Below are 144,179 nucleotides of genomic sequence, written 5' to 3' on the forward strand. Positions count from 1 at the left end.
AAGCGTTTGAGAAGGGATTAGTGAATATCCAGTTATTGGTAGGGGTATACCCTCCACTCTGTGAAGATCTTTCTAGAGAGTTTTAACAGAATGAGAATGGGTTTAATCATTTACTTATAAGTTGTTCACAACTAAAGCTAATCAATTCTTAAATAAACACAATATTTTGTACTCCAAAGCAGTTGGGACATATCTGTAAGATTCTCTTCCTCTTGAAATGTCTCTGTGTGTGTACATGTATGTATTGGTCTTTAAAATTTGGCAAAAAATAAGCAGTGTTTTAAAATATAACATATAAGCCCATATAAGATATATATCAGAGAGTGAGGGACCATTTCTCATCAGCGTTTTGGGATCAACACACATAAAGTTCCTTCCATAGTTAAATGGCTCATATGATGATGACTTTCACATGAGTATAAGGTTGGCATCTATGCCATTTAAATTTTTAAAAATTAAAAATAAAATCATTGTGGAGCTGGAAATGTTTTCATCCTTTCAATTCATTAGCTTGGATATATGAGTTAATTTCCAGAGTTGTAACACATTTTTCATGTATTAATCTTGGGACTGTTGATTGTCTATTTTCCTCCAAGAAAAGCTGCATGGACATTTGCCTCTCTCCCAGATCGTCATCATTGATTCCATTTAGCCTCTGACTGTGATTACTTGCAGCTGGGGTCCATTTGCAACAACATTTTTATATGGTGTACAAGATTAGAGCAAACAAACTACTTTGACTACAGTATTCTCCAATTACATTAATTTCATCCACTGATGTCTTTATTTCCTTCCTTTCCAATTTAGCTGTGTAATGTGAAAATTGGCCCTATTTTTGTGCTTATTATGATGTTCTTAATCCTCTTTCTTCCCACATGATGTTAGTTGCATAAGAGGACTTCACAAACAAACTCTTATAATGGGAACGAATGGATTTTCCTTCTTATGGAAGAATCCCAAAGTGAAGACTACAGTTAACTTTCTAAGCTGTGATTTGGAGGGGATATGTTCTTAACATCTATTAAGAAAACGTATAGCAGTAATACAATCTAAATCACCTAAACCTATAAGATTTCCATGTCACAGAGCAGAATCACAGATCTGATAAAATGGAGAAAGCTGTCCAAGGAATCATGGCTTGAGTATAGCAAACTCTGTCTGAAGAATTAAAATAGAAAATACAAACATTCAAAAGATAGAAAGACATAATGAGAAAGAATAGATAAAGGGAATATTTAAAGAGGAGTATAGGAAACAAACAAAAAATCACATTCCATGTTCTGTCAAGTTGTAGAGAATCGAGGTAGTGCAGTCTGTCCCCCATACAATGATATATGAAGGGGACAGGAAGTCCTCCTGAGATATAGTGTTCCCTTGGATGAAGAAATACAAGAAAATACCACATCAGACAAATAATGGGCAAAATATAATTAAAATGAGACTTGTATTTTAAGATTCAAGAAATAAATATTGAAGACATGTGTTAAGATACTTAATGTATGTTGACAGTAGTTAAATGGCTGTATGATATATAAGAACATTATATAAGAACGTTGTGTGAGGTCTCATCACAAGGCAAAAATATTTTTATTTCATTTTGTATCTATATGAGATGATGGGTATCAGCTAAACTTATTGTGTTAATCATTTCACAGTACAGATCTTCTTTGACTCACCATGGGGTTACGTCTTAACCAACCCACTGTAAGTTGAAAATATCATAAGTCAAAAATGTATTTCTTACATCTAATCTACTAAACATCATAGCTCAGCCTAGCCTACATCAAATGTGCTGTGAATTGTGTAAGACTGATGAATCACAGACCTATACCCTTGAAACAAATAATACATTATATGTTAATAAAAAAATTTTAAAAAGTATTATGCTGTATATCTTAAATTTATGCATTTTTATATATCAATTATACCTCGAAAAAACTGGAAAAAATAGCTGTATGATATAAGATTTATGTGCTCAAGAAAAGAAAATTAAAAATAAATATTTTTGGATCTAAAAAAAGATAGTATAGCACCATTATCATTTATACATATATACATATGTATACATATTTTGTATATATAATATATATACATATTTATATATAATAAAAAAGATACTTAGTATAGCACCCATTATCACTTATACATATATGCATATATATACATTTTATGTAACATATATACATATTTTATATATATATACATATATACACATATTTTTTAATTGGGTAAATATCGTTCAGTCAGAATTCAAATATTTTGCTGGTCTTGCATGAGGTACCTCTCACATGACTTCCTAGGTTTCTTGAGTCTAAAATAATATTTTAAAGGAAGATTGTCATAGGGTAATTAGAAGAACTATATAAATATGCCAGCCCCATGTTAATATGTTTAATTATATATTATATAATGGCGAAGTCTCTACTACTCGTAATAATCAGGATATACACAAATACGCCCGGCTTAAAATCACCCTCGGGTCGTTACAGTCATCTAAAAGCATCAATTATATTCTAGTTGCAACTAGCAAATCAACTTATTGTTGTTGTTATTGAAACTCACCATTAACATTTTAATACATGGAGAAAGCCCCGTGACAAGGAAGAAGCCCTTGAATTTGGGTTCTTGAGTCTGGGGATCTGTCTTTGCTCTACCCAATGACAAAACAAAGATTTGGGTCTCAATTGGTCCTCTATAAAGCAAAAGGTATCAACTGTATTCCAGCAGTTGGGGTTTCCTCCCATTTTGTCTCTATGTACCTAATAATATAATTGTTAACAGAATAAAATAGGATTATCTTAAAGGAAAGTAATTTCTTCTTTAACTTCTTCTCTTTATCCTTGTATTTCCCTTTGCTTCTGATTGGATTCTAAATTCCTTTGAGATTTTATATTTGAGGCTTTATAAATAAAAGCTATAAAGACATATGTATCTCTACAATCTGTATGCTTCAATTTCTTCCACAATTTATAAATTGTTTCTAACAAGTCTTACATTATGACTATGGAGAAACTTGTAACATTTTTAATGGTATTTAAAAAAGTAAATATTGCCCCGCATTGGGCTCCCTGCTCGGCAGGAAGCCTGCTTCTCCCTCTCCCACTCCCCCTGCTTGTGTTCTCTCTCTCGCTGTGTCTCTCTCTGTCAAATAAATAAATAAAATCTTTAAAAAAATAAAATAAAATAAAAAAATAAAAAAAAAATAAAAAAGTAAATATTTAAAAATGAGAATATGTAACTTGTAGGAAAAGAGTAACAGTTCATACATAAAAGTAATCCTCTTCTGACTTTCTTGTTAAGGTGATGTCTTTTTACTTTATCATTTTTTATCCACAGAAGAATAAAAAAAGACTATATCAGCTCTAAGGTCCTGTGAAAACTTGCCCAACTTCCTTGCTCCAAGTCTGAAACCAGATGTGATAGTTCTTATGACATCCTTTCCAAAGCTCTCAAATGATGATTGAAACTTCTATGTTTTTTAATGAGCTTTGGCATCCTGATATCATAAATTAAAAGAACAGTAATTACAGTTTCACATATAAGACTGCCTTTGATTTGGTTTAGGATTATATTATATACACTCATACACACAATCCATATTTAATACTCAAGATCAATAACATTACCATTGCCAAACGTTTTACATACTCCACCCAGTGTCAGGTTTTTTCTTGCCTGGATCTTAAACATGTCTGATCCATAAGTAAACATTTTTATTCCCAGTTAAACTCACCATTTATTATACTGCAAAGTTAGTTGTGAAAGTTCACATCGGATTTTTCTTATAAATAGAAACTTTTTTTTTAAGATTTTATTTATTTGACAGAGAGAGACACAGCGAGAGAGGGAACACAAGCAGGGGGAGTGGGAGAGGGAGAAGCAGGCTTCCCGCTGAGCAGGGAGCCCAATGTGGGACTCAATCCCAGGACCCAGGGATGATGACCTGAGCCGAAGGCAGATAAACAACTGACCCACCCAGGCGCCGCTATAAATAGAAACTTTTAAATGAATGGATAATGTGTTCCTTCCACATTCGTGGACAGATTACTGTTTTAAGAATTTCACACATTTATTTCAGGTATCATATAGATAGTACCTTGACTTGGAATTCACTAGTGAATACAACTGTAGTGTAAATCTTCAAAGTCTCCATTTTGCTCTCAGCTTCTATGCCCTCCAACGTATCCTAAACAAGCCAACATAAATCACACAAATGGAAAAAGCATTGAATTTAGACTGCTGGCTCTTGGAATCCAGTCCTAGCTATATGGGAAACCACTTGGAAAACCCTAGAGCTTTTCTTTAATTCTCTGTTAATTCATAATGTCTGGATATGGTAATCTCGACAGCACCTTCTATACTACAGTTTCTGATTCTTTAACTCCTGTTGACACATTGGATTTCAGTCACTTACAATATCTCAATCCATATTCCTTGCCTAGAAAATGTATCTTCTTCTACCCCATGATTTTTATCCACTGTATCAAAATGTTCTAGTTGTGTATTTGGCCAAGCTATATAGCCTAGTCTTCCTTTAACTATAATCATCACAATGATGATTTTAATGATCAATCAAATCTACCACTATAAGTATATTTCTTGTGCATACCTTCTGTTATTGCTTATTTTCTCTTTTTTTTATTATGTTATGTTAATCACCATACATTACATCATTAGTTTTTGATGTAGTGTTCCATAATTCATTGTTTGCATATAACACCCAGTGCTCCATGCAGAACGTGCCCTCTTTAATACCCATCACCAGGCTAACCCATCCTCCCACCCACCTCCCCTCTAGAACCCTCAGTTTGTTTTTCAGAGTCCATAGTCTCTCATGGTTCATCTCGCCCTCTGATTTCCACCCCCTTCATTCTTCCCCTCCTGCTATCTTCTTCTTCTTCTTCTTCTTTTTAACATATAATGTATTATTTACTTCAGAGGTACAGGTCTGTGATTCAACAGTCTTGTACACTTCACAGCAGTCACCATAGCACATACTCTCTCCAATTTCTATCACCCAGCCACCCCATCCCTCCCACCCCCCACCACTCCAGCAACCCTCAGTTTGTTTCCTGAGATTAAGAATTCCTCATATCAGTGAGGTCATATGATACATGTCTTTCTCTGATTGACTTATTTCGCTCAGCATAATACCCTCCAGTTCCATCCACATCATTGCAAATGGCAAGATTTTAATCTTTTTGATGGCTGCATAATATTCCATTGTATATATATACCACCTCTTCTTTATCCATTTATCTGTCAGTGGACATCTTGGCTCTTTCTGCAGTTTGGCTATTGTGGACATTGCTGCTATAAACATCAGGGTGCACATACCCCTTCGGATCCCTACATTTGTATCTTTGGGGTAAATACCCAGTAGTGCAATTGCTGGATCGTATGGTAGCTCTATTTTCTACTTTTTGAAGAACCTCCATACCGTTTTCCAGAGTGGCTGCACCAGCTTGCATTCCCACCAACAGTGTAGGAGGGTTCCCCTTTCTCCGCATCCCCGCCAACATCTGTCATTTCCTGACTTGTTAATTTTAGCCATTCTGACTGGTGTGAGGTGGTATCTCATTGACGTTTTGATTTGGATTTCCCTGATGCCAAGCGATGCTTACTTCCTCTTATCCAATTCTTCTTTTTAAAAATGGCTCTTGAATGTATGAGTCCCTCAAAATTTCTATTGCAACATTTTTCTGTTCCTAATAAAGTAGACATAATAAATGTTGAATGAAGGTTATGATTAAATTACTTTTAAATATCAATATGTTAATAAGTATAGCTAGCAGTAAAATATTTTGTTTTTTTATTTTTTAAATGTTCTAGTACTCAGACATTTTGTTTGAAAACTTCATTATAAGGATGAAGAATGATATTATTTGTCTAAGGACAACATCAAGTTCTGCTGATGAATCAGATAACTTGAGCATTAATACATACTTAATTCTGAAATTGGAATTCAGAGCTTATTTGTAACAAGGATGCTTTCTGCCAGAGAGATCTTACTGCTGTCATGAAAACAGAAAACAAGCATATTATAAAGATGTATTTTTTAAAGGAGCTGAGAGAGGTCACATTTTCAACTAGAAAATCATTGGATCACCCAAGATTTAAGAGAATTCAGAGACTGTTAAAAGAAGAACAAAAGAAAGCAATAGAGCCAGGAAGTCAGGATATAAATGCTTGAACCACAATATGAGAGAGAATAATCTCTTTCAAAAAAACACCTGAAAACTCTTTGAAAGGGGAACAGTGACTTATTCATCTTTTTATGTCAAGGACTGAGCCCAGTGTTTGGCACATAGTAGGTCCTCAATAAATAAAGTGAATTCAGAGGAGAAAGTATTCCAAAGCTTGATATCACATATATAATCTGCATTTGAGTTCATCTCTTTAGTTAAGTACTTATAGGTAGAGGTATCTGTTTAGTTAGGTACTTGTACTTGGACAGATGGCAGTTATTTTTTTTTTTTCTCTTCTAACTTTTTAAGAAAACACTTTTTAATACAAGCAACTTCATTCATGTACTGAGCTTATGTATGCACTACCAGAAATTTCCTACTGCAAAAGATAATGCAAACATGGAATCCAGTATATCAATGTACTAAACTGGGTCATCAAATTGTAGACATTGAATATTTTTACTGACAAGAATGATACTTTCAGGTAAGTCAACCTAATACATAATTAGATAATTCTGAGGCAGGAAAATACATAGGTGTGTAAAACTCAACTTATTTCATCATAACTACTTCTTGTTGAGAAAGGCCTTATGAGGAAATTTTAATTGGAATTCTGTTCAATGTAGAAGAACGAACCATGACTTTGGAATCAATGAGCCCTGAGTTTGAGCAAAGGAGCTACCAAATATGTGACCTCATAAAACTAATTGATTTTCTGAAATTGAGTTTCCCCACTCATAAATTGGGACAGTAGTATCTTCTTATGGCAAATGATATGGACTAAATGGGACTATTTTGCAAGACATATATCTAGGTCTATTACATATTTAAGCAAAAATATATTTAAATGAAGCTTTTCTAAGATAAAGTAGTGTTTTGAACTCAAGATAGTCTCTCTACCTCAGTTAAATTTCCAAGTTATCTTAAAATGAAGACAAGATAGCAGTCAGATACTAGGAAGCACTTGAGAAAGAGGTCTAAGTCATGGCACACACACGTAACTAAACTTAGCCTCATATTATAAATGCTAAATTATTGTGCCAGGAGAAACAACAGGATGAAGTATGATGGGAAATGATTTCTTCTCAGATAATGAGTTTCCTATCACTGAAAATGATCAAGAAGCAATGAAAATTGTGTCTTCCAAATACTGGTAAGACATATTCTACTTTAGGTTGGAGAGATTACATTTTATATTTCTTCTAAAATCTAAGGTTCTATGATTGTACAAAAACAAGCTCAGTTTAGAACATCAAGTCAAGTATTTTGTTTTGCAAAATTTACTTCAAAGAAAATGAGCAGATTTCTATAAAAAGGCTCAAATGATTTCTTAGAAATCAAATAGCTCTTGCACAAGAACTGTTTGATGACTTAAATATAAATGAATCAGAAACATATGGATTAAATTTCTCACAAAATACAATGAGAAGAAAGCAATGCTTGGCAAAATCTTCTTTTTGGGCTTCCTGAAACCAAAAATCTTTGGAAAAATTTTCAAGATGTTTAAATGACCCCAAAAAGCAATTGGATTTACTCTGGTCTTCTATAAGCAATTTGAAGCCTTTAATTTCCTTTTTCTATTGTCTCTGGACAAAGTTCAATTCAATTTTCTACCAGCTGTTGACTATCTCTGTTTAGTAAAATGACTTTACTGTTGTTGTTTTGTTAAGTATGTTTGCTTGTTTTACACATTTGGGGGGAAAAAAAAACATGTCTTAAAAGTTTTGACTGTTAAATATTTCAAAATATTTGTCATTACTATTTAAATCTTACCCCAAAATATCTTCCTTTGCCAAATCATTTGACTTAAGGGTGAAATTCATAAGATCAAATTGGATTAGAGAGTCAACAAAATAGAAGGGCCTGCAAGCAAATCTCTAGGGGACGTGCAATATTTGATGCAAATAACATTGGCTTAGGTATTTAATAGAGAGAATGGGAATTTAAAAATAAAAACGCCATTGGGAAATATCATCATGTCAAATCAGAAGCAATGTTTCAGTTAAAATTTACCATGAATAGCAATATAAGATACAGAATTTGAAGTACTTGTAAACTGTCCAAACTTTCATTCAGATAGTAAGATGATTTACTTGATTTTACTTATTTTTTTAAATTTCATTTTTAGAAATTTAGAATTTTTCCTATAAACTCAAACTGGCATAAACTATTAAAGACACTGTTTTCAACTTTCTTTTCGAAATGATACCCAGCTCACATGAAAATTCTCACCCATGAAAATGTCCCATAGGCCACAGCTCATGATATACATTATATTTAATAATGTTTGAATGTTAAATGGACATTTAAACATATTTTGGGTGGCTCAACTTAATGACAATTTAGATATGGTTACATGCAAGTTTTTTAAGATGTTAAGTATAACAGGATGTGACTTTTTTTTTTTAAAGATTTTATTTAGTTATGTGACAGAGAGAGAGATAGTGAGAGCAGGAACATAAGCAGGGGGAGTGGGAGAGGGAAAAGCAGGCTTCCTGCTGAGCAGGGAGCCCAATGTGCAGCTCAATCCCAGGACTCTGGGATCATGACCTGAGCCAAAGGCAGACGCTTAATGACTGAGCAACCCAGGCGCCCTGGATGTGACTATTTTAAACAGTAGACTTGCAAAATCATGTCTTCTGTAGTTGAGATCTTGAGGGCTTGGTATGGACAGTTCAAGTCAGTATAGATTATGCTGCTGGTGGAAGCAAGGCTGGGGAGAGACAGCTTGTGCTCATTTGGTTGGAGCAGACTGTGGAGACCAAAAGAATTCTCTAGATTGGTACAAAAACGGTCATTGAATTACTCACTGAATTTAAAGAGTGGGAGCAAACATGTATTGCCTAAAATAAAATTATTATTAGGTCTCTCTCCATGAGGATTTTCTTGCACATAGATAATAATGAGATATTTGCTTCACTCTTTTTCTTCCATCCTTCAAACAAACAAACATAAAACTGCCATCTTAAACTCAGTAATTCTTGTGGGATCTTCTTACCCATCCAAGTATACACTACTGTTGTCTTAAAAAAAAGAATAAAATCCCCGCTGCCCCACTCATTAGCAAATGCATTTGTAAAATCCATCATTATTGCATTGGAGACATAGTGAAAGGATATTTCAAAGTACTGTATTAACTATGTTGTCTTAGTATAATTTAGCAAGAAGTAGATTAATTGACTCAATCAGTAAAAAAAAAAAAAAAACAACACAGCTTGTAGGTTCAATTTTGTCAGAGAAAAGTGCACATATATAAACTTTTTACCAACTTGTAATCTGCTTACTGTATAATAGCTTTAAGAAAAAAAATTAATGCCTACTCAATTTTATAGCTAAATATATTAATCTGGATACAGATTGGTTTAATATATACTAATGTTGGCCCATGCAAAAAAATAAATAAATAAATAGGATTGAAATCAACAAATGATTCAGTTAGATTATATGTTCCTCAAGCCTTCATTAGCTCCTAAAACAGTCTTTTAGACTCAAGTAGGAGTTTAATAAAGAGTCTTTGATGGAAGAAAAGGATTTCTGTCATCTTTGCAATTATTCAATTATTTAGCTAAAATTTATCTGAATATCAGAAGATGAAGGGATGGAATGGTGACAGAAACGCTAGACTTCCAAGGCAAGTTACCAGTAAATATTTATGAAGATTTGTGCTGGGACCCCACACACCATCCATCTAATCACTTACTCACTCATTAACTACTAATGCACAGGATTATAGTCCAGGCACTATGACAGGTACTCTAGACATTGAAACAAAGAAAATAAAACTTGCTCTCTTGAGCTTACCATTTAGTAAAAGATAGTAGACATGTTAACTGTAGTGATGAAGTGCTATGGTAGGTATTTAGAAAAAGAACAATAGTGATAGAAAGGGGGAAGTGATCTAATTCTACCAAGAGTAGGGATGGGTAGTCAGGAAAAGGTCTCAGAGTGGCAAATCTTAAAAGATGAGCAGTTTTCTCCCAAGTGGATGGAGAGGAAAGAAGCATTTCAGGCAAAGACAGGTCTTGGGCAAAGGCACAGAAACAAGGCACAACCTAATTTGGGAAACCCCATGTACTTCAGCGTAGCTGGAATCCCAGTTCAGTCATAAATGTTATCTACATCACAATGATACTGAAGGAGTCCTGTGTGGGTCATTTTTTTTCTGTTTGATCTTTCTGTCTTTCTCTTGCTCTGGTCTTTGTCTTTGGGAAAAACGTTTCTGGGATCCCTTGATATTTAGCTTCTCGTATATTAGCCAGTAGGAGCTGGTAGAAGATTGGAGAAAAGGGAAAGGAGAGAAGTCAAGCTATCCCTCCCTTTCTTGCTTTCAGTGTGTGGTATCTTTCTGACCACACCAGTGTCTCCTCTGGAACCCCAGTTACCACCGGACCACCCCTCCCTTCATGGTCACAGATGATTCTGGAGGGGCTCTGACATCTGGCAAGACCACGACTCCATCATACCCGGGACTAAGAGTAGTTGCTTCTTGCTGCTGTTGTCAATCTCTGCATTGCCTCACTGTCTGCCCCTCAGCTCTCACATCATCATTGTAAGACCCAACATAAAATCCCCACTGCCTTTAAGAAAAGGAGTGATTTCTGATTTCTTGAACGAGCCTTGATTGATTCAGTTACTAGCGGCCATCCATATCAGAAACCAAAATGTTCCCATTTCATGCTTTGGTATGCATGTGATTTTCTTCTGTAGTTGAAGAATAAATTAAAATGTCAACTATATTAAATCTCTTATAATTGAATATATATATATATACACACTTATATATATATATATTTATATATATACTATAAAGACACTAGCTGAAGATTCTTAGATTTTTGTCAGTTGTGTCTATGAAGACTTGGTTCAGTGAAACATAAAAGTAAACATCTAGATTATTTATTTTTATTTTTATTTTTTTTTACACTGCCATAAGGAAAGTGAATGGAATGAGTTGTAGACCTGTCTGACAATACTCATGATTAAAAGTAATTGCCAATAACTCAGGCACATAGTTCAGTTTACTCTGTGCTAGCTCAGTGTCCATGCTTTGACACCTATTTCATTCTGTTCAGTCAGTGCTGTTCCAAGCTGGCATCTCATCTAATATCCCATTGTTACTCCCTCTCAGAGAACAAATGCCAAGGTTGGATGGATGTGATTTAAATGGTGTAAAGGACATAAATTAAATAATCATATTTTACTAGAGGATAGAGGGTTTTAAAAATCAATAATGCTACCATCCAGCTCTCTCTGAAGTCTTATGAATTGCTGCCCAGTACCTTATGGAGCTTTCTTTTTTTTTTTTCTTTTCTTTTTTTTTTAGTTTGAAGTTTGATTTGCTGATGATAAGCTCTGTAAGGTATTATTTATCCTTTCAGGAAGGAATTTGGAATTAAATTTATGTAAGTATATCTAATATTCCTCATCCGGTGTAGAGCCATAACAGTTGTCATTGGTTCTAGCAAATATTTAGCATCTACTGTCATTAAGGTATGGAGGTGGCAGAGTCTCTGAACGGAGGACTCCTAGCACCTCCTGACTTTGAAGGCATCAAGAAGTAAAACAGAGCATAGCACACGTACTCCAAAAATAAACGTTATTACTGATAAAGGTTAAGGTGCTGAACTTAATTAAGTTTGAAAGCCAAATGGACCAAAGGTGCGAAATTCAGTATCTGAAGGATAGTTCCACCCAGTTATGGTAACAATGACCAGGGCTGGCTTCCCAATCTCTCCCCATCCCTCTGCAGGGGCAGGAACTGCCTCAAGAAGGGCAAAGTAAAATGTTTATCCTCTGTGGCGATCTGAGTCCCAAGAGGAAATTTTGGGAGTCAGTCCACATGCCCCAGAACAAAGTAAAGGAAAACATGAAAATCAGGATTTACAGCCAATCGAGTTCCCTCTACTTAGAATAGTCCTCAGAAGTGGAGGAGAAACATTCATCCCAAAATGTGGCAGATAAAGATTTCCAATGTAGCTTTACATTTTAGAAAATATATCAATACTAGATAGTATATACATGTTAAACACTGTTCTAGGAGACTTTTACTTATATTAACCTGTTAACCCTCAAAAGCACTGTATGAGGTAAATACTTCTCTTAATCCCATTTTACAGATTTGGAAATTGGGGAACAGGTTAGGTGATGTTTTTAAGATAATACATCAATGGAAGAGCTGGGGTTCAAATTCAAGCAATAAGACTCTACGATTTAAGAACTTCAACCCTACACATTGTATTCATTCCATTAATGGACAAATTAGTCTTAAAAGAATTTAAAGTAAGCAGAAATTACTTCTACATGGGTTTTCTTCATGAAAAGGTGGGGGGGGGGGGAGGGGGAGATCCTTCCAAGCAGCAGAGGATGGATAGGATGCTTTAAGTGAAGTAAAGTATTTCCATGAGGGGGAAACAACTTTCAAAAATGTGTAAAAAACCAAAAGCCTACAGTAAGTTCAGATGGCAGTGAGTAAGCCAATTTGATTTAAGCTGAAATTATGAATATTAAGTTAGTGGAAAATTAGGTTTAAGAGATTTAGTTGGGTCAAATTCTATATAGGGTTTATAGGCCAGATTCTATATGGATCAGGAGCTGGGTTTTATTCCGTAGGATATGGCTATTCAAAGGACATGCCAATGACCTCAAAACATTATTCTGGTAGATGATGAAGAGACTAAGATGGACAAACAGAAAATGGCAGAACTGAACATGATTATCAGAATCCACAGTCTGTAATCTTCACATTATCAATTAGATGATCCGAAAGAAGAGATTATGGAAAACATCAAAATATCAATGTTTATGGAGATAATAGGTGGCATTTTTCCAGAATTGAAGAAAGACATCAATTCTTAGATGGTAAGAACATTTTGAGTATCTAATAGGTTAGACAAAAATAAATGCACCTCTTGCCATTTAGTGTTAAAATAACAAAATATTGAGGAAAAATATTAAAAGTTATTAGAGAGGAAAGAAAGATTATATTCAAACAAAATAATGAGACATTTGGAAGACATCTCATAAGAAAAATAGATGCTGGAAAACAATGGAATAATATCTTAAGCTGCTTAAGGAAAGATAAATATCAGTCTATAAATATCAGTCAAGCTCTTCTGCAAGGTTGAGTATAAAATAAAGACATGTTCAGATACTGTAAGACTAAGATTTTACCGGTGGAAGAATTTCTGTAGAATGTTTGTTTCTTAATAAGAATTACATAATAAGCATGGAGTTCTAGAAAAAAGACCAGTAAAACTGAAAAGTGGACATTTTAATAAATTAAAAGGTAAACAGTTTAGTATAACCATTGGTGTTAAAAAGACAATATTAAAAATTTGATTAACACTACTAATTAGGAATGTGCTAAATAGGAATTCAAACAGACTAAGTTCCATATCATATACTATAAGACAACAGAAGTGCAAATTAATTTTAGATTTTGTCTAAAAAATTTAACCTACTACCCTATGTCAAACATTTAATACTAACAATTAAAACAATAGAAAAATAATCTCTAGATTCTGAACCACAAGGGGGAAAGAAGAATAGATTTAAAGATTTACCAAGCAGGAAAAAAAAAGTCAATATAAACTCGAATACACCATAATCATGTAAGTTAAAAGGAGCTAAGCTCACTATTTAACGGGTGAATATTAGCTTGAATTTTATAAAATAGTTAAAACCATAAATCCAACTCTATGCCCTTCAAAGAAAGGCACCTAAAACAGAACTGAATAAAATATTTGAAATCAAAGAAATAGAAGTTATAAAGGCAGATGCTAGTAAAAGGTAAGCTACTATACCAACTGTTAATATCCAGCTAAAGGACTTTAAGGTGAAATGAATAAGAATAAAGAAATAAGATACTAAACAGGTAGAAACATTATGAACTTATATGTATCTAAGAGTGTAGCATCAAAATGAATAGAGTAACATCTGTATTAGAAGCAACAAATAAAAGAATTACAAAGTCCTTAGTAAGACTAAAAATGTAATTATATATATATATATTTTCAAGTACTTGTTGAACATTATAGCCCTTTGCTTAGCTGTTAAAGTGCTACCTACAGTCTGTAGTCAATCCTCACTTGGACTATATTATAGGAAGTTACTTTAAACTACAATTATTTTTTGTTTCATATATTTTTAAAAAAAAATTTAAATTCAATTAATTAACATATAATGTATTATTGTTTCAGGGGTACAGGTCTGTGATTCATCAGTCTTATATAACACCCAGTGCTCATTACAACACATACCCTCCTCAGTGTCCATTACCCATTTACCCCATCTCCCCACCCTCTTCCCCTCTAGCAACACTCAGTTTGTTTCCTAAGTTTAAGAGTCTCTTATGGTTTGTCTCCCTCTCTGGTTTCATCTTGTTTCATTTTTCTCTCTCTTCCCTTATGATCCTCTGTCTTGTTTCTTAAATTCCACAATCAAAAAAAAAAGAAAGAAAGAAAGAAAGAAAGAAAGAAAGAAAGAAAGAAAGAAAGAAAGAAAGAAAGAAAGGAATCTTGCCATTTGCAACGGCGCGGATGGAACTAGAGGGTATTATGCTAAGCGAAATAAGTCAATCAGAGAAAGACAATTATCATATGATCTCACTGATATGTGGAATTTAAACTACAATTCTGATCAGCTTGCAGAGATGGACATAGTGGTAGCTCATGGTATCCAAAATGAGGTTGCTACATGATCTCGCAATGCACGTGCTCTTCTCACAGTATGATGTTAAAATTCCTCCCTTAGAGAAGTGAAGTCTGTGTTTCTTTCCTATAAGGATAAGGATGTGCCTATAGTAGAAGAGGCATTTTTTTGGTGCTATGTGATTTCTGAGGTTACGTCATAAAAGACAATAAAACTTCTGCTTGGTTCTCTTGAGATGCTTGCTCTGGGGACCCCGTAACCATTTGGGAAGCCCAGGTCACATGTAGATGCCAGATGTAGGTGTTCTCAATGGCAGCCCCAACTGAGGTTCCAGACATGTGAGTGAGAAGTTTTCCTTAAATGGTCCTAGTCCCAGTCATTGTCAGACTGCAAATGCATGAGAAAACCAGACCACCTTGTTGAGCCTAATCGACTCCCCAAACAATAAAATATGTCATAAGATGATTGAAGGTGTTTTATGCACTAAGTTTAGGAGTTGTTTGTTACAGAACAATAGATAACTGGAATGTTATGGTGGCTAATTTTGTCTTGAAATTCACTCTTTCCCCTTTTGGCTACAATTCTGTTGGATAGCTCCTTGTTGCCTTGTACAAAAAGTGTCCAGGTGTCTCAGATACTTCCCATCAGATCCTGCTATAGGTTCCCATATGCCGGTTAAGATTACTTCATGATACTAATCCCCTTCATCTTACTATTCTTTTTCTTATCCTTTGTACCATTAATATTACTTTGAGATGAAGCCCCTGGCTAAGTGGTTCCCTGCTGATAAGAATTTCAAGGTGTGATCAAATAATTTGCTTTGTATTAAACTATAGGTGAACACATTAGAAACGATAAGTATTTGCAATTTTTGTTTTTTTTTTTCAGTTTTATTAAAATATAATTGATGTACAACACTGTATAAGTTTAAGGTGCACAGAACAATGACTTAACATACATATATTGCAAAATGTTTACCGCAAGTTTAGTTAACATTCATCACCTCTTAAGTATTTGTAATTGATGTTAAATGATTATAATAATAATCCTGAAGATCTGTGGCATGAGTTGGAATCATAAGGTTAAAATTCCTCTTCCCTACAAAAGTTTAACCAAGATCCAGGGGTAGGAATTTGGGAAGGTTTTCACAATACATAGAAATATGATGGAAAATTGACCTAAGTTTTCTAAGTGGAAACCAGAAAAAGGAGAGGTGCTGTCCATTTTTTCAGCTTTCTCTCCCAAGTGTTAATGGTGAATAATTCATCACTGTGAGCACCAGGAGAGAAAAAGGTAAATAAATCCTCAGAGGAGAGCTATGAGTCTTCTCCCCCAAAGTTACAAGTTAGTATCAAATAGCCAAAGTGAATATGAAATGTAATGAAGTTAAAGAAAATAATATGATCTGCTGGTAAACAGTAATTTGTAGGTGACAAGCTTACTCTCTTTTGTGCCCAAATGGAAAAACTGTACTCCTCCCCTTTTTCTTTCTTTAAGGCTTTCTGCCTGTGGGTGTTACATATTTTTCCCTACTTCAACTAACCATGTCTGAGCAGGACAGCTGACCTTCAAAAGTAAATACGATTAAAGCTGAACAAATCAGGTAATTACAATAAAAACATGGCTTGACAAGCAACCTCTGGACAGAATTACCGGGCTGTATACACACTCCACATTCAATTAAAGTGATTGGAAATGGGGAAACTAATGCCTTTACCTAAGATTTTTAAAGTGCCGACGCTCTACATTCTGCCATGGATTAGAGAAGAGATTAGGAGAAAAGAAAATTCTCCAGTGATTTTATGCAGGATCACTGCCCCATAAATGTGGAGTGGCATTCTTAAAGCCTGGATGTGTCTTTCAATTACAAAGGGATGTTTATTGTGCAATATTCTTAATTCTTTATTCATATTTAATATTATGTGCTAATGATCTGTAATTATGTAAGATTTCTTATTCTGCAGAGTTGACTTTGACTTATTATACAGATTTTCTGCCATGTTTGTATAGGTATAATCATACGTTCTACTATTTGACCAGTGGCAAGTGGTTGGGTAATTGGTTTATGGTTAGAATCAAATCTGCACGCATGCACCAGAAAAAATCTAACTCATCCTCATTTTTCTAAAAACACTGTACACAATAATGATATAATAATATCTTATTTAATAATTATTTTCTTCTTATTTTATAAGATTGAAATCAACCTCATAATTTTGCTCTACCATGCTTAACATTTTAGTTTTATTACTTTTTATTTTTTCTCCCCTTCTCCATAAGAGTATACAGTGGAAAATATATATTTTATTGAAATTTCATTTTGACGATTTGAGGTGGTATCAACAAGAAAATCAATTCACACCATATAGTTTAATTTCCTTAATTCCAAACCAACATTTTGCTGTTCTGTTTGAAAAAAAAAAGATGTTCTTCGTTTTGTTGATTCTGTCTATAGCTTTGCATTGTTTAAAGTCATTGTAAACTCTTAAATATTCATACTATGCTGTAGAGACATTCTTTTAAAGAATAGGTTGATCAGAGTGAGGTCATAGTGATGGACCATGAACCTTGTCATGGTGGACAAATATGAACTTTTATTATATCACCCTAAGTATAAATAAAGGCATTTGTCAAATTTATAAATGAGCCATCTCAAGATTCACTTTTTAGAAGACCAAAGTGCTCATTACCATACCATCACATTTGCTAGAAAATTGGAGAAATACTGAAAAACCTAATTTTTTTTTAATTTTCAGAATTGACACCAATGTCTGAAATCCTAGGCTCAGTCATTTGACAGTGACAGTAGTCTTTTCTCATAATTGACTTTTCAAGATAAATTTGCTAACAGTTCTTATTTACTTTCTACTTCATAAAACATCTCTTATCGCACCAATTTGATTGTTAGCAGCTCATAAGTCAAGTCTGTATGATCTCTTCTTTCAAAGTTGCCACATTTCCAGTAGGACGTGGATAATCTGGCTTCTGGGCCCATATCTCCTTTTATCTGTATTGATTCTGTTATCCTGAGCAAGTCATAACATTTCCCTGGTTCGAGAGGCCCCGTTGCTAACATGCAGGTAACATTTCCTGCCAACCTATCTTATAGTTTTATTAACTGAATGAGGCAACATATGTGAAACCACTTTGTCAAATGCTGTAAAACTGTACAGTGTCATCATTGTGCTGCTGGGCACATTTAATAAATGCCCCAATTAGGAATGAGTACTTCATGAAGGGGATATATATGTTAATGTGGAATCTGAACTTCAATTCCACAGATCAGGGGCCATTAACAAAAATTCTCCCACTAACCAGGTATGTGATCTTAGAGAAGTCCTTTCCCTTCTTGATTGTATCTACAAAATGGAGCTGCAAAAAATTCAATTATACTTCAAAAGTCCCTGTAAATACCAAATGATATGAATGCCTGTATCCATTTTTATATATCAGTACACAATCCCATAGAGTTTTAGTAATCGAAATTATATTTTCTAACATCTTATCATGAAAAATTTTATATGTACAGCAAATGCCATATACACACTACCTACTTAATATTTTATGATACTTTCTTTATCCTATATGTATCTATTCATCAATCTACCAAGACTTCATTTTAATAAAAATACAGAATTTCAGATCTGGAAGGACCTTAAATAGCTCTTAATCTAGCCCCTTCCTTTTATGGAAGCTGAAACTAAGAACATAGGATAAAAGTAACCTGCAAACTATAAGCTGCTCATGGTTGAAAACTACTTTTTAGAGATGATTTTGTTGTTTTTAACAGATGTTCAAGCTTTAGCTACATGACCAAAAATCATTTTAAGTAAAAACAAGTTGAAAAGGGTTTTGTCCATATCTACACTACGTATTGGATTTTGTATGTAGAGAGCTGTACCTGAAAGATCAAAACTCATTTCCACATCCCACCAAGCAATTTCTACAAGTACATCTACATTTCGGTGACAATCCACTTCTCCTAACCCTTCCCATCACTCAGTTAAGCATTAGCATGTGAAAAATCACGTCTGTCAGAAATGTAAAAATAATTATGCCCACCTTGGTCTTTTCTATTTAATAATTTGGGCCATGGATTGGTAACCTTTGTTTTGCCTACTGTGCTGTCATAAATTACTTTTATAGATCAAGAGAATTTGAACTTTCAAAAGTGCTGTTTTAGCTTAAAATGTTATGATTTAGGTATTCTATTTATATAAGAGGAAACTAGTGACAACTATAGTAAGCAATTGTTTTTTATTATTATTTCTTGTTCAAATTATTGCCTTAGCTGGGTTTCTTACCTCAAAATAGTAGTATATCTACAGGAGACAGTTTGACTACATATGTAACCACCAGGCATTTAAATAATCACAAAAGAAAGAATCCAGGACTTTGAAGGTAATGTAAATGACTTACAATCTCATTAAATTACCACTTTGATCACTTAATGTATGTGGATTTCAGGAGACCCATTGGAACCTTTAAATCACATTCAATTCATATTATGATATTTGAGAAGTTAAATAACTTGAATTGCTTTTCATTAAGCTAGAAAAGACTAATGCATTTTTAAGTATCAATTTTAAGGTGACATGGGATAAACATTCTAGATTACTATTGTTTTTTCCAGGTTATTGGCCTACAAAGAAATAGAAAGTCCATATAAATGTGAAAAAAAGTCTACCTTTTAAACAACTACTTATATCTATAGTTTGTTTATTATTTGATAATTTTAAATATGACAGTGTTTTAATTTAGTTTTTTAGCCATTGTGGGCTGTAGTATTTAATAACTCATTCAGTACTATGAAGTACAGTTTCTTTATATAAAAGCAACTTCATTTGAAAGTCATTCTTACCCATGCACTTTGCTGCTTCAATTAAAATGTCTAAAGTATAAAGTATTTATTTGAAAACATGTTGCTTTTATTTTCTTATATGATAAATATGATATAATAATTTGTCAGGACATTTTTTTTATTCCTCCAAATAGCAAAAATCATCATTCTCATAAGTCCCCAAATATTCCCACAAAGTAGGTAATTGCTGTGCATTATTGATTTCATTTTGCTATTGGGGAAATCAAGGCATTAGCATAGGTCAAGTATTACTCGGCCATAGGCCAAACATTACCCATGAAATGCATGGAAAATCATCTGAGCAAGCCAATCTTCCAACATTCAGAGTATTGTTCTCTCATGTTTCAACACATCCATCATTCATCTTTTAGAAGCACCATTCAGGAAAAACAGCATGATCTTTGATGACAAGAGCAAATCTGTTTTTCTTCTTAGCCTATAGCACCCTGCTCATATTAAAAAAAATAAATTAATAAAGGAAGTGATAAATGATTGTAGAATCACCAAATGTGAGACAGCAAATGAATAACAAAAAGAAAAAAACACACCTGAGTGAAAAGGCAATCTAAGTGTGTCAATATTTAAAGCATTCAGACATAGATTGAGAAGGGATGCATTGTTTAGAATTTATAACGGTTTATTTTTTTCACTCTTTCTTATTTTGTTTACATTAATGGTGACCATACTTGAAAGAGAAAGGATAATGCTGCCTATCCTTTATCTCATAACGTCTGGTCCTGTTTATAAGAAATTCTCCACTATGACCATAGCAGGGACTGAAAGGAAATGGGAGTTGGAAAAAAAATCATAAAATTCTGGCAGGGTGAAAATGGAACCCCATAAATGCAGTTTTCTAAGACTGGAGAAGCACTTAAAGAAAACTCACTAGCTTCCATTATGCATCAATTTCCCTGTTTGTTACTACAGAGTGGTTTTCTTCTAACTTTGACATGGCAGATGTCTGGGCATTGGCCAATAGCCACATCCTTGACTAAGATCTTGCAACACAATTTCCTTGGGAAATAATATTTGTTCATGTAGAACTCACTTGCTCTGCTTGGTTCAGTGCAATGGAAACAAAAACATTATTGTTAATTAATCTGTTTGCAATTCTATTCTGATCCACAGCTCCAAGACATATATCTCAGAAATCTTTGAATATAGTAGCTATTAAACAGTTTTAAGCTTTTATGTTTATCCTATTTCAAAGCACTGATTTCACAAAATATTTTTGTGAAATATTCTGCACACCACTGATGATCAAGTTAAGTTTTCAATTGTCATGCAAGTTTGTTTGCTTTTTCAATGTATCATGGTATATCACCTTTGGAAGTTTGACAAAATGCTGTTTATTTGTCTCCTGCTGGGTTGCCTTGGTCTCCTACAGGGTTCGGTGGTTTATGTGATGTCATCGGCAGAGAACACACAGGGGTGTCATATCAGATGGAAAAGAGGGATCTAAGACTTGACTGAGAGAATCTGAAAGCAAAACATATGAGCTAACCTTCCCTCATACAGCCTTTATCTGGGACAGTCAGCATGAAATTAAGTTATGACCTATATAGCTTGACTGTACTGTATCTCGGGATGCAAACTTTGATCAAATATTTTTCTTCTGTGTAATGAAGACTAGCTTTTTGCAATGAATTTTACCTACCTTTAAGAAGGTAGGGCACTTTTTCCTACCTTTGAAAAAATACTTACTTATACTAGCAATGTGACATTTAGGTACTATATACAATGAGGATGTTTGAGAGGGATAAAAGAATTCTCTTTTTTGTCTTCTCTTTTCCCTCTTCCCTCAATAAATTCAGCTGCTTACAAAACAGTTGCTTTTTATCTGATTATTTTAGTATTCATGTAGAGAAAAGAGAATATGCTGCTTTCATTAAGTGGCCATAATAAATTAGCACATTGAAAACTCTGTTTCCATAAGACTCGTGTTTCAGTAGTAGACAGACACAATGAAGCTAGAACTCTCCCATGAGAAAAAGCAGGGCTTCTCCTGGAGGGGTGGATTTGCTCAGAGCAGGGTTGTACTCCCACCCAGATCCCTGATTTCCACAAAATTGTAGTGCTTTGTTCTGTTTTCTTTGCTTGCTTGCTTGCTTGCTTGCTTGTTTTATAGTTTGGAAGGCATCCTGGACTCCAACTATTCCAATTCTCTCATGATACAGGTGGCAAAGTTGAATTCTAGAAAGCAGGATTGTTCAAGATCTCCTAGGTCCTACATGCCTCTTACTCTACCACCTGTTGATTCTTATCAAATCCTAAGTCATAGGTATTCTATGAGTGTAGGACAGATGATTTATCTAAATGTTTGACCAGTGTAACCTTTCTCCCAATGCATACAAGTCATCTAGTAACTAAACACAGCCAGAGAATGTACAACTTCCTACCGGTGGAACAAAGGCTCCTTACTTTGGAACTCCACAGTAATCACCTCCATTGTCCCTAACGTTCCTGTGCCTAATGTGCTGCTGGTGGGATCAGCTCTGGTCATAGCTCACTGAACCGAATAATTCTGGTGAGACTAGCTCTAAATGTCCAAGGGGCCCACGGGGACCTGAAACAGAAAAGCAATAGGAATATGCAAGATGCTGGTGGATGTTTATCTCATCAAGATCTGAGAAATTGGTGCACTTCCCAGAAGAGTTCTCTTATGATAGAAATGACTCTCAAAACTTTAGACCCTGCCTGCTCTCTTTTAAATACCTAGAATTTTCACCTCCTCTTCCTGCTTTTCTAAGCATGTATCCAACAGGACAGATACACTTAGATTCTCACTGCTCAGGGACACCCCAATACATACTCCAATGTCTATTTTCTACAGATCACCTCTGCTCAGCAAGATTTTTATAAGGGTTTATTTTTATGATTGATATTCAAAACTATACATTTTGTTTTGCTTTTGTCTTAAATATAGTACTTTATATCATTTTTCAAAGTACTCTTAAGTCAAGATTCCAATTCTTCAGGCTTGAGCTGAGGGTTAAGAATCCAGGAGTGTGAATTTGCACCACAAACTCTCAGTCCCACACAGTTCTTTTGCTAGAATAATCCAGCCCTTTCCAAAGTGTGCTGTGCTGAATACATGAATACTGTCCCTAAGAAAAAGGGTTCCAGGTCAACTAAGGAATAACACAGTCAACAACGAATAACAACAAAGAGATAGCCTGATAAACTACTGAATATCAACAAAAATAAACAGACTTACTTCTAGTTTCCTCTATGGTTTTGGGCAGTTTTCCTTTATTGTGACTCTCCTTAGGGTAAGTATGGGGATATGGATAATCCATAAAACATTTTTTAAATTTAATTGGACACAGGACTTTTTTTTTCAAGATACATTATGCAGTGTTTTACAGGATAATTCTGAGAAAACTTTAACTAACTCCTGCACAACCCAGCATCTTATTTCGTTTTCTCTGTTAATACCTTGTATCTGTGTGCTATTTAATTTTTTTTTCTCTTCTTGTTCAGTAACTTCCCTTAAGCGTAAGTGATTATTTGGCACTCATTTTTACATACTCTGGAATGATGTATAGTGGTTGCTATTTGGGAATTCTAAATGGTATTAGAGAACAAGGTATGTCCACAGTTGACAATCTCTTAAGCCTGATTTAGGCTAGTAGAGTACAGTGGATTACCAATATGGATCGAGACTATTCATCACTTCCCCTAAATCAAGATATGCAATTGATAATGTCTCATTCTATTAAGAAAACATTACAATGTATAACATTCATGCACATAATTCACTTTTGTAGATCAGTGGAATGCTATTCACAATATCCCCCTAGATGATTGTGTTAAAATCCATGATTGAAAAGCCTGGCTTATCTGCTAAGTGTTGATGAATGAAAAATACTATGCTCCTTTTAAACAAATTAGAGAAAAATTTTAGTAGATTTTCTTTTGTTTAATACTTAAGAAAATAGATCTCACTGTCCCCAAAACTGTATTTCTCCATTAGTTTAGATTGGATGAAGCGAAAGTGCCTTGTCAAAAGCCATTTGTTTTTATAAAATGCAAGGTATTTTGATCCAGTATTTCCCACTATCTGGAAAACTGCTGGACAGTTCTCACACAGGTGGTAGTATCTGCCTCTGGCATCTCTTTGTCAAAACAAGTAAGAATGTATATATAAGTACCTTATCTAAATTATTTAAAGGAAATAAACTAACATGTTGCGTTAAAGGTAGGAGTTAGAGTTCTAGTGCTGAGGAACGTCAATAGGACCCAAAATGATAATGCTTATAAACCTTCAATTTATGGAACAAGGATACTCTGGAGCTGCCTTGTTCCATAAGGACATGCATTACTGGGGCGCCTGAATGCCTCAGTCGGTTGGGCGTCTGCCTTTGGCTCAGGTCATGATCTCAGGGTCCTGGGATCGAGCTCCACGTCGGGCTCCCTGCTCAGGGGGGAGTCTGTTTCTCCCTCTTCCTCTGCCCCTCCCCCTGCTTGTGCTCTCTCTCTCTCTCTCTCTGTCAAATAAATAAAATCTTAAAAAAAAAAAGGACATGCTTTACAGCGAAAGACTGCCTCACAGCTAGGGTCAGGAGAAGTCAGCCAAAAGCTCCCACTGTGCGTTCTCTCTGGGATCTCCAACCACTGACCTGTGCATGGGCTGTCTTGGAACCAGTGAGCCCAGAAAGAAGTTTTGGCTAGAGATTCTAATATCCTGCTAGTCACACATACATTTTTTTACATAACCAGGCCTAACAGCTGAACTCTCTGGGGATCTCACTGAGCCCAGCTGCAAATCATCAATCTTATTGTTATCAATAAACACTGCTGACAAGCTCACACAAACCACCCCTTGGATCCACGCTTACAAAGCAACACTTTGAATTAGTACTTTTCTTGCTGAAGGGGAAGCACCATGCATGTACATGGACAAAACAACTCAAGCCAATTCTAGACCTGTTATTTAGCCCTCACAGAAAACATATTTTGAACATTTCTCACAGATGTATTCTGGTGTGATAACATATGATTTGATATTTCTGTTTTTTTTTTTATTTGCTTAAGGAGTTGGTTTTTTAAAACCAACTTATTTAGCACTTGCTGTATACCAAGCACTGTTTTCATGACTTTCCCAATATTATCTCATCTCATATTCACAGATTATAAGCCTAAACCATATGATAGTGGAATGAAAGAATGAAGATTTTTTTCAACATTATATTATGAAGATTTCAAACATACAACAAAGTTGAAAGTGAATACACTTATATTCACCAAGTAATTTCTAATCAGGAACGGTTTACCAGAGCCATTTATCATGTATGTGTCTATCTATCTCCCCACAGAACCATCACATTTTTGATGCATTTCAAACTAAATTGTGGAAAGCATCTTCTTAAATATTCAACATATATTAAGTAGAATTCAATATTTGTTTACCATTTTAATGTTTTTGATATAAAATTTACTACAGTAAAATCTGGAAATCTTAGGTATCCATTCACTGACTTCTCCCAAAGGCATGAGTACATCTCTGTAATCCAAATCCTATCAATAAATACTACACTGACTCAGCCCCTGTTCCTTCTTATTCAATCCTATCCTCATTCCCCTGGTGGCAACTGCTGTTCTGACTTTTGACAGCCATAGACTATTTTTGTCTACTTCATAGCTTTATATAAAAGGAATCCCATGCTATGTACTGTTTATGTAATTTATCTTTTGTTCAGCATGTTTTTGAGGCTAATACATGTTTTGCATATTAATAGATTGCTTTTTATTGATAAGTAATATTTCATCGTATGAATATACTGCAGTCTATTTAATTCATTCTTCTGCCGATGGACACCTAACTCTGTTCCTAGTCTTTGTCTCTAATAAGAAAATCTGCAGTGACCATTCTTTGACACGTTGGTTTGTGAAGACATAAAATTTCTCTTGAGTACGTGGAACGGCTATGTCAATGGTTGATTTGTGTTTAACTTTCTAACTTCTGAACTGTTTAACAACATAATTGTACCATTTTACATTCTTACCACCCAGATGTTAGAATACTTTTTCCTCCAAATCCTCACCAACTTTTGATATTACCAGTAATTTTAGTTTTAGCTCTGCTGGTGCTATGGAGAGGTATCTCACTGTAGTTTTCACTCTGATTTTGCTGATGAATAATGAGTTCGTTCATTTTTCATGTGCTTAATGTCCATTTGTATGTCTGTTCAGATATCTTGCCTGTTTTTTAATGGGTCATTTTCTTTTATTATTGAGCTGTTCAAGTTCTTTATATGTTAAGTACCAGGCAATTTGAAAATATTTCCTTCTGGTACCTGATTTACCTATTTATTTTCTCAGCAATATCTTTGATGAGCAGAAGTTGTTTTAATTTTAATGTAGTCTAATTTATTAAATATTTAATCTTATGTTTTGTTTTCCGTGATTTGTCAAAGAAACATTTGCTTATCCCTAAGACATGAAGATATTCTTCAGTGTTTTTCTCTAAAACTTTATGATTTCAGCTTTTACGTATAAGTTGATGATCCACCTCATTTGAATATTTATGTGTTGTGTGAAGTCAGAGTTGCCAGTTTTAAAATATGAATATTCAGTATTCCAGCACAGCTTTTGGAAAAGACTCTTTTTATCCATTAAATTGCTTTGACTCCTTTATTGAAAATCAAATGATTGTATATACTTCGATCTATTTCTGGGCTTTTAATTCTCATTTGTTAATTTATTTTTTGCTACTTAGGCTGTTTCCACACTGTCTTGTGTAGTAGTTTTATAATAAATCTTGAAATCAGATAACATAATTCTTCTAATTTTGTTCTTCATTTTCAAGATTCCCTGGCTACTCCAGGTTTTTTGCATTTCCATATCAACTTTAAAATTAATTTGTCAGTTTCTACAAAAATCATTCTGAAAATAAAAAATACATATGATAAGGATTTCATTCAATCTATAGATAAAGTAGGGTAAAATTGATATTTTAATAATATTGATCATTTTCTTCCATGAACATTGTATGTGTCTCCATTTATTTTGTCTTTTATATTTTTTCTCTGCAGTATTTTATAACTTCCATTGAGAACTTTGCATGTGCCTTGTTTTAGTTATTCCTAAATATTTTCTGAGTTTGACCTTATTGTGAATATACTTTTTAAATTTTCATTTTCCAAATATTTGCTGCTTGTCTGTATCAGTATAATTAATTTTATTTATAAACCTTATGCTCTGTGAATATTTAATTCCTGGATTAATTTTTAAAGTCATTTTATAGATTTTTTTAGGATTTTCTACACAAACAATCATGTCATCTTTCAACTTATTTCTTCTGCCATCATCATCTTTATGAATTTTGCCTATTTATTTAGGTATTACAATGGCTAAGACATTTAATTAAATGTTGAATAAAAATGGTGAAAGTGTCTATACTTTCCTCATTCCCAAGTTTACAGGAAATTTATTTAATAATTCACTATTAGGTAAAATGTTACCAGAAGGTTTTTTTTTTTTTTTTTTTGGTGGACACATTTTAATCAAAAGGAGAGAGGAAAAAGTACAGTAAATATAATAATACTGTTATTATATATATATACATATATATACAATATGATATAAATTATATATAATAGAGTTCCTTACATAACTATGGAAAATTTGGCTCAATTTTTAGTGTCTTTTCTGTACTTGAATTATGGAAGAGAGAAAATGCTGATGTCTTTAAAAAAAATTTTTTTTTATTAACATATAATGTATTATCCGTTTCAGGGGTAGAGGTCTGTGATTCATCAGTCTAACACAATTCACAGTGCTCACCACAGCACATACCCTCCCCAATGTCCATCACCAGCCACCCCATCCCTCCCACCCCCCTCCACTCCAGAAACTCTCAGTTTGTTTCTTGAGATTAAGTCTCTTATGGTTTGTCTCCCTCTCTGGTTTCGTCTTGTTTCATTTTTCCCTCCCTTCCCCTACAATCCTCTGTCTTATTTCTCAAATTCCTCATATCAGTGAGATATATGCAGTTTTTTTAATAGATGCTTTTTGTCTAATTAATTACCTTTTATTTCTATTTTATGGAGAGTTTCAAACATGTTTACAAGTTGACTTTTGTCAAATATTTTTACATATTTATTGAGACAATCACATGATTATTCTTTATTCTGATAATATGGTGACTTGTGTTGATTTCTTTTTATTTTTTTATTTTTTGGATTACTTTTATTTTTTTTCTCTTTTATGTGATTTTTTAAATTTTATTTTATTTTATTATGTTATGTTAATCACCATGCATTACATCCTTAGTTTTTGATGTAGTGTCACATGATTCATTGTTTGCAGATTACTTTTAAATGTTAAATCAACTCAGCACTTCTGAAATAAACTCCACTTGATCACTATGTATTATCATAGATGGATTGTATTTACTAATATTTCATTAAGGGCTAAGTTTCTGAGGGTCATTGGCTATAATTTTCTTTCCCTGTAATGACTTTTTCAAATTTCAGTATAAGAGTTATTCCTTTTTCACAAAAGCAGGTGAGAAATAATTGATGATTTTCAGTTGTTTGAGTTTGCTTCACGCTGATACTCTTTTATTGTTTGATGGAATTCACCAGTGAGAATATCAGGCTCTCTGTGGGGTGTGATGCATGTGTGAGTGTGCATGTGTGTCTGTGTGTGTGTAGATTTCCTGAAGTTTTTCAAAATGTTGCTTTATAATTATTTAATATTATGTTATAATTACTACTTTATAACTATTTACAATTATTCTTTTATAATGATTTATAAATTATAATGATAATGTCCTAGGATATGTAATGAGAAACCCCTCTTTTATATCTAATATTGGTCACCTGTTCCTTCTTTTTATTTTTTAAACAGTTTGCTAGGGATTTATAACTTTTGTTGACTTTTTTAAAGCACCACTTTTGTCTTTGTTAGTTTTCTCCTTGTTTTGTTTTCTATTTTATTGACTTATCTATATCACTTAGGATTTACTTTGCTCTTCTTTTTCTAGCTACTTAAGATGAAAGTTAGGTCATGAACTTCTAGGTTTTTTTTCTTTTCTATTATATAAATTTCAAGCTATAAATCTTCTAAACATTTAACACATCCTATAAATGTTGATATGACATATTTCAGTGCCATTTAACTAAAAATGGTTTTAATTTCTTCCTGACTTTGTCTTTAACCATGAATTATTGAGAATTTTATTGTTTAATTTCCAAATATTTAGAGTTTTCTAAGTATCTTGTTATTGGCATTTAGTTTAATTTCATTATTCGAAAATAAACTCTTTGAGATTTCAATTGTTTTGATTATATCCCAACTTGTTTTATGGTTCAGCATGTGATCTATCTCCATGAATATACTATGTGCATTTGAAAAGTCAAGGTTGTTGCTCTAGATCAGATCACCTATGTCTTTTTTATATTTTATTATGTAGAAAAACAATAAAACAAAGATATTGTCTTTGTTGATTTTTCTTTGTATATGTGCTGCCGAAGCAATTCCATCAACTGCTGAGAAAGTAGTGGTAAAATCTTCAGCTCTGACTGTAAAATTTTTGCATCTCCTATGTCTCTTTTTAACAGAGTCCATTTTTGCTTCATGTATTTCAAAGTCTGTATTAGGGATTTATGATTGCTATGTATTCCTGATGAATTGACACTTTTGTTATTATGAAATACCTCTTTTTATTTCTTATAACACTTTTACTTCAAGTTGCTATAATCTGATAATACTACTAATAATGGCAATAACAGCCTTTTTGTTTTTATCATTTGCCTGGTCTAACATTTCCATCCATACGCTTTCAACCTGTCTTTACGTATCAGTGCACCTTTTATAGATATCATATTGTTGGAACATGCTTTTTACCTATTATAATAATTTCTACCTTTTAATTGAAGAGTTTTTACATTAATACTTAATATAATTAATATTTTGAAATTAAGTGTAGCTTTTTCTGTATTTCCCCTCTGTTTTTGCTCTTCTGTTTCTCTTTCCTTACTTCTTTTAGATTATTTGAATACTATTTTGCTTTTTTTTGTTTTTTTGTTTGTTTTTTTTGTTTGTTTTGTTTTGTTTTGTTTTGTTTTTCTTTTTAAAATTTTTTTATTGTTATGTTAATCCCCATACATTACATCATTAGTTTTAGATATACTGTTCCATGATTCATTGTTTGTGCATAACACCAGTGCTCCATGCAGAACGTGCCCTCCTCAATACCCATCACCAGGCTAACCCATCCTCCCAACCCCCTCCCCTCTAGAACCCTCAGTTTGTTTTTCAGAGTCCATCGTCTCTCATGGTTCTTCTCCCCCTCCGATTTCCCCCCCTTCATTCTTCCCCTCCTGCTACATTCTTCTTCTTCTTTTTTTCTTTCTTAACATATATTGCATTATTTGTTTCAGAGGTACAGATCTGAGATTCAACAGTCTTGCACAATTCACAGCGCTTACCAGAACACATACCCTCCCCAGTGTCCAGTCACCCCATCCCTCCCACCCCCCCCACTCCAGCAACCCTCAGTTTGTTTCCTGAGATTAAGAATTCCTCATATCAGTGAGGTCATATGATACATGTCTTTCTCTGTTTGACTTATTTCGCTCAGCATAATACCCTCCAGTTCCATCCACGTAGTTGCAAATGGCAAGATCTTATTCCTTTTGATGGCTGCATAATATTCCATTGCATATATATACCACATCTTCTTTATCCATTCATCTGTTGATGGACATCTTGGCTCTTTCCACAGTTTGGCTATTGTGGACATTGCTGCTATAAACATCGGGGTGCACGTAGCCTTTCGGGTCCCTACTTTTGTATCTTTGGGGTAAATACCCAGGAGTGCAATTGCTGGATCATATGGTAGCTCTATTTTCAACTTTTTGAGGAACCTCCATACTGTTTTCCAGAGTGGCTGCACCAGCTTGCATTCCCACCAACAGTGTAGGAGGGTTCCCCTTTCTCCGCATCCCCGCCAACATCTGTCATTTCCTGACTTGTTAATTTTAGCCGTTCTGACTGGTGTGAGGTGGTATCTCATTGAGGTTTTGATTTGGATTTCCCTGATGCCGAGCGATATTGAACACTTTTTCATGTGTCTGTTGGCCATTTGGATGTCTTCTTTGGAAAAATGTTTGTTCATGTCTTCTGCCCATTTCTTGATTGGATTCTTTGTTCTTTTGGTGTTGAGTTTGATGAGTTCTTTATAGATTTTGGATACTAGCCCTTTATCTGATATGTCATTTGCAAATATCTTCTCCCATTCTGTCAGTTGTCTTTTGGTTTTGTTGACTGTTTCCTTTGCTTTGCAAAAGCTTTTTATCTTGATGAAGTCCCAAGAGTTCATTTTTGCCCTTGCTTCCCTTGCCTTTGGCGATGTTTCTAGGAAGAAGTTGCTGCGGCTGAGGTCGAAGAGGTTGCTGCCTGTGTTCTCCTTTAGGATTTTGATGGACTCCTGTCTCACATTGAGGTCTTTCAACCATTTGGAGTCTATTTTTGTGTGTGGTGTAAGGAAATGGTCCAGTTTCATTCTTCTGCATGTGGCTGTCCAATTTTCCCAACACCATTTGTTGAAGAGACTGTCTTTTTTCCATTGGACATTCTTTCCTGCTTTGTCAAAGATTAGTTGACCATATAGTTGAGGGTCCATTTCTGGGCTCTCTATTCTGTTCCATTGATCTATGTGTCTGTTTTTGTGCCAGTACCATACTGTCTTGATGATGACAGCTTTGTAGTAGAGCTGGAAGTCTGGAATTGTGATGCCACCAGCTTTGCTTTTCTTTTTCAACATTCCTCTGGCTATGCGGGGTCTTTTCTGGTTCCATACAAATTTTAGGATTATTTGTTCCATTTCTTTGAAGAAAGTGGATGGTATTTTGATGGGGATTGCATTGAATGTGTAGATTGCTCTAGGTAGCATTGACATCTTCACAATATTTGTTCTTCCAATCCATGAGCATGGAACGTTTTTCCATTTCTTTGTGTCTTCCTCAAATCTTTCATGAGTATTTTATAGTTTTCTGAGTACAGATCCTTTGCCTCTTTGGTTAGATTTATTCCTAGGTATCTTATGGTTTTGGGTGCAATTGTAAATGGGATCGACTCCTTAATTTCTCTTTCTTCTGACTTGTTGTTGGTGTATAGGAATGCCACTGACTTCTGTGCATTGATTTTATATCCTGCCACTTTACTGAATTCCTGTATGAGTTCTAGCAGTTTTGGGGTGGAGTCTTTGGGATTTTCCACATAAAGTATCATATCATCTGCAAAGAGTGAGAGTTTGACTTCTTCTTTGCCAATTTGGATGCCTTTGATTTCTTTTTGTTGTCTGATTGCTGTGGCTAGGACTTCCAATACTATGTTGAATAGCAGTGGTGATAGTGGACATCCCTGCCGCGTTCCTGACCTTAGGGGGAAAGCTCTCAGTTTTTCCCCATTGAGAATGATATTCGCTGTAGGTTTTTCATAGATGGCTTTTATGATATTGAGGTATGTACCCTCTATCCCTATACTCTGAAGAGTTTTGATCAAGAAAGGATGCTGTACTTTGTCAAATGCTTTTTCTGCATCTATTGAGAGGATCATATGATTCTTGTTCTTTCTTTTGTTAATGTATTGTATCACGTTGATTGATTTGCGGATGTTGAACCAACCTTGCAGCCCAGGGATAAATCCGACTTGGTCGTGGTGAATAATCCTTTTAATGTACTGTTGGATCCTATTGGCTAGTATTTTGGTGAGAATTTTTGCATCCATGTTCATCAGGGATATTGGTCTGTAATTCTCCTTTTTGATGGGGTCTTTGTCTGGTTTTGGGATCAAGGTAATGCTGGCCTCATAAAAGGAGTTTGGAAGTTTTCCTTCCATTTCTATTTTTTGGAACAGTTTCAGAAGGATAGGTATTAATTCTTCTTGAAATGTTTGGTAGAATTCCCCTGGGAAGCCATCTGGCCCTGGGCTTTTGTGTTTTGGGAGATTTTTGATGACTGCTTCTATTTCCTTAGTGGTTATAGGTCTGTTTAGGTGTTCTATTTCTTCCTGGTTCAGTTTTGGTAGTTGATACATCTCTAGGAATGCATCCATTACTTCCAGGTTATCTAATTTGCTGGCATAGAGTTGCTCATAATATGTTCTTATAATTGTTTGTATTTCTTTGGTGTTGGTTGTGATTTCTCCTCTTTCATTCATGATTTTGTTGATTTGGGTCATTTCTCTTTTCTTTTTGATAAGTCTGGCCAGGGGCTTATCAATCTTGTTAATTCTTTCAAAGAACCAGCTCCTAGTTTCGTTGATCTGTTCTACTGTTCTTTTGGTTTCTATTTCATTGATTTCCGCTCTGATCTTTATTATTTCTCTTCTCCTGCTGGGTTTAGGCTTTATTTGCTGTTCTTTCTCCAGCTCCTTTAGGTGTAGGCTTAGGTTGTGTACTTGAGACCTTTCTTGTTTCTTGAGAAAGGCTTGTATTGCTATATACTTTCCTCTTAGGACTGCCTTTGCTGTATCCCAAAGATTTTGAATGGTTGTGTTTTCATTTTCATTGGTTTCCATGAATTTTTTTAATTCTTCTTTAATTTCCTGGTTGACCCATTCATTCTTCAGTAGGATGCTCTTTAGCCTCCATGTATTTGAGTTCTTTCTGACTTTCCTCTTGTGATTGAGTTCTAGTTTCAAAGCATTGTGGTCTGAAAATAGGCAGGGGATGATCCCAATCTTCTGGTACCGGTTGAGACCTGATTTATGACCTAGGATGTGATCGATTCTGGAGAATGTTCCATGGGCACTAGAGAAGAATGTGTATTCCGTTGCTTTGGGATGGAATGTTCTGAATATGTCTGTGAAGTCCATTTGGTCCAGTGTGTCATTTAAAGTCTTTATTTCCTTGTTGATCTTTTGCTTAGACGATCTGTCCATTTCAGTGAGGGGGGTGTTAAAGTCCCCCACTATTATTGTATTGTTGTTGATGTGTTTCTTTGCTTTTGTTATTAATTGCCTTATATAATTGGCTGCTCCTATGTTAGGGGCATAGATATTTACAATTGTTAGATCTTCTTGTTGGATAGACCCTTTAAGTATGATATAGTGTCCTTCCTCATCTCTTATTACAGTCTTTGGTTTAAAATCTAATTTGTCTGATATAAGGATTGCCACCCCAGCTTTCTTTTGGTGTCCATTAGCATGGTAAATGGTTTTCCACCCCCTCACTTTCAATCTGGGGGTGTCTTTGGGTCTAAAATGAGTCTCTTGCAGACAGCATAGCGATGGGTCTTGTTTTTTAATCCAATCTGATAGCCTGTGTCTTTTGATTGGGGCATTTAGCTCATTTACATTCAGGGTAACTATTGAAAGATAGGAATTCAGTGCCATTGTATTGCCTGTAAAGTGACTGTTACTGTATATTGTTTGTGTTCCTTTCTGGTCTATGTTGCTTTTAGGCTCTCTCTTTGCTTAGAGGACCCCTTTCAATATTTCTTGTAGGGCTGGTTTCGTGTTTGCAAATTCCTTTAGTTTTTGTTTGTCCTGGAAGCTTTTTATCTCTCCTTCAATTTTCAATGACAGCCTAGCTGGATATAGTATTCTTGGCTGCATATTTTTCTCATTTAGTGCTCTGAATATGTCCTGCCAGTCCTTTCTGGCCTGCCAGGTCTCTGTGGATAAGTCTGTTGCCAATCTAATGTTTCTACCATTGTAGGTTACATATCTCTTCTCCCGAGCTGCTTTCAGGATTTTCTCCTTGTCTCTGAGACTCGTAAGTTTTACTATTAGATGTCGGGGTGTTGACCTATTTTTATTGATTTTGAGAGGGGTTCTCTGTGCTTCCTGGATTTTGATGCCTGTTTCCTTCCCCAAATTAGGGAAGTTCTCTGCTATAATTTGCTCCATTATACCTTCTGCCCCTCTCTCTCTTTCTTCTTCTTCTGGGATCCCAATTATTCTAATGTTGTTTCGTCTTATGGTATCGTTTATCTCCCGAATTCTGCCCTCGTGATCCAGTAGTTGTTTCTCTCTTTTTTTCTCAGCTTCTTTATTTTCCATCATTTGGTCTTCTATCTCACTGATTCTTTCCTCTGCCTCATTTATCCTAGCAGTTAGCGCCCCCATATTTGATTGCACCTCATTGATAGCCTTTTTGATTTCTACTTGGTTAGATTTTAGTTCTTTTACTTCTCCAGAAAGGGTTTCTCTAATAACTTCCATGTTTTTTTCAAGCCCAGCTAGTATCTTTAAAGTGATGATTCTGAACTCTAGATCTGACATCGTACTAATGTCCGTATTGAGTAGGTCCCTGGCAGTCGGTACTACCTCTTGTTCTTTTTGTTGAGGTGATTTTTTCCGTCTTGTCATTTTGTGCAGAGGAGAATAGATTAATGAGAGAACAAAATGCTAGCAGGGTAACAACGTCCCCAGAAAATATACTCTAAACAAATCAGAAAAGACCTGAAGCAGTGGGAAAAGAAAGGGAAAGAGAGAAAAAAGAAAAGGAAAGAAAAAAAGAAAAAAGAAAAAGATAAAGATAAAAACAAACAAAAGCAGGACAAAACAAAACAAAACAAAAACAGAATGTGATCAAATATGATCAGGCTGGATTATAGATTAGTGCCACACACTAGATTTTGGGTGTATTTTGGTCTGTTAAAAGAAAGTCCCTCCCAAAATTTTAAAGAAAGAAAAACTTATATATGTACAAAAATAAGGGTTGATATGATGAAGGGATGGAATATGACTGTAAAGATGGAAATTATAAAAAATTTTTAAAAAGGATTTGATAAGTTGTTTGAAAAAAGAAAGAATAGGATTAAAAAAAAAAAGAAAGAAAGAAAAAAGGGAGAGAATGTGATCAGGCAGGGGAGTAGAAAAAAACCATACACTAGAGATTTAGAGTATATTTTGATCTGTTAGAAGAAACTATCTCAAGATTTTAAAGAGAGAACAACTTATATATATATGCCAAAAATACGGGTAACTACTATGAAGGGATAGAATATGACTTTAAAAATGAAAAATAAAAATGTTTTTTTTAAAAAAGGGATTAATAAGATGTTGGTTGAAAAAAGGAAAAAGAAAAATTCAAAAAAAAAGAAAAAAGGAAAAAAGAAAAAAAGACAGTTAAAAAAAATAATTAACTTTGAAAGACTAAAGAATCATGGTAAAAAAGCCATGAATTCTATGTGCAGTATTCCCCTAGCGCTGGAGCTCTGCCGTTCTCATTGATCAGTAAACCTGGTCTTGGCTGGCTGTTCTCGCTGATCTTCTGGGGGAGGGGCCTGTTGCCGTGGTTCCCAAATGTCTTTGCCGGAGGCGGAACTGCCCCGCCCTTGCCGGGTCCGGGCTAAGTAATCTGCTCGGGTTTGCTCTCTGGAGCTTTTGTTCCCTGCAAGCTTCCCGTACAGCTTTGGAGGCGGAGAGTGAAAATGGCGGCCTCCCAGTCTCCGCCCTGGCGGAGCCAAGAACTCGGGGTCCCGCTCCTCAGCGAGCCCCCAGAGAAAAGCAGTCAGTCACTCCCGTCTCCCCGGTCTCCGGCCACACTCCGCGCTCACCCGGCCTGTGACCGCGCCTTTCTATCTGGCACCCGACCCCGGGTGGAGTCTCCAAACCCAGCAGATCCCCGCGGTGCGCTCCCGCACCTCTCCTCCTGGGGGAAGAAGGTGAGTCTCCCCGGATCTGCCGCTTGTTGGGTCCCTGCTGGAGGAGCAGTGGCCCGACTGTGCCGCGGATCACGGTTTATAGCAACCCCGAGCTGAGAGCCCGCGCCTGGGCTCCGTCTCTGCAGCCGGCTTCCCTGCTCCGATCCCTGGGAGCTCTGCCGCACTCAGGCACCCCCGGTCTTTCTGTGACCCCGAGGGTCCTGAGACCACACTGTCCCGCGAGTGTTCCACCCCCCACTGCGCCACCAGAGTGACGTCCCTCAGCGGAGCAGACTTCTAAAAGTTCCGATTTTGTGCTCCGTGGCTCTATCACTTGCCAGAAGCGGCCGATGGAGGCCCCTCCCCCGCCGTCTATCCTCCCGAATAACGCCTCGGATTCACTTCTCCGCACGTCCTACCTTCCAGAAAGTGGTCGCTTTTCTGTTCAGAGAGTTGTTGCTATTCTTTTCTTCGATCTCCTGTTGAGTTTGTAGGTGTTCAGAATGGTTTGATCCCTATCCAGCTGAATTCCTGAGAGGAGACGAAATCCAGGTCTCCTACTCCTCCGCCATCTTGCTCCGCCCCCTGTTTTGTTTTTTGAGAGAGAGCATGTGTTGGTGGGGGAGGGCCAGAGAGAGAGGGAGAGAGACAATCTTAAGCAGGTTCCACGCTCAGCGCCAAGCCCGCCGTGGGGCTCGATCTCACGACCCTGAGATCATGACCTGAGCTGAAATCAAGAGTCAGACGCTTAACTGACTGAGCCACCCAGGTGTCCCTATTTGAATACTTTTAGAAATCTATTTTATATTATCTAATAGCTTTTTGCATATGCCTCAGTATTGTTTTAACTGTGGCTAACCTAGGGAATGCAACCTACCCCTTCGCTTCCCGTGCTCTTTTTAGAGTTCACAGTGCACTACTTTGCACAGGTGTAGTACACTTGTAGATGTACACGTGCATCCGGTCGCTCCCTGCCCCTTTATTTATGCTACCCTTGTCGTAACTGTTACACCTACAATCATCACGGACTCTGAGAGACAATGCTATAATTTTTGCTTTAAGCAACTATATCTACTATTTACATAAATTGAGAGGAAAATGTGTTTTAATTTCACCCAGACACGTTGTTTGACATTTGCTTTTCCTTCATGTAGACTTGAGTTTCAGTCTGGAATGATTTCTTTTCAGCTTAAAGGACTTCCTTTAGCATTTCTTACAGTGCAAGTTTCTTAGCACCTAATTATTTTAGTTTTATTTATGTGCAAATATCTTTAGCTCACTTTCATTTTTGAAGGATAATTTCACTTGGTATGAAATTCTGATTTTAGTTCTCTTTTATTCCTCAGTGTTTTAAGGATGTTGTACTACTGTCTTTTGGCCTCTGTATTTTTAAATTAGTAGTTGATAATATTTTGAGCTACTGTTTCCTTGTATAGAATGTCTTGCTATTTTCTTTTTTCAAGATTTCAAGATTCATTTTAAATTTCTCAATATTTTATCTGTGACGTGCTTAGTGATGGTTTTCAACATTTATCTTGAAATTTGCAGAGATTGGTGAATCTGTAAATCTAGGTTTTCCTTCAAATTAGGGAAATGTGCCTTCTAATTGCCCCATCTGAGCATTCTTGGGTTTATATTTATTGATGAATTTTTCTCTTGAGAATAGCTTATGTTTTCCTCTTCTTAGTTGTCAAATAATTTTGGATTGTATCCTATTGTATCCTAGACACTGTGATATACTGTATACATTTTAAATTATTTTATATTTTCCAAAGGCTGTTTGTTTGTTTGTGTTTTGTTTTGTTTTAAGCAAGCACTTTACTTATTTGTCCCTTATTATATTACTTTGGGGACGCGAACATTAGAAGACATGGAGGAATACCTTTGAGGTGTGGAGGATAGACACAATAGAGGTTCTGGCTTCAGGACAATTTACTATCAGATCTTCAAAATGTACTCTTTTGCTGTAATGAGTAATAATGTTTATTTCTTCTGAAAAAGTTTCAGTCTTATGTATTTCATTTGTTCCCTATTTTTCCCAATAGGAAAATTATTATACTTAGACACATAGAGAGGCACACCTTTCATTCATTTTCTAGGAGCAAACAAATATCCATTTCTGTGCTTAAAAATATAAGTAGTTTGTCTTTCTGGATTTTATACCATAGCATTAAAGTTGAAAAGATGTTAAGAACAACGATAACTTATTCATTTATTCATTTAAAGAGAATATGTACCAAAATATATTTTGCAAAATTTTTTACCAAGGGGTACTTTGTGGTGTTTATTGAACACTTAGACTGGTTTTAGGCACAGGGGATACAACTATTTACAATGTAGTAATAAAAAAAAATGAAAGCTATAATAATCTTTCAATATGCATTTTGCATTGTGTTTGGCTTGTTATATCTACATATCTATTTATATCCATCCATCCATCCACAAATCTCTATATCTATATACCCTAACTTTCTCATACTCAAAACCCTCAAGGTAGATATTTTTTATCCAAATTTTAATAATGAGAAAACTGACATAAAAAAGATCATAAACTAGATGAAGCCCATACAACCAGAAGTGTCAGTACTAAGATTTAAACCTCAAAAATCTGTAATTTTGATAAATCTGATAAAATGAAGTTTATGATTTTATGTCATAAAACTGAAGTTGTATGTTTTAAATCTTCGATGTTAATTCTATTAGAAGCCTTTTCACAGGGGCTTTTCTATGTTACGCTGCTAGGAAATGAAAATTGCTTCCTAATGTGCAAAAAAAAAAAAAAAAAAAAGGAAGGGTTATATAAGGCATCATGAAATATTCTTAAACAAAATGGTAGAGGCTCTCACATTCTCCCTTTATGCTAACCATGCTATATGGTATTTATGTGATTATGCTTCAGGAAAATGAATTGTACCATAACACATATAATTGAGTTCATAATAATGAAATTTTTTATAATAGATTCTGTACTGTGTGTGTGAGAGAGAGAAAGGGAGAAAGAGAAGTGAGGCAAGAAAGAGAAAACAAGTCTTGAAAATTCCTCTAAACAAAAATAAAATTCCTAGCCTGGCTCTAGATTCCATTTTTATAAAACTAAGAATGTTTCTATTAAAAACAGATGCTGAGAATAAGATCTATAAATTTTAAATAATTGATTCTTAAACTTACCTAACTAGAACCAAGAAAATCTTAGTGATAGATATAGGGAAAGCCAGAAACTTACCAAATCTCTCTTATTTTCCTACATAATATATCTGATTTTGCTTTTAACTAGAGGAAAACATCTAAATCTTTAAAAAATTTTCCCCACTTGACATTTCCTTTGCAATCCGAAACGGGAACGTGATTGAAGCAATATTATCATTTGGAACGGATTTCTGTAACACTTTGTTCCTATGCTAAGGACATAAAACCGGCTCAGATGTTTTCAGGGTAAATACGTTCTTTAAATCTAGCAAAGCTCGTGGGAACATAAATTATAATTGAAAGTTTGTCTAGGTCTAGTTGATTTTTCCAACTATATTAAAGAAAGTGGTTTTAAAAAGCAGTTTTTCCTCTGCTCTTCAAAATAATAATTCAAAAACAAAATGAGAACTGATCTTACAAACTTTAAGGAAAAGTGAGTTTCCAATTTGCTGTGAATAATAAAAGCTAACCAAGAGCAACCATTTAGAGTTTCTAGAGTCTATTCATGATCTTATAAACCTAAAAATAGAGTAGGACTTGAGTAATATGAACACAAATCACCTTCAGTTCTAAAAGGCAATTATAAAAGAAAATCATAAACTTTTCTGACATTTTAAATTCCCTTCTTTGTGAATTTATGTATCTTCCGTGAAACACGTCCATGGTCTGAGGAGGTCATACCAAGGATTTCAAAGAGTTGTCACAGTATTGATTAAGAGATATTAGTAGATATTGAGAGATAGCTAAGTCCCTTCCCTTTGAAAGAATTCCTAAGATTGGTCTAGGAAAATGGTCTATTTAATAATTCCATGGAGAAACCTGTGCTTTGGAAGATAGTTGGGAGCACTCACTGGCTATGTGAGGTTTGGGGTACACATCCCTTGCAATTTAGGCAATAAAGTTTGCACGTTCTTGGAAAGACTATGCAAGTTAGGTGTCTCACTTATTCTTAAAAGGCAATTTTAATTACTGGTGGAAATCCTCTCCATTGATTTTTAAACAGCTATATAATAGCAACTCCATAATAGTAATTTTTTGTAGTTTGTACCAGTTATTACTTTACTGCATCTCATTGGTGAATTCGCCCTTCAGTACCAGCTCTATGTTAGTATACTGGACTCTAAGCATTTCTCCTAAACTGTGACCACTGCATAAAGCTTGGTCAGAAGAGGGCACAGTAGGGACATTGTAGGAGGAAGAGGCTTCTCCCCCACCCTGGGAAAAGTGAGCATTGTTCTATTGAGCTTTGTTTTGCTGCTACACGATTAGCCAATAGGACGTGTGGGTGGGACGTCAAGTGGTGCACTGCCCCATCTATACACCCAGAGGGGGTAATCACTTAGTGATATCATAACCTTAGCCTGGGCTTGGAAATGCCTTCAGCCCTCCCAACACAGACACCTGGTGCTCCAGGACTCCTAACTGAGCAGTATGCTGACTCCCACTGAGAAACCTCCCACAAACCTTGACTTGCCACACCCCTGAGAGTTGTAGCAGCTTTGTGCTCAGCTGCAATCCAGAAGTTGGTGTTTTGTGTCTCCCAGAATGGACATGACGTACTCTTGGTCTCACATTCTCAATAGCACCCCAACTATGTTGGCATGCCTGCCGAAAGGCTCAGCTTGCTTACATCCTGACCATTTTCTTCCTGCTTATAAATAACACGACCCAGCTCTGGCTTGGGAACACCAGTAAACTTCTCTACCATCCATTGGACAGAAATCACACTTTCTCCAGTAAGGTCTAAACCTCAGCCTTGGGAGGTGGCTCCATTTTCAACTTTGCCTTCCTCAGGTACTTTTTCTCATCCCTAGGGAGCCCTTTAGAGTTCTCTTCACATCTTTGTCATAACTCTTCTTAGTTCAATAGCTCTTCGTATTAACTTCCTCTCTTCAAATTACTGAGTGATCTCTCTCCTCCTGATTGGGCCCTGACTTAATAATGCTCTAAAAAAGCTCTAGCTCCTATTCCCTAGAGAGGAATAATACCATAGTAGAAATATCTCTACTTTGCCATCCACAACTCACACACTGGATCTGTCACTTATGAGTAGAATCACCACTCATGGCCTCTTATGAACCTCTCATAGCCTCATCCTTACAATCTACAAAGGAGAGAAGACTGAACAATTACATGCATATATAATGCCAATGCAGTGATTATTACATGGTATGTGCTAAATAAATGATAGATAACATATTAGCTAGAAATTCTTAAATGTGAGCCAAATTGAAAGAAATAAAATTCTAAAGAGGTCTTTATACCATAAAGTTTATTGTTGAATCATATCTATAAGGAGTATATTGTCCTTAACCATCATAGCTACTGTGGATATGGGATTTCTCTTAAATTGCAAACCCACTACTATTTATTAAGGTGTTTTACGATGCCAACAGGGACTGAATTGAAAAACAAATTATTCTGAAATTTTTCTTTAACCTTGGTAAGGGTACTAACAGTAAAAACAGAATAATATCAGCAGATAGTATCAATTAAAAGATAGATGATTCTGGGAATTTTATGCTTTCCTTTGAATGAAGCCTGAAAATAATGTTTGGACAATGTTGGGTGAGAATGACTATTAAAAACAAAAATATCCTACAAACATAATTGACCAAACTTTGAAGAAGTCTCACAATTATTTATTGGAAAATCTGAAATAAGAATGCTACTTTTCTGAATCCAATTCAATTTGTTTTTAGACAGACTCTGACATAAGAGTGATTATGAAATAATGCTCACTATTAAGGATGATTATAATGTAATTTTCCACTTGGATCCTCTTTTTTTTTTAAGATTTTATTTGTTTATTAGAGAGAGAGAGTGTGAGAGTGAGCGTGCGCACAAATGGGGGAAAGGGGCAGAGGGAGAAGTGGACTCCGGGCTGAGCATGGAGCTGAATGCTGGGCTCTATCCCAGGACCCTGAGAGCATGACCTGAGCCAAAGTCAGACACTTAACCAACTGAGCCACCCAAAAGCCCCTTGGATCCTCTTTTTAGATTAATTATATTATTGTTTTAAGCAATAGGTTATAGCTGAAGTCATATCTAGATAAAGGTACTAGAATATCAAGGTCCAAGAAAATGAAGAATCTGCTTTTTTTTAACCTTTTATTGGGTATAACTAAAAGTGAATTCATATAATCTAGAAATGTGGATTATACAACATATTACCAAATTAAATTTGGATAATTAGCTAGCTTGCTAATTGAAATATACTTGTTTATTCTACCACCAACATTTCTGGTTCTAGGATCTATTGATCCTGAATATAGTGGTGGTCTTATTCAATATTACTCTATATTTTCTGATTTTCTTTCTCCACCTCCCAACTATGCTGCTCTGAATGACAATATTGAATGTAGAAAGAGATATTATAGAACTTAAACTTTGAATGTCATAATTTTTCTATATGAAGAAGCAGAGATGAAATGGTTAAAATAAAAATTACTGACTAGTAAAAACCTTACAATTCATAAATATATGTTTAATGTGAGAAGAACATTTTATCCAATAAAAGATTTTGATTAAGACTGAGAAAAATACCAGGAAAAAGGATTACAGAAGTAAACCTGCATGGACAAGAAGACAGACTGGATGAGTCTCCTTTGACTGATTTCCCTGAAAGTAAAGTTATGTAAATAAAGGAAAAGAACTTTGAGATGAAAGCCAACTACTCTTCATAGTCATTAATTCAACATAGTGAGTATTATGTGAGTGACAGTTTGAAATAGTGGGAAGAACAGAGACTTTAAGAAAGATCTGGGTTCATCCTCTCACTTGCTGAATCTTGTTTTGTTTTTCTTTTTCCAACTGTACAATGGGGGTAATACAAGAAATGTAAGATTTTTCTGGAGATTAAATGAAATAACATCCGTTCAAATGCTCTACCACTTCTTCTACCAACATCTAGTATGCAAGATATTATAACTACTAAATAAAAAAGAATAGTTAATAAATGTAAAGTAGAACATCAAATCTGATACATTTTATGGGTTTCCAGGTCAGAAGAAAAAAATAAAATGCAGAATTACTATTATTAGAAACACTTGTCTCTACACTAAACATACATGAATTTACTTTTTAAGTTGTAAAGTGATAAAAAATGTTAGCTTCCATTATGAAGATATTTTTATTGTTTTGTAGAATGTCAACATCAGAAGTCACCTGAAAATTCAAAAGCAAAATAATTAGTGAAATGCCCATCACTTTAACCTATCTGTGGCTTTAAAAATAATGGAATGGCATAAGTATGACTGAGAACTAGACTTGCTTTAGAAATAAATAAATCAATATGTCGTGACTTTCATTTCTTTTCTTTTAGTTGTTTTGGAATCATTTGAATTTTGAACAGGTACATATAATAGAGACAGAGGAAATAAAATGACATTAGTAACTTTCCCAAATCCTAAAGCTCTTTCTAATGCCTATTTGACAAGACTTCAAATTTATGCCTCAAATAGGGCTTATGAAAAACCTAGATTCATTCATTCATCCATTCAACAAATATTTGTTAACTCTCCACCTTGTGCCATAGAGTAGAGATCCATCACTGCCAAAAACCGAGTCCCTATCTGCATAGAGCTTGCATTCCAGTGTGGGGGTAAGGGGAGAAGATGGGCAGTGGGTCAAAAAAAAATCCAAGATAAATCTCTCTCAAGCACATGAACACTAATAGGAGAAGATGTTGAGCAGCATTTTTCACTTAATCAAAAGCAACTGAATGAAGTAAAATCTCTTTAAACATCTAAGAACAGAGAAAACACTGGTGCATCTTGTTTCCATTGCTTTCCCTGATAAATCCAAGGCAGTTAGGGTTGAAAAAAAACTCTTTACTGTAGAGTCCTTCTATCCGTTTCAGCCTTGTTCAGTCAGACTTCTTTCTAATAAATATATTACAGGATTGCCAACACATGTGTTCTCTTATTGTCTTCCAATGATGTGATAAAATAAGAAAGAATTGCCTTGTAATAATCTGCATTGTTCAATCTGGGGTGATACAGGATTGGCATCAAGGAGTTCTTTTGTTCATCATTAAATGTCTCTTACTACACTGCAACATCTGGAAAAGGGTGGAAACTTTTAAGCAGCTTCAATGAATGTGCTCCAGGAATATTTGCATATTTCTCACTGCTAAGAAGATCACTGCTAGCAGAAAATTTCAATTGTAATAATACTCCAAATTTTATAAAGGTGTGTCTTGCATACAGTAAGAATTTGAAACATTTTAAGAGTGGTCAGTAAAAATATTATTGTTATATGAAATACTGGGAAGAGTAGTATTCTCAAAAGATTGGGTTGATCGCAAAACCAGGTTACTTATTACCTTTGTTTGTTTGTTTGTTTTTTATCCCAAAATAAAATCTATATTGAGGTATTTATCTGAAAACTGAAGTAATCTGATGTAAAATTTCCTTTTACGGTCAACATAGCACAAAAAATGATTATCCAGAGTACTATGGGTATAAGACGGAGAATCTGAAGGATACAACTACATGTAAGCTAAAGATATTCTATTCTAAGAATATTAATTAACAAAGCCCATCACTTTGAGAGTGATAGGAGTTTAGTTCAGAGAGACAAGAAAAATGTAAAGTTAAAAAATTCAGCATGTAATGTATATCACAATATAAATATCTACATAAAATCATATGCACATGAGTGTAAAAAGGATTTTTAAATAAAACAATAGACTTTCTTATTTTTTCCTAGATACTTTAAATAGAGCTTTGATTATTGAAAAACATATTTTTCATTTTTATGACAAAAGTATTGTAGCTTTGCCAACTAGATTGCCCTCTAGATAGTAAAGACTCAAATAAAACACAGACACAAAATTGATTTTGTAAATAAAACACTAAGATTTTAGCCTTTGATACCTTAAAATATTAACTATCAAGTGATGTGTTTATTTGAGAGTAATTTTGTCTATCTTTGGGTTAAAGGTAACACTATTCTTATATCATCAAAGTTTACATGAAGCCATTGTCACAGTGGATGGGATCATTTTTACCGTATTCACTATTCAAACGATGACATGTCATTCACAGGATTAGATAACCCTTAGCCACATTGTATTCAGTTTCATGACTAAGTAGAATACTGTAGAACATTATAATTTGGCATCACTTGCAAATTACATGTTTAGATTCATTCAAAATATCGAAACATATAATTAAAGCTGCATGTTCCTTTTTATAAGATTTTCCTCACTTGGACGATGCAAACTTCACCTGAGATGGGTTAGTATCAGATTTTGGGTTGTGCAATGACAGGCGGATATTTCCTCTACCTGAGGCATTTAAGTAGTCATGAGCTATATTCTTCTATATTCATCATCTCTGGGATATTTTGTGAAATAAAGTATTCTTCCTCTGCTTTACATTATGTGTATATTTCAAGATTCTATCAGTATGCCTAGTAACTAGATTGGTGTTTCAAATATCTTCGATTTGGAAAAAAACAGGCTGATGTGTGTCAAAATCATGACATAAATGTAATTCTAGGAAATCTTTTATGTTTTTCCTGACTCACAAAAAATTGAAAATATGTCCTTCTAGGAAAATAAAATTCTAAGACGGAGCATAGCAAAATCAAACTTAAGGCAATTCTTGCCTTAAGATTTATTTTGGACTTTTTGGTGAAAGTTAGTGATATATATATATATATGATTTTTCTGACATAGGAAAGACAAAGCTGCAGTCCCAAATGAACCCTGAAGTCTCAGTGGAATGAAACAGTGAGCACTGATTTCTAGCTCTCATTGTGGTCAGATGTGGGTCCGGCAGCTTACCAAGCAGCTACCCTTTAGTCAGTGACTTGGGTTCTGCACCCTTTCCACCCTGTGGCTCAGCCATCACTAGATTTTTTTCTTCCAGCTTTGAGAATTGCAGACAATACTATTAGGGAGATCATGTTCCATAGATGACAGCTAGCTCCCGAAGTGGTTTATATAATTTGTAACCACGTTCCATTGGCCTGAACTAGTGCCATAGTCCCAATCTCAATGCAAGGTCAGCTGGGGAACATGTTTCCTGGGGCCCCAGGTAGAGGAAATGGGACGGTGAACATCTAATTTGTCCCTGCCAAAGAGCGTATCGTATTCAGAAATTCAAAAAATTGTAATCTGTTGCACCCATTTAGTCTATTACAAGGCCAAATTCAGGTTATTGATGTTTCAAGAAAATTTCAATACAAATAGGAAAATGTACATATGAATGTGTGTGCATGTGTGTGTTTCTAATGGCATTAGACTACAGGTAGATCTACTGTATTCTTTTAAAATAATCATAAATTATTACCTGTATCAGTCTATCATTTCTTCTGTCTTTTCAAATTACAAACACCAATTAGAAACATCCTTGAACATATTTTTTCATGTCCATTTTCAAATGTATTTTTAGGTTTACCATCTTGGTCTAATGATATGCACATATTAAAATTTTGTAGATATTGCTCATTTTCTTTACAAGTAAGTTACACCAATTAACTTCCCCCCAATAATTCATGATGTGCATATTTCCTCAAACTAGTCTAGATGACACTTTGTTTCATCAAATGGCTTCCATAATAGAGACAATTATGTATTTATATTTTACATTTGAATTGGCATTATCAAATTATGACCAATTTTAGCATTTTTCATGGGTACATTAACCTTTGATAGTTTCTTAAAAATTAATCTATGTGGTTTGCTTATTTTTCTATCAGGTTTTTGAACATTTCCTTATTGTTTTGTCTACTGAGTACATGTGTATTCTCTCTCATCCTACACACACGTGCACACGTGCACATATATATAACTGAATACTTTTATTCAATTGTTAATTGATTAATGATTTCCAAATAACCTTTATTAAAGATTATTAGCCATTATTGTGTCCTATGTGTAACATTTTTTCCTATTTTGTTGTTTTAGATATAATTTTGCTAATGGTTTCTTGACCTACAAAAATGTTTAATCATTCTGAGAATTTATCAGTGTTTTCACTATATGCAATTGGAATATTGTGACCTGATTTAAAAAACAAAAAAAGCAACAACAAACTTTCTTGCACCAAGGTTTTTCTTTCAGTGATATGTTCCCTTGTAGTATCTTTATGATTTAATATATTATTTTTAAATGGACTATGAAGATATCAGAATTGTATTATAGAATAAGGGAATTCTGGAGGCATCTTCTCACAGCTAATTTTAAGGCAACTTTTATTTTATTAAAAATATACCCATCTGGGTCTTTCTTGATTTTCTATTATCCCTGCTGAGCTGTTCATTTACCAGCACTAAGCTGTTTTGGTTATTATAACTCTGCAATACATTTAATGTCTGGTAAATGAGTCTCTGCTCACTAATCTTACCATTTAAGTTTTCTTTTCACTGTTCTTTAACATTTTTGCTACAAAAGAAAACCACTAACGACAATTTTATTTATCATATCAATGTGCATATTAAATCAGGAATATCATATTTGGAATCAAAAACTGTGAAATTACACATTTTGTGTTGAAATGTTAGAAGTAATTTTTAAATAGACCATATTTTATGCAATATGAATGCAAACTTTACAAAAGCTTATATCTATGCAAATGTTATTGTATATTCTGCTCCAATATCCCACAAATATTTCCAGCCAAAAATATATTTATTTTTAAAATCCAACTCTAGGGGTACCTAGGTGGCTAAGTCAGTTAAGCGTCCGACTCTGCTCCTCCCCCTGCTCACGGACGCTCTCTCTCTCTCAAATAGATAAATAAATAAATACAATTTAAAAAAAATTAAAAATAAAAAATGAAGTACAACTTCCATTTCTTTAAAGTGATTATATCTTTTATGATCTAATAACTGTTTGTGTTTTGGTTTTTTTTTTTTTTTTTACCTAGCAAATATATTACAAATGATTTCTCCCATTTTCATTCTGTTGGGATAATATATAAAATCCCTTTTCCTTAAGACAGACCATTGTTTTCCTTTTCAGAATATGTTTGTATTCTTCTATATTGTATCTTCAGTTTAGTATTTCATGAACAACCTCATCTTTCATTGACCTTTATTAAAGATTTGTCAGCAAGCCATATCTCTTCTGGTTAGCTCTCTTTGATAAAGGTACTACTGAGTACAAAGACAACTTAATTGCTATTCATCAGGAAGCTTTCTTATTTCCCTTAGGTCTCCTGGTCCTCTTTGCAGAAAGTCTTCTTCCTATTTCCATCTTCCTCTCCCTTCTCTACCTCTTTTATTCATTTTCATCACCTACCAAGGGAATGATGGGCTCACTATTTAATGCTACAAAATGATTGCTTCACTTTCATTAGGATATTTTTCTCAAAAAATAAGTAAAAAAAGTAAGACTGTCATAGATTATTTTTCTTCTTCCTTCCTATGGTGGAGTAGTGGAAAGAAAAAAAAATAATTTTTATAATAAATATGAAAATACTCTGAAATATAAAAGTACGGAGAAAAAATAGGAAGTCTTTATGATAATAATATTTAGCTTTATGAGAATTCTTTACTGTGGTTAGGGTTATAGTCCTTGGTATCTCAGGTTCTGAACGTCAAGACATAGAATGGATGACAATTTTTCAATGAAAAGCATCGGTAGAATTGAAATTGCTGAGATAATAGTAATATTAATAAGTTTTGTAGGTGCACATGTATAGAGGATGCTGAATCTATTTCTTGCTCCAGCTATCATGAAGGTGGGCTGACATCTATAGAGGATGCTGAATCTATTTCTTGCTCCAGCTATCATGAAGGAGGGCTGACATCTATAGAGGATGCTGAATCTATTTCTTGCTCCAGCTATCATGAAGGTGGGCTGACATCTATAGAGGATGCTGAATCTATTTCTTGCTCCAGCTATCATGAAGGTGGGCTGACATCTATAGAGGATGCTGAATCTATTTCTTGCTCCAGCTATCATGAAAGTGGGCTGATAATAACACAGCTATTCCATTCTCTAGAAAATTGCCCTGAACTTAACACTGGGAGGCTATGTCACCTTGCCACTCTTCCAAAAGGGGAGGGCTGACCCTGGCTGGAAACTGACAAGCTTGGTTATTATAAGAATCCCATAGCCCCATTGCCTAAAAGTTGGACTAACACTGCGTGAAATTTAGCTTCAGAGCTTCCGATGGGCTCAATCTGAAACTGCTCTCCAGCTGGGGCTATAGTCTTGCTAGACTGCTTCCCCCTCCCAATCTTGTTACCCTGAATCTACTTTTCCTGAGGCCCATCCCTGATTAAACACAAGGGAAACTATGAAAGACAATTACTTTTGAGGTCTTCAGTGAACCCGTGCCTTCTTTAGTTATGCCCTCCTACATTTACTTTGAGCTTGGCCTGTTGTCTAGCTTTGGCTGATACAACCTTAATGCAAAGGGAGGTTTGATAAGCCTTCACACATTGGAATGTGTCTTCTTTGAATGCTTCTTCTTGGAACCCAGTTGTTTTCTGCAAGAAGCCCAAACTACATGAAGAAGTCAAGTGGAAGAGAAATGAGGCATCTTCAAAAGATTCCTCTGAGCATGCAGCAGCCATCCAGTACCAACTAGCAACCAGGTGCAGGAGCCATCTTGGATTTCAAGTTGTCAGGTGACATCACAGGAATAAAAAATCCACCCATCTAAGCCCAGAAGACCCAGAGGATGATGAAAAATATGAAAATAGTCACTGTTTTATGTATGGTGTAAGAAAGTGATCCCTGTTTCATTCTTCTGCATGTGATTGTCCAATTTTCCCAACACCATTTGTTGAAGAGACTGTCTTTTCCATTGAATATTCTTCCCTGCTTTACCAAAGATTAGTTGGTCACAGAGTTGAGGGTCCATTTCTGGGCTCTCTATTCTGTTCCATTGATCTATGTCTGTTTTTATGCCGGTACCATACTGTCTTGATGATTACAGCTTTGTAATAGAGCTTGAAATCCGGAATTGTGAGGCTTCCAGCTTTATTTTTCTTTTTCAATATTACTCTGACTATTTGGGGTCTTTTCTGGTTCCATACAAATTTTAGGATTGTTTGTTCCAGCTCTGTGAAAAAGATCGATGATATTTTGATAGGGATTGCACTGAATGTCTAGAATGCTCTAGGTAGCATAGACATTTTAACAATATTTGTTCTTCCAATCCATGAGCATGGAATGTTTTTCTATTTCTTTGTGTCTTCCTCAATTTCTTTCATAAGCATTCTATAGTTTTCAGAGTACAGATCAACAAAAAATCCAGTCAAGAAAAGGGCAGAAGACATGAACAGACATTTCTTCAAAGAAGGCATACAAATGGCCAACAGACACATGAAAAAATGCTCAACATCTCTCAGCACCAGGGAAACACAAATCAAAACCACAATGAGATGCCACTTCACACCAGTCAGAATGGCTACAATTAACAACTCAGGAAACAACAGATGTTGGCAAGGGTGCGGAGAAAGGGGAACCCTCCTACACTGTTGGTGGGAATGCAAACTGGTGCAGCCACTCTGGAAAACAGTATGGAGGTTCCTCAAAAGGTTAAAGATAGAACTACCCTACAACCCAGCATGTGCACTACTAAGTATTTACTCAAAGGATACAAACAGTGATCTGAAGGTTATATGCACCCCATTGTTTATAGCAGCAATGTCCACAATAGCCAAAATATGGAAAGAACCCAGATGTCCATTGATAGATGAATAGATAAAGAAGATGTGGTATATATATACAATGGAATATTACTCCACCATCAAAAAGAATGAAATCTTGTCATTTGCAGCAACGTGGATGCAACTAGAGGGTATTATGCTAAAAGAGGTAAGCCAATCAGAGAAAGACAAATACCACATGATTTCATTCATATGTGGAATTTGAGAAACAAAACAGATGAACATAGGGGAAGGGAAGGAAAAATAAAATAAGAGGAAAACAGAGAGGGAGACAAACCATAAGAGACTCTCAGCTTTAGGAAACCAACTGAGGTTTGCTGGAAGGGAGCTCAGGGGTTGGGGAGGATGGGGTAACTGGGTGATGGGCCTTAAGGAGGGCACTTGAAGTAATGAGTTCTGGGTGTTGTACGCAACTGATGAATTAGTAAATTCTACCCCTGAAGCTAATCATACAGTATATGTTAATTAAATGGAATTTAAATAAAAATTTAAAAAATAAGTAAAATAAAATAGTCACTGTTTTAAGCTACTAAGCTTAAGAGTGATTTGTCACATAGCAAGAGGCAACTGAAAAAGAACCCAACTTAAAAAAATCACAAAATTTGAACAAATAGGTTCATAGTGGAATATTTTCTTTATGCTGTGGTAGAACTTGTACAATTGCTCCCACTTTACCCTGTAATAAATCCTCCTAATCACCAAAATTCATATATATTCGTCTCTTTTACACAGGGCTGGCTAGATGTCCCAATTTCCCTTTTCCACTATTGCTTGCCAGTCAATTCAGTAAGTCATGGTAGATTATGACAGTACATTTTCACATTTAATTTCTAAAACTTGAAATTACTTTATTTATATTTCAAAGCATCTTGGTCTGAGTCTGAAAAATGAGCAATAAGTTATATATTAGTTGCAATGTAAAGTGGTTATCGAATGTAAATTTCTTACAGATGGTGAATACTAACTATTGTAGTTAGGCCGTGGTCAGCTTCACTTCTAAAATGGCATTTAGTGGTCACATCTTTATATTTGGTTAAACAACAAAAGCTTGGCACCTTGGAACAATCTATATTTTTATTAAACTCATCTTAAATTTCTTTTCTGTATTATGCAGTCAATGTTATTCCTAAACATTTTTAAGACAGTAATCAGTCATATGTATATTTTCTTTTTCTTAAGGAAATATTCAATACTAAAAAAAAAAAAAAATCATCCCAATTACATTAAGAATTCTAATAAATGTATGGATCTGCATGAAAACATATTTAATATACAAATACATGCATAGCTATTTACAGTTCATAAACACACGTGTGTATGTATGTGCATATATAAGTGTATATAATTAAATAAGTAAATATTAAGAGACGGATAAACATTCTTTTGCTACTTCATACAGCATTTCCTTGTTTTCTGAAAGCAACCCCACCATATCTAAATATATCTAATATGTTACCTGATATATGGGGAGCGGATAGAGCCTGGAAAGCTCCAAGAACATTTCTAATCTACACATCTAAACAATGAACAACAAATAATCACAGTAAAATCGTCCACAAGCATTAACTTGTAGTAAATCCACTCTACTGTTTAGGAACAAAGACTGCACTGTGAGAGCCTTTCTTAAACAGAAGTTGAAGGAGTAAACAAGTCTTTAGACATATTTTTTCCCCTCTGACAAAGCTTCTGTTACATTATCTTGTCAACTTGCATGAAGTTCAGATGGATCAATACTTCCATAGGTAACTTCTAAGGAACACCTGGCCCTCCAGGAGGTGACATGTTAATTACACAGATAGCATTCTTTTTCTTCATGTACAAATGCTTAAATTTTAGTGCTTCCTTCGGATTCTTTAGTCTCTGTTTTAATACTTCTGTGACCTTGAGGCTAAAGGCAGCCAAGAAACCTAGTAAAATGTACTAATTTTGGAAATGTTCATATGACATTTTGACTAGAGAAAAAGAGAAAATGCAAATTTTCCCTTTGCTCTCATTTGACTTTTTTGTATTCCTCACTTACCACATACATACGAGGTGTGTTTCTCAGTGTTAATACCGATATTTCATGACTTAGCTCAGTTTTAGAAAATATGGCACCACTAACGATGGACCTGCACTTTAGTGATTTCCTAAGCCAGAAGGTCAGATTTAGCTAGTTTACAGATCATCAGGGCAGAGGCATCCAGAATCAGTAACGACAATTCATCATGACAAAATCCCCTTCAGTGGAACCCGAAAGCAGTTGGCTGCCCCTGTCAGCAGCACCTGACAGAGAAGGGTCCTGACCTTCAATAAATTATTGATTAAAATGTTTTATGACAGGTGTGATCGATGGAGATTTTATAAATAATGCAAACATGTGGGGATCCTCATGCACTTACTTTCACAGTCATTTCTAATTTTTTTGTTTTTTTTAGTCAGAGCTAATTTTATTCCAAAAAAAATTGTGGACACTTATTTTTAAAAGGGAAACACTTAATGCTAAGCGCTTAAGTTAACACTTATTTACTTTTACGCATGTAATTTATCTTTGGTCTTGAAGGTGGTTTCCACATTCCCCTCCCATCATAGGCAACAAATGATAAAAATATAGAAATAGAAAAAAAAATGTTAGCCATCTATATTTTCTTCAGCATAAAGGATATTGATCCTTTTTGTTAATTTGTTCCTGTATTTATACTTTGTTACTTTGGGAAAGTTAGCTAGATGTTACGGTTACATGTTGGGTCCTTGTCCTATTTTTTAAAGATTCTTTTTAGAAGTCCAAAGCTAATCTTATTCCAAATAAAATGTGCAATTTATTGTTTTTAAAGCGGAAAGTAACTTTCATACACTTACAAAGAATACAGAGTTAGTTATAATATGTGCATTGCTTATATAGCATAGAGACAATCTGTAAATGAGTATACATATAATAGAGAATATAAGCCCTTTATCTATATATTCTTAAGTTTCTATTCAATTATTTTTCCATTTTTATGCATAAAGACATATACATGTAGAAATATATCTTAATCTATAATCCAAACACATATATATACACATATATACATATTTATGATATCAAAAGATGCAATGATAAATGGTAAACAAAATATAGTTTTTATTATTCTCTTCACAAATATGTGATCACAAAGAAATATTTTAAATATATTATATTTGAAAAAAAGGCTGTTTTTCTTCTTAAAATAAGAATGCTTGACTCAGTACTAGAGTTCAACATTATCAGTTTTGCTACTTTGAAACTTAAAAAAACTCTTCTCTACACTTAAAAATAGCAATTTCATCCACTTTTATTGTGGCTTATGAACATCAAAGTTTATGTGATATAAGTAGGGACTCTGTGATGTGGCATCTTATATTTTAAGAAGTGAACCTAGAAACAAAATATTTGGTTTCTTGGATTGAGATAAAACAATGCTTAAGTCCCTTGACTGTCTCAATTAATTTAGAGCCATTGTGGCTCAACAGAATTTAAAACACATTTGTTTTTGCCCTGTCACTTTTTTGTAAGATTTATATTTTTTGGCAAACATCTCTCTCTATATTTTTTTTACTCGTTAAATTAATTCATTATAATATTCAATACTTAATTTCAACACGTAATTTCTAAGAAGGTGGTCCTTCAAGAAAGAAGTGCCCTCACTTAATCCCACATTCTTTTTTTAACTTTGGAAATAAGAGTAAACCACTATTTAAAATCACATAATCCAAAGAAAATAGAATGTGAAGTTAAAACTGATGTTTAATCATGTCAATGCTACTTAGCAAATGAAAAATCCTGAAAACCTACCTTAAACTTCCTGAGATTCAGTTTCCCCAGTTACAGAATCCCCAAATAGTGATAAGAATATACAGTACATGTTTAAAAATGTTACATTTGTTTATCCTTGAAAATTTCCATCACTCTTCTGTTTCATCGGAAAATAAAAGACTTTCTTTTGCATTTTTTAAATTGGCAAATTTGTATTCTAATCCCTGAAATTCAAAAAAGTAATGGCATAGAAGATGCCACTTTTCTATCAACTCTGCTAAAGCAGGAAGTTATAAATGAGTTTTATTCATTATTAATATCACTAATAATTGATGATATGTGAATTAAAGGAATGCAGTTACATTAACGATGAGTTAAAGAAATAATGTTCTAGGTTAGAATGAGATATATACTTGTGAAATACTAGCAAAAGTTTGTATTTATACAACACTCCTAGAAAATATTTTATCAATAAGTGTCATTGGACCTTCAAAAAGTCTGTATCCTTTATCTTCCCTACTATATCCACCATGATTCCACCTCAAGGAAGCTATCCTAATAAAATAATTAAAGATACAAAGGATTCTGTAAAATGACATTTATTAGAATATTGTTTATGATGCCCCAAATTTGGAAACACAAGTTATGAACATAACTGGATTATTAAAATAAATGATGGTCCATCTATATGCCAGACATTTACTTCATCATTTAAAATGTTTTCCCCCCAGAAAAGTGGAGGGGATAAATGCTCACGGTATAGTGTTAAGAAGGAAGTTTGCAAGACTACATATACATATAGTATATATACATACATATATATATATGCCTTTATATATATGTATATAAAAACCTAATATACATTTGTTCCACCTTACAAAGAAGGAAAATGACCAAAACCACTCTAGGCATTGATATTTTTTCTCTATTAATATATGCTAATTCTAATGGCATTTGGCATAAAAAAACTCTTTCTGCTAAGCTCCATATGCTGCTGAGAATATATAATCTTCTATGTTTGTTCTGTTTTGTTTTTCATTGTGAATCATATCCAGCCAATTCTAGACATGGCAACTCTACAAAGGTCTTCCAACCTCACCATAAAGGCACAAATGATCTTAATACTTTTCCAAAAGTCAAGTAACAGCTACTCATCCTCCAAACCAGAACAGCCACTTCTTAGGGTCAGATACCAGTTTAGCTCTTCTAATTCCAGATAAATAGTCTTTCTGCAATCGCTTTCCTCATATAAGATATGTGAATTTGAGATTTCAATGATTGCACAGCTTTTGCTCTTTGGGTTTTTTTTTAAGATTTTATTTATTTGAGAGAGAGAAAGAAAGCCAGAGATGGAGCAGGAGCGGGGGGAGGGGGGGGCAAGTGGGTGCAGTGGGAGAGGAAGGAGAAGGTTACCTGCTGAACAGGGAGCCTGAAGCAGGGCTGGATCTCAGGACCCTGAAATCATGACCTGAACTGAATGCTTAACTGACTGAGCCACCCAGGTGCCCCTTGCACTGTTTTGAGGAGCCTGGATCTGGTCTAGGAAAAGCTGGGAGACTCCAATCTCACCTGTTAAAATCTTGATCAGCCCTTCTTTGTAAGCATGAGTGCTGAGACTTCCTTTGCAGATGCAGGGCTTCCTTTATTCACACTTTCCTTAGAACAGTGTTTGCCAGACTGTGTTGCATTTTGGATTCACTGAGGGTCTTGTAAAGCCTCCATCGCCTGGCTTCCACTCCCATATCTTCTGATCTCATTCTCCTGAGGTGCCACCTGGGCATCAGGAGTTTTTAAAATTCCCTAAGTGATGCTAGTGCACAGCAGAGTTTGAAGTTAGAAGGAGGTGTAATTAGATGTGTTGACCCCCAACTATCCCTATGTGATATGGAAGGCAAAAGAAAGACAGTACAAGATATCGACAAATAAGTAGTTATTTAAAGCAAAAGAATTCCCATAAAATGTTCTATTCAATTCTGGGAAGTAGGAGTGACTACTCCTTTTATGGATAATAGAAGTCTACCTGAGATGATGAATGGGAAACTGTATTTAAATTAAAATAGAAAGAGGTGATATTTTCCCATTTGCTGCTTTCAAATGTGCATAAGTGGGGCGCCTGGGTGACTCAGTTGGTTAAGCGTCTGCCTTTGGCTCAGGTCCTGATCCTAGGGTCCTGGGATTGAGCTCCACATCGGGCTCCCTGCTCATCAGGGAACCTGTTTCTCCCTCTCCCACTCCCCCTGCTTATGTTCCCTCTCTTGCTGTGTCTCTCTCTCTGTCAAATAAATAAATAAATAAATAAATAATAAATAAATAAATAAATAAATAAATAAAATCTTAAAAATAAACTAGAGAACATAACCAGGATATATGGACAGGAGCTCTTACTGACCTTGAAGATCTAAAAAAATTATGGGTACAGACAAAAAATGATTATGCAATAATCATTGCAAAACTAAAAAAAAATTATTTTCAAAAATTCAATTCCTTCTGGGCCAACATATAAAGATGATTAAGGCATGACTCTGTCTTTGTGAAGAAAAGAAGATGAAATAGATGAACACAAAGATAAAAATAGTAATAAAATTAACAATAGGAAGAAGAACAAACAGGCCTGTGCTAAGTACTCTACGTGCATTATCTCCTTTCATCTTGATGACAGTCCTGTGAGTTAGGAATGATGAAATTAAGGTTCAGAGAATTTGAATTGATCTGCTAAAGGTTACAGGGCTAAGTGTCAAAGAGGGGATTTAAATGCAGGTCTTTTTCAGAATAGAAACCGCAATGTAATCACCTAAGCTATAGGTTAGTCCAGAAAGTATTTACTGAGCACATATCATATGAAAAGCTCTCTGCTGTGCTTGGCAGACACAGCGAGAGACAAGTCTATAACAAATAATCTAAGATAAGATTGTTAGTAATGAAATGAAAGAATAAAGATTCTCCTAATTATCCTACCCGGATTATAAGGTCATTTTGAGTGGTAGAGAACAGGTGCTGTTTCTGAGAGAGAGAAAGAAAGAGAGATTGAGATTATTTATTCATATTCGGGACCCAGTTTACTTCCGGAAATATTTCAGGATGTGGCTGAGCAGAGTTCACCTTTGTTTTTTGTTTTTTGGGTTTTTTTTCAATTTTGTTTTGATGAGCCAGCAATCGTAGCAAAGGTCAAATCCTATTCCTAATTGGCACTTCCTGATGAAATGTTTCTCTTAAAAAAAAAAAAATATAGATTCAGAACACTGATTAGGAAGTTAGGGGTTGTGGTTTCCCTTCTCCCGGCAGGTCACAAAGTTGCTGTGTGGCTTGCAGTGAGTCAGCAACTAAGAGGTCTTTATTCCATTACCTTTAAAAATAGAAAAACAACAGTGGCTGATCTATTCCATTGCATGATGACTCAGCTCATTTATAAAGAAAGCTTTAACAGCAAATGATCCAAAATTATAATAAGGTTGTAGAATATGACATGGGTGCCGAAAAAGAAAATACGATTTACCTTATGATACAATGTTAATCTCATAACTGACCTTAACAATCGAACCCACCCCATCTCCTCATTTTCACGATGAGAAATCAAGTCCACAGAGATGAAGTGACCAGCCCAGACTCACAAGCTAGTTGATGTCACAACACACAGGCTTTCTGATATTCAAATCAGTGTTTTTTTCCCAGCATACTCCTCTCCTGCTATAAAATTAGTAAACACCTCCACAAAATCTCAAGAAATGAGCACTGGATTGATAGCAGACAGGATTCTGGGATCCATGTTGGACCACACCTGAAAAAATGCTTTGCCTAAAAGTGGAACTCAGAACTATTCTCTGAAAGACAAGTGAGGTACAACAAAGAAGGGAATCATTCCAAAAGGGCACATTTGCAACCCTAAACTCCTACTCAGATCATTATCAAACCGCTTAGGAGGCTTTTGCTTGCATATGACAGAAACCACGTTTAGCTTACTCAAAAAAATAATATTAGAGAAAGTCCTGGCCGGTATAGAAAATGCACAGTCTTATTTGAGAAGTAGGAGTAGAAATTGTATTTTTCGAAAAACTAGAATTATGATACCAAATGTCTCATTAGACACCATATATTTTTATTTCAATTTTCCAGCCCTAAAAAAAATAAAATCTGAATCAATACAGGCTGTGAAGCATTTTGAGGCTTTACTTATTTTTATGCAACAAGCCTTCATTTCTGTTGTTTTCTTTTCCACATCTGTTCCACTTTTTTTAAAAGAAAAAATTCTTTCCAGTAGCTGCTGCACGATTAGGTAGTGGTCAACTAGTACGAGATTAAAATCTAAAAATGTATGACAAATCTGACATTTTCCCAACATTCCAGCTAGGCATGTTATATCTTTTCTCTTCCTATTCATCGATTTCAGCAACTTGGATTTTATTTTAAGAATGCAAAAAGAAATCAATCCCTAAATCATTTTAATTTCTGTGGTTGAATTCACAAAATTTGATGTTTTAAAAACTGAGGAAGTATTTTGATGGTTTATCATGTATATGCATATGTCATGCGTATATATATGAATACAGTATATGCAGTATTGTTTCCTTTTTAATTATAAACTTCTAATAATAGTTACATTTGGGGCTTACATGTGTCAAAGTGCTTTCATGTGTAATATCCTGTAATTTAGAATCTTTTGTCAGCATTTCTGAGCCATTTTTCTCAGCCTCCAATCTGTCTTTCAACTAATCTGGTCTTTGTCTAACATCTGACTCATCTGCTTTCTGAATTCTTTTGTGAGCTTTCACTGTAAGTTAGGAAATAGGGTGGTATATGTGTTATGCCCTGTTTACCAACATTTTTATGCAAGCAGATTAATTTAAATGCTGGGCTATTGTGAAAAGGATGACATGAATTTTTCCTTTTCTTAAGGTTTTCAATATTTAAAAAAAATGGGAAATGTTGTACAATAAAAAAAGAAGAAGAAATTTAATCCTTGATACTGCTTTTTGTACGATTGGAAAAAGTTTCTCAGGAAAAAATTTGGTAATATTTTGTTTGAAATATAATTCAGTCCTTATGCAAATATGGGTCCTTAAATTTAGATTAACACCTGCAGTTGTGAAACTCCTAATGAAATATGCTTTTTTTTAAATTTTAAAATTTTATTAATTTTTGCTCCCTGTCTCTCCCACTGCTCCCATAATCACCTTCCTTTGAAAAGTGAGGATGAGCAGTTGACATATATTTTAGAAAATCCTGTGTTTTCTTAGCTCTGCTCGGGGCCTATGGTCTTTGAAGTGATTTTCAGTGGTCTCTTACTAGTGTAAAAGTTTGGTCTCCTGTTAAATTGCCACCTTTGCTAAGGAGACTAATCCATTAGGGTCGACAGCTCTAAGAAGGTGCCATGGTGCCTGGGGCAATCTCTTGAGTTTCAGTTATAGCAGCTGCTGGGAGATGAGTTTGGGATGGTCCTTGTTACAGAAATTAGACGGATCAGGAAGTAAACAGAGGCGCCTTTCATCTGACCCAGCTCCGGGACCAGAGGGCGGGGCATGGGGGGAATTCCTCTTCTAATTACTTTACGGGTCAGTTCCCTGAGTCTGATGTCAATGTCTGATACTCCTAATCTTAGGGGAAATTTTTGAAAAAGAGAAAGGAAAAAAAAAAAAAAATTACGAGCCATTGAAGCTGTCAAATTTTAACCTTCTGGAAATGTCTCACCTTCTTGGCTTTACAATACGGCTGCCCTCTCCCTGTGGCTTCCGTCCCTGTGGGGGACAAGGGGCGAGGGGCGGCTGGAAGAGAAACATTGCAAATGCAGCCTTCCTGACCTGAAAACTCTCCCCTAAATTTCAAGAGTGCCCCCCCTTTCTTTATCAGTTTATTTATTTTAGATTTTTATACTGAATTTCCTTGCACTCGATGACTTGGGGCAAGGTCCAGCTGCTGTGTTCCCTGTTGGTAACATCTTCTTGATTTGACCTCTTGAAATTTCAGCCATGTCTTCAGCAGCCGCCTGGATCCTTACTGAGCAAAATGTGAACCGCATGCAGTCAAGTGTCTAGGGCCGGCCTGTGAGGACAAGCCTCAAGAAAACGAGAGAGAAGGCAAAATGTGTGGATTTGCTTGAGGTAAAAGAATAATTCCAGGATCAGTTCGGGCAAAGAATCTCCAACTTCCAGTTTCTTATTTGTTCTAATACCAATTGTTATGTTCCCTTCTATGCAATCAATTGTTACGATTTATTTATTTATTTATTTATTTATTTATTTTTAAGACAGAGATTCACTAACTTTTTTAACCACACCAACAGTAAACTATCTTTTTGCTCCATTTAAAAAAGTCAAAATACCCTATTTCTATATAGGATATAGTTTCTTTAAAGAAAATGTAAAAATTTCAGAGAGCAGTAAAAAAGGGCAGATTTTAATGTTCCCAAACACAGTTTTATAATCATTTTTTCTAGACAGATGTACATACCTGTTTCCAAAATGGAATCATAGGTACATGCATGCTATATTAAGACCACATTTTTATTTAACAATAACAAGAACATTTAAATGGTCAATAATGTTCCATTGGGCAGAGGCCTGTGCCATAATATATTTTTTAAAGATTTTATTTATTTATTTGACAGGGAGAGACACGGCGAGAGAGGGAACACAAGCAGGTGGAGTGGGAGAGGGAGAAGCAGGCTTCCTGCTGAGCAGGGGGCCTGACACGGGGCTCGATCCCAGGACCCTGAGATCACAACCTGAGCTGAAGGCAGACGCTTAACAACTGAGCCACCCAGACACCCCTCCTGTGCCATAATATTGCACACACTGTTTACTGTGCAATTTCCTCAAAGGGAAAGATAAGCTAGGTGCTATGCTTTGCTTTGACATAACTCAAAAAGTAGAGAAAAGATGATGGCAATGATTAAAAGTTCTTTCTTTTGGTAGTCTACTTTCTAAAATGTATATTAATTCAGTATCTTCTTTTTTTCTGTGCCTTTTTCAGATATGAAAAGTTTTTGATATCTGATAGTAATGAGATTGATTGGGAAGGGGAAAACACTCTGAACTAAGATAAATATTGGCTTCCAATAGCAAAATGACCTCAAAGATTATTTTTCTGAATCAATATAATAGAGGCAACAGGATTGGTTACAAATTTTGTTTTTCTGTGAAAAGAATGAACTTTAAGAGTGAAACCTTATTTCTTGGGCAGTTTAGCTTTTGCACATTAAAATAGAAATTTTTCAATGCCACAAGATAGTCATTTCAAAAGACAAGTGGCAATTTCAGAAACCATATAATTTTTTAGTCCAAAATCCCTTGAAAGGCTAAATGTCCTTCAAGAAATTAACCCCTATATTCTTTAAAGATCTATTTCTTATCAAATTCCACCTAAGTGACTTGCCAAATGAATGAAACTATTTTGTCCACTTTGAAATCAATATTCAGTCAATTTATGGACCCACACCACTGCCCGCTAGCCCCCACCCTAGATGACAGTTGCAAGCGCCACCTGTGCTTCTCACCTACCAGCTAAGGACTGGAGATTCCAATAACCTCTTCCTTAGGTTCTTTTAATTTGCTAGAGAGACTCAAAGAACTCAGGGAAACACCTACTTAACATTTTCAGTTTATTAAAGGATGTGATCAAGGATCTGAATCAACAGCTAGATAACGAGATGCATAGGGCAAGGTATTGGAAAAAAGTGTGAACCTTCCATGTTCTCCCTGAGCCCACCACTCTCCCCATCTCCATTATTTACCAACCGGGAAGCTCTTTGAATCCAGTCTTTTTGTTTTTGTGTGAAGGCTTCATTGCATAGTCATGATTGACTGAGTCTTTGGCCATTGGCTGATTCAATCTCCAGTCCCTCTACCCTCCCTGGAGGTCAGGGTATGAGGCTGAAAGTCCCAAACCTCTAATCACATGTTTGGTCTTCCTGGCAACTAGCACCCTGCCCTTGGGTAGGGTCCAAAAGTCACCTTTTAATAGAACAAAAGACACCTTTATCATTCTCAACACTTAGGAAATTCCAAGGGTTTTGGGAGCTGTGAGACAGGAACTGTGGACAAAGACCAAATATATATGAGAAATGTATATATGAAATTGACCAAACATATGTTTCTTATAAATCACAATATTACACCGAGTTACATACATGCCCAGCTATAGACCACACACACACACACACACACACACACACACAGAGATATACACATAGACTCATACAGACACACATATCCAGACACATGCAAAGAAGATACACACATGCGTAGTCACAGAAAACAGGACTAAAGAACCAAAACCAAGAATTTTGCAGTGCTTATCTGCTGGTAATGGAAATACTAAAACTCTTTTATTTGTTCTTTTCTTTTGCTCACTCATATTTGAAATTTCTTTGAAAGTTCAATTTTGGGCTGTGGTAAAAAGTACTACATCTTAAGTACATTACCAATGCACATTTTAAAGTAGCTAATGGGATAATATCACCTTTCCTATTTTAATTTCCATCAGTGTAATGGAAATAATTGATAGGATCAGCTAGAGAAAATAAGCAATTACTTAATGGAGTAAATTGTTTTTCTTTATATTTGTGTATAAGATGGTATAGGAGATAATAAAGAAAACACAGAAATCTTAATGAAAACTGATCACTCTGGAAAAGTTCATTTGTTGTAAGATGCCATTAACGTCTCCCATATGTAAGGCATGGCATGTCTCTGGTATTTTCTCCATCTGTTTTTAGGAGGTAATCAATCTATCTATAAAAAATGAGCCTTCACTGTATCATAAATAGATTCCAAAAATATTCCCCAATTGAGAGAGACAGGCTAGTAGATCTTAGGGGGGAAATATCTAGATTTGTATATACTATTTAACAACACCCAATCCAAACAGGATTCTTCTATCTTGCTAATTTCCTTGACTGGTTGAAATGAGATTTGGTGTCAGCATTCTCAGAATTTAATAATGAATGAATATTGTTATTTTATTCCTGGAAAGATTATGCATTCACTTTAACAGAGAAACATTTATTCTCTTTGATTATGACGGTCCTCATCAATTTTTCATTTCTCTCATAAGTGCTCATGATAAGGATAATGAAGTTGAGATGGGCAATTCATCAGTTTCTGATAAAGATTTGTTGAGGACTTCTATTATTCTAGAAACTCACCCTCATTTATCCAGTGCAACACTAATATTAATCCCTTTCCTTGCCTTAAATTTTTCTCCCCCTTTTAGAGACTGATAAATGGGATAATGTACATAAAAGTGCTTCGTAAACTCTGAAGTGCTACACAAATGTAAGGTATTATTATTTAAAATTATGATGTATGCTTGGCGTACAGAATGGTGCTTTTTGCTTAATAATGATGTCTACTTCTTCTCAATTGCTTGGAGGATCAGCTGAAATGGCTCATTGATTGGTAAATTAATGCCACAGTCTTGTTTTGTATAGGTTTCTGAAACGAGCATTATTCCTGTCTTGAGGATTTCATGTGATACAGAAAGAACAGACACATGGCTTTTTAACATTTCATGACAACTGCTCTGCAGATGAAAGCGCACTACGTTTAGACGTGCTCTGTACCCTTGTATACTACTCCTCTTTTAATCCTTTCGACACTGATGGGCACTGAAATGCTCTACACATTCCTGTCACTGAAGGAAACATCTTATGGAGCCCTGATCCCTAAGAATATCTTGCTGTTCTCTTTCTCTCTTTTTTTAAAAATCAGAGCATGTTTTAGTATGAAAAGTAAATAAAGTCTCCTGGACTTGATTTTTTTTTTCCATGCTCTAAAATGTCCTTCTCTTTGTGGCCCTGAGATATTATAAATTGACTTGCATTCTAAAAATCTTCAGTATTATCCCATGGAATCGCCTCTAAAACAGGTCATTTCTGCTGCAATTTTTGAAGTTTGGGTTACCCATTCTAATTTCTCTGCAAAAGTCATTCTCAGCCAGGCTTTTATAATCTATGTGTGTGTTCTGAGCCCTTTACAATTGTGCCAGTACTGTGAAATAATATTGGGGGGGGAGGGGTAGTTAAACGAAGAACTTACTGTGTTAGGACAATGTTTATTAGACAGAACACCTTATTGAATGGATCCTGTGAAGTGAATAACAGTAGCATTCAGCCTGTTGTCTGTTGTAAGCTTATTTTTAGTCTAAAGAAAAGCCAGTAGGAAAATAAGAACCTGGTGTCTGCCTTGTGAGTTCAACAGAGCGAGTTCAAGTTCAAGGCAGAAATTCTATTTAAGACCATCTTAGTTCTGAAAAAGTAAATAAATAACTATAAACCTTTTAAAGATATTCTATATCATCAGAGTATGATTGTACTATAATTTTTGCTTATTAAGTGTGTTGAGATTTTACTGTGCTTGAGCTCTGCTAACTAGTATTTCAGCACTTGGAAGTATGCCACAAATCCTAAAACGTTAGGAACTATGACTCTGCAGGAGTAGCAGACTTTAATCTCAGCCCACAAGAAGAAAGTCAGTAAAGGAAGAAGATCTCTTTATGTAATGGTCCTATTTCAGAGACTGAGTAAAGCCTTCTAATGAAATGTCACTTGTAACCGGCTTTAGTTGGTGTCTTATGGCTTATATTTTCTACAAGTAATTTATTCCAAAAGTTGAAAGTCAAAGCCAATACTACCCACCAGCTCTTGAAAGAGTTTATTTTCCTGATGTATTTAAATACTTGTCAAAGAATATTTGATTCATTCTGAGCCACTATAAAATTGGGCACATTTTATATTTTCTTGGCACATGTATGTCCAAGAGGAGGAAGGAAGAATTTTATTTTTGTGAAAAAGAAAGCAATTTTATCTTCGGAATGATGGAGTTGTGGGAGCATGTATAGTTTGAGATGTGAAGAGGGAAGAAATTGTGTGGGACCATGGCTGAAAGGTCCCATTGAAACTGAAGAAAACTGTCAATGACCTGGCTCAGGATTACAGAACCGTATTGTGAATTTTAGTGGAATTGCAGACCACAGATCTCAATACGCTAATATATGTATTATTTGAGATATGTGGCATAAGCTGCTAAAGAAATTACCTCAAAATCTCAGTGGCCTAACACCATAAACATATGTCCTGCTCATGTTGACTGCACTGTGGTCTTCTTGGTTGCTAGGTGACTTTTCTCATATTCCTTTAGCCACTCAGGCTCTTTCTACCTTGTGGCTTTGTCATCCTTGGGGGGTCTTCAGTTCTTTGCTGATCCTCTGTGGCCAGCCAACAAGTGAAGAAAGAGGATGAGCCTAGAGATTCGTAGAAAGTGTTCTTAGTGGTCCTATCTAGAAGTGAGATGCTGAGTTCATTCCATTGGACAACTTCAGTGACATGGCCACATATAGAAGCAGGAGGGATACTGGAAAATGTACAACTTGGCCAGGAGGCTGGTTCACAGCAATAAATTAACACTGAAAAGGTAGTGTTTCTCTTTTGCAGATAGCCATTCGCCTCTGCCTCAGCAAAGCTCTATGGTTTTTCCCCAGCAGCACGAAACAGCCCAAGCATAAGAGTGGAAAATGGGTCTAGTGATTTCATTTGCATGTAAGGTTTTTTTTTTTTTTTTTTTTTTTTCCAAGAGAGTATGATGGAAGAGCAATGACAACAAGAAAGAGATTCAACTAATAATAGCCAAGTCCTGAGGCATTGAGGAAAGAATTGAATCATGAAAAATGAATATATTTGGAGAAAAAACCCAATCACATTGAGGTTGGAAAAGTGTAGGCAGGGAGGGAGAAAGCTGGAAGAGATGAAATGATTTGTTCATTAAATGGGTTCTTGGAGTTTAGATTGAGAGTTGGACTGAAGAAAAAAAAAAACACTGATTAAAAAAAAACAAAAAACAAAAAACAAAAACCTGAGGGTGAAGCCACAGAAGTTAGTAGTCACAGGAGATTGGAAAGATGTGGTAGCTGAGGGAAAAAAAAGGACTGTGAGTCTAGGGTGTTAGGTAATGCATGTGAATTTTATTCCCAGGATAGGGAGAGGTGTTGGTTAATAATAAAAATGTTCTCTATTCTTCATACCCCCAATCTTGCCCTTTGCTCTTTCCTTTGTGAGTGTAGCATTCTGGCCATGTCTCAATGCTGGGCTGGGCCACATTATTAGTTTTGTTAGAAAATATGACACAAAGCAGAAGCTGAAAGAGAACTTGCAGTCTAACTTTCTCTTTCCTCTTCCCCTGACTCTGTCCTGCAGATATGCTTAGACTAGCTTGCTGATCTGATGAGACATTCTGAGCAGGGCTGAGTTGTCCAGTTGAACCTGCTGAGGTCATTGGAGACCAGCCAATAGCATGAAGAACTCGATCAAGATCAATAGAGCCATCGAGCCTACCTCGCTGGCTCCAGAGGAGTGAAGAATAAATGTTTATTTTTATATGGCATTGAAATGCTGTAGTTGGGCAGCATTACAGTGACAGTAAATAACTTACAGAAGACAACTGCTAAAAAGGAGCTCCACAAAGAACATGAGATAGGGATATGGAAACCCACGTAGATGGCAACGGTTTTTCAAATGCTTGCTACAAACAATATCCACTCAATGTATTGGCCAGATTAATTGAAACCCATCTCTTCTTCTTCCACCAGCTCCGTTCTAGGCTTACCTCACATTTTTGTATCTATACTTGTTAATGTCAATGACTTTTGTTATTGCAATTATGTACTTTAATTATCATGTAAATATAAGACACACGAAACATAGAACAGCTAGTCACCCATTCTGAATGCTTAGAATGCCATTGCCATCCTGTATTTTTTTTTTTCTTAGAAGAATGGGGCTTTGTAATTTGGGGTATTTTAGTCGATGACTTTGTTTTCAATTCAAACACTCATGGGGGTTATTTCTAAGAGATAAACAAAGGATGCCAAGTTATTCTACAACATGTTTTCCAGATTTTGACCATATTTTAAACATTTTATTCAATACATTTGTTTATTCAATACCTGTATTGAGGTATAATTTACACACCAAAAAATGGACCCATTTTAAGTGTTCAATTGAATGGTTTCTAACAAATTTAGAAAGTCATGCAACCATTATCACATCTAGTTTTAGTATATTTCTATCACCTCACAAGTTCCCTTATGCCCTTTCAGTCAATCTCTGCACTCCCACTCCAAGCCCCTGGCCACTCCTGATCTGATTTCTGTCACTACAACTTGGAGTTTTCTGGACACCTCATATAAATGGAATCATGCACTCTATATTCTTTTGTGTCTGGCATCTTTAATTTAGCATAATATTTTTGAGGTTCATCCATGTTTTAACATCTAATATAATTGTGATATATTTTCATTTTCATTCAGTTCAAATACTTTTTAATTTTTCTTGTTTCTTCTTTGATATATGGGTTACTTAGAAGTAGAGGGTCTAGTTTCTAACTATTTTAAGGATTTCTCAAATTTCTTTGTTGTTCATTTCTAATTTTTTTCATTGTGGTTAGAGAACATACTTTGAATAATTTTAATTCACTTTAAATTTGTTGAGAGTTGCTTTATAAGTTAGCATTTGGTCTAGCTTAGAGATTATTCTGTGTATGTTTAAAAAAAAAAGTAGGGGTGCCTGGGTGGCTCAGTCAGTTAAGCTTAAATGTCTGCCTTAGCCCAGGTCATGATCTCAGGGTCCTGGCATCCAGCCCCATGTTGGGCTCCCTGCTTGGTGGGGAGCCTGCTTCTCCCTCTCCCTCTGCTGCTCCCCCTGCTTGTACTCTCTCTCTCTGTCAAATAAATAAAATCTTTAAAAGGAAAAATAAATAAATAAAATTTTTTAAAAAGTGTATTCTGCTGTTACTGGGTATAATGTTTTACAACTATGAGATAGGTCACAGTGGTTGACAGTGATGTTTAATTGTGCCATTTTCTGTCTAGATCTATCGGATATTAAGAATAGGATATTGAACGCAGATTCCAACAGTTAAATTGTTGATTTCACTTTCCTTTCCTGTCAGTTTTTGCTTCATGTATTTTGGATGTTTTTCTTTTAGGTGTACATACATTTGCGTGTATGTATATTCTATCTTCCTAACATGATACAATAAAAATACATAATACAATATTTTTTGTCTTAGAGACTATTGTTTTTCTGATATCAATATAGATACTCCAGCTCTCTTATAGCTACTATTTGCATGGCATATATTTTTTCTGTAAAACTCAACCTATTTGTGTCTCTGATTCTAATGTGTTTCACTTGTGGAGTGTTGGATCTGGATTTTTTTGATCCAGTCTTAGAATCTCTGTTATTTGCTTAGAGTGCTTTGTTCACTCACATATAATGTGATTATTGATATAGCTGGTATTATTGGCTAATTTGCATTTCTTTTCTATACGTCCGAATTTTGTTCCTCTTGTACTGCCTCCTTTTATGTTAAAAATGATTTGTTGATTTTTTTGAGTTATTTTTACAGTAGTTGCTATAGGGAGTACAATATATCTTTTAACTTTTTTTTATACTCTACTTTAGGTTAATAATGACCTAATTCCAGTAAAATATAGCAACTTTGTTCCAGTATAGCTCTTTTCCTTCCCATTTCTTACAGCTCTGATTGACATATATATTACATGTGTATATGTTATAAAGCCATAAATGTAGTGTCAAAATTATTGTTTATGACTTTAAAAGAAATTTTTTAAGTACACAAGATAGTTACATATTCTCTTATATTTTCCCACATATTTTCCATTACCAATGCCATTTATGTGTTCCCCTTGATTTGAATTACCATTTGGTGTGATTCTTTTTCAGTCTGTAGGACTTTCTTCAGTATTTCTTCTAGAGCAGTTCTGCTATTAATCAATTCTCTCAGCCATGGTTTATCTAAGAATACCTTTATTTTTCCTTCATTTTTGAAAGACAGTTTTATTGGACATAGACTTTTTGTCTCTTTTTGTTTTGTTTTGTCTTGTTTTCAGGACTTCCGTTTTGCCATTCCACTACCTTCAGGCCCCCGTTGTTGTTGATAAAAAGTCAACTTTTATTTATATTGTTGTTCTGCAGTCAGTTTTCTTTTGATACTTTTGAGATTTTCTCCTTTCTCTTGGTCTTTCAACAGTTTACCCACAATGTAGTAGGTGTGGGTCTCTGAATTTATCCTGTTTGGTTTATTGGGCTTCTCGAATTTGTAATTTTTTCATCCAATTGCTTATAACTCCCAATTCCAAGTTGGAAGTTATAAGCATTTATTCTTTAAATACTTTTTCCTTCTCCTTTCTCTCTTTCCCTCGTAGGCTGATAGTTGTCCTATAAGTCTCTGATTCTCTGTTTATTTTTCTTCAGTCCTTTTCCTCTCTGATTTTCATTTTGGATAATTTCTACTGTTCTATCTTTAGGCTCACTTGTTCTTGTTCCTGCTGTGTCAAACCTGCAGTTGAGCTCATGTAAATTTTTCCTTTCAATTATTGTACTTTTCCACTCCAGAATTTCCACATGGTCCTTTTTGGAGTTTCCATTTTTTTTATTGTAACCCCTATTTGTTGATTCATCGTCATCATATTTTTCTTTAATTTTTGAACATGCATACATGTCACAGCTCTTTTGAAGATTTCTCTGCTAAAACCAACACCTTTACTCCCTCTTAGATAGTTTTATTACTAATTTTTCCTGTGTGTGGCTCACATTTTTCTGTTGTTTGAATTCTCTTTTGGCTGAAAACACCGAAAAATATCAGGCAATTAATTATAGCAACTCTGGATTCTGATTATTTTCCCAGGTGGGCTGTTATTATCTTTATTTTGTTTTTATTTTTTAATAACTTGCCTGGACTATATCTGTGTGCTTGTCCTCTTCCTTCAGTATGTGGCCACTGTGTCTCTGTTCATTTTTTTTTTAATTGTCATTATTTTTATGTTTTAGTCTTATATCCTGAGGATCACACCTGTGCCTGAACAGCTTAGTGGTTAGGCCATCATTTAGCCAGATTTTGTCCCCAGATACATCAAACCAATAAGGCTTGCCTCCTTTCCTGACAGATTTGTGTGTGATTCAGGGAACACATTTAAATGTCATGCAGCCTCCTAGTCAGTTGTACATGTGTAGACAGCTTACTTAGTCTCTCTATGGCTCTCTGATGTGTAAGATGTCCTGGTTAAATGCCTGGCTAGTACATCATTCTGCTGCTCATCCCAGCATAACTCCACCTTCTTCTTTACCCTCCTTGTTTCCTACTGAGTTTGCTGCTTTTATTGACAATGCCCCCCGGTGTCGAATTTTTGCCCTGTGCCAAATCAGATTAGCCTCCTCTAGCAATAAAGCTGCTCATTTTTACAACCAGCCCTGCCTTCACAGCACTACAAACTTAACTGAACTGGGAAAAGGAGAAAATGGAACATCCCCTGGCAAGAATCCCCTGGTAACAACAGACTTTACTGTTTGTATCTGGAGCTCAAGGGTTTTTCATGAATAAATGTGTCTCTATTTGTTGTTTACTTTTGGTCATTTTCTAGAGCTGTGAAGTGGTTGTTTTTGACCATATTGTCCAATTTCAGACTTGTTTAGCATGGAGGGGAATTGCCAACATTTCTTCACACGAGAAGAAACGTGGTCTTGGCAACATTTTAAGACATACTGACCTGGAACCTTCTACATACAAAACATTACATACTTGCTAGTGATAACATTCAGTGTGAAGCCTATCTGACATCTGACTTTATACCCTCTCTCTACTTGCTATCAAATAATGGGACTATTATTTCATATATTTGAAATGACCAGTGACTGAGTGATAATTTGAGTGAGAGCCTTCTAGGGCTACAAAGACTATAAAGTATATTCCCTACCCAGGGCGCCTTGGTGGCTCAGTCGTTAAGCGTCTGCCTTTGGCTCAGGTCATAATCCCAGGGTCCTGGGATCAAGCCCCACATTGGGCTCCCTGCTCAGTGGGAAGCCTGCTTCTCCCTCTCCCACTCCCCCTGCTTGTGTTCCCTCTCTCACTGTGTCTCTCTATGTCAAATAAATAAGTAAAATTAAAATATATATATATTTTCCCTACCCACCTTGATAGAGTTACAGTGGTCTGGACTCCGTATAGATATTTAAGTCAGATCACTATTAATAAAAAAAACAGTTCCTTAGATATTCTTTGCATTTTTTCATATTCTCTGGGAGAAAGATACTGGGCCATCACTGTCTTCCCAGCAGTGGCCAAAAAATGGAGATATTTTGCTGTGCATTGACAGTTGACTGCTGAAGAAACTTATTGTGACTAAAACACATCTTTCAAATGCCTGCAGAGCTCCTGCTATGAAAATATTCTTGTGATTAAAAGTAGTAGCTCTGGGGGTGCCTGGGTAGCTCAGTTGGCTAAGTGTCTGCCTTTGGCTCAAGTCATGATCCCAGGGTCCTGGGATTAAGCCCTGAGTCTTCAGGCTCCCTGCTCAGCAGGGAATCTGCTTCTCCCTCTCCTTATGCCTCAACAACCCCCGCCCACTCATGCTCTCTCTCTCTCTCAAATAAGTAAATAAAATCTTTATTAAAAAATTGGTAGCTCTGCTCTTGGGCAAATGGCAGATGATGAGGATATTATTTCAGAATCTATAAAAGAAATAAGGAGGGAGACAACCTCAAACAAACAGTTCTGGACCAAATGTCTTAGCAGCCCTGTGGGAGTTAAAATAGGCTTGTGGGTTTTTTTAAAGTCTGTGAATAGACAGAAAAGATTGACTGAGTGTTGTGAAAAAATTGGATTATAGAACCTCACAAGAGAAGAGGGTGTTGCACGGGGTAAGGAGACATTACCTTTTGGCCTTACGGTTTTGAAAGGTGGGGCTTGCGAGAACCAGGAGCCTCTCAGCTCTCAGTAAAGGACTGAATATAAGTTTTCTGAATTCCTTTAAGACAGAAGAGGAGGACTTTTATGTGAAGAACAGAAGGATAGAAGTGCTTGCTGACAGATGGTGACTCTAGAGGACATTGTCGGACATGATAGAGCAAAGGAGGTTGGCAGAAAAACCAGAGGAGAGGTGAGAATTCTCCCAACAATAATATAACCTGAGGGCCTGACATTTGGGAATGAGGGTAAAACAACAACAACAAAAAATTTCTCCTCTCCAAAACCAGAGACACATAATTAAAGAAAAAAAAGCCAGTGTTTACTTAAATGCTAAGTGTACTTTTAAGGGAATCAGCAGATAACTACAAATTAGTAACTAACCTTGTCTTCATCATCATCATATTCTTATTATATTAAGTGAATCGTTGTTTGGGAGTATTAGAAAAAAAGCCAGTGTGACTAACAAAGTTTACTTTCACGTTTCAATGTATATTGTTAATGTGGAAACCCAAATGTATACCTGGAGAGGCTCCCTTCTAAGGTGATACCTCTCTACCACCTGTCTAACAATTCATTGTAGCCCTGGGGCATTTTTTGGCGTCAGCTATTTGTAGTAAAAGGGAACTAATGAATAGTGCAAATGCCACTAAAAAAAAATTAGAGTGCTTTTATCAGAAGGCACAGATGTTAACTTATCAGATGCAAGGAAAAGAAACTCTTGCTAATTGGATCCTATTCTCCCTCTGTCAGCTTCATTTAAGGAGACATTTAAATGTACACAGCTGGAATTTGGAAGTTCTCCTTAAACAAGACTACATAAAACCAAGCTGGTTTAGAGTACTTCTGTGTCTACTTCCTGTTTCTTTTTTTTCTAGCTTGGCTCATCTTTTGGCAGGAAGATGTCAGTAACACTGGAGTAAGGTATTAAGCAAACAGAAAAAGTTTCCAAAAGATAAGAAGGCATAGGGAATTGACAGCAAGAATGTGAGTTGTTGAATTGCCAATCTCAAACTGACTCAAATTAGGCAAGGCATATTTCCAACCCAATCTCGATTTGCAACTGATTTTAAAAAGAACCCTAAAAAAAATAAATAAATAAAAATTTTAAAAATTAAAGTAAATAAATAAATAAATAAATAGAAAGAACCCTAAGACTTCAGAGTGGAAAGTGACTTTAGATACTGTTTAGTCCAACTATTCATTTCATAAGCTAGAAAGTTGAAACTCAGAGAGGCGAAATGGCCAGATGAAAACCATAAAGTCCTATCCATGACAGGCCTTCACTAAGATCAAGCTTCCCTGAATCTCAGGTTAGTGCTGCTTTCAACATATCATCTTTCCTCACTCTCAAATCACATGACATTAAGATGTTATTGATTCTGATACAAATTCGTGTGTGTGTGTGTGTGTGTGGTGGGGGGGTTCCCACACCAGCAAGCAACTCTTCAACACCGGTAGGTGTCCTAGAACCTAATTTGGACACCATCTACCTGGAAGTAGCATCAGATCCCATGGGTTAAGGACTCAGTCCCACAAAGCTTCAACAAAACTCCCCAAAGCTTAATATTGGCCTCTAAATAAAAGCATTATAAAATTCTACATGTAGTTCATGTGCATCCCATACACTTCTCTATCTCTATACTGGTGTGAGGGATGAAAAAAATCAAATTAAAAGAGACATGTTTTCCAGGTGAAAACAGAGAAATTCTAGGAATTCTCCATGCAGTCACACACAGATTACCCTAAGTGACTTCGTTGCTCTGTTTGCCTAAATCAAATAAATTATGGTTACCCCAGTCTATTAACTTGATTGCATAGTCAATATGCCATATATCATACTGGACTCTTCAGGGACGCTGGTAAGTATGACTGGAGGTTTTCAAAGTGTTTTGTGGCAAATCTACAATTTATTTCACATTTTCCTTGGCAAACTCTGATTTCCCTGCTCTGGCCACACACATAGAATATAAACTTCTTGACAGGAGTTCAGCCTAGCAGAGTGCCTAGCAAAGTATCTGACTCATAGAAGTTGCTGCCTCCTTCCTTGGATTTATGTTCTTCAGTTTTCATGTTAATTTTGTGATTTAAAAATGCTGTGTTCACCGTTTGTGGTATGCACATGTTCATTTTTTGGACAATCATCCTAATCCCTTTATTCTTGTTGAATTACTTTTTATTTTATTTTTAAAAACTGTTTTGTGTCAAACCAGGACCTTATTGAAAAAAATATGCTAAGAAAAATTTTGAAATTAAAAGCTAACACTCCTACTGTAAAAAAAAAAAAAAAGTTTGCTCCAACAATAAAGAAATTTTAAGAACTCTACTCCCATCACTTTTAAGAGCTAGTGATTCAATAAATACTAAGTAGCTAGAACTCGGACAGAATCCTCAGAAGTAACGGTCTTCTTTAATAACCTTGGTGATGATGCACAGATAACTAATGGAAATAACTGCTTCCACATCGCCAGAGATCTGAATGTGGACCTGGTTCAGTAGTTGGACAAATAAATCTGGAAAAGCAAAAAAGCAGACTCTGGGGTTTTGTTACGGTTCTGAGAATGGTGGTCACTGAGGGTGATGGCTTCTGTGTCAAATGTGGAGAAATTGGGATTCCTGGCCAGCTTGGAGACTAGAAGAGTAAAGCAGTTTTGTAGAGCAGTCAGTAAATTCCCATGATGATACAAAAGCTGGAAAGCGTGCATTAACCAGTATTCTTCTGAACCGCATTGTTATGGCTTTTAGCAGTTTCGAATCAGGGTGTTAGGTATAGAATTCACTGCTTCCTTGGTTGGACCCTACAACCCAAAGAATGCAGCTCAGCTTCCCTCCACCAGCTTTAGTGAGATATTATTGACATATAACATATGTAAGTAAGATGTACAATATGATGATTAGATACATGCATCTATTACAAATTGATAACCACAATAAGGCTAATTAACATCTTCATCTCTTTACATAATTACAATTTATGTGTGTGTGTGTGTGTGTGTGTGTGTGTGTGTTGAAGACATTTAAGATTACTCTCTTAACAACTCTCCAGTAGAGGCATATTTTGTTGATATTGCAGGTTTGGTTCTAGACCACTGCAATAGAGCGAATGTTAAAATAAAGCGAGTCAAATAAATTTTGTGATTTTCCAGTGCATATAGAAGTTATGTTTACACTATACTGTAATCTAGTAAATGTGCAATAGAATTATGTCTAAAAAAGCAATGTATATACCTTAATTAATAAATACTTTATTGTTAAAAATGCTAACCATCATCTGAGCTTTCATCAAATCATATCACTGATCACAGATCACCATGACAAATATAATAAGATGAAAAAGCTTGAAACATTGTGAGAATCACCAAAATGTGACACAGGACACAAAGTGAGCAAATGTTATTGGAAAAAATATGTGCTGATTGACTTGCTCAAAGCAGGGTTTCCACAAACCTTCAATCTGTAAAAAATGCAGTATCTGCTAAGTGCAATAAAGCCAGGGACAATAAAATGAGGATTGCCTAAATATAACACAGCACTGGTAGTCACCATGCTATGCATCAGATGCTCAGATCCTATGTATCTTATAGCTACGAGTAAGTGCCCTTCAATCAACATCTCCCAGTTTCTGACAACCACTCTCTATTTCTAGGAGTTCACTTTTTTTTTAAAAAAGATTTTATTTATTTATTTGAGAGAGACATAGTGAGAAAGAGCATGAGTGTGTGGGGGGGTGCAGATGGACAGGGAGAAGCAGTCTCTCTGCTGAGCAGGGAGCCCAACATGGGACTTGATCCCAGGATCCTGAGATCATGACCTGAACAGAAGGCAGACCCTTAACCGACTGAGCCACCCAGGCGTCCCTCTATGAATTCATCTTGTTTAGATTCCACATATAAGTGAGATCATACAGTATTCTTTCTCTGTCTGAGTTATTTCACTTAGCATCATGTCCTCAAAGTTTATGTATATACCACATCTTACCCATCCCATCCATTGAGGGACACTTAGGTTCTTTCCAAATCTTGGGAATTGTGAATAACGTTGCAATAAACATGGCAGTATAGACATCTCTTCAAGACAGTGTTTTCATTTCCTCCAGATATATACCCAGCAGTGGGATTGCTGGATTACATGGTAGTTCTATTCTTAAGTTTTTGAGGAAACTCCATACTCTTTTCCATAATGGCTGCACCAATTTACATTCCCGCCAACAGTGCACCAGTGTTCCCTTTTCTCCACAGCCTCGCCAACACTTGTTATTTCTTGTCATTTTGAAACAGACATTCTAACAGTTGTGAGGATATAACTCATTATGGTTTTGATTTACATTTCTCTGATGATTAGTGATGTTGAGCATCCTTTCATGTACCTATTGGCCATTTGGATGTCTTTGGGAAAATGTCTATTAGATACTCTGTCCATATTGCAATTGGATTGTTTGGGGTTTTTTTCTATTGAGTTGTAGGAGTCCTTTATATATGTTTGGATATTAAGTCCTTATCAGATAGATGGTCTGCAAATATTTTCTCCCATTCCATAGTTGCCCTTTTATTTTCTTCATGTTTCTTTTGCTATGCAGAAGCTTTTTAGTTTGATGTAGTCCCACTTGTTTATTCTTGCTTGTGTTCCTTGCACTTTTGGTGAGCTAGTTTCTTGATTCACTGGAGGCTACTAGGGGCATGGTGTCACAGGATCCACCTGGGTCACTGGAGCTGACTGGTGCTAGGGTGAGGGAGGGGCCTGGATTAAAAGAGGCTTGCAGGGAACCCCTAGGGTTGTGAGATTTGGCTTGGTGCTGGGTCTGGGGTCACAGTGAAGTCCACCACCCACTTTCCCCTCTTTCTCTCACAGAGTAGGTGTCTCTCCCAGCCAGCTTGCTCAGGCTTGGGGAAAGGGTAGTGGAAATTGTGTGAATCTAACTTTCCTACCCTCAATGCATCCTTTTTACTTCTGTGCTTCATCCAGGTGCTATAATCCAGCACCTGCAGTCTTTGGCTTTGGTGAAAGTATTTTTATGCATAGTTACTTGTTCAAATTGGTGTTTCCAAGGAGAACAAGCAGTAGAAATTCCTATGCCATTTTGCTGACATCAGACAGTTTTTATTTTCTTAATGCTATTAGATTGATTTACTAATATTTCTGGAGTGCTACTTCCAAATAATAACCTTTCTGATAATAAATATAATATAATATAATATAATAATTATATTATTTCCATAATAGTATTTTCTAAATAATATTATCTGAATTATGTTATCAAATAATACTATTTCAATTCTAAATATTTCATTTGTCCCAAAGATATTTTTTGAATATGTGGCTCTCTGCTACCAAAAAAATTGGTGAGAATTCTGACTCACACTTCCACGGAAATTCACTGTAGCTTTCCTGGCATGCAAAGTGGCAGAAAACTTGAGTTGGGCCGTAGACCAGACAATATCTCTGTAGGTGAGCACAAAGTCACCCCTCCACCCTTCCTTCAGTATTCAGAATAATAAAATCAACATCCCAGAGCTGGTTTCCATTAAAACACATTTAAAACCAGTAAGTGTACATCTTAAGTAAATATTATGGTTTTACATGCAGTGGAAAAATAAATAAATGAAGCTGAGCACCAAGGAAAGCATTTATACTGAACAATAATCATTAGAGCCTTCGAGTTGTCCATTCAAGGGGGCCATGTAGGGGAAGAAAGGAGGGTGGAGGAACTGGGTTTGGGAGAGCTTTGTATGTCTCAGATGAGGTCTCTGCATGGGATGGTTCAGGGAGACCGGAGATGGGGTCACTGAAGCGAATGATCTATCTTATAAATTAGACTTCAACTAGTGTAAAAGCTGCTGAAGTGAGGGACGAATTGTTTTGGTAGCCTGTCGGAAATCATTTCCAACCTGACAAGACGCCAGCAGCGTGGTATGATCTCCCAGCCTTCCTCTCTCACGCTGGGAGAGAAGCCGAGCTGAACAGGAGAAAATCCTCATCATGGAGGAAGCACCACCACTAAATCCTAAGGCCCAACATTGCCATTCGCCCCACTCACCACCTCCCTCCCTCCCCTCCCTTCCCCTCCACCCTCCCTCCTCCGCCCTCCCTCAGTGGGTATAGAATTCAGTCTTTTATGGAATCAGAATGAGTTGATATAAGCAATAGGAACAAAAAACAACATCAAAAGAAATTACACCGCCATCAAACTATCTCATAATATCATTAGTGACCTAAATTAAAGCAAGATAATTGCCCCAGCAGACAACAAGCAGCCGTGAAGAATACTAATAACACGGAAAGCACATTCCGACACTCTGCCAGGAGCCAAGCTTGACGACAGTCCTGCAATTTTTGTGCCGATTAACTGACAAACCTTTTCTCTCAAGTTTAGAAAAATAAAACCAATGAAACTCACCTTTTTGTTTGTTTGTTTGTTTTCTGCTTCTTGTTTTTAGGATCCTTCTTGGTAAAAGTGGCAGAAGCAAAAATGGGACCCGTGAAAGCTCTGCTGGATTTTGTGGAAGTCAGTGTCCTATAAAGTCCGAGAAATGCTAAATAAGCCATGGCTTTGGTGAGAGAACAAAAACAATGTGATTTCTGACATATAGGTCAATGGCGTATTGGCTGTGTTTCACTTCATTTTCCGTAATAAATTGCGTAAGCAAGTAATTCCGCCTCAATTTTTTTAACCCTCTAATAATACCAATTTTATCAATTATGTTTCACATCAGCAACTTGTGGGCATGCTAAGGTTAAACGTAGACAAAGACTGGGACTCCGGGGTGGTTCAGTCAGTTAAGTCTCTGACTTGGCTCAGGTCATGATTCCAGGGTCCCAGGATTGAGCCCACCTTCCCCTCCTTGCTCAGTGGGGAGTCCACTTCTCCTTCTCCCTCTGCCCCTCCCCCTGCTCATGTGTGCTCTCTCTCTCAAATAAAATATTAAAAAAAAAAAAATAGACAAACACTGAGACGACCCTACTTTTCTCCCCTCATACCTTTCTAGAGTCAAATTTGACATGAATAAAATTGAATAAAATGATTAGCTGCAATTTTACAGATTGGGATAAACTAGTTCTCTCCGTCCTGTATGAGAAGTCCTCATGAGTTACACGTGGTGGGGTTAAAACTTGAAGCTGAGGGTCCCTCTTCACAAACCCAGCAGGATCCTTGAGCCACTATTTAAGTGATGTGCAGATACATAGCACCCACCTCGGTTCTACTCAATGAAGATAGGGTGTAAATTAAGGTCTATTAACAACCTAAGAATTTTTTATTTCTTATGCTTTTCATTTGAAAGGGGATAAAGAGTGCAAAAGTTTTCCATCTGCTTCCTTAGGAGTGCAAAAAAAAGAGGTTCTGTCCACCAGGCCCTGCCTACCTTGTTCTCACTGGTGTTTAAGGGAGCCAAGCAGGATCTTCTTCCAGGGGATGTGTGTGGGCAGACTGCTGAACTCCTTCAGGGCAGTCAAGATCTAGAAATTTCCACATCCTGGAGTATTCACAGAGTGCTTGACAAATCATAATGTTCTATAAATGCTTTTTGGAGTGAAAACTAGCAACCTGCCCTATACCCACACCTATGTTATGTTGTCTTCATTTTGGTGAATTCTGTGGAAAATAAAACTTCACATTATTTTCAGATATTTGGTGCTGACTTTTATTCTCCTCTTGTACCTTTTTATGGTCATTATTCCACATCCTCCCGGTAAACAACTTCGGTGCAACTAAAGACAGGTGTGACAGAGTACAAAGAGCTCTGGTCCTGGTCAGGATGCGTGGACATTACTGTGAGGTCTTGGGGAATTATACCGCAGGACTGGGTCTCCCTACCTCTATTTTCAAAATGGAGATAGCATCTTCCACATGGAGTTGACAGGAAGTTTAAACCGTGCTTAGCACGGTTCTTAATAACTATTAGCTAAATATCCATTATACTTGGCTCTAACTGATATACATTATTAATGGTCATATAAAAAGTAGAGTTCATGAGGTGCCTGGGTGGCTCAGTCTGTTAAGCGTCCGACTCTTGATTTCAGCTCAGGTCATGATCTCAGGGTTCTGGGATCGAGCCCCATGTCAGACTCCACGCTCAGTGGGGAGTCTGTTTCTCCCTCTGCCCCGCCCCCTGCTCCCCCTGCTCATGCTCTCTCCCTGTCTCTCAAATAAATAAATAAAAAATAAATAAAATCTTTAAAAAAGTAGAGTTTACTGTAAAGATCATATAGCCCACCAGCCTCATTTTAAACTTTAGAAAATAGCCCCAAAATATCCAATAAATTTCCTGAGTCAGTACAACAAATTAGTAATAGAGATAAAACAACAATCCATTCCCCCTCAGTGTCTCATTACCAGATCACTGTCTGAGTGTCAGACTCATTTTGATGTGGCAAAATTTTTATACCAATGTAGAATACGTATCTTTAATGCACTGCATAGTGCCTTGCCTCTAAGAGGTGACCAATATATCTAGTTTTTAAAGTCATTGAATAAGTAAAAGCTTTCTAAATGTTCAACAAGATCAGTGGTTCCAACCTGGGGACAGATTTCTACCCGCCCCACCCCAAGATATTTGCCAGTTCAAGTTCAAGTCTTTCAGAACTTGGGAGAGAGGGAGAACTTAGGGCATCTAATGGATGAAGGCCAGAGATGCTGTCCACATTCCATAATTCAGGGACAGCATTCCACAGTAAAGAATTATCCTGTCCATATTATCAATACTGCTGTGTGGTAGAAAGCTTGAACTGGATCCATTTTCAGGATTTCCAAGTTCTTCCTCTTTTAGTTATAAAAATTATTTATTCATGCTAATTTTACCTTCATAATCATTTTGAATTCATTTTCTTTAAATGATATACAAAACTAGTTGTTTCAAGTGGCAAATAAATAAAAACGTAAAAATAGTTCAGTTGTATTTGTTTCCTTTTGATTACTTGAAATTCCTTGGTTCAAGTTTAGGAAAATTAGATCCAAAGAAGAACTTTACTTGAAAACTGGGGGATATTTCTTTTTTTTTTAAAGATTTTATTTATTTATTTGAGAGAGAGAGAATGAGAGACAGAGAGCACGAGAGGGAAGAGGGTCAGAGGGAGAAGCAGACCCCCTGCTGAGCAGGGAGCCCGATGCGGGACTCAATCCCGGGACTCCAGGATCATGACCTGAGCCGAAGGCAGTTGCTTAACCAACTGAGCCACCCAGGCGCCCCTGGGGGATATTTCTTAATCCAGTAGTTCCCATAAGTTAGTGAGCACCAGAAACATCTGGAAGTTTTGTTAAAATACTATTGCTGGTTCTACTCCCAGAGTTTCTGATTCATGGAATATGGTATGGGAATGGAGAACTTGTATTTCTAGTTAATTCCCAGATGATGATTCTGCTGGCTGAGGATGTCACCACGAGACTCACTGTGTTAATGTCCTAATTTCACCATTAGGTTGGGTGTGTGTTCTGCTTTATTTTAAATTCTCCCTGCTTTGTTTTGACACTAATGAGCAAGCCAATAGCCATTTGATTTTGATGAAAACATTTAAGTGGATCAAATAGAAGCCAAAAATGAGCCAAAAGAATTCTATTCTTTAGGGTGTTTTGTTTAGCATGCTAGCACCTATGAATAAAATCTTCTGAGAATGCCATAGACAGCTGGGGATGACATTCTTCCATAACTCTTTCCCTGCACTCTCTCACCTTTCTTATGTCTAAAATGTGTTACTATTGATTCAATGACAGGTTAGACATTTAGACAACTGCCAGTCTGACATTAGCAGAGTTAACTACAAAAGAAACATCAATGTAGGTTCTGTTTATTACTTTTGCAATTAGATTTGCATATCATTGATGCCTGCTCCCAAGTGTGCATTTATGATATAGAAAAGGGAAGATGAAAATGAGGCCAGATCTATGGCAAGTTCCTACTTAGCCTACTTTTTCCTCTCTTGCTTACATGTATTTTCCTACCCTGTGAATCAGATGAAAACCAGGAAAAACAAGAGTAAGCAATAATAGTGCTTACCCTAGCTGGAAATTTCTAGTCCACAACAGCAGGCCTGGTTTTGATTACATCTAGTAATCAAGCTGTGTACAGTATGACTTGACTTAATGTCTCAGGAAATGTTAATCTGCACATTGGAAAGCTTGATACTAAAGATTGTACGATCCATTGACTTGGACAAGATGTCACAGTTCATCATACTTTTTATTGTGTTACTATTTTTGAGATAGGAAAGACTCCTTAGGATAATTGAGTAGTTGGTTAATAATTGGGTAATATGTGTTTTCTAGGCATGGGTAAGAGGACGGTATTATAAAAGGGAAAACAACATCTTAATGCTGCTAAATTGAGCAAGGTAGCAGTGAGTTCTGTTATATATCAATTATAAAGTCCAGCGAAATTAACTTGGCATTTCAAAATTAAATGTCCTTGGACTTTACCCCTTTTAACTCTATGCGTGGGTCTTGAATTCTGCAAGAGAGGAGGGAATAGAGCTCATTACTTTGCTATGATTTTGGAGTCTAGAGAAATGACTGTTTTGTGCTTAGCACTTTCAAGCTTATATTAGTACAATTCCCAATTGTTATGCCCTGCAGAAATCTGTCTTAGAAGTCAGGGAGTACTTCACTGGTATTAAGTCACTATACACACATGCACGTGTAGGTACACACACACACACACACACACACACACACACACACCATTATCTGTTAAAATGTATAACTGGGAATATAAACAGTCACTTATTCCAAATACTTAATTCTGAAGTTGTTAATTCAGTGTTAAGTAAGGTCATAGTCCAGAGCATATGTTAGATTCATTCATTCATTTATTTCTTCTTTTACTCATGATATATGATATACGTCAGATGCTAACTACTGTTCTAGGTGGAGCTACCCAGATTCCTCCTAGCAAATCTGTCTTTATACATTGATATATCAACTGGAATTAAATGATTCAAACAATAGCTTTTTAAATAAAGTGAGTGAAATAACACAAAATTTAACTATAAAGTAATAAGGCTAACTTCGAAAGTCATATGTGACCCCATAAATTGACTGACAATTAGTACCAATGGAAGATTATGCAAACACACTTTGTAGGACTACCATTAGGAGTCGTTAGTAAGCATTCTTACTTTACATATCATAATCTGCTAGAAAATATGGCCTCTGGAAAAAGTTTATGGATTTTAAAAATTGCATTAACAATAGTCAAATAAAAATCCCAGACCACTTAAGAAATTTCAGCAATATTTTCTCATTCTCAGGGGATCATGTAAAATCATTGACTTTAATACTAAAAGTGAATAAAAAATCACTGTTAAGAGAAAAATTTGAGGTTATGGTATCCTTTGGGGCAACCAGAAACCTTCTGGGGTTTGTAAAACTCAGGTTGGAAACACTTCACTAGGATAATACTTTAACACAAATTTGAAAATAGAAATAAAATTAAACCTTTCATTTAGTAATAGCTCTGTGCCAAACCCTACGATAGGCTCTGCAGGAAATAGAAACAAGAGTAAGAAACCCTGCTCCCAATCACTTAGAGACGGATAGGTGTTCTCTCTTAAATGGCCTTTATGACATCTATTTAGATGTCTGTGTCCCAAAAGGAGAATGCCATATTGGGGTTAATGTCTCAGTGAGGGGAAAAAAGGAAAAGTAAGTTCAGAAAGAGTATACCTTCTTATTGAATGCATTTTTTTGAGCAAATGAAATAGAGATAACTTGACTTTGATCATTACTTTGCCTAACTACAAAAACTCCTTGACTTCTAAGTGAAATAAGTCAGTCAGAGAAAGTCAAATACCATATGATTCTACTCATATGTGGAATTTAAAGGAAAAAATGGACAAAGAAAAAAAGACACAAACAGACTCTTTTTATTTTTTTTCTTTCTTTTTTTTATTATTATGTTAATCACCGTACATTACATCATTGGTTTTCGATGTAGTGTTCCATGATTCATTGTTTGCGTATACCACTCAGTACTCCATGCAGAACGTGCCCTCTTTAATACCCATCACCAGGCTAACCCATCCTCCCACCCCCCTCCCCTCTAGAACCCTCAGTTTGTTTCTCAGCGTCCATCGTCTCTCATGGTTCGTCTCCCCCTCCGATTTTCCCCCCTTCATTCTTCCCCTCCTGCTATCTTCTTCTTTTTTTTTTTTTTTAACATATAATGTATTGTTTCAGAGGTAAAGTTTAATATTAGAGGTCAAGAATTTTTTTTTATTTCAGTATAATTAGCACACAATATATGTTAGTTTCAGATGTACAGTATAATGATTCAACAATTCTATACATGACTCAGTGCTCATCATGACAGGTGCACTCCTTAATCCCCTTCACCTATCCTTCAGCCATCCTTCATCCACCTCCCTCTGGTAAACATCAGATGTCATGAGGAGCACTGAGTCATGTATAGAATTGTTGAATCACTATACTGTACATCTGAAACTAACATATATTGTGTGCTAATTATACTGAAATAAAAAAAATAATTCTTGACCTCTAGTATTAAAATTTACCTCACCAAGCAAGAAAGGTGTTTGAATATGTTTTAGGAATTCATAGTACAAAGAAAATAAACTCTCATTGTATCTGACAATTTTGTCAAATATGAATAAATAGGGTAAGCCTAGGATGGATGATAAGATGCCTCTTTCTGATAGAACGAATTTGAGTGAGATTAGAAATGGGAGAGAAGGTGCTGCTCTAAAAGCAATCCCCCTGGTGTTGCTCACCTGTTCAGGTGATTTTGGGGGATGTGATTCTATAATTCTGATGCCTCTTGTTGAATAAACAATTGATGTTTTTAAGAGTGGTCACAAAGATCCCATTTTTTAAAAAGATTTTATTTATTTATTTGAGAGAGAGAGAGAATGAGCCAAAGAGAGGGACAGAGGGAGAAGAAGAGAGAGGATCTCAAGCAGACTTCCAGTTGAGTGTAGAGCCCGACCAGGTGCTCCATCTCAGGACCCTGAGATCATAACCTGAGCTAAAACCAAGAGTCGCTGGCTTAACCGACTGAGCCACCCAGGTGCCCCCTAACATCCCATTTTAATTAATCTTATTTAGAAACGATGTTTAAGTTTCTGGAATGGAAGAAGCATTGGTGGATACTTTGTTTCCTCTTGAGTGGAGATTCATTACACAGAAATAGTCTTACCTGATAGAGGTAAGACACAAGCAAGGTTTGATGGGCAAGAAACCTGTAGGTAAGACCACTGAGGCCAGGAGACCAGTGGGCAAGACAGAGGGGCATCCCAGAGAGAAGAGATAAGGTCTACACATTCTCTCTCCTCCAGGCAGCCTGCACTCTTGCAGAAAAGGAGACAGTGACTGGGTACCCATGTGTAAGAAGTGACATCAGGCAGCAGGTCGTGGAGAGTGAATGATCTATTGCTTGGGGACACCATCATAGCCTTTCCTCTGAGAGGGTAGCTGGATGTAGTCCAGGTATCTGGGGGTGGGGCTGCTCACCCACTGCTCAATTTAAAAAGATGAATTATAAGTCACACCCACTCTTACTCAAAAGTAAGCCCTGGTGCATCAAAGTAAACTGTTACACTCTGACCAAGTTTCAACATCAAGTTTATAGCTAAGCCTACAGATTACAAAGCCCACTGAAATCAGAAAGCCTCCTTGGAGTCTCTAGGCACGTTGATCCAAGAAGAACACATTTCAGGCTATGCTGAATGTGTTATGTGTAGTAAGTAACAAAAACCCTCTGGAAGCCCGAGAAGAAGGATTATCTAAGATAGGATACTTTCTGAGAAAATGTCAAGACACCTCAGGTTTTACCTTGTCTCCAGGTAGAAGCTGTTTTTCTCCAGAATTCCTTAGGTTAGTGTTTCAGAAATGTGTGACCTAAGACAGATAATGTGTCTCTAAATTTTTGGAGTCAAGACTGTTGTCCCCTTGACTCTGTTTCCTTTGGCCACCTCTCACTCCCTTACTTTCTGTGATACTGAAGATACCCCGGATTGATACAGAGGACTGTTTCCCATCAAGTGCTTAAAGGGCACTGTCTCTTGGGGTGCCTGGGTGGTCCAGATGGTTGAGGGTCGGACTCTTGGTTTTGGCTCAGGTCAGGATCTCAGGGTCGTGAGATCGAGCCCCACATCAGGCTCTGTGCTCAACGAGGAGTCTTCTGGAGATTCTCTTTCTCCCTCTGCCTCTGCCACTCCTCCAGCTTGCTCTCTCTCTCTAAAAATAAATCAAAAAAAAAAGGACACTGTCTCTCAGTGAAGAGCCACAGCTAAACACTCTGGCTCCGGCATCATGTTATTGCTTATATATACATATTTGTGTATACATACATGCCGTTTTCCTCCCAACTCTCCTTGCACCAAACAAAAGACATAAGAATATTTCTTTTAGTCTTTATTTTAAATCTCATCTCTAGCTATGAAGGAGTTAGAGTATTCCTATACACAACACTACCCACACTACAACAGCCAATTTGGGGAATGGATTCCCATTGAAATGGGAAATAACCAGTTATTTTCATAGGAAGCATAACAAGGCAGTTTAAGTTGTATTTATCTACAAGCTTTTGTAAAGTTATAAGCTGAACTCCTGATACTCTCTTTGGTACAAATTATTATTTTCTTCTACACACACATTCTGCTTTTTCTGCTCTCAGAAATTCCTTTGAGATGAACAAATGATCCATATGCTGAAAAGGTAAATGGATTGTGCACATGCATGATGCTATGGTAGTTAATTTACCATAGGATATCAACATTAAAATGAGGATTGCCATTTGCATGGGAAACATTGTGATTTTTTTTAAGTGAGGGGAATTTTCAGTCTTTGGAAAAGAATTATTTACTCAGAATGTAATGGCTAAGAGTGTAAAACCCAATGTCTTCAGCCTTTCCTCTCACGTCTAACCCTGTACTCATGTGAATTTTGCCTTTGGTTTCAAGCAAGTCATTTAATTGTCTGCCCCTTTTTCCTGACTGACTGAATTTAAACAAACCTATCTCTAAAATGTATACAAATCAAACTCAGTGGAGATCTGAAACATCTCAGTTGCCTTTTATTCAAATCAACGTTGTTATTCAAAAAAATTAGTGAATCACAAATTACTGCATTTGAAAAATTATGCACGTTTTGTTTAATTGTGTATAAATGAACCTAGAGGGTGTGTAATTCCGTAATTTTCAAGTCAGGAATGGAGGTGAGCAGGTTTCTAGGCATTTTACTAATACAGTACTTATGCTAGTGGCACGTATTATCTTCCCACAGTTATGGAGTCTTTTTTTTTTTTTTTTTTTTTTTTTAAGAGATTTTACTTGACACAGAGAGAGACAGAACACAAGCAGCGGGAGCAGGAGAGGGAGAAGCAGGCTTCCGGCAGAGCGGGGAGCCCGATGTGGGGCTCGATCCCAGGACTCTGGGATCATGACCTGAGCCAAAGGCAGATGCTTAACAACTGAGCCACCCAGGCGCCCCCACAGTTATGGAGTCTTAATGTAGCCCTTATCCCATTGAACATTTCATTAGTTGCCATATTTGAAACTTTTCTTGTCTAAGAAAATTGCTAAATGTAGGCTATAGTTAATCTTTTAGTACAAGCCAAATAAGCCATACAAAGAATAAGAAATAAGAAACTACTAAGTTATGCTATGTTGAAAGACCCCTACTGAGAAATTCTATCTGCAGTCCTTGTCAACTATATTCTAAATGAGATAGATAAATGTTCAAGTGAAACTTTTTCCTCAGAAAAAAACTTGGTTGAGCTTCATAAAACTGTGTAGAGCACATAGCAATTCTGTATACATCATAGGAGTTTCATAAATACCTTATTGAAATAGGAAATGATGGCCTTTCGAACTATAGTAGCATTTATTTTTCTAGCCAATTTAATACATTTTCATTCTAAGTGGCTCAAGCCAATCAATAAGACATAATTTACAAAATAGCCTCTTATTTTAAATAAAAAAGGACCCACACTTGAATGTGGATTGGTTGGCTTTCTAATTGGTAGTTGCAATACTGTGATATCATAGGAAATATGGTTTTGATCTTCCTTCATGGCTCCTGGCATAAGAGCGTCTACAGCCCTAGCAATTTCTTGATAGGTGAGAGAACCATCTTTTGTTATTCAAAATAAGTTCCTGTCAACCATACTTGAGTATATGCTAATGAGATGACCTTGGTGGGCTCTAGAGAGCTTCAGGATGGAGGCTGATTGCCAGAGGAACCAACCCTGTGATTAGAGGTTTGGGACTTGTAGCCCCATCTCAAAACTCTAGAGGCTGAGGGGCTAGGGACAGAGTTAACCATCAATGGCCAGTGATGTAATCAATCCTACCAAGTAATAGAACTTTCATTAAAAAGCCTAAAAGATGAGGTTCAGAGGGTTTCCAGATTAGTGAACACATAGAGATGTGAGCAAGGCTGTGTACCCAGATAGGGATGGAAGCTCCATGTGTCTGCCCCCTACCCCCACCAAAATATCCTGCCCCACACATTTCTTCCATTTGGTTCTTTTTGAGCTATATCCTTTATAATAATCCACTGATAGCAAGCAAAGGGCTTTCCTGAGTTCTGTGAACCATTTCAGCAAAATACTGAACCTGAGAAGGGGATCCTGGGAATCCTCCATTTACAGCTGGTTGGTCAGAAGTACAGGAGGCCTGGGGACTTACTAAGGATGTCTGAAGTGGGGGTGGGGGTGGTCTTGTGGGACTGAGCTCTTAACCTGTGGGGTCTGTTCTGACTCTTACACAGTTAGTGTAGGAATTAAATCGAATCACTGGACACCTAACTGATGACCAGAGAGAGAACTGGTTGTTTGTGTGGAAAAATCAACACATTTGGTGTCAGAAGTGTTAGAAGTAATAACAGATCATAGAAACTGCCTCTAAACAGCTTCAAATTACATAGAAATAATATCTTGAACTCCTTACGTGTTCAAGTTGCCAATGATTCTTAGGAGAGAAATAAGAAATTGAAAACAGTATTTTTAGCACTGCATACAATCGCTACTTTTCCCCCAAGACAGGCTAGAATGAGTGTCCTATCCATCAATAACTTGGCAACTGTCAAGCAGCATAACAGAGGGTTGCTAGAGGAGGGTGGGTACACACAAAGCCCTAACATGGCCTGTCCTGAAATAAATCCATTAGTACAGATGGAGAGAATATGGATGATCCTCTACCTTATGTCACACTCTAAATGGGAGAAAAAGTAAGCAATTGTACTCTGGAATGTGAAGTTTCCACAAAAGCAAATATGGATTTACAAAACTATTAAATTGATTAATTTTCTTTTTTTTAAGATTTTACTTATTTATCAGAGAGAGAACGTGCACAAGCAGGGGGAATGGCAGGCAGAGGGAGAAGCAGGCTCCCTGCTGAGCAAGGAGCCCGATGCAGAGCTCAATCCCAGGACCCTGAGATCATGACCTGAGCCGAAGGCAGATGCTTAACTGACTGAGCCACCCAGGCGTCCCTGATTAATTTTCTTATTGTGGTTTATTCTACCACACATGCTTAAATAGCTCCACATATACAATGGATGGATAGTAGATACTGTTTTGTTCTTCCTTATTATTTCTATTCCTTTTATTTCAACAAGTATTGCAAGTCTGCTACACGCTGACCACCTCTTTTAACATATTGGTTGTATTATATTATTCAGGTATGAGGCCAACAGATCAGGAGAGAGTTGTCATTAAAAAAAAAAAAAAAGTTTATTATTCCCAGATCCCAAGAGAAAGAGGGACACGCCTGGTCGGGGGAAGCACCAGAGCCAGTCAGGAGGCAGAGGGTACAGGATACCTTGGCAAGAACATTCGTTGTGATTTCTGTGAGAAAGGACAGGTGACAGAAGAAGCAGATTGAGGATTGGCTAGTTTGAATAATTTCAGTTGGCTCTGGGACATAGAGGTTGTCCCTACTTGTCTATGACCTGGCCGCGGCACGATTAGAGCAGAGGGATAGTGTCTAGGAGTGTAAGAGCTCAAGAACAGAAGTAGTTGGGGTACGGGTTCTGGGTTGGTGATTTGCATATGAAGGGAATGCTCTCAAACAAGAATTTTGCTATCCCTAAATGCAGGTTTTGTTTCTTCCTTGAAGCCCTAGGAATCCAGAGAGAGTCAACATAATGGAGAGCTAAATACAGGGACGTGTGACTGCTAGTGACCACAAACAAGGAAGAGGTTAACTCTACAGGCATGAACATTTCATCATGGGTGGGAGTGGGGTGGAGAATGAGAACAATATTTTACCCCTTGGAAGTATTATGGAGTCTTCAAATGTTTGCATAATCAGCTACCTTCATTTGAAAAGATAAGTTGCAACTCCATTTGTTCCATGAGAATTTGAAGATCATAGAATTTCCATCAGGGTAGGAAATTTTAAAAAGGAAAAGTATATGAACTCTCGCTACCACAAATAAAACTGACTGGAAACCTTCTCATCTATCTTCAACAATCTATACCCAAGAATATGTATGTACAGGCCACACTTTAACAGCCTTGCCTAAATTTCGATGCAAATTCCTAATAAATATTAATAGTCCTAGGCAGAGTGATAACTGTGTGTTTAGGACACGTGATGCATTCCTTCAAATCCCCTCAGCCATCTCTTACTACAACCACCGGTGCAGTGATAAGACTGAAATGAGTTTTGTCCAGGTTCTCCCAGGTGGCACCAGAGAGTACCTCACGTCAGACAGGTGGCCAAGTACCTCTTGTTTCCTGCTCAGGGACTTCTCTAATCTGGCATCCTGAAACAGCACTGTGAACTCATTCTGCATTCAAAAGTGCACAACATCAACAAGTAGGGGAGTCAATGCCTGTACCACCAAATTGACCAAGAGAGCTTGGGAGCTGATGCGTAGATACTTCTCCATTTTGTCCTCAGGGTGAACTGTTTTTTTTTTTTATTTTTTTTGTTTTTTTTTTTTTTAAAGATTTTATTTATTTATTTGACAGAGAGAGACACAGCGAAAGAGGGAACACAGGCAGGGGGAGTGGGAGAGGGAGAAGCAGGCTTCCCGCTGAGTGGGGAGCCCGATGCGGGGCTCGATCCCAGGACCCTGGGATCATGACCTGAGCTGAAGGCAGACGCTCAACGACTGAGCCACCCAGGCGCCCCTCAGGGTGAACAGTTTTGAGACATATTTCACAAAGTTCCTTAGAGGAGCCCACAGGAAGGAGAGCTCATCTTCCTAAATGGTGGTAAAATCAGGGACACATCCTTTTATCATCTGCCCTTCTTCCCTGTTTTGCAACCCTGGTTTGCATTCCTAATTCCTAACATTTCTTTACCCATGAAGTATCTACACCCAAACCTTTGTCTTCAGCTCTGCATTCAGGAGAAACAACTCTGAGACAATTGGTCCTGGACGTGTCCTCAGAAAACAGACCCCCTTAATGAAATGTTGGTGCTGGATTTCTGTGCCAGTCAGACAATAGGAATCCGATTGCAATTGGATAGTGGGTGGTGATCACCTCTGGCAGGCACTAACAGCAAAATTACTAAGAGTCATACCTGAGGTAGATTGGGGTGAGGTGCAAGGACAAGGTGACATGCTAGGTTGTGTAATTGCTGTGACATCCTAACAGGAACATTTGCCTTTGTTATTTTCTTCTATGATTCACTTGCTTTCTGTTTTATTGATTTTTGTTCTTTATTGTGTTTATACTTCTATTTGATTTGGGTTCTTTACTTTTCAAAGGGATCTGAGATTTTTCTTCCTTCCTGGTAAATTTTTAAAGCTAGAAATTTTCTTCGAGGCACTATTTTAGCTACATTCCCAATTTCATCATGCTGCATGTACATTTTTATTCAGGTTGAGGTATTTTCTCATTTTCCTTTATGAGTTCTTCTTTGTCTCATGGATTATGCAGATACATATTATTTATTTAATGTCCAAAGAGTAGAGGTCTTTCTAAATATCTTACTGTTATACATTTTTAATTCAGTTCTATTGGGGTCAGAGGACACTCGCTGTAAGAGCCCAGTCATGTTAAGTGTATTGAGACTTTTTTTATGGCCCAGCATAAACCTTGGTGAATACACTGAGTACATCTGAAAATAATGTGTGTTCTAAAGTTATAGTCTGTGATGTTCTGTGAACATCTTGAATAAAGGTGATTAATAGTGCTCATATCTTCTATGTCTTCTCTGATATTTAATATTTTGTCTCTTTGTCCTACCAATTAAGAGAATATTAAAATTTGTAGCTCTAATTGTAGAATTATATATTTATTCCTTTGATTCTCTCAAGTTTTGCCCATGCTTATTTATGATTATTATATTTTCTTTTCTTTCTTTCTTTCTTTCTTTCTTTCTTTCTTTCTTTCTTTCTTTCTTTCGAGAGAGGGGTTCAGGGGGAGGGGCAGGGGGAGAGTCTTAAACAGCCTCCACGTGGGGAGCCTGACGCAGGTGTCCATCTTACAACCCTGAGATCATGATCTGAACCAAAATCAACAGTTGGATGCTTAACTTACTGAGCCACCCCTCTGCCCCCAATTGTTATTTTTCTTGATGAATAGACACTTTAACCATTTTGAAATGATTCTCCTTTTCTCTTGTAGTACACTTTACCTTGAAGTCTATTTTATCTTGTAGTAATATAGTCATTCCAACCTTATTATGCTTAGTATTTACCTACTACATATTTTTCCACCCATTGCCTTTCAATCTCCCAGTACTATTTCCAGTGAAGTATTTATGGAATATGTGCATCCTGTCTTCACATTCTTGACCTCCACAAGAATAGAAAACCTGGTTCCAAAAGGAGAGATGCTTCCACAAGGTGACACATTAGTTTTCCACTGAACTAGTAAATATGATTACCACCTGGTCACTTTAGTCAAGGAAAATAATTGCTCTGGTGCTGGGATAATTCATTCTAATAACCATAACAAGCTTATATTGCTACTACACCCTGAGGACAGGGAGGGATATAATTGTAACCTGCAGAATTTACCAGAGTGTCTCAGTGTTTCTGTTCTTGGTGTTAATAGTAAATGACATTTGCAGCAACTACAGTCCAAAAAGAGCAAGGTGCAATGATCTTAAACTATTCAGGAATGAAGGTTTGGCTTTCCATATTTATCAAGCTACCCAATGAAGTCTAAACACTGGTGAAAAGTGTAGAAATTCTAGAATAGGTGCTAGGAGAAGGAGATGATAAACATCATTTATGGCTTCAAGACAAGGTGAAACAATAAGGACTGCAATCTTTTCCATTAAGCCTCTTAAAATACCCTTGCATTTATTGAACAGACTATACTTTTCCCAATGTATATTCTTGGCTCCTTTGTTGTAAATTAATTGAACATATATGCATGCATTTATTTCTGAGGTTTCTATTCTGTTTCATTGATCTGTATGTCTGTTTTTATGCTAAATATCAATGATACTGTTTATGATACTTTTATGATACTGTTTTAATTACTATATCTTTGTAATATAGTTTGAAATCAGGGAGTGTGATACTTTTAGTTTTGTTCTTTCTCAAACTAGGGATCTTTTGTGGTTCCATACAAATTTTAGATTTTTTTTTCTATTTCTGTGAAAAGTGCCATTGGAATTTTGACATGGATTGCAATAAATCTGTAGATTGTTTTTAATAATATAAATTCTTCTAATCCATGAACATGGGATACCTTTCCATTTATTGGTGTCTTCCTTAATTTCTTTCATTAATGTCTTATAGTTTTCAGTATTAAGGTCTTTCCCCTCCTTGGTTAAATTTATTTGTAGCTGTTTTACTCTTTTTGATGCTATTGTAAAGAGTATATTTTTTCCCTTAGTTTCGCTGATAGTTATTTGTTATTGTATGGAAAGGCAACAGATTTTTAAAATTAGTATGATGTATAGCTAACATGCAATTTTATCTTACTTTCAGGTGTACAATATAGTGATTTGACAATTCTATACTCGATGCTTGATGCTCACCATGATAAATATAGTCACCATCTGTCATCATACAATATTATTACAATATTATTTACTATATTCCCTGTGCTATATATTATATCGCTATGACTTATTTATTTTATAACCAGAAGTTTGTACCTCTTAATTCCCTTCATCTATTTGCCCATCCACTCACTCACCTCCCCTCTTTCAACCACCCATTTGTTGTCTGTATTTATGAATCTGTTTTTTGGCTTGTTTATGTGTTTGTTCATTTGTTTAATTTTTTTAGATTCCACATATATGTGAAATCACATGGTATTTGTCTTTGTCTCACTTATTTCACATAGCATATACCTTCTAGGTTCATCCATGTTATCACAAATGGTAAGATTTCATTATTTTTTGTGGTTGTGTAATATTCCATTATATATATATATATATATATATATATATATATATTCCACATCTTCTTCTTTATCCATTCATCTGTGGATGGACACTTGGATTGCTTCCACATCTTAGTTATTATAAATAATGTTGCAGTAACCATACGGATGCATATATCTTTTTTAATTAGTATTTTCATTTTCTTTGAGTAAATACCCAGTAGTGGAATTACTGGATCATATGATATTTATATTTTTAATTTTTTGAGGAAACGCCATACTATTTTCCACAGTGGTTGTAAAAATTGACGTTCCCACTAACAGATTTTTGCAAATTGATTTTATATCCTGAAAGTTTACTAAATTTGTTTATTAGTTCTGGCAGTTTTTTGCAGAGTATTTAGGGTTTTCAATATATAATATCATATCTTGTACAAATAGACAATTTTACTTCTTCCTTTCTGATTTTGATGTCTTTTATTTCTTTTTCTTGCCTAATTGCCTTGGCTAGAACATCCAGTACTGTGTGGAATAAAAGTGGTGAGAGTTGACATCCTTGTGTTGTTTCTGATCTTAGAAAGAAAGCTTTAATATTTTCACTATTGAGTATGATGTTAGCTGTGTGATCATATATGACCTTCATTACATTGATGTATGTTCTCTCTATACTCAGCTTATAGAGTTTTTATCAAAAAAGAATGTAGACTTCTGTCAAATGCTTTCTACACATGGGCAGACATGCTTGTATTATTTTTATCCTTTATTTTTTAATGGAGTATATCACATTGATTTATTTGAGGATGTTGTACCATTGTTGCATCGTCAGGATAAATCCCACTTGATTGTTGTGTATGATCTTTTTCATATATTTTTGAATTTGGTCCTCTAATATTTTGTTGAGATTTTTGCATCTATATTCATCTGGGATGTTAGATTATAAGTTTCTTTTCATGTAATGTCTGTCTGGTTTTTGTATCAGGGTAATGCTGACTTTATAAAATGAGTTTAGAAATATTCCCTTTTATATTTTGGAAAGAGTTTGGGAAGGATTGGTATTAATTTTTCTTTACATGCTTAGTAGTATTTACCAGTGAAGCCATCTGGTTCTGGACATTGGTTTATAGGGGGCTTTTGATTACTGATTCAGCTTCCTTATTCATTATTGGTCTGTTCAGATTTTCTATTGCTTCATGATTCAATCTCGGTAGGTTGTATATTGCTAGGAATTTATCCATTTCTCCTAGGTTGTACAATTTATTCGTGTATAGTTGTTCATTATGGTCTATAATCCTCTGTATGTGTATGGTATCAGTTGCAATGTCTCCTTTTTTATTTATAATTTTGTTTATTTGAGCCCTTTCTCCTTTTTTCTTGGTAAGTCTAGCTAAACATTTGTCTATTTCATTCATCTTTTCAAAAATATTATCTTAGTTTCATTCATCTTTTCTATTGTCTTTTAGTTTTCCTTTCATTTACTTCCATTCTGATTTTTATTTGTTTGTTCTTGTTCTTGTTTGTTCTTCTTTTTCTTGTTTGTTCTTGTTTGTTCTTCTTTTTTTAGAAGTAACTAAAAACAGAAACAGAAAGAGATATCTGTACTACCATGTTAATTGCAGCATCATTCCTAATAGCCAAGATATTGAAACAAGGTAAGTGTCCATAGACAGATGAATGAATAAAGAAGATGTGAGATTATATATAATATATTATATAATATCTATATATTATATATCTTTACCTCTATCTATCTATCTATCTATCTATCTATCTATCTATCTATCTAGAGATTATTCACCCATGAGAAAAAGGATAACTGCCATTTGACACAACATGTGTGGACCTTGAGAACATTATGCTAAGTGAAATAAATCAGACAAAGAAGAACAAATACTGTATGATATAATTTATATATGGAATTAAAAATGATGAACTCACAGAAATACAGACTAGAATGGGAGTTACTAAGGGATGAAGGGTGCAGGGAAATGGGGAGATATTGGTCAAAGAGTACAAATTTCCAGTTATAGAATAAATAAGTTCTGAGGCTCTGATGACAGCATTACAATTATAATTAATAATATTGTATTATATACATGAAAGTTGCTAAAAGAGTAGTCTTAAATGTTCTCACCACACACACACACACACACACACACACACACACACACACAATGATAATTGTAGGACAAGATTTAGGTGTTAGCTAACTGCTGTGGTGGTAATCATTTTGCAATATATAAGTGTAGTAAATGAGCATGTCATATACCTTAAACTTACACAATATTATATGTCAATTATATCACAATAAAACTGGAGGAAAAAACAAAAATAAAAATACCCTTGTAGGAATTATGGCTATCCACCCCTTTGAATGTGATTTCATTTTGCAATGGATTAGACTTAATGGAAGCCCAGACATACCTGAATGGCCTGCTCTTAGGAGCACTTCTCAGTAAAGATCCTGCACACAAGTCTTGATCTCAGGCTCTCTTTGTGTGTGCATGCGTGTGTGTGTGCGGGGGGGGTGGGTAGCTGAGGATGAATATAGGTTTTATCAGTGCTTCATATACATTGTTGTTGGGTTTTTTTTCACAATGGTAAGTGTAGGAGTTAGATAATAGTATGATTTTTATAAAAGAGGAGCTGAAGTTTACAATGTTCCCCAACTTTCTTGCCTCAACCAAAGCAGAACTAAGTTCTAAAAATACAACTTATACTTCATCCTTCTTGGGTATGGTTGCATATTCATTAATTCAATGATCCATTCATTATATATCCAGAGATATTTAATAAGTGGCCAATAAGTGCCAGACGGTATTCTGGAATTAGAGATAGAAAAGTGAAAAAAAAAAAAGCTAAAGCAATCTCTTCTTCTTTGAAGCTTATATTCTATCAATGAGAGACAAACAATTAAAAAAAAAAAACTAAAATAATGCCAGATAATGATAAGGGCAGTGTCAGACACTGTGGGCTGGTTTGCTCAACATCTATGCCAATCATTTCTAGTGCATTTTCCTAGTGGAAAAGCCAAAAGTTATATTGCAGATTCACTTGAAATAATGCTGCTAATGTGACCTTAGATTTTAAGTAAGAAGTGAGATCAGAAGACAGCAAGTGAGACAAAGAGTATGGGACATCCATTTCACTGTTGCAAATCACAGCACAACTGCACGGTCCTTGAGCTGGAAGCTTTAATACATATTCTATATTTATCAGGTAGCTGGCAGCTTCCTGGTTCTGACAAGAGCAACAGATCATTTGGTGGCCTAGTAGCAGTAGTTGTGGTATGCCCTCATATAACCCTTCAAAACAAGAACTATTGTGGCTTAATTTGAAATCGATTTAAATCACTACATATTTTGAGCTCCCACTTAATGTGATAGATCCTGGGTGAAGAACTGAATGTCAGGAAGGTAGGCTGAAGTTCAAGATGAATGCACAAAATCCCTGCCTTCGCAAGAGTTTACAGCTAATTGTAATAATTCAAGATCATTTATGTGACAAATAGAAGCTCAAGAGCTCTGCCCTGGAGCAGCACCCAGGGAGGAATGATGGCTCGCTTCTCTATACTCCTGAACGTCTCCATCAGCCCTCTTGACTGACCCCTTCACAATGGTCTTTCTATTAAAAACAACAAAATAGCAAATTCTGGCACATGATTGGTGCATTAGACCATCATCATTTCTCTTGCATATGTCACGCCTAATCATGTATGCCAATCATTAAAATACATTCTCTAGTAAACCCTGGAGAGGAGCAGACCATTACTTTGATTCAAGTCCTAAGGATACATCATTCTGACTTTATGTCTTAATATTTGGCATGATGTCCTATTTTCTTCCCTGTCACTCAGTGCTCCCAGGACATCTGATATGGGTCAAACTGTGGAAAGTTCATATGAGATTTCTCTTCTTCTCACTCGTCCTGTGCCGCCTGACAGGCCCTTTCTAACTGGGTTCTGGTATGATGAGCTCTCCCTAGCCTTAGGAGCTAACAATCTGGAGATGTTCCTACAGCTATTGTCAAAGAGTATAGAGGTTTCCACTCACTCACACTATGGAGTTAATTTGCCTTCATGACCTGTCAGCCTCTAGAGATCACCTAATGCCATTTCAGTTGTGACATGGATCTAAGAATGACAACTACTCCCAGGCAGCTAGCTGAATCACTCCATCTTCTCCTAATGGACTTCAGAAAGATGGGTCCTGCTCTCACCATGGCCATTTACGTCCAGAAAGATCAACCACATATTTTTAAAGATGAAGAAGCAATTGTTAAAATGATATCTTGTTTATATTATTTTGGTGACAGCTCAGTTGCTGGAAATCTTAAGTAATAAAATGTTCAGTATTTTTTTACTGAAGTATAATTGACATACAGTATCCTATTAGTTTCAGGTGTATATCATAGTGATTTATACTTTTATACACTATGAAATGATCCCCATGATAAGTCCAGTTACCGTCTGTCACTATGCATGGTTATTATAATATTATTGACTATATACCCTATGCCATACATTATATCCCCATGACTTATTTATTTTATAGGTGGAAGTTTGTACCTCTTAAATTCATTCACGTATTTCACCTGCTTCCCAACCCCTCCCCACCCTGGTGACCAACAATTTGTTTCCTGTATCTATGAGTCTGCTTCTGTTTTGTTCTGTTTATTCATTTGTCTTGTTCTTGTTTGTTTTTTGTATGCCACATATAAATGAAATCATATAGTTTTTGCCTTTCTCTGACTTATTTCACTTAGCATAATACCCTCTAGTTTCATCCATGTTGCAAATGGCCAGATTTCACTCTATTTTTATGACTAAGTAGTATTCTCTTGTATATACATACCATATTTTCTTTATCCATTCATCTATTCATGGACACTTAGGTCGTTTCCATATCTTGCTATTGTAAATAATGCAGCAATAAAACATAGGGATACATATATTTAAATGAATTGGTGTTTTTGCTTTCTTTGGATATATACCCAGAAGTAGAACTGCTGGATCATATGGTATTTTTATTTTAAATTTTTTGAGGAGCCTCTACTATTTTCCACAATAGCTGTGCCAATTTACATTCTCACTAACGCTGTATGAGGGCTCCCTTTTCTCCATATCCTCATCAACTTTTGTTATTTTTTGTCTTTTTGATAAAAGTCAATATGACCGGTGTGAAGTGATATCTCACTGTGGTTTTGATTTGCATTTCCCTGATGATGAGTGATGTTGAACATTTTTTCATGTGCCTGTTGGTCATCTGTGTATCTCCTTTGGAAAAATATCTACTCAAGCTCTTTTCCCACTTTTAAATTGGGTTGTTTGGTTTTTGATATTAGGTTGTAAAAATTTTTTATGTATTTTGGATATTAAACCCTTATTGGATGTATGGTTTACAAATATCTTCTTCCATTCAGTAGGTTGTTTTTTTCATTTTTTTGATAATAATGTTCAGTAATTTTATTTTTCTAATAAGGAAGGGAACACAGTGTGAAAGAAATAGGAAGAAAATGCAACATATTCTTCTGGGAAGTTTTCAGTGGTGACCTATGGGATAATTACTGACAGTTAATCATTGACTAAACCCATACATTATCTCAATGAATTACCCCAATAACCAAAGATATAATTATTACCTCCATTTTTAAAAGAGAGAGTAGAAGTTCTGAGAAGGTTAATCACTGGCCTGAGACATTAAAGCAAGTGGTGAAGCTGGACAGGGAATCCTTGAGACTTTCAGGCCCCATTTCCTTCTTTAGCTTTAGGTAGTAACTTCAGCTCCTAATTCTTACCTCAGGCTAAACATCTAAGTACAAAAGAAGATTCTATGGCTCACTTTTATAGGTTGTCAGATTCTATTGGTTTGTCAGAGTCACCGACCTTCGCAAATTCAAAACCGAGCTTCAGATTGTTGGCTCCTTTTAAAAATCTGACTTTAAGTTGAGAAATTTTCATTGAAATCATGCTAAATTTAAATAACACTTTTAGAATGCTATTCATGTAAATTTTTTTTGCTTAATAATGCTTACTAAAATGAAACTTGATGGTATTCTATATAAAAAGTGTGTTATTTTAATTACGGTTTTTAAAACCCTGCTTTCTTGCAATCTTTTACTCAAATTGAAATTTTTAAAACTCTGCTTTCTTACAATCTCTTTTACTCAAATTGAAGGGTAGCAAGAGGCATAGCCCAGTGGTTTCATAAAAGACAAGAGAAGAGTGCTTTCAGGGTTGATATGGTAGGTGAATTATTGATCTTCATTGAATGCATCAAAACACGGATGGATGAATGGGTAAATGATTAAATCTCTGATTCGCCTCTTGAGCTAAGTTTGAAAGCAGTTCAACTTCTTGTCTTTATTCAGTTTTCAGAAAAAAGGTATCAGAACTTGCTAACATATCTATAGTAGTCTAACATATATAGACAATGGCCCTATATCCTTTTAGAATTTTTGAGCAAGAGAACACTGATGCTTGAAAGTAATTGAGGGCCTTGAAAGTTTATAAAGGAAACAAAAATTTACAAATTTTATATGTGGCAAATGATAAATGCCACTGTGATCTAAAATAAATCCATATATATATATATATATATATATATATATATATTTAAGTAATGGTAAATTAGAAAAAGTAAGTGGGCTCTATGTTAATAAGACTATGCTCTAGTTGTTTTAAAGGGTTAATATATAAGAAAACCAGATCATCTTGGAGGACAAATTCAGTTTCCTTAGTTTTTCATTTTGGTTCTTTGTTTATGGTTCGTACAACAGGAAACAGATGTCCTCAACTAAACAAATAATTAATTTGCTTGTAGAGAATTGTGAAATAGTTCAGCCTTTTGTCCGAATAATCTTTTAATTATGTAAGTTCATGAGTACAGAGTACACAATTTTATGTTTTACATGTCTTCCACATTTTACCTATGCATTTCTAATTCTTAATAATCCTATATCATAATGGGTATCATTCATGTGGTTATGTTATTGCTAAAAATAATGATGTTGATATTTTTAAATGCCTATTTACTGAACATTATGAAACATCAGGTGCAAGCTTATTAATTACATATATAACATATATTATATTTTACATGCATTACCTATGATGCCTCTAAAACGCAGCTATTAAAATCCAGGTTCAGAGAGGTTGAGAACTTGTCAAATGACGTACCACTAGGAGATGACAGAGCTTGGATGCCGACATTATATCATGCTTTCTATCCCCACACACCAGTCAGCAGAGACCTATGTACTAATGTAGATGCTAACAATGAACATAAAAATAACTAAAATTAATTTTGCATTTTAATAGGCAGAGTAACATTTCTAAAGTAAAGATTAATAGAGTTTTATTTTTTTAATGTGAACAGATCATATATATTTCTGGATGAATAATCTAATTTATGGGAACTCTGGCATCAGTAACACATTGAATTACAACACATTTATGAAAGATGAGATAGTACAGTTTGAGACATATTTTTCATGTTAAAAGCAAACAAAGCTATATGTTAGAATAAAATTGCTCACTAATTATAAGTAAAAAAGTACCTGTAACTTTCCTGATGTCATTCTATAATTTTTATTGTGTTATAATGACAAGTATAGTAAGAGAGATGTTTTATTGGAATTCTCTGTTTTTATATGAATTTTCATTGTTAAGGCAATTTGGGGTTTGTACTGCATGTTATGTGTATAAATGATGTCATGGTCATGAAAATATACCAGTTGTGGGAATAGTTAATGAAAAAATAAATCCTTCCACTACCTCTGGACAGCGACAACAAACTTTGAACCTAGACGAAGAAGACAAAGAATTGGCCTTGGATATGAAGAGGGCATAACCAAACAGTATAGGGCATAACAAAATAGAATAAACTGGAATGAGCAAAGTAGCAGCATTATCTACTTCTGGACTATTCTCCCTGAGAGCTACTTTCCTTATATCTAAAATGGTAAACTTAGATAACAGGGCTGCATGACACCATTAAAAGTTGCTAAGAGAGTGAATCCTAAAAGTTCTCATCCCTAGGAAAAAAAAAAAACAACCTTTCTGTAACCACATCAGGAGATGAACATTAACTGAATTTATCGTGGTAATCATTTCACAATATATGTATGCCAACTTGTTATGTGATACAACTTAGCTGTGTACATTGCTATATGTCGATGATATCTCAATAAAACTGAAAAAATAAAATAAAATGGTAAGCTTGCACCCCACGTTGTATGTTCGAGGTGTAAGACTGTGATCCTAAGCATGATGGTGGTGGCTGTTTGCCAAACTGTGAGCCCCGCCATTAGGAAGCCATGGAAGAATGAAGACGGTGAAAAGAGATTTCTGCATTCAGGACTCTGACCTTTCAATGTCCCTTACTTTTTCTTTCTTTTTCTTTCTTTCCTTTTTTAATAGATGATGACATATCCTTAGAGTGTTTTATGGAAGGCACATGTTGGAAAATGAGTTCTAGACTTGTCTCTACATTGACAAGAATCTTCTAATAATAATCTTGTTTTCCTACAAACATGTATGCTATTTAAATATGTTCATTTTTGGTTGAGAATATTTTTGTCAAAACATGTTTTAAATATATATTCAGTTTCAACAATTCCTGCTTTAACGAACACTTGGGTTAATATAAATGTGATGTGAGTACCTTTGGGACTACTTCCACACATTACTACTAAAAAGAAAATTTCTCTAGTAGTTAGTATTTAATACTATCAATTATTATTTTAATATATTCAAAGAAATTTATAAATGAGTACTTACACTTATGTCTCTCTCTTTTTTTTTTTTTTTTTTTTTGCAAAATAGCTCTTTCAGGTTTGATGCAATCACTTAAAGTTTTACATGATGCTTCAGTTCCGAGATTTATATTCTAAATTTGTTAATATAAAAGATTTTGATGGGGCACCTGGGTGACTCAGTCTGTTTAGCGACCGACTCTTGATTTCGGCTCAGGTCATGACCTCAGGGTCGTGAGAGCAAGTCCCATGTGGGGCTCTGTGCTGGGTACGGAGCCTGCTTGAGAGTCTCTCTCTACCCCTCCCTGCCAACCTCCCACCCCACTCATGTGTGCTCTCTCTCTCTCTAAACAAACAAACAAAACCCAGATTTTGTTATACGTCATATTCTAGTGAACCCGGAGAAATGAAGTTTAGTTTAAGATTGTATTTAAAGCTTTCAACCTTAAAGTTGACATGAAAAATCCTACATATTTAAAGTAAGGTTGTACTTGCTTACATTTTGATATTGATTTCTTTTTTTTTTTTAATTTTTTTATTGTTATGTTAATCCCCATACATTACATCATTAGTTTTAGATATAGTGTTCCATGATTCATTGTTTGTGCATAACACCCAGTGCTCCATGCAGAACGTGCCCTCCTCAATACCCATCACCAGGCTAACCCATCCTCCCAACCCCCTCCCCTCTAGAACCCTCAGTTTGTTTCTCAGAGTCCATCGTCTCTCATGGTTCGTCTACCCCTCCGATTTCCCCCCCTTCATTCTTCCCCTCCTGCTACATTCTTCTTCTTTTTTTCTTTCTTCACATATATTGCATTATTTGTTTCAGAGGTACAGATCTGAGATTCAACAGTCTTGCACAATTCACAGCGCTTACCAGAACACATACCCTCCCCAGTGTCCATCACCCAGTCACCCCATCCCTCCCACCCCACCCCCCACTCCAGCAACCCTCAGTTTGTTTCCTGAGATTAAGAATTCCTCATATCAGTGAGGTCATATGATACATGTCTTTCTCTGTTTGACTTATTTCACTCAGCATAATACCCTCCAGTTCCATCCACGTCGTTGCAAATGGCAAGATCTTATTCCTTTTGATGGCTGCATAATATTCCATTGTATATATATACCACTTCTTCTTTATCCATTCATCTGTTGATGGACATCTTGGCTCTTTCCACAGTTTGGCTATTGTGGACATTGCTGCTATAAACATCGGGGTGCACGTAGCCTTTCGGGTCCCTACTTTTGTATCTTTGGGGTAAATACCCAGTAGTGCAATTGCTGGATCATATGGTAGCTCTATTTTCAACTTTTTGAGGAACCTCCATACTGTTTTCCAGAGTGGCTGCACCAGCTTGCATTCCCACCAACAGTGTAGGAGGGTTCCCCTTTCTCCGCATCCCCGCCAACATCTGTCATTTCCTGACTTGTTAATTTTAGCCATTCTGACTGGTGTGAGGTGGTATCTCATTGAGGTTTTGATTTGGATTTCCCTGATGCCGAGCGATATTGAACACTTTTTCATGTGTCTGTTGGCCGTTTGGATGTCTTCTTTGGAAAAATGTCTGTTCATGTCTTCTGCCCATTTCTTGATTGGATTCTTTGTTCTTTTGGTGTTGACTTTGATGAGTTCTTTATAGATTTTGGATACTAGCCCTTTATCTGATATGTCATTTGCAAATATCTTCTCCCATTCTGTCAGTTGTCTTTTGGTTTTGTTGACTGTTTCCTTTGCTTTGCAAAAGCTTTTTATCTTGATGAAGTCCCAATAGTTCATTTTTGCCCTTGCTTCCCTTGTCTTTGGCGATGTTTCTAGGAAGAAGTTGCTGCGGCTGAGGTCGAAGAGGTTGCTGCCTGTGTTCTCCTTTAGGATTTTGATGGACTCCTGTCTCACATTGAGGTCTTTCAACCATTTGGAGTCTATTTTTGTGTGTGGTGTAAGGAAATGGTCCAGTTTCATTCTTCTGCATGTGGCTGTCCAATTTTCCCAACACCATTTGTTGAAGAGACTGTCTCTTTTCCATTGGACATTCTTTCCTGCTTTGTCAAAGATGAGTTGACCATAGAGTTGAGGGTTCATTTCTGGGCTCTCTATTCTGTTCCATTGATCTATGTGTCTGCTTTTGTGCCAGTACCATACTGTCTTGATGATGACAGCTTTGTAGTAGAGCTGGAAGTCTGGAATTGTGATGCCGCCAGCTTTGCTTTTCTTTTTCAACATTCCTCTGGCTATGCGGGGTCTTTTCTGGTTCCATACAAATTTTAGGATTATTTGTTCCATTTCTTTGAAGAAAGTGGATGGTATTTTGTTGGGGATTGCATTGAATGTGTAGATTGCTCTAGGTAGGATTGACATCTTCACAATATTTGTTCTTCCAATCCATGAGCATGGAACGTTTTTCCATTTCTTTGTGTCTTCCTCAATTTCTTTCATGAGTATTTTATAGTTTTCTGAGTACAGATCCTTTGCCTCTTTGGTTAGATTTATTCCTAGGTATCTTATGGTTTTGGGTGCAATTGTAAATGGGATCGACTCCTTAATTTCTTTCTTCTGACTTGTTGTTGGTGTATAGGAATGCCACTGACTTCTGTGCATTGATTTTATATCCTGCCACTTGACTGAATTCCTGTATGAGTTCTAGCAGTTTTGGGGTGGAGTCTTTGGGGTTTTCCACATAAAGTATCATATCATCTGCAAAGAGTGAGAGTTTGACTTCTTCTTTGCCAATTTGGATGCCTTTGATTTCTTTTTGTTGTCTGATTGCTGTGGCTAGGACTTCCAATACTATGTTGAATAGCAGTGGTGATAGTGGACATCCCTGCCGCGTTCCTGACCTTAGGGGGAAAGCTCTCAGTTTTTCCCCATTGAGAATGATATTCGCTGTAGGTTTTTCATAGATGGCTTTTATGATATTGAGGTATGTACCCTCTATCCCTATACTCTGAAGAGTTTTGATCAAGAAAGGATGCTGTACTTTGTCAAATGCTTTTTCTGCATCTATTGAGAGGATCATATGATTCTTGTTCTTTCTTTTGTTAATGTATTGTATCATGTTGATTGATTTGCGGATGTTGAACCAACCTTGCAGCCCAGGGATAAATCCGACTTGGTCGTGGTGAATGATCCTTTTAATGTAATGTTGGATCCTATTGGCTAGTATTTTGGTGAGAATTTTTGCATCCATGTTCATCAGGGATATTGGTCTGTAATTCTCCTTTTTGATGGGGTCTTTGTCTGATTTTGGGATCAAGGTAATGCTGGCCTCATAAAATGAGTTTGGAAGTTTTCCTTCCATTTCTATTTTTTGGAACAGTTTCAGAAGGATAGGTATGAATTCTTCTTTAAATGTTTGGTAGAATTCCCCTGGGAAGCCATCTGGCCCTGGGCTTTTGTGTTTTGGGAGATTTTTGATGACTGCTTCTATTTCCTTAGTGGTTATAGGTCTGTTCAGGTGTTCTATTTCTTCCTGGTTCAGTTTTGGTAGTTGATACATCTCTAAGAATGCATCCATTACTTCCAGGTTATCTAATTTGCTGGCATAGAGTTGCTCATAGTATGTTCTTATACTTGTTTGTATTTCTTTGGTGTTGGTTGTGATTTCTCCTCTTTCATTCATGATTTTGTTGATTTGGGTCATTTCTCTTTTCTTTTTGATAAGTCTGGCCAGGGGCTTATCAATCTTGTTAATTCTTTCAAAGAACCAGCTCCTAGTTTCGTTGAACTGTTCTACTGTTCTTTTGGTTTCTATTTCGTTGATTTCTGCTCTGGTCTTTATTATTTCTCTTCTCCTGCTGGGTTTAGGCTTTATTTGCTGTTCTTTCTCCAGCTCCTTTAGGTGTAGGGTTAGGTTGTGTACTTGAGACCTTTCTTGTTTCTTGAGAAAGGCTTGTATTGCTATATACTTTCCTCTTAGGACTGCCTTTGCTGTATCCCAAAGATTTTGAATAGTTGTGTTTTCATTTTCATTGGTTTCCATGAATTTTTTTAATTCTTCTTTAATTTCCTGGTTGACCCATTCATTCTTCAGTAGGATGCTCTTTACCCTCCATGTATTTGAGTTCTTTCCGACTTTCCTCTTGTGATTGAGTTCTAGTTTCAAAGCATTGTGGTCTGAAAATAGGCAGGGGATGATCCCAATCTTCTGGTACTGGTTGAGACCTGATTTATGACCTAGGATGTGATCTATTCTGGAGAATGTTCCATGGGCACTAGAGAAGAATGTGTATTCCGTTGCTTTGGGATGGAATGTTCTGAATATGTCTGTGAAGTCCATTTGGTCCAGTGTGTCATTTAAAGTCTTTATTTCCTTGTTGATCTTTTGCTTAGACGATCTGTCCATTTCAGTGAGGGGGGTGTTAAAGTCCCCCACTATTATTGTATTGTTGTCGATGTGTTTCTTTGCTTTTGTTATTAATTGCCTTATATAATTGGCTGCTCCCATGTTACGGGCATAGATATTTACAATTGTTAGATCTTCTTGTTGGATAGACCCTTTAAGTAGGATATAGTGTCCTTCGTCATCTCTTATTACAGTCTTTGGTTTAAAATCTAATTTGTCTGATATAAGGATTGCCACCCCAGCTTTCTTTTGGTGTCCATTAGCATGGTAAATGGTTTTCCACCCCCTCACTTTCAATCTGGGGGTGTCTTTGGGTCTAAAATGAGTCTCTTGCAGACAGCATATCGATGGGTCTTGTTTTTTAATCCAATCTGATAGCCTGTGTCTTTTGATTGGGGCATTTAGCCCATTTACATTCAGGGTAACTATTGAAAGATAGGAATTCAGTGCCATTGTATTGCCTGTAAAGTGACTGTTACTGTATATTGTTTGTGTTCCTTTCGGTCTATGTTGCTTTTAGGCTCTCTCTTTGCTTAGAGGACCCCTTTCAATATTTGTTGTAGGGCTGGTTTCGTGTTTGCAAATTCCTTTAGTTTTTGTTTGTCCTGGAAGCTTTTTATCTCTCCTTCAATTTTCAATGACAGCCTAGCTGGATATAGTATTCTTGGCTGCATATTTTTCTCATTTAGTGCTCTGAATATGTCCTGCCAGTCCTTTCTGGCCTGCCAGGTCTCTGTGGATAAGTCTGTTGCCAATCTAATGTTTCTATCATTGTAGGTTACATATCTCTTCTCCCGAGCTGCTTTCAGGATTTTCTCTTTGTCTCTGAGACTCGTAAGTTTTACTATTAGATGTCGGGGTGTTGACCTATTTTTATTGATTTTGAGAGGGGTTCTCTGTGCTTCCTGGATTTTGATGCCTGTTTCCTTCCCCAAATTAGGAAAGTTCTCTGCTATAATTTGCTCCATTATACCTTCTGCACCTCTCTCTCTTTCTTCTTCGTCTGGGATCCCAATTATTCTAATGTTGTTTCGTCTTATGGTATCGTTTATCTCTCGAATTCTGCCCTCGTGATCCAGTAGTTGTTTATCTCTCTTTTTCTCAGCTTCTTTATTTTCCATCATTTGGTCTTCTATCTCACTGATTCTTTCTTCTGCCTCATTTATCCTAGCAGTTAGTGCCCCCATATTTGATTGCACCTCATTGATAGCCTTTTTGATTTCGACTTGGTTAGATTTTAGTTCTTTTACTTCTCCAGAAAGGGTTTCTCTAATAACTTCCATGTTTTTTTCAAGCCCAGCTAGTATCTTTAAAGTGATGATTCTGAACTCTAGATCTGACATCGTACTAATGTCCGTATTGAGTAGGTCCCTGGCAGTCGGTACTACCTCTTGTTCTTTTTGTTGAGGTGATTTTTTCCGTCTTGTCATTTTGTGCAGAGGAGAATAGGTTAATGAGAGAACAAAATGCTAGCAGGGTAACAACGTCCCCAGAAAATATACTCTAAACAAATCAGAAAAGACCTGAAGCAGTGGGAAAAGAAAGGGAAAGAGAGAAAAAAGAAAAGGAAAGAAAAAAAGAAAAAAGAAAAAGATAAAGATAAAAACAAACAAAAGCAGAACAAAACAAAACAAAACAAAAACAGAATGTGATCAAATATGATCAGGCTGGATTATAGATCAGTGCCACACACTAGATTTTGGGTGTATTTTGGCCTGTTAAAAGAAAGTCCCTCCCAAAATTTTAAAGAAAGAAAACTTATATATGTACAAAAATAAGGGTTGATATGATGAAGGGATGGAATATGACTGTAAAGATGGAAATTATAAAAAATTTTAAAAAAGGTTTTGATAAGTTGTTTGAAAAAAGAAAGAAGAGGATTAAAAAAAAAAAAAGAAAAGAAAGAAAAAAGGGAGAGAATGTGATCAGGCAGGGGAGTAGAAAAAAACTATACACTAGAGATTTAGAGTATATTTTGATCTGTTAGAAGAAACTATCTCAAGATTTTAAAGAGAGAACAACTTATATATATATGCCAAAAATACGGGTAACTACTATGAAGGGATAGAATATGACTTCCAGAAAGTGGTCGCTTTTCTGTTCAGAGAGTTGTTGCTATTCTTTTCTTCGATCTCCTGTTGAGTTTGTAGGTGTTCAGAATGGTTTGATCCCTATCCAGCTGAATTCCTGAGAGGAGACGAAATCCAGGTCTCCTACTCCTCTGCCATCTTGCTCCGCCCCCCTGATATTGATTTCTTGAGTAAAGTTTTAATCTAACATTTATTTGAATTATCTATCAAATAGAACTGAAAAGATTTTTAAAAAAGGAAATAATAATGGCTGAACATGACCAAAATTGGCAATACAACTGTCTCTAACAACTTCGTTACCAATATCAAACAAACAAAACATTTAAAACATTGCTCTCTCTCGTAATTCTTTAATTTTGCGAGATTAGCAACTTTTGAAAACACTTTGAAAATATTTTCAAAAAGTATCAAGTGCTAAGCATGCTTGTGTTTATTTGAATGGACACAATAATGTAAGTAGGCATCTTACATAATATGATGAACCATCTTATTTCTTACTGAAAACTATATTTATTATGATGGGGTGGAGGACCAATGCAGGAGCTGGGGTAAGGGATGTGTTTGGGTGGATGAAGTTAGAAATTTACTTATTTTAGAAATTTACCACATTAAAAGTCTTAAACTAAGCATCTTCTGTTGCAGTTTGATTTTCCAAATATTCACTGCAGTTTTGCACTTATGTACAACACATGAGCCCTTAATATCCTTTCCCCTGCTGGGGCATCCATTGGTCTGAGAGTGTTTGAATGCATGTTGATTTATATTGGATGTGCAGTAAGTTCAAAGTTCAAGAATTTTTTTTAAGTATATCATTAGGAACTAATTAGCTTCTCTTGAATTCTACTTTTATGATCTTATTATGACACACTTGACTGAAACTGAACCTGTCTGTATAGGTTGGCTTTATTATCTCCACTTACAGCTGAGGAAAGTAAGGCATGGAAAGGTTAAAGGAACCCAAGGTATTAAGGGAAGTTAGTGGAGTCAACAAAGGCAGAATGCAACATTGTAGCCTTTGTAATTTTCGCTTAATAATCTAGGCCAGAAATATTTTAAGACACATAAACTGAGAAATGAACAACAAATGAGTTAATGAGGACAAAGGATGAATGCAGTAAATCTTTTGCAATGTGTAATCTGCTTTATTCTAGTCCTATCCAGGTGCGAGAGAAATGTTCAAAGCCCCAGCCCAGAGACTATATTTATTTGGATTTATAGCTATGTTATAAAGACATCTCATTATCAAAAAAAAGGGTTCCCTTTCAGAGTTTTCATCAAAAAAAGGTTTCCTTTCTCAGTCTCTTTCTCCTTCTTTAATAAGACAGAATCTAAATAGTTCTAGACTTTGAAGTGTGTTTCCAGTTCAAAAACATCTTTAGGATTTCCCAGCAATGGTTTCAAACATGGAACTATAAGGAGGCATCAATATATCTCCTACGAACCCTTCCTCTACATATCCACTTTATCCAACCCACAGGGTTTTGAAGTCTTTGGTTTTGTATATTCCATTACAAGTTTCTCTGGTGTTTAAAGCCATGTTCTCGGGGTGCCTGGGTGGCTCAGTCGTTAAGCGTCTGCCTTCGGCTCAGGTCATGGTCCCAGGGTCCTGGGATCGAGCCCCGCATCAGGCTCTCCACTCCGCGGGAAGCCTGCTTCTCCCTTCCCCACTCCCCCTGCTTGTGTTTCCTCTCTCACTGTGTCTCTCTCTCTCTCTGTCAAATAAATAAATAAAATCTCTAAAAAAAAATAAAAATAAAAATAAAAAAAATAAAGCCACGTTCTCCTAACTGATTATGTGACCTTTAAGATAAATTTGGTATTTGTTGGTCTACATAGTCCTGATCCTGGATGTTCAATTATCTAACTCCCTTTTATTCTGTGCTTATTTGAGATCAAGAGCCAAAGGCAACTAGTTTTCAACTAAAACAAACAAACAAACATGTCATAGATGTAAATACTGTTATTAACCCATCCATTCACTTCTTTCTTTACTGCTAAAAGTTTCCAATTCTTTGTACCCTTTATCAAAGGGGTTATTTCCTAGTTCTTTCCTCATTCTTATACTCTTTTGGATTTTCTCCAAGTTTTTTATATCCCCCTGAAGTAAAGTGTTGTGTACATTGCTTAATGTATGGGTCTAGTCTTATGTAATGTTCCAAGCGTGGTGTTTAAATAAGATTGCATTGTATGGTGTAACCAGACTAGTATGATGTTATTAAAATCTAGTTTTATCATCTATGCTGTTATACTATTGTGTAGTTAATATTCCACCGATAGAGAAAGATAATAAAAATAGAAAAACACCAGCCTATTCAAAACTAAAAACAAGGTTAATCTGTGAAAATATTCCTAAAGAATGGGCAATATATGTGAGGGGATCAAGTTCCTAATGTTTAGAATACAGACAATAAGTTGAAAATTGTCATTCAAGTTCAGTAGAAATTGGTTCTATGAAAATACCACCAATTTCTTTCTTTCTTCATGGGCTAGGTAACATACATATATTGGATTTATTATTTTGGGCTGTGTTGTAGCAGAGATAGCTACTTGTCCCCAAATATCCAGTTTTACATTCTTCCATTGGCAATAAAGCCAATGTATTTTGTTGGGTACTTGGACATTCAAAGTAAAGGCTACATTTTTGGGGGAGCAGCAACGGCAACAAGAAATAGTCATATGACCACATTCTAGTCTATGGAATGCAATTACCATATACATGTTCTCCCTATCTCACCTTTAGACACCTATCTCACTCTTTGACAAGGAGATGAAGCCATGCATTGAGGATGACAGAGTGAAAAATAGGAAAGAGCCTGGGTCCACAATACCATGAGACAATGTCAGTCTTACATTACTTACTTTTAGACTATTAGATGACAAAGGGTAAGTTTTTATTCCACCACTGTGGAATATTTATTAGAGCAGCCGAATATCACTCCTAACTAATACACTATGTAACAAAACTGTCTTTATCTTCACATTTTAAAACTTTTATTGTTTCATGTTATTTTTGCTTTGAAAAGGCTTTAGAACAGAACTAGAGTTGGTCAAGGGAGCATTAATATTTATTTATTGCCTTTTGGAATTTTGTAATACACTGTTAAAGGTTTTATACTTCACTTTAAATCTAGAACAATTTGAACAAAAGCCTGCAGGATAACTAGGTTTATTTTGTACCCCAGCGTTTCCATGTGAATTTGGCAGACAATGTTCAAGATGAAACACACTATGTTAACAGATTTACTTAAAACTCTCATAATACAGGTGAAAAGGGAAAACAATTTCCAGCAGATTAAAAAATGACAATTTGAAGTGTGGAAGCAGCCTTTTTGTGAATAAGAAATAAACAGTCATAACTGCTTTTCTGCAGAGGGAAAGGAGTGTATTAAATTTGCTATTCAAATGTACATTTTGTTGACTTTCTAATAATAAATGTGCTAAATTCTATTGTTCCCTCATAAAAACTAAAAACTAGTAAATATTATTTATTCCAAGAAAACTGAAGGTTCTGAAAACACCTGTGATTATAGGTGTTTGTTTTATTGCAATTTTTCTTTAGATATATGAAAAAATTAATAAATATTAAATTTTAGTAATGGAGTTCTCCTGCATGTTAACTTTGGCTGAAGAATGTACCGTTTTTCTTGGGGAAGAAGGTTAGAAGTAGCCACTAATCACACACAGTGCTTCTTTAAGCTTATTGGTTGAAGATTTCATTAAAATTAGAAAAATTTTACTTAAAATATTCTTTAAAATATATCACAATAAAGTGCATGGATTTGATTTCCTCATTATTTCAAGTTTCCCTAGTCATTAATTTTATTAATTTTTATACCTTGGAGAACAGCACTAGATGTAGAAAAAAACTTTCAAACTCATGGACTGTCCTGGGACACTGGAAGGGCACCGTCCGTTAGGCCTCAGACTCTTGGTTTCAGCTCAGGTCTTGATCTTAGGCCCTGATCTCAGAGTCATGAGATCAAGCCCCGTGTTGGACTTCGTGCTCAGCAGGGAGTCTGCTTGTGTTTCTCTCTCCCTCTGCCCCTCGCCCCCCATCTCAAATTAATTAATTAATTAATTAATTTTAAAAAAGAAAAAAAAAAAACCTTACGGACTTCCTGGAAAATATCCAAATCTCACTCCTAAAGCAATTTGGTTATTTTTTTTATGGCTAATACGATTACATTGTATGAAATAATTATGCAGTGTTACTGACTTATTTTTTGTAGTATATTGTTAGTTCTGAATCTAATACACATAATTTACATTGAAATGTGGTTAGTTAGAATATTCAGATTTTCATTTCCTAGACTTAGAAAGCATTACAAAAATTTTTAAAGTTTGAGTGTTCATTAAAATAATAATGTATATATTATATATGAAGAATTAATCTAATAATATTTTTGAATTCTTTTAATTCCCTACATCAAATGTACTTCAAGGCATTCTCTGTTAATTAATGTGGAGTAGGAGCTAATTTTTTTTCAATAGTTTTTATGCCAAAAGACAATCAACAGCACATAGGCATTAAAGAGGCCATTTTGGGGTCAAACAAATAGTAAGCAGGCTACCAAGCAGAATGAGGTCATGAAGAACGGATTCTAGCCAATAAGTCTGCTGGCATAGACAGTTGAATGCATTCTCACTGTAATCTATAAGCCTCAGAAGTGATTATTCCTCACCTGCCGTTATATTCCTGTCTGAATCTCTCTCTCTCTCTCTCTCTCTCTCTCTCTCTCTCTCTCTCACACACACACACACACACAGTATTTAATGAGTTCTACCTGTATGCCAGTCTCTATGATGAGAACTAGGGATATAAAGTAGATAAGGAGGCCTACTTTTAAAAGATTTAAATTTTAATGATGGGAGGAGGTTGATAGATTACAATATGTTATTAAAAAAAAATGTATGTGCCATTTCCTTACTCTTTCATCTTGCTTACTTGTCTACTAGGACACCGGCATCACTAGAAAACTCTTGTAGCAATATTTGGCTCTGAAGTCATTCTCCAGGGTGGCTAATAATTATATACATATTAACTGAGTGCTTATTATAAGACAGGCGCTGTTCTAGGCTCTTGACAGGCGCTAATTTATTAAATCATTACCATAGCACGAGTATTCCTCTCCATTGTCCAGATGTAGCAGTCGAGGCACACAGAAGTGAGGTAAGTTGTCCAGTGTCAAGCAGGTAATAAATGGAGGAGTCAGGATTTGAATTCAGACAGGTTGGTCCAGAACTTCCTCTACTAATTATTATCCTCCCCTCCCCTACCATGACCTTTCACTTAGACCATGAACAGAACTACTGCTTATTATTTTCTTATGATGTCGACCCTGAGTGCTGATGTACACGGCTCTAAATTGAATGTAATGGCAAAAATCAAATCTCTGGATGTTGGTGAAGTAGCTAAGCACTATTTGCATGTTTTCCTATATATTATTTTTTGCTACAAATGAGGAGCAAAGCCTAAAGACCCTAAATAGCTCATCAAAAATTAACACGTACATTGTCACAATCTTACACAATGGAATTTGAGAATTTTTCTTTTCCTCATTTATCACTGATGACAACTAGTATGCTCCCAGCTCAGCAAGAGCACATTAAGCCGAGTAGAAAAGAATGTGGAACCTGTGAGATTCATTCCCAACTACCACTTGTAGAGACCTGTTTTTCTCTCACTGATGGATGTCTTTTGTATACATGCTTCACAACCTTGGCCTGCTGGCTGCCTGGGATCTGACTTGGTCACTAGATTCATAGCCATTGATTCATTTCACTATTCTCAGTTCTTTCCTCCTTCCTTGCTTATTATCTTCTCTAATTGCTAATGAGCTTCTGGTAAATGAGAACTTGATCAATGGAATCTTTGAAGGTACATGTAATGATGTTGCAGCTTCATTTCCATTCTTTTTAAAATGGTGGATTAGAGTCTGACAATTCCAGCTATAAAAGATGTACAAATATGGGATATTATACAATGTGCTCATCTTTCAATGTATATCTGAGGTTTTAAGATGGAAAAGAGTACAACATCAAGATTGAACTCTGATATAAACTATGGACTCTGAGTGATAATGATGTGTTAATGTAAGTTCATCAATTGTAATAAATGTAACACTCTGGTGGAACATACTGATAATGGGGGAGGGTGTGCATGTGGGGGGGAAGGGAGCATATGGAAAATAGCTGGACCTTCTGTTCAGTTTTGCTGTATACCTAAAACTGCTCTAAAAAATAAAGTCTATTTAAAAAGATACAAAGGAAATCCTGGGGGATCATATACAACAAAGGAACTAAAAACCACAATGGAGAGTTTATGCTAATTATATTGCTCTACTGAGGAAATTTGCCAGTAGAAGTAATGGAGATGCTTGAATTTTAGTAGTTACATAAGGATAGGAAGAACAACCTTGAGACTGCTAAAATGGAAAGCTAGAATGGAGACACACCCAACACACATAATCCTAACATTCTCTAAATACTATTTTTCCTGAAAAAAAAAAAAAAGATACTACAAAGTAAAATCTCAGCCTGGGCTCTGGGTAAGAGAAGAGTCTCCTAAGAATTTTGATCAATGGGCATACCTTCAGATGCATCTGAATTTCAAATATATACTACCTTAATGGCTAAAGAAACCCCAAACAAAAAGTAATTCAACTTAAAGTGGTACTTATTTTGGGGTCTACTTTAAGCACATTACAGGAATTGTGGAGTAGCTGACAACAGCAAATGCCAATTCTTTCAGAATAAATGTAGTGATACATGTTTCACGGATTCTCACAGATGAAGTTCTGTCAAGAATGAGTTCATGATCCAAAATTATAAAACACAAAGGGAAAGGAATCACCATGAGCAAAAGTCAGTAACATTGGACACCAAAGAATTTGTGATGACACAATTAAGTTCTAGGTCCAGAAAATACATATTAATCTTAAGAACCTTGACAAAAACAGTGATGCAAAAGAAAGGAGGGAAGGAAGGAAAGAAGGAAGGAAGGAAGGAAGGAAGGAAGGAAGGAAGGAAGGAAGGAAGGAAGGAAGGAAGGAAGGGAGAAAGAAAAAGAAAGAAAGTTAGTTTTGAAATTTATCAACACATTTCTGCATTACTCAAGGGCAAAAGAAAAAATCAAAATGGAAACATGAAAACACCTAGAACTGAATAATACCAAAATATTATCTCTGAAAATATGAGGGTTATTATTAGAGTCATACAATGGAAATGTTATATGAAATTATATATTATATATAAAATTTTTACATTACATATTATTTTAGAAAAGAAGGGCTAAAAACTAATTAGCAAATTCTCCAAAGTAGTGAGCTTGCAAATAAGATCAAACAAAGCAAAAAAACACCAATCCAAAGAAAGCAGAAGAAAAACAATCATGAAGATTAGAGCAGAGGTAAATTGGAAAGGATCATCAAAGCGAAAAGTTAGCTCTTTTAAAGATTAAGGAAATGAATGAACTCACACACACACAAAAAAAGAGAGAGATGGCACAAGTATCTAGTATTAAGAACTAAAAAGGCAAAACTGGAATGCCCGGGTGCCTCAGTCGGTTAAGCGTCTGCCTATGGCTCAGGTCATGATCCCAGGGTCCTGGGATTGAGTCCGGCATAGGGCTCCCTGCTCAGCGGGGAGCCTGCTTCTCCCTCTGCCCCTCCCCCTGCTTGTGCTCTCTCTTTCTCTCTCTCTGTCTCTGACAAATAAATAAATAAAATCTTTAAAAAAATATTTTTTTAAGAAAGGTGAAACTACAGAGAACGTAGACATTATAAAAATACAGGGGCACCTGGGTGGCCTAGTTGGTTAAGCTTCTGAATCTTGTTTTCAGCTCAGGTTGTGATCTCAGGGTACTGAGATTGAGCCCCATGTTCAGCTCCATGCTCAGCATGGAGTCTGCTTAAGACTCTCTCTGCCCCTCCCACTCATGTTCTCGCTCTCAAATAAAAGAAATAAATCTTAAAAAAGATACAAAAATAATATAAGGATGAACTTATAAGGATAATTTGAAATTTTACTTCAAATAACAGATCTAAAAACAAAACTTACTAAAAATGTATCAAGAAGAAATGAACACCTGAAAGATATTAAATTAGTTGTTAAATACACACACACACACACATATCCATACAACCTCATAGACCAGATGGTTTTAGTGCTAGGTTCTACCACACTTTCAAGGCAAAGTGAACTACTAATACAAACCGTCTTAGAAAATAAAAAACATTGAATAACTTATTTTATAAAGATTAATAACTTTAATATCAAAACTACATAAAACTAGCATAAGAATCAGTAGTGGTCAATGTCTTTATTAACGAAAATAAGTTCAAATATTTTAAAATATTAGCAATCTGAATTCATCAACTAATATGTAAATATATAAATTTATATAGAGTATTTTGTTTTTAGCACAGGAATTCAATGACATATTTACATTAGACAATACGTTACTGTAATTTACTACATTAACAGATAAAAGGAGGAAAAACCATTGGTCTTCTCAAAGATGCAAAATAATCTCTCAACAAAATTCAAATCCCATTGGTGGGATAAAACACTTCATGAATTAGGAATAGAAGGATAAAAGGGAATATCCCTAACTTGATAAATGTGTCTATCAAACCTCATTCTTTTTTTTTTTTTAAGATTTTATTTATTTATTTGACAGAGAGACACAGTGAGAGAGGGAACACAAGCAGGGGGAGTGGGAGAGTGAGAAGCAGGCTTCCCGCGGAGCAGGGAGCCCGATGCGGGGCTCGATCCCAGGACCCTGGGATCATGACCTGAGCTGAAGGCGGATGCTTAACGACTGAGCCACCCAGGCGCCCCTCAAACCTCATTCTTGAGGCTGACAGGCAACAAGGTTACTCTTTAAAGCAGGAGCAAGACAAGATGTTCATGATCATCACAGCTATTCAATATAGTATTGATGATTTTACCTGCACCATAAGACAATTATTTAGTATCAGTGGTAAGTAATATGATTGGAAGGAAGTATTATAATTATTTGAAGATAATATAATTGTCTACACAGAAAACAAAAGAATCTTCAAATAAATTATAATAGTATAGCAAATTTTTAAACATATTTTCTATTGTCACTCACTGTGAAACTTCTCAAAAGAACTATTTACACACAATACCTCTATTTCCTATGTCCTATTTATTCACTACTGCATTTTAGCATCACTTCTATTCCATTTCTTTCTGTCAAATTATTTATTATCATTGTTTTTATGAAAGTACAATTGACACTCAATGTTACATTAGTTTCAGGTGAACAACATAGTGATTCAACAAGTCTATACATTATGCTATACTCCCCACAAGTGTAGCTACCATCTGTCACCATCCAATCCTAATACAATGCTGTACCTTTTATTCCCATGATTTATTCATTCCATAACTGGAAACCTGTACCTTCCACTCCCCTTCGCCAAATTTTTCCCATCCCCTCATCCTTCTTCCCTCTGGCAACCATCAGTTTGTTCTCCGCATTATTAATATTGATTTTTACCTGATTCTTGGTAGCATTTGACATTAGTGACTATTTCTTCTTTGAAACACTTTCCTGCTTTTGCCAAGTGATGCCACTCTCTTATGCTTTTCCTCCTAAATGACCAGCCTCACTTCTTCTCTACCTGACCTCTAAATGTAGAAGCTACTCCTCTCCTTTCTGTGCTCTCACACTAAGGCATACCGAGCCCAAGGATTTAAGTATTGTATCTATATAATTCCCAAATTTAGGTCTTATGTCTTTAGCAAGGTTTACGAATAAAAGAAATAGTCCAATAACAGTTAAAGTGAAATGTTTTAAATGATCTAATTTAAAAATAGCAACAATAAAGGAATGTATCCAACAAAATATGTCAAAGAAATTTGTGTTAAAAATTTAAAACTTTATTGAGAGATATTAAAGAGGACCTAAATAAATGAAACAAATATAACCTGTCATGTATAAAAACACACATGTAAGTATGCCAGTTTTACCTAAATTAATGTTAGAACCAATTTAATTTCTTTTTTTTTTTAAGATTTTATTTATTTGACAGAGAGAGACACAGCGAGAGAGGGAACACAAGCAGGAGGAGTGGGAGAGGGAGAAGCAGGCTTCCTGCCAAGCAGGGAGCCTGATGCGGGGCTCAAACCCAGGACCCTGGGATCATGAGCAGAAGACAGACGCTTAACGACTGAGCCACCCAGGCGCCCCAGAACCAATTTAATTTAAATCAAAACTCAAGTTGTTTTTTTGGGGGGAAGGGGTCAAAATTGCAAGCTCTTCCTATAGAAGAGTAATAAAGCCACAACTGTCCAGAATAAGAAGGTAAAAGACCATTCCTTCTAGATATCAGGACTTACTATAAATGCATAATGATTAAGATGGTAGAGCAAGTCTGTATATAGAATGCAGTAGAAAGCCAAGAAACAAAACCACACATATATGCACGAGATCACTTATGACAAGCTTTCATTGCAAATCAGTGGGCAAAAGAGAAGTGAACTCTGAAATCAGGAAACCTAGGTTCCAAATTTAGTTCTTCTAAGTTGTTTTGTGATTAGTACAAATCCTTCCTTCTCTGGTAAGTTTATTAATTTTCAAAAGTTTATTATGTGTTGCGGGAGTTGGGAACCGGGGTGGGAATTGTCTATGCTTTATTATCCTTAAGTATTCTTCCAGCCTAATAAATTACTTTTCTTAGTATTTTGTTTTCACTAACTATGTTTCTAAGTCTTTGCCAGGTACAATAATGGATAGAGTAAAAGCCCATCAGTGGGATTCTATCACCTTCTAAAGAAAAACTTCCAACTTTGTTCACAAGCCATGTACTCTCATCTCATTATTACAGGTAGACAATTCTAAATATACCATTTATATAGGAAATTGAAGCGAGACAACAGAATCCCGAAAATCTTAAAACTGCCCTGAAGCTTATGAAAAAATACAGTTGCCATGTTTTTTTTTTTTCTTTGACCAGAAGATACACTTTTAAAAAGTATTTCTTCTCACTTTTGTAATGTCATCATACTCTTTATTTATATTTTTTCCACTTACTCTTTTATCCCTCAGAAACAATCAGGGATTGAATTTATCGAGCTGTATAAACACGTGCACCAACATCGCTAAGGCTGAGTGTGCTACAGAGAATTGCCCTCTCGACAGCAAACCCATCGCCACCTGTTGGGTAGCATGTGCCTGCCTCCGGTGTGTTATTGAACCAAAGGACTTAGGTGGGAAATCTCCAGATTCTAAGTGGATGTTGAATCCTATTTCAGTGTGTGAGTATTTTCCACCCGTTGATAACTTAGGCAGATGGCTTTCCCAGAGCTGTTGAGCACTCAGCTTAAATACTTCTTCTTTTTTTTTTCCTAACAGGCTACTGAAACTAGCAAAAATTCTAAGAAAGAAAAATAAACCCCACAAATCAACATAGTCACACCCCAGAGTCACTCTAATTAAGAAACAGTTCTCGTGACTTACACTAACCTGGAATCACTAGATCATATAACTGCAGGTAAAGGCAATGAAATGTGAGACAGACTATTTGAATGAGCTACACATTTTCCCTCAAGAACAGAGTGTGTTCTATGCCACAGGTGTTTCCGTGATTACAGTACATTAGGAATATATCATGTTTAACAGACCTTGTACATACATTTCCACCTGTGCGATGTGGTGGTCTAATTTCGATACTTCGGGCTGAGTATCAGATATACACAAGTCCACGCTGTTTAATAAGGCTCAGCCCGCTCACCAAGTGCTGTAACTCTGGTCTCCTCCATATTCTGCTATTGATTAGTTGTATGATGGAGTAAATCACTTGGCCTTAGCGTGTCTACATTTCCTCATGTAAAATAGCTCAATATTACAGAAGGGTTTCACAGACCCTTTATGAGAAGTATAACTTTGATTCTCCCTCAACCAAATGAAAACAAAAATGGAAATGGAAATTCTTGAATCCAGAAAAATGTGTCTGGGTGGCTGACATTTGAATCAATAGTTTCACAAGTGAAGTGAATTATAAAAGTACAAAGGAGTTTGATTATGGTGCTCTTCTATCAGTTGAATTCCTGTAGAACCCGTCGACCTGAGTTATTCGACTAGAAATCCAATGCCAATGAGAAACTCAGGACATGGTCTTAAAGGTCACAGTGTCATAATACAGTGTCTCACCTCCTTATAAAATATAATCTGCCTGCTTTGTTAAACGATGTAAAATCAACTTATATAAAATAAAAGATAAGATCATATGATTAAAAATACAAGCTCAAAATCACATGCATGTAAGAAAAGAAGTATACTTTTGTAAAAAAAAAACATCGTATTTAACTTTGCATCTCTTGGCAATTAAGGCACGAAATGTACTAAAAATGGTTATATGATTCTCACTTTCAAATAAAGGAAAAAATGGTGTTTTTACAAGTTAAGCAATTGCATGATCATAGTGTTTGAGGTTTGTCATTTCACTGCGTTCCTATGCAAGGAACATTAAAAATAGTTTTCTCTGTGAAATTTCCTTGATTTACAATGTAATTTAAATCCATATTGTGTGGTAAATTGAAAAACTGGCCCCAATTTCCCACCCTTCCTTCAACCCCTGACTTTTGCCATGTCAGTTTGAAGGACTCATCTCTTCTAACTCTGGCCTCAGCCATGGGATTGCTTCAGTCACAAGACTCGGCAAACACAATATACACCGAGGATTGAAAAGTGTTTATACGATTGGGCGTGGTCTCTCTTGAGCTTCTGCCATTGCCCTGCAAACATGCCCTGGCTAGAAGAGACACAAAGAGTAAGCCAAGTTGCCCCAGCTCTCCAGCCAGGATCTCTGAGATGAGCCACCAGTGATCCAAATCCAAATAAGGGCACACCCTGGGTGGGTAGAGCTGTCTAGACAACTACCTGGGCTGTTTAAGCTTACTCCTGTATGCCACTGGGTTTTTTTTGTTTGTTTGTTTGCTTTGCTTTGCTTTATTTTGTTTTGTTTTGTTTTAGAGAGGGTGGGGAAGGGCAGAGGGAGAGGGAGAGAGAGAATCAAGCAGGCTCCCCACGCAGCACGGAGCCCAAGCCGGGGCTCGATCTTGGGATTCTGAAATCATGACCTTAGCTGAGATCAAGAGTCTGTCGCTGAACTGACTGAGCCACCCAGGCGCCCCACCATTGGGGATTTTGTGGTAAATAATCTTGCAGCAAGAGTTAACTGATGTGTGTATGTACATATCTGAGGTACTCACTTCTCATAATCATGAGCATAGGGCTTCATTTTAAAATTTACAAAAAGCAGCTTGAACACATTTGTACTTTAATTCTAATACTGTCTTTTATCAAAATGAGCCACCATCAGGAGATCTTGCCCTCTGATTTACTTTTCTAGTTTATGACGACGTTCGTGTTTTTTTTTTTTTTAATCCAGACCAGGTCAGCCAGAGGTCACTGAACAATAACCCAGGAGATGCTGACCACAATGGGCAACAATTTGATTTCTCTACTTCTTTAAAGTATTACATTCCAGTGTGCTGATTGATAGTGCTTTTTCATTCCTGGCTGAGGTTTCCTGGGGATGGGTTTAGGGTTGTCTCTAAGGTAAGTTAAATTCATAGAGGAAGCTCGTAATCATCTGCACACTCATGTGCCATATTCTTTTCCACATGGAGATATGGAGGGATCTTCGCCAAAGTCAGAGACCTCGATAATGTGTCTGCCTTTAAACCTGAATCATTCAGGCCACTCTTCTGTTTAATAGATATGGTGAAGCAGAATAAATGGTCACCATTTGGAGATAAGATAAAGGATGTTCTGTCTTGAGAGGTATGTTGACATAAATTAATGCTTCCCTGCAATGGTGTACATGGAATAGTATAATATCTGCTCAGTGTATACAGTTAACAGAGGAACCTGTTGACATGTAGAAGCCATGTGCCCATAGGATCTGGAAACCAACAAGCCCCACCTTATGGTCCTTGGGGAATAAGAGATTCATACATTGGTTCCAATCTTAGCTGTTTACCTAATTTTAGTTGAGAATGTCCAGAGTGGATGACTCCAATGTCAGTCTTGACTTTTTGGTTCTGTAACATGAGACACTCTTGTGTTAAATGGGAAGGTAGAATGGAAAGAACAGCTCATGATATTTGAAGTTTTGGGACTTCCCAAAATGACCAAAAGATTCTTTGATAAATTGTTTAACCTTTTGAATTTCAGATTTTCATCTGAAGAATGGGAGAGCTACAAAAAAAAAAAAAAAAATGGCCTTTAAATGTCTTCTTTATGTTAAATGTTATGCTATCAGTGTGCATATTAATGCTTGAATATTGCTAACAAGGTTTGTACGTTTTGGGTTTGGGAAAAGGAAGAAGACCAAACACTATACTTATCTAATAAATGACTATATCATAAGCATCTTAACTTACTAGACATACTCTTTCTAGGTCATTGATGATGAGCCTTTGATTAGATGCTCAGTTTCTGAAGCTTGCTAAAAGTCAAAGTAAGCTAATTTTTAAGGAACAAAACAAATCATCATCTGCTACATGTAACTTTTCTAAGACCAAAATGCACTTATGTCATCACCACTTGAATTCAGAAATGTAGGTGATAAAATTGAAATATTTATTCAAAATAATTAAATTCCCTCTGTCAGATTGTATTAGGGCTAAAAGATGCAAAAATACAAATATGCTGCATCTCCACAGCCTTCATATTTGTAAGTATATATCAAGTAATATGATGGCTTTTAAAAGCAGTCACTAAAGAAGTTAGGGAAAATATAAGGTGCTAATTTTATTAAAACATAATTCCTACAATCACAGTAAATTTTCAGAAGGCAAAAGGATTTTAAATTTTAAAACATTAGGAATCAATATTGATTAATATGCTGTGGGTTTTACTCTATGCTTTAATAAATAATACTAAGATTCCTTATGCTCATCTAAGATAATTACAGAAATAATTGTTGAAATATAAAAAAAGATTTCAGATTTTTTCGTTTTTATTTACATTCCAATTAGTTAACATACAGTCTAATATTAGTTTCAGAAGTACAATTTAGTGATTCCACACTTCCATATAACACCTGGTGCTCATCACAAGTACAGTCCTTAATCCCCATCACCTATTTCACCCGTCCCCTACCCACTTCCACTCTGGTAACCATCAGTTTGCTCTCTGAGATTTCAGATTTTTTTTAAATCCAGTATATGATATAAAAAAAAAGAATGGGCAGGAAATTAGCAAAAAATTATTACTGAAAACACACTGTGACTTAGAAATTAGGTTTAAAAACAAATAACAAAATAAAATTAATTTCACCTTTAATATTATTACTAGAGTTAACTTAAAAAGGTAGAGATTTAAAATTTCATAAATCTATTCCCCCGAAGTCATGCCCAGAGTACTTACATGTAAGGTTTGCCTACATTTATCATGTGCATATGTATTATGAACATTTTGTTAGGAACTCAGACTCTTTCCTTTTATAGTCTCTTTAATTCTCTTCGAACATCTGCCTTGACCTTGACATTTATATTTAGATGGCTACAAGACTGGACTGATGTGTGCTGGGTTTAGAAGAGCACCCACTTTTCCAAAGTTCAAAATTTAAAACATGTATCCAGAGCTTATTTTGATCCAGGAACTTTGCTACGTAATGGGAGAGTTATAAACAGTGATAATATCTCTTGTCCTCAAAAGCTTCCAATTCATCCATCCATCCATCCATCCATCCATCCATCTATCCGTCCATCCATTCATTCTCTCATTCAACCATATTTCCTTCTTCTAACTTGACTTTCCCAAAGACTTACAGTGCTGGTAGGTGGGGATGCAAAACTCAATAGCATGGAGTCTCATCCCTGGGGGTGGACACTGATATTTACCTCTTGCTATTCACTCCTTCTTCCTCCATTATTTACAGAACCCTGACCTTATTCTGTTACAAATACTTACTTTCCCCCTGCCGCTTATGCTGATCATGTGACTCAGTTCTAGCCAATGAGATGTCAATGGATTGGGTAGAGCTCAACTGGATAGAGCTTCTGGAAAAGTAATGTTTTCCTGCAAAAAAGACAGAATCAACAGACAGAATCAACAGACACACCTTTTTATCATGCCCATCTCTCCTTCTTCCTGCCTGGAATGCAGCTATATGTGTGGGGTTGAAGCAGCTATATTGTGAACATGAGGACTAAGGCCACAAGCTGAAGATGGTGGATGATGAAGCTAAAAATTACCTGGAACTTTGAAAAGCTCCCTAGCAGCTCTGAGCAATTGGCTGAACCACATCTAGACTTCTTGTGATGTCAAAAATACATAGTATTGCGTTCTTCATGCACCCTACTTTTCTCAGGACACTTCAGATTTCCTAACCATATCTATTCCTTTCTTTGGGTTTATGTGATCTTCTTTGTCCCAAAGGATTAAGGAAAATAAGTGGTCATTTTCTGATGAATACAAAAGATGGAAAAAAAGAACTGATGTGAGGAAACTTTAATATAGAGACTTGCCTAAGACAAGTAGTAGGCCTGGGAGGAAAATTAAAGTTCTAAAAGTTATGGGGGCGCTTGGGTGGCTCAGTCAGTTAAGCATTCCACTCTTTGTTTTGGTTCAGGTCATGATCTCAGGGTGGTGAAATCAAAGCCCCCTATCAGGCTCTATGCTCAGTGGGGAGTCTGCTTGAAGATTCTCTCCCTCTGCCCCTCCTCCCGCTCATGCTCACCTTCTTTCGCTGTCTAAAATAAAAAAAAAAAAAAAAAAGATAGCAGGAAGGGAAAAATGAAGAGAGGGAAATCAGAGGGGGAGACGAACCATGAGAGACTATGGACTCTGAGAAACAAACTAAGCATTCTAGAGGGGAGGGGGGTGGGGGGATGGGTTAACCTGGTGATGGGTATTAAAGAGGGCACGTACCGAATGGAGCACTGGGTGTTATACGCAAACAATGAATCATGGAACACTACATCAAAAACTAATGATGTAATGTATGGTGATTAACATAACATAATAAAAAAAATAAATATAATAAAAAATAAAATAAATCAAATAAATCAATAAATGTTACAAAAAATAAAAGTTATGTTAGCTACTTGACCACACCATTCACTTTAAAAATGATACACATGTATATATTGCAGAAAAGACAGATGAACTTCATCACCCAAATGAGTTCAAATGTATATTTTCCTTCATGTTAAGATGTAAGCTTTATGGTCATTATTATCAAAAGGAAAGAATGAGTTTTCTCTTGGCCTTTCTTTTTTCATCATCCTGTCCTTGTCACATTGAAAAGGAGGGGCAGAAATGCAAAGCAAAAATACATCCTCATGCAAAACTCTTAGCAACTAAATGAGAAATTCAAACATGGTATTTATTATACCTTTAAAATGACTCTGTCAAGTTTCCCTGGGGTAATTAAATAATTTCAGGCCTAAAAAGCTGCTCCTAATTTGTTTATGGAATATTACAAATCTTAATGGAGTCCTATCGCCTATATCTTTAGAAAACCAATATGTATTTTGGTAAAACTGATATTTTGGACCCAGAGGGTTCTTGGCTCAAATTCCATCAGAGAATGCTTGTTCTATACATGTTCATATGTCATTGGTGAACATGCTCTAATTTTCTTTTTTTTAAAAAAACTGGTCTTATTTGTGATTCAAAGACTTTTTATTGTTTTTCTAGTAACATAAGGGGAAGGTGAGGGGAAAAGGTATGTGGGAAAGGGGAAGTTGTAGGCCTTCTGCACTTCAATACAATACATCCCTCTCTGGGATTTCTTTTTTCTCCTAGTCTTTCATAACCTGAAATTTTTAACTTTCAGGGTCTGAGACAAATATTTTTAATTTTGGTTAGTTACTGGTGCAGTGGCTTTTTATATTCTTTTTTTTTTTTTTTTTTTGCCATGATTATAAACATTCTAAAATCATAATTGTGTATGAAGGGTTTAGGGAGAGATTCTTGAAAAAAAGAGAGAGGGGTGCCTGGCTGGCTCAGTCAGTAGAGCATGAGACTCTTGATCTTGGAGTTGTAAGTTCAAGCCCCCTGTTGGGTGTAGAGATTACTTAAAAATAAAACCTTAAAAAAAAAAAAAAATAGAAAAAAGCTATTAGCAGCAATAAGCACTCAAAGAAATTTACAAATTTAATTCTTTTTTCATGATATATTTATCAATTAATCCCAAAAAAACTTTGCTTTAAAAAAATGAGTCTAGGGGCGCCCAGGTGGCTCAGTCGTTAAGCGTCTGCCTTCGGCTTAGGTCATGGTCCCAGGGTCCTGGGATCAAGCCCTGCATCGGGCTCCCTGCTCTGCGGGAAGCCTGCTTCTCCCTCTCCCACTCCCCCTGCTTGTGTTCCCTCTCTCACTGTCTCTCTCTGTCAAATAAATAAAATCTTTAAAAAAAAAAAATGAGTCTAAAGCTTTGTGGTAAGTTTCCCTTAAATTATTTTAATAATTCTTGTTGCAAGTTGTGGGTATGTGTGTGTGGAAACAATTATCATGTTAACACATGATTCATAGCATGTATGTTTGCAAATACCTTCAATACTAATATGTTATTTCTTCCGTATGAGGTTTAACATTCCAGACTAAGTGTTTAAAAATACATAAAAGAAGTAATAGGGAAAACAGATGTTCAAGCACCTTGCTTTGCATAACAATTAATTAAAGAATAAGAAATATAACCAAATAAGGTCAATCCTGGATAGTGCTAATTATTATTCGGTGTATAACAGTCAACCACAGGAGAAAAATATTTGAATGTTTAGACTGGCAGTTTTAATGCTGCAAGATAGATATTTAATGGGAAAAACACCTGTTGCTAATGTTACCAATTAATGTAACTTTACGGTAGATCTTTATGAGTTCACACATAACACCTTTATATTGCCTTATGTGTCATTAATACCACAACACCAAAGACAGTCAACATTAACACTGATTTACAAGTTCTTCTATGATGCTTCGAATAAGTGTTTTTTGACTTTTCTTTCCATATTGTCTCCTATCCCTAGTCTTCCTTCTCCTCCCTCTCTTTCTCTGCCTCTCTTTCTTTCTCTCTCCCCTCTTCTCCTCTTTCCCTCCCTCCTTCCCTTCTTTCCTTCCTTCCCTTTTTTTTTCTTTTAAATGTATCAGCCAAGCCAAGTTATACCTTTTAGATACAGATCTTAAAGATAAAACAATGCTTTGTGTCACCACCACTAAAAAGTAAACTGTTTCATCTTTTATATAAAAGGAGCTGGCATTTTGCTTTGAGATGTATATGTTTCTTATTTAACAATAATATTACATTGGCCACACAGAAAGTCAGTTTAATGAAAAGGGAATTTAACAATTGAAATTGCATATTGATTTCTTTACTTGTTTCTCATTTTTTTGTACTTAGAATCTTAGGAGGAAAAAAACTCTGCTGGTTCTGTGGGATAAGCTTCCTTGGGATCTTCTGTGGGGAAGAAAGTCCAGTCCCATAACCACGCATGCTGTCTATGTCCCAGTCAGATCTGAAGAGCAAACCGTGACAGCAGAATGGCGCTACACAGTAAAAGGCAGGAGTTTCCTGCTCAGGAAGAATGCTGGAGGAGGAGGGTGTTGAATAAAATGTTCAAAGCAAAAGGAAGAAAATGAACAGATTTGGATGAGAGCTACAGTAAAAGGTAAAAGATCTAAAGGGTCTCATGATTGCTCAAAATCCAAGGCCCCACTTCATAGTTACTCATGCACTGGCATGGATCCAAGTAGTTAAATACTTACATACAAATAAATTATCTGCTGTAGTTAATAGAAGGTTCACTTATTTATAAAGCAATTTATAGGCACAAGAAAAACGTAAATACTTTGGTTTAGAAACTTGGCTAGACTATCCATGACAACAGAAAAGCATGGCTTCATGCTGTTCTCTATTTCCTAGCGGGAACCACTCAGAGCACCTTAAGAAAGCATGGTATCATAGTTTGTCTAACAGTATACGCTGCGAGTTCTAAACTGAAGGAGGAAAAAGTAGATATTTACAGGAAATAAATGTCAATGAACTGTTTTAATTATGATTTAGTATGTGGTCTGGGGTTTCATGAAAAATAAGCTCCTGTTATGTAATTTTCATAGGAAATAGAAGCGGTGCTTTAATCTCTGTGTGTGTGTGTTCATATGCTATCCATTGAGAAAGCATAACCCAGTGAGGCCCTTACAAATGGTGCCACCTCAATGAGTCACCGAGGACCAATAGACAGTACAGTCTCTGATTATCATGCAATCATGATGTCAGAAGGGATCTAGTTCAATTCCTCCTTCTTCAGCTTAAATGTTCTTTTGTTTGGAAATAAAAGAAATCTAATTATTTTTTCCAGCTTTATTGAGGTGTAACTGGTATAAGAAAACTGCATATAATTCACACAGACAATTGGGTAAGTTTGGACATAAGCATATACTCATATTACCATTGCCACAATCCAGGTAATAAACATACCCATCACCTCCAAGTTTCCTTGTGTCTTTGTTTTTGTTTTTGTTTTTCTGGGGTGTGTGTGTGTGTGTGTGTGTGTGTGTGTGTGTATGTAAAGAACACTTAACATAAGATCTATCCTCCACAAACTTTTAAGTACACAGCACCTCATTATTAACTATAGGTACGATGTTGGACAGTGGATCTCTAGAACTTATTTATCTTGGTATAACTGCTATTTTATACCCATTGAAAATTCTCCTCTCTCCATCCCTTGCTAACTACCATTCTATTATCTACTTCTATACCTTTGATGATTTTAGATGCCTCATAGAAGAGTAATAATATCTTATGTCATCTGGCTTGAAAAGCTACTGTAATTAAAAATTCAACACAATAGTCTCCTCTAATTTCAGAAAGATAGAATTCTTTAGAAATAGTTTATTTAAAAGTATTAAATCTTTGTCTCTATGACTTTCATCTACTTATTTTAATTCTGCCCAATGAGACTATCTAAGACAAATCTCTCAGACCATCTAAGACAAATAAATCAGTGACTAGTTGGACTCAGTCCTTCTGTCTCCGTTTCCTCTCTCTCTCTCTCTCTCTCTCTCTCTCACACACACACACACACACATACACAGGCACATGGACACATATAGAATCATGCCCTGTGAGCATCTATTGGTCCTTTTATCAGGATCAACCTTATTTCCTATGAGAAGTCTTTTCTGCTTTCCTTTAGATAGATGTTTCTTCTTTACGTTCCCATTATATCCTATTTTTCTTGTCATAACAGTCAGCCATATTAAATTGTAACTAACTATTTAATGTTATGTCTTCTTTACTGGGCAATAAACACTGCAAGAGAGGAAAAGATGTTTATATTCCTCCAAAATGCATTCCTGCCACCTAGCACAGTGCCCTGCACCAACTAAGCACTCAACAAATACTCGTGAAAATGAGTAAATCCAGAGTTCTGGGCAAGGGGGAGTGATGGGTTAAAAGACAGTGGGATCTGAAAACAAAAAGACTTGTATGCCACTTTATTGAGCTTAAATGTTATTCTTCAGTTAATGGGGAATAATGGAAAGTTTTTGAGGAAGGGGGTGTAAGATAAGAGTGTACATTATAATGCCACTCAATAAGTGGGGCCATACCCATTTAATCCACCACCTAGGTGAAGAAATAGAACAACACCAGCCCACAGGTGACCTTCTTCTACCCATCTTAGTCAGTACTAGCCCCTCCTTCCCAAAAGTAATCACTATCCTGGCTTCTAACACCATGGAGTACTTTTGCCCATATTGAACTTTGCATAAATGGAATCAGTTAATATATCTGATTGACTTTTTTGCTTGATAAGGAAAAATCTGTGTCCTACGATGGCCGACTGAGCCAACGAGAGAGTCCCCGTCCTTGCCCCGGGGCCCTTCTGGGTTCTTCTCTCTGCTCTGCTTCCCGCGCACGCCAATCTGGGTTCTTCTCCCTGCCCCGCTTCGTGCACGTGCCAAAAGTGCCAAGTATGCGGAAGTAGAAGTGTACAAATTACCCCCTTTTTTTGTGCCCGGAGCTCAGACCTTTGGAGATCACTGTTCTCTGAGCCTGCCGGTGTTAAATAAACCTCCTATCCTCCAAGATCTCCGAGTGCCGCTTGGTTCTTCCATGGAGCGATCCAGTCCAGGTTCCGTAACATGCTGAGTACTTTTTAAGTGAGATTCATTCATGCCTTTGCTTTGTCCATCCAATTCAAAGAGTCATAGAGTATTCCATCGTATACCCGAGCGCAGTGGGTACAATGGGTACACTTACTGGGCGGCTGAGTTGTTCAGTAGGTTCATGTACTTAACACCACGGTCAAGATACGACTGGCTTTTTCTCTTCTCATAACTATCTGGAGATTCATCCAAATCTTTGCATCTATCAATAGCTCCTGGTAACAACCCATGGAAGGTATGCATTATAGTTTGCTGAACCATCCATCTCTTGAAAGGCATTTGGGCAGCTTCCAGTTTTCGGCTCTCACACATAAAGCTGCTCTGGACATTTGTGCACAGGTTTTTGTGTGAACATACATTTTCATTTCCCTGGGATACATGCTCAGGAGTGCAATTGCTAAGTCATATGGTAATTGCATGGTTAGTTTTTAAGAAAATGGCAAACTTTTCAAGAGTGGCCGTTGCTTTTTACGTTCCCCACCAACAACGTATAGTTGAGCCAGTTTCTCTACATCTTCACCAACATTTTTTTTTAAAGATTTATTTATTTATTTATTTGAGAGAGATAAAGAGGGGGCGGGCAGAGAGAGTGGGAGAGAGAATCTCAATCAGGCACGCTCTGCACTAATCATGGAGCTCTATGCAGGGCTCAATCTCAGGACCCTGAGATCGTGACCTGAGCAGAAACCAAGAGTCAGATGCTTAACTGACTGAGCCTCCCAGGCGCCCCAACATTTGGTATTTTCAATGTATATTTTTTTTATTTTAGCCGTTCTCATAAGTATGTAGTTGTATATTATTGTGGGATCGATTTGCATCTCCTGAACAGCTAATAATGTAGAACATCTCAAACAATTGTTTGCTACCACATATCCTCTTCGGTGAAATGGCTCTTCTTGTCTTTCATACATTTCTAGTCAGATTTTTATGTTAAGCTGTAGATTTCAGTAGTTCTTTACATATTCTACATACTAGTTCTTTGTTTTGTAGGGAAGCAAAATTTTACCTTTACCCTCTTAGAGTTTTTTTTGTTTTGTTTTGTTTTTTTGGCCAGGCCTGGGTATTAAAACTGATATAAAACAGATTAACAGGAAAAAAGCATACAGATTTATGTAAGTCGTACGTGACACAGAAGCCCTCATAAGGAAACAAAGCCCCAGAGAAATGGTGAAACCTACAGGCTTTTTGGGTTGAATGAAGGGAGGTGACCATGAAAAAGTAACAACTACCTGAGAAAGTTAACAGAAAACGAGAATTATGTTAACAAGGTCTCTTTCTATAGAATTCTCTCAGTCTCCACTTCTCCTTGTTGATAAGAATGTTACTTTCTTTCTAGTACAGGAAGGGCAATTCTATATGGAAGTTTTTATCTCCTGTTTCCAGGAAGAGATTAGAATGCCCTTCCTACATCTGCTGTTTTTTTATGTGCCTTTAGCTCAAAGTAATCTTTATGCCCAAAATAGCATATATTACGGTGACATATTCTGTCATCTTGCAATTGGATGTGTGGTTTGCAAATACTTTTTTTTTTTCCCAGTTGGAAACTTGTTTTTTCATCCTTTTCACCTGGGCTTTCACAAAGCAATACTACTACTATTACTACTACTACTAATAATAATAATTTTGATGAGGTCTCATTTATCAGTTTTCCTCTTATGATCAAGTTTAAGAACTCTTTGCCTAGACTTACCTCCCTAATATTTTCTCTTATTTTTTTTTTCCCAAAAGTTTTAGAGTTTTACATCTTACACTAATTTCTATGGTCCATTCTGAGATGATTTTTGTGTAAGATGGGAAGTTTAGATAGAGAGTCTTTTGTTTATTTTGGCCTCTGATTATCCATTTGCTTCAACACCATTTTCAGGGCTATCCTCTGAACCTTTGTCAGAATCAGCTGAGCACATTTACATAACTGAATTTCTGGTTACTTGATTCTGTTTCATTATCAATGTGTCTTTTCTCCAAGATTACACTGTTTTGGTTACTGCTGCTACTTAGTAAACTTTAATATTTGTAATTTGTCCCACTCGATTCATATTTGTCAAGATTGCTTTAGCCATTCTTAGGACCTGTGGTTTTCCAGATATTTATTTATTTTTTTTATTATTATGTTATGTTAATCACCATACATTACATCATTAGTTTTTGATGTAGTGTTCCATGATTCATTGTTTGCATATAACACCCAGTGCTCCATGCAGAACGTGCCCTCTTTAATACCCATCACCAGGCTAACCCATCCCCCCACCTCCCTCCCCTCTAGAATCCTCAGTTTGTTTTTCAGAGTCCATCATCTCTCATGGTTCGTCTCCCCCTCCGATTTCCCCCCCTTCATTCTGTGGTTTTCCAGATAAGTTTTGGAATAGGCTTACCTATTCTATCAAAAGCCTTCTTGGATTTAGATTGGAATGGCATCGAACCTATAGATTTGGGGAGAACTGGCATCTTTATTATTTAAGTTTTCCAATCCATGAACACAGCAGGCCTCTCTGTCTATTTGGATATTCCTTAATTAGTTTTATCAGCATTTTGTAATTTAAATCATCTTCATCCTAACATGTTTCATTAGATTTATATGCACATGCTTTCTTTTGGGGGGGAGGTGATTTTAAATGGTAGCACATTTTTAAGTTTTTGTTTGTATATGTTCATTGTTAGTATATAGAAATGTAAATTGTGTGCATGTCTCTCGTATCTTACAACCTTCCTGACTCACTTCTTATTTCTTCGAGTTGTGTGTATGTGTGTGATCCTCCAGATTTTTTACGTAACTATCATGTCAGCTACAAATAGAGTTAGTTTTATATCTTCCTTCCCAATGTGCATGCCTTTTATTTCTTTTTCTTGCCTTATTGTATTGACTAGAACTTCTACTGCTATGTTGACTAAAATAAGTTAGAGTGGGCATCCTTGACTTAACTTCTGATCTTAGGGGGAAAAAAAATTCAATTTTTTGCCATTAAGTGTGATTAAATATAATGTTAACTATGTAGGGTGTTTTGTAGACATGCTTTATCAAGTTAAGATAATTCTCTATTCCTAACCTGAGAGTTTTTATGTGACTTGATATTGGATTTTGTCAAATGCTTCCTCTGTATCAATCGTTATGATAATATGATTTTTCTTCCTTAACTTGTGGAGATAATGGATTTTATAAGTTGATTTTCAGATATTAAGTTAGCTTTGCATACTTGAAATAAATTCCACTTGGTCATGGCATATAATTCTTTTTTTTTTTTAATTTTTTATTGTTATGTTAATCCCCATACATTACATCATGAGTTTTAGATATAGTGTTCCATGATTCATTGTTTGTGCATAACACCCAGTGCTCCATGCAGAACGTGCCCTCCTCAATACCCATCACCAGGCTAACCCATCCTCCCAACCCCCTCCCCTCTAGAACCCTCAGTTTGTTTTTCAGAGTCCATCGTCTCTCATGGTTCTTCTCCCCCTCCGATTTCCCCCCCTTCATTCTTCCCCTCCTGCTACATTCTTCTTCTTCTTTTTTTCTTTCTTAACATATATTGCATTATTTGTTTCAGAGGTACAGATCTGAGATTCAACAGTCTTGCACAATTCACAGCGCTTACCAGAACATGGCATATAATTCTTTTTATACATTGTTGGATTCAGTTTGCTAATACTTTGTTACTGAAAACCATTTGGGCCTGGAGATTCTTTTGCAGGAGCTTTTTAAGTACAAATTCTATTTACTTGATGGTTATAGGACTATTCAGATTGCCTACCTCATTTTGGCTAAGTTTTGGTAGTTTGTGGTTTTTGAGGAATTGGTCCATTTCTTCTAAGTTGTTGAATTCACTTCCAACCTACATACATCATTGAATTTGAGATGATTTTCTTGTAAGCAGGATACAGTTGGATCATTTGTTTAATCCACTCTTCCAATTTGTCTTTTGATTGGTGTTTAGACCATTTGCATTTCAGGTGATTATTGATATGTTTGTGTTTACATCTGCCATTTTATTATTTGTTTTCTCTTTAGTTTTTCTCTGTTTTGCATTCATCTGTTTTTCTTGTATACCTGTGAATTATTTAAACAGATTTTTTTAGGATTCCACCTTGATTTATTTATAGACATACCTCAGACATATTGCGATCCATTGCCAGACCACTGCAATAAAGTGAATTTCACAATACAGTAAAAAAAAAAATTCTTGTTTCCTAGTGTGTATAGAAGGTATGTTTACACTATACTGTAGTCTATTAGGTGTGAAATATCTAAAAAGAAACGATATACAGGGGAGTGGGAGGTACAGGCTTCAAGTTATGGAATGAATAAGTCATGGGGATGAAAGGTGTAACAATAGGACTATAGAAATAGATACTTTATTGCATGGTATGGTAATAGTGTTGCATGGGGACAGATGGTAGCTACACTTGTGGTGTGCATAGCATGACATGTAGTTGTCCAATCACTATATTGTACACCTGCAACTAATGTAACATTGTGTGTCGACTAGACTTCAATTTAATAAAAAAGGGAGATAAGCTTATAAAATTAAAATTTCTCTTCTTGCATATTTATGACTCTAAGCCAGATCATTTATCATAAAAGCTACAAGTGAATTTACTGAGAAAATAATTATATTTTAGACATTTAAAAAGTATTTTATGAAATACTGTATTTTACTTTCATATGAAACGTAAAAAGCTTTGAAAAATCTGTAAGAAATGGATGTTCATACCTCGATTTCTTTTTAATTAAGACCAATAAAAAGTAAAGAAATGCAAAAAAGAAAATAAAATAAGTAGAAAAACAATATACATACCTTGATTAAAAAATACTTTATTGTTAAAAAATGTGCTAACCGTCATCTAAGCTTTCAGCAAATCATCATCACTGATCATAGATCATATAACAAATATAATAATAATGAAAGGTTTGAAATAGTGTGAGAATCGCCAAAATGTGACACAGAGCCATGAAATGAGCAAATGCTATTGGAGGGATGGCCCCAAAAGATTTGCTCGATGCAGGGTTGCTGCACACCTCTGATTTGTAAAAAACACAATATCTGCAAAGTGTAATAAAGCAAAACACAGTAAAACAAGGGAAGCTTGCACAGTGCTTGTGAGTGAATCTCTGCACGGTCTTCATAGTGGTTGACTGGGTACCAGAATGTACACACATGACTTATAAAAGTCAATTGGAATCAACATTTTATTACCTCCAAGGCAAGTGTGTGAACCTCACTTTCATCGAGGTCCCTTTTCCTTCTCCTCTTCCAAGTACCATTGTTTTAGAAATCATCTAATGTTAAAATTTTTGTCTCAGTTATCGGTTTCTTCCTTCCCAATGTTTCAAGACGCCTGCCTTTATCCTTTCTTTTCTGTTTGAAGAATTTACATTAGCCGGTCTTTAAGGGTGATCTGTTAGAGACAAATCCTTTTTGGTTTTGCCTTCATTTTCTCTTTATTCTTGAATGATAGTGTTTCCAGATATAGAATTCATACTTGACAGTTATTTTCTTTCAACATTTGGCAAAACATTATGCTCCTTCCTTCTGGCCTCTGTGGCTGGACACACGAAACCTGATAGATTTCCTGGAGGTAATGAACCATTTCCTGGCTGCTTTCAGGATATTCTGTCTTTATCTGTGGCTTCAAAACTTTAATTACAATGTGTCTTTGTGTAGATTTCTTTGGGTTTAATCTGTTTGTCAGATCATTACAACCTCTGACTGATAATTGGTAATGGCATCGTTGATTGTCTTATCTTATTCAAATTGGAATTTTCTTGACTTTTTTGTATGACAGCTGATTTTTATTGTATCCTGGACATTTTATCTATTATGTTAGTAGGACTCTGGGTCCTACTTAAATATTTTATTTTAGCAGAAAGTTACCCTGTTAGGTTTATCACATGGATCTTGCCCTACATGTGCAGCTGTGGTTCCAATGGCAGTTTCTCTTTCTGAGCTTCTGTGGTATTATTTTGGCCTGTTTGGTTTATCTGGTGCTATTGAAGCTCTTCCTAGTCTCTGCTAAAATTGTTTGAAGATTTTTCCCAGCCAGGCAGGTGAGTATTTGTCTTAAGGAAGGGGTACTTAGGATATTCCTACAGGTGCTCCCCAGTTGCCGTGGAGTCTGGGCAGAGGAGAAAAATCTGGGGCCCCAGGGACAAGGAGGCTTCCTGAATGAGGTTGCCTGCTGTAACTGGGTATTTTCTGTCCCACCCAACTCAGTATGGTATCTCTCAGTTGAAAAAAGAGACTCAAGCTTGACAGGCAAGGGTGTGTCTCTCCTGGTCACTGACTTCTGGCGTGGTTACCAATCATTTCTCCCTGCTGGTGGTGAAGTAGGGCTCACCTGACAGCATCACAGGGCTCCCATTTTATCCACAGGAGGAATGAGTCTAGTTGGAATGCCTTCTGTGACTAGGTTTGAAGAAGGGAAATGACATATCTGGGTGGTCTTTCTTTGGTGGGTGAGGGGACAAAGGCACCCTAGTGCAGTGTTGTTCTTTCAGAATTTGCCTTTGGTTGTTATTTGTGCCATTTCCAGGGTTTATAGTTTGCCATCTTGTCCCTGAAATTATTTTTGCATTTTTTTAAGATTTTATTTATTTATTTATTTATTTGAGAGAGAGAGCACAAACAGGAGTGGGGGGAGAAACAGAGGGAGAGGGAGAAATAATCCGAAGCAGACTCTGCACGGAGCATGGAGCCCAATACAGGGCAGGACTCAATCCCATGACCACAAGATCATGACCTGAGCTGAAAACAACAGTCAGATGCTTAACTGACTGAGCCACTCAGGCGCCCCATTTTTGTATGTTTAAAACATAGACTATTTTTAAACCGTTTTAGGTTTACAGAAAAATTGAACTGAAAATACAGAGTCCTCATTTACCCCTTCACCCCTCCCTCCAGGTTCTCCTATTAGTAACATCATACATTGGTATGAGCATTTGTACAATTGTGGAGCCAACATTGATACATTGTTATTAACTAAATTCCATGTTCACAAAGGATCCACACTTTGTTTTGTACATTTTGTAGATTTCTGACAAATACATAATGACACGTATTCACCTTTTCAGTGAATAACAGAATAACAGTGTCGGTGCCTTAACAACCCCCTATGCTTGGGGCACTTGGGTGGCTCTGTTGGTTGAGCGTCTGACTTTGGCTCAAGTCATGATCTCAGGGTCCTGAGATAGAGCCCCAGGTCAAGCCCCATGTCCAGCCCCTGGTCTGGGCCATGCACAATGTGGAGTCTGCTTCTACCTCTCCCTCTGCCCCTCTTCCTTCCTCCCATTCCTGCTCTCTCTCTCTCTCAAATAAATAAATAAAATCTTAAAAAAAAAAAAATCTACCTATTCAGCTCTCCCTCATCCTTAACGCTTGGTAACCACTACTATTTTACTGCCCCCATATTTTTGCCTTTTCTATAGTCATATATATGGAATCATATAGTATGTAATGTTTTCATATTGGCCTTTTTCTTTTAGTGAAATGCACTTAAATTTCTTCCAAGTTTTTTTATAGCTCCATGACTCATTTCTTTTTAACACTGAATAATACTCCATTATAAGGATATACCACAGTCTGTTTACCTACTCACTTATTAGGGCATCTCGATTGCTTGTAGGTTTTGCAATTTTTAATAAAGCTGCTACAAACATTTGTGTGTAGGTTTTTGAGGGGACATGAGTTTTAACTCATTTGGGTAAATAATAAGGAGCACGATTGCTGGATTGTATGATAAGGGTATATTTAATTTCATAAGAAACTGCCTAACTGTATTCTCAAGTGGTTGTTCCATTTTGCATTCCCTCTGACTGGCTTATATATAAGAGATGAGCCAGAAAAAAATGACAAAAATTTCTAGGAAATGGTGATTCTTAAAGTAGAAATACAATTCTTCTGAACTGGCAATATTTAGAACGAGACCTCTGCCAATGACTAGGAAAATAAGAGAACATGGAAGAATACAGGAGGAGACTGGTAATGATGGTATTGTTATTAGTGGAAGGGAAGAAAAATAATTTTCCCTATACCCTTCTGAGTCCTTAGCTGAGACCCCTATAATAAAGGACAGATTAATATGAGAAAAACCAATGGAAGTTTATTAACATGGATACCTCCTGCATATGTGGGTAAAAGAGGTTCAAAAGAGCCGCTCCCTGAATTTACTGTTTTTCAAGTGGTTTCAGCTCAAAATAATCAATATGCCGACATAGCATATTTTGGGGTGGCATGTCTTACCACACTTCAACAGCAACATCAACCATCTCCATGTGGGTAATAACCAGGAACTCAGCACACATCACATACTAGAAACGACTGATTATTGTCTACATCTCATTTAATTGTCAGCGCACACACTGTGTATAATAAACATATCTAATCTTTGCAAAATGAAATCCTCCTAACAAAGGTGGTATTATTATTCCATTTTAATGGTCAGGATATTAAGTCTCAGAGAACTCAGTTAATTTGCCCCAAATCTCTTAGTGATGAAGTCTTCACGCAAGGATTGAACCCTGAACCCTTAGTCAGGAAGTGAGTCAGTGGCAGGGAAGGACTCTAGCCTCAGAGGTGAGGATGGAGCACAACCAGGAAATCAGTTAGAAGTCCTGCATAGGTTGTGTCGAATTACTGGGACATGGGGGAGGATGTTGTCGTTGTTGGTGTGTAGAAGCTTGAGCTGCAAGAGGCACACCTGATCTATTCTGAGGCACCAACACTGGTGAGATACCCCCACTCACTGGCGGGTATGGACCTCCTTCAGTGGGTCAGAGCCAGAATGATCAGGACCTGCTCCAGAACATGGCAAGAGCAGGCAGCCATTGGCTTTGGGACTAATAAAAATTAGCATCAAAAATGATTTAGTTTACACTTTAGTCTCATGTTTAAAGATAATATCATTGGGACGCCTGGGTGGCTCAGTTGGTTAAGCGACTGCCTTCGGCTCAGGTCATGATCCTGGAGTCCCAGGATCGAGTCCCACGTTGGGCTCCCTGCTCGGCGGGGAGTCTGCTTCTCTCTCTGACCCTCCCCCCCTCATGCTCTCTCTATCTCATTCTCTCTCTCAAATAAATAAATAAAATCTTAAAAAAAAAAATAAAGATAATATCACTATGTTAAATGTAACAATGAGTAATACCAATAGCTTATTATTTTAAAATAATAAGTTTTCAGGTTGTTGGTTTATGGAAAAATACAAGCTGAGGCAATGTTCTGAAGGGGAAAAAATGCTTGATTTCAGGACTTTCTTTCTTTTCATTTTGATTCATGAAGTCAAGTCTCATAGGTAGGTTATTGTTCATATCCACTAAAGAGAAAACATTGGAAGTGAGATAAGAAAAGAACTGAAGAGTGCATTTGGAGCTAGCTTGCCCAAGACTATGCGTTTTGGGGGGGTCTTGAAAATCTATGAGGACTCCACAATTGTATACATTTCACAGTTATTTTTATTTTATAAAATAGAAAATGATTACAATTTTGTGTAATGTATTGTACAGGTTTAATAGGATTGCGCTCTTGCCAAGTATTGTAGTAACAAATAAATGCAATAGGAAATTGCTGACTCCGTAGGAATCTGCTAGTTCAACATAAATGCTTTCTGTAAATGAATCTAGCGTAATTTCCCTATACATCTTGACTACTGCTTTCAACTCTGCTCGCAGGAGAGCAGTTGCACAGGGCTGGCAAGAATTCACACTTTTGCCTTTTCTGTGCATTTACGGCACAGCAGTTCACACACGTTGGCTACAAATATGGCAAAGCTCACCAAAGGAAACTGAGACAAAATGCTGACTCTGGATTTGGGTGTCTTCCCAAAAGCCTATTGCCAAGAATCTACAGGTGCATCATACATGAAAACATTCACACAGCACCAGAAAGGGGCGACTGTTTCTGAGTCCATTTCCCATTCGGCTTGTGGCATGGTTGAGCAGTTTTCAATGCAGCACTCTTTTTCTGTATTAACAGTTCTCGTGTATTCAAAGAGGTGTTCCTAAAAGTCCTATAGCATGAAAAATCGAGAAGCGCCAGTATGTAACAGAAGTGGTAACAAATACCAATATATATTTAAATCATATGCAATCATTGATAGTGGCTAGACTGAGGAAAAGCTTGGACAGTGAAAAACAAAAAAATAATATATACATTCAATTTTTATCGAAACATGCATAGTTTGGGCAGTTAGATGCACATCTTCTTGGCAGCTCTGCAGTAATATCTCTCTGGAATTGAAAATGACAAGAATGGTAGAGGAATTTAGAAGAAATTCTTTCAGGAGAAAAAGTGCCAGTACAGTTGACCCTTGAAAACATGGGGGTTAGGAGCACTGACTCCCTCCCCCCAATATTCAAAAATCCATATATGACTTGCGACTGCCCAAAATCTCAACTGCTAAAAGCCTGCTGTTGGCTGGAAGTCTTACCAATAACAAAAGCAATTGATTGGCACATATTTTTTATGTTATATGTATTCTCTGTACTCTTACAATAAAGTAAGCTAGAGAAAAGAAAATGTTCAGAAAACCATAAGGAAGAGAAAATACATTTGCAGGACTACACTGTATTTATAAAAAAATTTGCATATCAGTAGATTTGCGCAGTTTAAACCTATGTTGTTCCAACATCAACCGTACTTGGAAATCAAGCAGAGAACTAAAAATAAGAGCATAAAATCCATTTATTGAGTCTCAATCATTACACACATTTACTGAGTGGTCATCATGTGTGTGATGTTGTGCTGGGTTGCTGACATACGGAGGTGAATATATCTGGTTCTTGATCTAAAGACCCTCATTGCATGAAAGAAATGGGCTTAGGAGAGGTAAGAAGTCATTAGCAAATAATTACAATGTAATGGATTAATTGTGATCACACAAGTACATGAAATAGATTGTGAGAAATGTGAGCCAGGCCACCTAATGCTGCTGGGAGGTAAAGAGGGGGCAAGGAGAATATTCCAAGGACAGGAAAGCATATGAAGGGAGACATGGAGTCAGAAGAGAGCATGCCCAAGGACTTTGTTATCCTTGTGAAGGAGAGAAAGAAGGGAGGTAACTGTACCCCCACCTGATGCTGGTTTGGGCGAAAGGCTGCAGATAAGTGACATTCACAGAGATAGAAATCATCCAGATGAGTATGATCTGAGGGTGGAAGTTGATGAGTTTAGCTGTGGATGCAGTGCCTTCAAGGGTCACCAAAGTGGAGATTTCCAGAAGGCACAGGTCATGCTTGAAATTCCATGACGAGTACTTGGAGAGCAAAGTGGATCAGAAGGCTTTCTGGAGTATCCCCAGAAGATGAACTGCGTCTTTAAGTGTGTCTGCTTCCCACTTAAAGCCCTATTCTAATCCTCTCTCCCCATCCTCCTCCCAGCCCTCCCATTAGCACTTGCCAGGCCATTGAAAGAACAGCTTTTCAAAAATCTTTTTTTTTTTTAATTTAATTTTTTGCCCCAGTGGAACTCTTCCTTCAGAGAAATTACTCAGAAGTCCAAGGAGTGAGTAAGTAAAGTGGAGCCACTTAGGCTCCATCCAGAGGAATAGCCCAAGAAGGAACAAGAATCCTAAAATCCATTTCAGGGCAATTGGTAATGCCAAATCATCAGCCTAACCAACTCCTGGTAAATGAATAACTGATGACATTTCCTTTGAAATGTCTTCTTTGACATTAGCTCTATTGATGTATTAAGACTGTGGACCAAGATTGATACTAAATATCTAAAGGGAGAAAAAAGTGTATTAAGAGAAGAAAAATACATGAAAATCCACAGTAGTGGGCATCTGTTACTGTGCTAACTGGCTTCGAGCATTCTGGTCCCATTATTGTGTATTTTAGGCCCTAGGAATAGACAATTATTTAACATATTTTAGCTGAGATGTTTTTCTCTAAATCCACCCAAGAAATCTTCTGACTTTGATTTAACCTCTACAGGAGCAAGATCGCAAGGCTGTTATTGCTTATA

Source organism: Halichoerus grypus, chromosome 9, assembly GCF_964656455.1.
Source record: "Halichoerus grypus chromosome 9, mHalGry1.hap1.1, whole genome shotgun sequence".
In the NCBI taxonomy this organism is placed as follows: domain Eukaryota; kingdom Metazoa; phylum Chordata; class Mammalia; order Carnivora; family Phocidae; genus Halichoerus; species Halichoerus grypus.